Genomic DNA, 144,179 nt, shown 5'->3' on the forward strand with positions numbered 1-144,179 from the left:
TTGTATTATTAACGAAAGTTGAATGAATGAACGACTCTCAAATTAAGGCTTCAGGACATCTTTAAACACACAAAAGTAAAGAAATTACGTATTTTCGTTTGCATTTACATTAACAGGTGTAACTCAGATTGCAATATTAGTTAATGCATCTGAATTATATTATATTATAATATATTAATTTAAGAACTCCTTTCTTTCTACAGTCAGCTAATTGTTGCTGTAACTTATATTCATGTGCACAACAAATATTCTTTAATCATGCACGGAATCAATTAAATTCAAAACATTTCAACATTTGTTAAAATGTATTGAAACTAATCATCCTCTTTGTCTATAGTTTCGTCGTAATGAATATAAAGAAACTGTGTTTAGAACACAATGTCATTAGAAGTATTACTAATAGAATGAGTGAGTTATGATTAGAAAATGTTAAAAAATAAATAAAACATTTCTCCGTTTCATAAACTCATTCTTATCTATATGAAGATAGATAGTTTTCCATTCATGTTTACTATGAAAGCATTAATATTTGTTTAAAATACTGTTCTTAACTGTGACTTTTAGCTCCCTGTCCACTTAATACTTCTGTGCTTATGGTCATAATTCATTAACCTACATCAAATAACTAAATACAAAATTAGTTCATAATTGAAAAAAGTGACTTGAAAAACAACAAAACTAGCAGTTTCAAACAATGGTAACAGAGAAATGTACTATATTACTTTAGTACAGAAACCATCAACATAATATTTATTAAGTTTTAATTATAGTCTAGCATCAAAATTCTGATAAAATACTTCATAAAAAATACGCAGTATTTATTCTATTTTGGAGGCCAAGCCTATTTTACTTCCTACTATTATTTTCTAGGACAGTGGCCTTCAACCACAGTGTGTGGGCAACTCGTCTCACTTTGTCTGAGTGGAACCAACCAGTGGATAAAGCCGCAGCCACTGTGTCAAACACGTGATACCACGTACACACATAATACACTTAATATGATTACCATGGATGCTTTGAATGACGTGTGCACTAGGTAAATGGCAACTCGGAAACGAACACACAAAAGCTGTGACCGTGTTTTCCTCAATTCACGTGTCCCTTTATTAGAGTACAGTTGATTTAAATAAAAATAAACTATACAAAAACTCTATTTGGTTTTTCAAGAAAAGCCGATGCTATTCACATTTGCTTACAATTGGAGAGCCTGAGATTAAAATTTATGAACAGTGAAATTTCTGAGCATGTGTTTACCATCACCATGAATATATATTAATACAACACATAACTATATTATATACTATAATATTATAACAATACACTACTACCTTGATCAACAATGCAAGATTTTCATTGGTGATAACGATAGCTACTTGATTGTAATGTATGGTATTACAAACTATTCTCAAAAATAGTCAAACGTTGATATTATAAAATTTACAATTGGTATATGTCCTCGGGGTACCGATGATAATGCATATTATCATATAACAATTCTCCAACAAAAGGAAATGCCATAAATATATATAGTACCATTCCAAAATTCTCTACATTATTAACCAGCAACATCCACCACTACGCATAGCATCATGTAACAATTCCGCAAATCATCGGTCATTGTCAGCCATCATTATGTTTGGTATAATGGAACAATTTCCCACAAAGTTTTAACAAAGTTTAATATATTTACACAATAGCAAACATTGGCATAATCCATATCACTTGAGAGTACTCATCATACTGAAAATATAGATCTCAAGACATTGACTGTAAGAAAGAAATAATAGAGAGAATGAGAGAGAGCGTTTAAAGAATTTTAGGAGAGTTTTAATGTTGGAGGATGGTACGTCGGTCTGAAAGAAAAGGGTAGTGATGTTCAATGCTATTACCACAGAAGATGGCCAAATGGCCTATACAGATTATTAATTTTAATTAGCAAATTATTAATATTGTCTTAAATAAGGCCTGTGATGAGTTGCTTACTGTGCACATCCACATCGATTCAAAGAAATATTTATTTATCTTAAGCTAAATATTAAGAAATTTACATATAAAAAACGCTAAATATGTTGCTATGTGCTAATATAGATTATTTAGGCTATTAATTTTCAATAAATACGGTAAAGTCAGAGAAAGGAAAAGTTCCTCGAGATATTTTAGAATTTTGGAAAATAATTAAAGTATTTATGGCAGATAGATTTGTTCACATTTAAATTTTATAAAGTACTAGCTGTTTCAAGCGGCTTTGCACGCTTTTCGTAAGCTTTGCCCGTGTATTTGAACTTCTGGTTTAATTGAATTATATTTACAACGCCGATGTAGAGTTTGCCTTGTTGCCACGATCAAGAAAATCTGTTGTATGTATGTTTATAGCCATTGTGCACGTACATGTACTTTATTATAAAGTAGTCTAACACTCAAACTTTAAGTTCAATCAGAAATGTATCTTAAAGACAAATATACATAATAAATTAGCGCCTTCAAATAGTGTTTGGCTATGTAATATACGTAACTGTCTCGTAATTGCATTTTATAGTGTGTAGGCGCTTTGAAACCTTTTATCTTTTGCAGCGCCGCTTGGTGGTGAGTTACATCAATGGGCATAGCTTATAAACCTTCTCCGTGGAAAAATACGTATACATACAAATTTTCATAATGGTCTGTCTAATATTTTGCGATTCCATAAAGGACAAACAGAAACATTCATTTTTATATAATAGACTAGCGGGCCCGGCGCGCTTTGCTGCGCATTTCAATAATTTTTTGCAAAAGTTGCCCGCGGCTTCGCACGCAATTTCCCGTTGAAAACAGTACACTATATTCACTTATTCTTTTTCTATCACATTCTAAACATTGCTGAGATAATTGATAGTCGTTCCATCGTGAGCCTCTTGGGCGTATTATGAAGGTATGTACCATATTCCTGCCTCTATTTAGCTGTTACCCACGGCTTCGCACGCAAATCTTAAGAACCGAAGTCCTTATATTACTTAGTAAATTTTTTTTTACTATAATAAATTTTAGATTAAATTAGTTATATCTCCGATGCCACGATTGAGCTTGCTTTGTTGTCTCGATCGAGAGAATATGTACACACGGAGTTTTGAGAACCATACTTCTGTCAAAAAAAACAACTAAGGTTGATTTTATAACATTCTTTATATTTGTAGCCAACGTAAGATAGTAATTATGATATCTGCATTACTCTTCTGATCAAGCATGAGCATGGTTTATATTAAATAAATATTGCAGTTAAAGGTGAATTTTTACGTCAAATTTGAATTGTATTATCTGGATAGTAAAGTCTATGTTTAACAGTGATTGCAAAAACAGTTTAAACAAAATTTGTCGTTTCTCTTAAGCTTACTCTATGCTTTAAAACTATAAGTGTAATATATGTTTACAAAGAACAGCTGATTAAAAATTTGAAAAGACGTTAACATATGTTTGCTGCAATGCATTTCTTATGGGTATTTCTGTAACCAGTGGGGCGGAATCCTGAATCGGGAAAGGGATGGGCATAGCTTATAAACCTTCTCCGTGGAAAAATACATATACGTACAAATTTTCATCATGATCGGTCCAATAGTTCACGATTCCATAAAGGACAAACATACAAACATTCATTTTTATATATATAGAAGATTAAATATCTATACAGTGCCTGATTATTAGTATAATTTAGATTGCAAAGACGAAGCTACGATTTAATTTTTACTTTAAATTGCACCAGTAACAAATAAACCATCTAAAGTACTATTAAAGTTAGGTTTTAACGCAACTTAATGAACAAAGCTGTGAATGTTTGCACGTAAGATACTCGACGCAACTTACTTGACATTGTGTAAGGAATTTTTTCTGCACTTAAAGAAAAGAAAAGGAATTGAATACTCTTCCACTTATATCAGAAGAAGAAAACAAGTGACGGAGGTAGATGTTTACGTAGGGAAATATTTTATTGAACTGAGTAGAAAAGTAATATCACTTACATCACAAAAACATCGTATACACGACATAGACGCTTTTTAATCTAAGTTTCATTCCAAAACACATATATGTTCTTGGTCAGTGCAACAATATAAACTGGTCAGTGCAACTCAGTGGTGGAATCATAAAGAAATTAGACTGCAAGTGAATTTAAACGTCCATAATTAACACATTTTGGCCTCAGTAATTCTTCAGTCATACGAAGTATAAAAATGTTATTTATCGCGACCTAAAGAACAACTCTAACTAGACTCTAGTTTAGACTTTTTGACCAAATCAAGTATTTAATATTTGCTTATAATATTTGGTTATATTATATTTTTCCACAGATAGCGTACCGTTAGCGTACGGGTTTCAAGATCATCAGCGTTAATGGACTGTGTTTAAATTTTCTTCAAAGCAAGAGATGCACGGTCGTATAGTAGTTCTCCAAGTATCAATTATTAAGCCAGATTTCTTTCAGTCAATAATATAAAATTTCTTTATGCGGAATGGAAAGATGAGTCAGTATGCAAATGATTTTTTGTTTTAAAGCTATTAAAAAATAGATAACTTTAAATTTAATATTTTACCAGTTCAGTTTCTTACATTCAAATATTGCTAAAATATACCTCATCACAAAAAGTATAAAATCTATTCATGGATTCATAAAATATTTTTCCAATTTTGTTGTTTGGTCCTTTGTAATAATAGATGAGGTAATATTGGAAGTAATGAAATCCACAACGTTTCTAATTCTGATCATGGATTATAGAAACTTACCTGAGATAATAAGATTTTCTGGACATGCAGTAGGGTTGAAGAGGGACATTTTGCCCATAACGATCTTGCTAGATATACCTGTAAGTTGATTTACAGAACGGTATATATAGGCTAACATGGGTTAATTCACCCACATTTCTACTGCGATACAGATTGAGCACACGCAATCCCTGTAGCTCTAGGAGTAATGATTCTACTTACCGCAGTACACAGTGCCCATAATGGTCTTGCTAGATATACCTGTAAGTTGATTTACAGAACGGTATAGGCTAACATGGGTTAATTCACCCACATTTCTATTGCGATACAGATTGAGCACACGCAATCCCTGTAGCTCTAGGAGTAATGATTCTGCTTACCGCAGTACACTACATACATCACAATCTTAGTCGGTACCATAACCGAGGAAGTGTAAGCCCTAGTTGCTGATTATCTTAATGGCGTGCAAATGACTTAACGCAGTCATTCTAATGATCATTGAACGTCAAAAAAACCAGTCTTAGCATCTTTTACATTAAATATCTCGTTCATAACGAGTAACATCAAGATTCTGAAATATTTTTGAATTGTTTCTGTCACTAAGAAAATACATCTATAATACAAATTGTGAATCTTAATTCTTCGGCTTACGTGACCGGTGTCATATCAAATTCTTCCGCGTCGAAACATTGCTTACACAGTTTCTTGAGATATTTCGGCCTTATTGTGGAGAACCACCGTCAACTCAGTCAACAGATGTTAAGCCGAAGCTGCCATTAGTCAGCAGTCGTCTGTATAGTGACGGATCTTTCTCGTATTTGACTGAAACTTACTCACCGACAAGTTATGATCAATGTGGCTTCTGTATATCTTACCAGTTTTAAATAATGCGCATTATAATATTTATTTATTATGAATTGGTTTATAAAGCTTTACAATGATCCACTTTTACAATATGCAAATATAGTACAGATTACATACATTCTTGAAAATAGAAAGTAAAAAAATTTCAAGTAAGTCTATTGTAATTGGCTACAGAATCAATGCACCAAGATACTATATGCACACAACAACATAATAGGCTCATACCACTTAATAAGAATAAAAAAAAAAAAAAAAAAAAAAAAAGGAACTATATTGAAAAAAAATATTTATAAACATTTAATACTATTATAAAGGAACTAAAATTATAGAACATTTAAATGTAACAATAAAAATCACAAAAACATATTTCGATATATTTATTAGTGAATGAATTCAACAGAACCTAAAACAAAACTGAGGACTTTAGCAACAAGTTTACAATATGAAAATGAAGAAAATGATAAACAATCAACAATATATCAAGATAACATTTGTAAGAACAATATATAACAAGCCAACGGTAAAAAAATAACTAAAAAATAAATATAGTTAATAGTTGCAGATATATTGTACAAACGTGTACGAAGTAATTAGGTTTTAAATTTTAACAGACATATGTTCGTTGTTAGTCATAAAATATCAAAGGAATTATATATGTACGTTCTTCTCGGGTGGTAACAAATTAAATTTTTGTTCTAAGAAATTAGAGTTAGAGATCAATTAGGGATATGCAATAAGGTTTAATAACGAGGTTGTTTATCATGATATATCACGAGGAAATGATTTAACATGAAGAAGTATTTTCAAAATACAAAATTGATTGCAAACATTATTTAACAACCATTTAATGATCGATTAGCAATATGGATACTTACTGGTACTCATTGCCTGGCTCTTATAAGGAAGGACAGCCTCCCTATTTAAAAAGATTTTGAAAATACTTTGAGTCAAAGCAATATGTTTTATGGCATTAAAGGAAACACTAGGTGTAATCAATGTAAATTTTGCACCTGTATGATGTTTAAGTCCTGATACATAATGCTAAAACTGTTTCAGCCTAATTAAGCTCATTCAGATTGTGAAAGGGATAAAAGCTCTTCATTACACAGTTTTAAATCACTTAATTTTGTGTAGTGCTAACTCAATATTTGCACAGAGAGTGAATGATTTGTTACTGTGAGTTAGAGTGTATTACCTGCCAACAGAGAGAGCTGTACAATCTGTACTGTCGACGACGATGAATCGAAATCTGTACACGTTCACTCTATTGACTATCGCTATAGTAAATCTTTCTTGGTTCACTTGGCGAGAAAACAGGGAATATACCTTATACACGTTCTAAAAATTAATTTGCCTTTAAAGTATGTATATATATACAGGGGTGATTCAAAACTAAACGGCAATCTCTCGAGAGCTTTATTCTATAGCTAAAAACAAGTAAAAAAGTTTATATAACCATATGCCCGGAAAACGCTTCGTTAGCGAGTTACGCCTAGCGAAAGATTTCGCCCGGATTTCAGAACCCTTGGTGAAGTCAGGCCGTATAAAAATGGTAAAGGTAGTTACAAAGATACAAATACGATTGTTTTTTATGTTTTTATATCTGACAAATTTATTTAAAATTCGTTCCCAGAGCTGTAAACGCAATACTTTTCAGAGATATCTTACGTAAAACACAAGAATTGGTGCAAAGAAATAACACATTTTTGTGTTTAAACGTAAGATTACTTCCATAAATGTTAAATAAAGGTCATTTTTTTCTTAAACAGATTTGTAGAAAATTTAATTCTGAAAAGATTCATGTGAATTACTTAGGAAAAAAATTAATAATAGGTATAGAAATTTAGCTTTATTTAAAAAATAAAACAGACGCACAAAAATGCATATTCTTATCTGCATAAAATATTAACTAATGTTTAGGTTGTGAGTAACAGCTGATCATTTATTCAACACTTTTTATCGTCATATTTTCTTTGCAAATGGTTGGCAATATCAGCTGATCAACAATTAAGTTCATGAAGTAATATTTGAATAACCTTTATGGAGGTTTTTGTATTGTGGCGTGTGAAAGATTGTATTTTGTGAGATCCTGTGATTATTTGGAAATATTTTATACAAGTGTATAAAATATTTTATTAAATATTTATTTTAAAAATATTTTATTAAATATTTTTATAAAAGTGTATGTAATTATCTTAGTAAATAATGGCAGATAATGTATATGGTATGTATTCGTTTGAAGAGTATACGGACATGATACTGATTTACGGCAAAGTTAACAAGAATGGTTTAGCTGCAGTTCAGGAATATCGTGATACTTTTCCACATCGAAGAAACACCTGATCGCAAAACATTTGAAGCTGTGGAGAGACGACTTAGAGAAACTGGTAGCTTTAAACCGAAGCGAATAGATACTGGTCGTCAACGTAGCGCAAGGAACTATAATAATGAACAAGCAATAATAAATGCTGTAGAATTATCACCAACCACAAGCACCAGGACGATTATCACGTCAGTTAAATATTTGCCAGTCAAGCGTATGGCGGACACTTCATGAAGCACAGTTGTACCCATTCCATATAACACGTGTTCAAGACTTATTACCGCAAGATCTTAATAAACGGAAGATGTTCTGCCGCTGGTTAAGAAGAAATTGTTTACGACATCAGTATTTTCTTCGGCGTATTCTCGTTACTGATGAATCCTGTTTTACTAGAAATGGAATTGTAAATTTTCGTAATACCCATACTTGGGCGTACGACAACCCACATGAAAACTGCGACGAGGCATTTTCAACATACATTTTCAGTCAATGTATGGCTTGGTGTTCTGGGTGATAATTTGATTGGTCCATTTTTTCCTCACTAATCGACTTAATGGAGTAGCGTACTTAAATTTTTTTAAGAACAAAACCTGCCTACCCTCTTGGAAGATATTCCTGTTCAAAACAGAATAAATGCATGGTTTATGCACGACGGAGCACCTCCACATTTTTCTAATGATGTGAAAAAACTATTTAAATGATACATACGGTAGACAATGGATTGGTGGTCGAAATGGACAGTAAAATGGCCACCACGTTCTCCTGACCTCACGCCAGCAGACTTTTTCTTATGGGGTTGGATGAAGTCAATTGTTTATTCAAAACGGATTAACACCACAGAGGAGTTACGTAATCGCATTACAGAGGCGGCAGAAGAAAACTATCAAGAATGCTCCAAACGTTATGAAACGCGCTAGAAAAGAGTGGATTCGTCGTGCGGAAAACGTGCATTGCTAACAACGGAGGACACTTTGAGCAACTATTATAGGTGATTATTACAGTTTTATAAAGGTAAATTACATTTTATGTTAATGTTCAGTCTAGAAATAAATGATCAGCTGTTACTCACAACCTAAACATTAGTTAATATTTTATGCAGATAAGAATATGCATTTTTGTGCGTCTGTTTTATTTTTAAATAAAAGCTAAATTTCTATACCTATTATTAATTTTTTTCCTAAAGTAATTCACATGAATCTTTTCAGAATTAAATGTTCTACAAATCTGTTTAAGAAAAAAATGACCTTTATTTAACATTTATGGGAAGTTAATCTTACGTTAAACACAAAAATGTGTTATTTCTTTGCACCAATTCTTGTGTTTTACGTAAGATATCTCTGAAAAGTATTGCGTTTTACAGCTCTGGGACGAATTTTAATAAATTTGTCAGAATATAAAAACATAAAAAACAATCGTATTTGTATCTTTGTAACTACCTTTACCATTTTTATACGGCCTGACTTCACCAAGGGTTCTGAAATCCGGGCGAAATCTTTCGCTAGGCGTAACTCGCTAACGAAGCGTTTCCGGGCATATGGTTATATGAACTTTTTTACTTGTTTTTAGCTATAGAATAAGCTCCCGAGAGATTGCCGTTTAGTTTTGAATCACCCTGTATATATATATATATATATATATATATATATATATATATATATATATATATATATATATATATATAATTATATTTAATATATATTACGCCCTAAGGCCATAAAAGATAAGCGATATTACTTAACCCTATCCAATGTTGGTATAGAAATGTTTTGATAACTAAGTAAATTTAATTAACATTATAATATAAAGTAAATATTTATTTATAACGGTATTAACTAAAAACAGTATTATTTGTTGATAACATTCAATATTGTTTGGTTAAAAAAAATCCCTGAGAAGAAATATGGAAAATTTAATGTGTTATCAATGAAATGCGAGATACTATAAAAATTAATGAAAAAGTAAGATATTTGTAGTAATTAGTGTTGGTTAGTAAGAAATTATGCTCACCATATCTGGTTCTCAAGTGGTCGACATTCTCCCTAAATTCTTGATTATGAATATGCAAATAAATGACATGTTAAATGGAGTTGGTTCAAGCATCGCAGAGCCGTTTCTTAGTATTTTGTTTTTATTTATGTGTACCCAATATTAATAGTACCTTATATACAGGGTGTCCAGCAACCATTCAAGCAAACTTTGCCACATTGTTCAGCAGGCCAAAACTAACAAATAATGCAATATAACAGGTGGCCTATTTCACTTCGTTTAGCGTCTGTCTGTCTGTATGTGTTTTTTGGGAAAAAAAATACTACTCAAAAACCACTTAAGATACATAATTCAAACTTAACAGTTATGTTAACCTAGTGTTGGTCCTTTTCAGTGAAAAAAATAAAACAAATATCTCATTGCATTTCAAATAGGCGGCCGTTCAAAAACTTCAAATTGTATTAGCTTTGAAACGGCTACTTTGACAACAAATTCACCAGGATAACTTTTTTTAGCGTATTTTATTACCAATTCAACAATTTTTGTTTCAAAAGATTGAATAACAAATAACTGAGTTACAGCACCAAACGTAAAAACAGGTTAAATCCATGCATTGCAAGTACATACAACAATGTAGTGGATTTTTACGAATAAACTTTTTTAGGTTCTTTATTAAAATAGTAAACAATATTATAACCTGCAATTTAATATTTATTTTTTTTTATTTGTTTTCAGGTAAATTAAAAAAAAAAAACTTCTTAACCAATTGTGAATCCTGGTTTTTAAATCTTAAAACAAATGTTAATAGGGCTACGTTATGGTTGGGTATATGGTTTTCTTACATGGCAATTATGTGAAACAGCGTAATTAATTCAATGTGTTTGAAAAATTTTATTGAACATGATATTTTTTATTAAGAAATCAATGATTACATTACTGTAAAAATTTCATAATCGTTGCTCAAAGTGGCGTCCTTGTAACTCGTTGCAGATTCTGAAGCGTCGTAAGCACGATTCTCTCACCCCTTCAAAAGGATTACTGTCTTGAATAACTGCAGCATCCTCAACAACTCTAGCTACTAGATCCATTTCATTCTGTATGGGAGTGGTATACACTAATTGCTTCATGTGTCCCCACAAGTAAAAATCAATGGGTGTGAGGTCAGGTGACCGTGGAGGCCAAGGGACGGGACCTCCACGTCCAATCCAACGATCTCCATACACTTCATTCAAAGGTTGTCTAGCAATCAGGGAAAAGTGGGCCGGTGCTCCATCGTGTTGGAACCACATTCTTTGTCTAGTTTCAATAGGAACATGTTCCAACAGCTCAGGTAAGATTTCCCTCAAAAAAACTTCATAAGTATGTGCTGTTCAGTCTGTTTGGTATAATGTGTGGCCCAATCAATTATCCGTCTACTATTCCAGCCCAGATATTGACAGAAAATTTGTGCTGAAACTTACGTTGCACAATTTCATGAGGGTTCTCTTCAGCCCATAAATGGCTGTTTCGGCTATTAAATATGCCATCTCGAGTAAATGACGCTTCGTCAGTAAAGAGAACATACCTTAAAAAATCGGGTTCATCAACTAATTTGTGAAGGAACCAACGAAAGCAGTCTACCCTGAGAGGAAAATCTGCAGGTTCTAAGGCTTGTACTTTCTGATGTCTTTAAGGGCACAAACGTTTTTCATTTAACACTTTCTACACAGAACTTTTGCATACATCCAAATTATGAGAAATAGCGCGAACGCTGGTGGAGGGGTTTTCTTCTACGAATAATAAAACCTCTTCTTCAAAATCAACAGTCCGTACGGATTTTACCCGTTCTACAACATTATTTTTCAAATGTCCAGTTTCCCTAAGACGAATATGAACGGCACTGAAGACGCTATGAACTGGGTGCAGCCTATCTGGAAAGCGCTCTCTGTACAATCTGCTAGCTAATCTGGCATTGCCTCCAGCAAGTCCGTACACAAAGTGAATATCAGCATACTCTTCAAAAGTAAAACGGTTCATATCGTGCAAGAAACAAAGTAATAAAAGAAATTTAAATTAACAGGAAAAACTAACAGGAATTACAAAGAAGAACAGAACATTCAAACAGTGACAATCACGTTCAAAACATAGACTTGCTCAACAATGTTTAAAACACCTGATTTGGTTGCTGATTGTTGGTCAGCTGTTTTCATTTAATATTATGCTATTGTTTTTTTAAGAGCATTGTGAATAGTTTGTTTATTTTTGAAGTGAAAACTTCTTTAGGCGCGTTGAGCGTTTTGGTAGAGGGTAAAATCCTCGGTTCGCGTCACCGACATGCTAATGATACTAACCTGCATGAAAAAGTCAGTCTCGCTGTGTTTTTTTAACCGTAGACTTGGCCGCGGACTACTAACCTGCATGAAAAAGTCAGTCTCGCTGTGTTAAAACTGTCCCGGCGGAGTATGAAAACAGACTGCGAAAATCAGTGACCTTAACGGCTTCCTCTCGCGATTTAAAAGTGAAGGCAATGTCGTACAATTCTGTAAGATGCGTCAAATTAAAGCTCTTAATATTGGCAATCTATTGGTTACATTTTTAAATATTAAAAAAATTTCGAAATAATTTTTATTATTGTTTACATTTTACATAGCGTTTACAATGACAAGAAAAAAGTAGTAAGCGAGGATTTTTTTATTTTTTGGTCAGACAAAATTTGTCAGCGAGAAAGTTGTGTGAAAATAGATGAATATTTTTTTTGTAATTTATCATTTTTTTATTGGAAGTTTAGTTTAGCCTGTAGTAGCGTATGAAGTGATGAGTGAACGTTTCTGCCGGAACTGTAGTTGGCGCATTGGCTCACTGATACCGTATTAACTCAATAAATTAGTTTATTGTGCAATAAAAATACCTTTACGAAAGAACTAAGTTAATTTAAGTAATTTATTGGTTTTAAAAATATTGTGGGTTTAATTGTTATTGCAATTATATACTTTATCCGTAGCAATAACTGTATTATTTACAACGATGTTCAACTCACTGTTGTTCACTCGGTGTTTACTCACTTATAAATGAATAATGAAAACAACGAATATATTTTTAAACATTTTTAATATTTGTACGAATATTTGTATTTAAAATTTAGCATTATTCATTTTAATTATGTTTTTAATATTTAACCTCTTCATCATGAAATGAGTATTATTACGGTATAAGATTTATCTTACTAGCGTGGTAAATTAGATTTCTAGTTATTTGATAATATTTTTTCGTGGATTTTAAAATGGAAAATTAAAAACGCGTCACATTTAAAATTACAGATGTACTGCTACTATAACGTATTGTTAATTACTCTCAACTTAATAGTTCCGTTTTCACTTCTATCGGCAGTCCCACGACTGCTATATTTCTTTTTATTTGTGTGTGTGTAACACATTGATTACTGTAAATGGAACAAAAATGATAGTAATATTTTTTTTAGGTTATAATAATTGTTCAGTATTTTAATAAAGAACCTTAAAAAGTTTATTCGTAAAAATCCACTACATTGTTGTATGTACTTGCAATGCATGGATTTAACCTGTTTTTACGTTATCCTGGTGAATTTGTTGTCAAAGTAGCCGTTTCAAAGCTAATACAATTTTAAAATTTTGAACGGCCGCAATTTTGAAATGCAATGAGATATTTGTTTTATTTTTTTCACTGAAAAGGACCAACACTAGGTTAACATAACTGTTAAGTTTGAATTATGTATCTTAAGTGGGTTTTGAGTAGTAAGTTTGTTCCCAAAAAACACATACATACAGACAGACGCTAAACAAAGCGAAATAGGGCACCTGTTATATTGCATTATTTGTTAGTTTTGGCCTGCTGAACAATGTGGCAAAGTTTGTTTGTTCGAATGGTTGCTGGACACCCTGTATATTTCAATAATATGGCCGGTCGTTGAGAACAATCTCCGGTAAGATCCAATATGTCATTTAGTTATTTTTATTTGTATTAAAACCACTACCAAGGTTACTCGAACAGTTATAACTGCAAAAACAGAAATTGTAAATAAAAGGTAGAAAAATATAAATTCTAGCAAAAACGGACATTTAAAACTTTAAAAAACTTAGTAGGCAAGTTATACAGTTTTGTAGAATACCAAGTGTATGACCAATACAACTTAATCTATAAAAAATAAGTGTTGGCTTTAATAATGTTCTAATTTTTATGGATTTTCGCATATTTTATTCTTTAAACTATCGGCTTCGTACACAATTCCGTAGCCTTTGGACGTGCTGCTGGTTAGAGTGAATTATATTTTTTTCACCAATGTTGGATTGAAAACGTTGAAATAATTAGCGCTGCTGGTTAGAGTGAATTATATTTTTTTCACCAATGTTGGATTGAAAACGTTGAAATAATAAGTGATGTTACTATCAAACTTACCAAATTTTCACCCAGATTGAAAATAGTGGTTAAATTAATAAAAATCTATATATCTATGATGTCATAAAACAATGTTTACAATGACCAGTTTATTTCGTGTAACAGGCTCTATAATAATATTTGTTTGCTGTAACGCAATTTAGAGACCAAGATGGGAATTTTTTACTATTTTAGAGACCAGTGGGGCTTATTACAGAGGGATTAAAAAAAAAACAATAGGCTTATATTCATACCAGGGAATAATTTAGTCGTGAAAGAAAAACAAACAAACAAAGGTACTTTTACATTTATTATACAGTTAGGATTAGGATTATCTATCTCAATAAATTTTAGAATATCTTCAGGTGGCACTCCAAGGTGACGAGTTGATATAACCGCTTCTCTACCATTGTTTTACTTGATACGAGCGTAGTCCGGGTTAGCTTCAACATGTTGTGACTGCTCAACCAGAGATTCGTATTTGTTACTTCGCACTTGTCTCCTGACCAGTACCGGACCAGGGTTCAGCAGCCCCTGCTGTTCCGATGTCCTATAAAGGCATTATTGGATGTTTTAAAAGGTGTTCGTGTGGAGTTTCGTTTGTGGCACAACATAATAAGGCACTAATACAGTCCAAGACTTCTGGAACAACATATTCCCACTGTTCTGCCTTCATTCCTTTACTTTTCAGGATAAGTTAAATCGTTTTTCAAATGATTTCGTTTTAGCGCTCTGCTTGAGAACTATCCTGAGGATTGTAGGGTGATGAAGGACTTGTGGCAATTCCTTTTGCATGTAAGAAATCCTTTATTTTTCTGGACATGAAGGCAGAACCTTGATCATAATGAATGTATGCAGGCATTCCAAAGATGGTAAAGATTGACGTCAAAGCTGTAATTATTGAAGAAGCTGATGTATGTGAACATGGGGTAGCAAATGGGTATCTTGAAAACTCATCGAAGATGGTTAAAATGTATTTGTTAGGTGTAACTGAGGGGATAGGGCATTTAAATAAATATTCTTTCGAATGATACCGGAGCGTTATTAATGTAGTTGTAGGTTTGCGATAGAATCTTGGCTTAATTTCTGCGTGTACGGAGCATGTAGCACATCCTCTATAGAGTAGGGAAGATTCTTGCTTTTCAATAAGTGAAAAAACTTCTATGCGCTTCTGATAAAGTTTTTCAGATTCCCGAAATAAATCAGAAGAGGAAATACGACTCTACAACATCTTTTGCTACAAAATGTTTTCCAGATCGATAGATAGTATCATAAGAGTATGGTGCTAACTCCAGTCGCCACTTTAGTATTTTGTTATTCTTTACTTCGCTAATATGCTTTAGGTTGAACATGTACGATATTGAATTCATATCTGTAATAAATTTAATAGCTGTCTAATCAGAAAATGTCTCCACTTTTGAAGGGAATTAAATATTGCTAGGGCTTCCTTTTGAATTCCTCACAGGTGTTGTTCACTTTTAGTAAGAGTTCTTAAGTAGAAACATACAGGTCTGCCAGCTTGTGATAGCATGGCTGCTATAGTGTACTCAGACGCAACTGTCTCCACAGAGAAAGGGATAGTATCATAAACTGCAGTCATACAGGAAGTCGCTATTAATTTTTTTAAGGTCTTGAAGGAAGCTTTACTTCACCATTTAAAGTGAATGAATTTACCTGAGTGAGGAACCGAATATTCTATGAGAATTTAGGTATCGAATTTAGGGCTAGATAGTGAGAATTTACATTTGTGTTTCAGTGAGACTGTATTCATAAAATAAAAGATATACGATAATACTGCGACCACCGGTTAGTTGACGGTGGTCCAACCACCGTGAGGGAAATAAATAAGTAAGCTGCACGTCCGCGCTGGCACTGCACAAGATGCCCGAATATTTAAATCTTAAATTAAAATATATTCATAAAATGTTATTATTTTTCTTCTGTAAATTTATTGAAATGTACACAAACCACTGTGCGTCCCGTCGACATAACATTCCTGATTAATTTGGCCTTAATTAGAAAAGGTAGTCTGGTTAGAAAACGTCATCTGGGCTTTAATTACTTCGAGAATTTGAGAGTTGGTATTAGTAATTACATAGTACAATCAGATGCATTCCCAAGTGGCTCTAGACCCAAATTGAACTGTAGGCTCCATAACCTCCTTCGCAAATCGACAATTAATTAATTAACAATACCTCTTAAGAGTCGTTCAAATATTGAAGTCAAACACACCTGTTCTATACATAATTCATGTCCTACAACGAGTTTTGACCATTCCCTTTCCAAATTTTTAAACGTGCCTAAAAAAAAAAGAAATATTTCACAGTAGTAAAAATTTAAATATTGTTGACAGTTACAATTTACTTTTATTTTGGTGTGCGTTTCTTTATGCATGAAACAAAAGTGCTTAAGTGAAATGCGTCCATTTAGATTGTGAAAGTGATAAAACTCTTCATTTACACAGTTTAAATTCAATTAGTTTTGTGCAGAGCTAGCTCGCTTTCTGCAACAAAGAGCAAATTTATGTTTTAGTGTGAGTTAGTGTTTATTACTTGTCAACAGGTAGAGCTGTACAATCTGTACGACGACGATGAATGGGGTGCTGTACACTTCCACTCTATTGATTACCTCAGGCGTATCGTTCTTGGTTCACTTGGCGGGAAAATAGGGTTACCTTATATACGTTCTAAAATTTATTTTGCCTTTAAAATATTTTGTATAAGAATATTTATTACGCCCAAAGATTGTAAGAGATAAACGATCATAATTAAACTTACTCAATGTTGACATAGAAATCATTTGATTACTACATAAATATAAATATAATTGTAACACACAGTAAATATTTCTTTTATAACTACATTAACGAGTAATATCTTTTTCCAAACATGGTTATTTAGAAAACATTTTTGAAAATAAAAGTGGAACATTTAATGTTCTATGCGTGTAATGTAAGATACTAGCAAAGTTAACGAAAAGGTAACATATTTTTAGTAACGAGTTCTGGTTAGAAAGAAGTTATACACACTCCATCTAGTTCTCAAATGATCCGCATGATGTCTAAATTTTTGAATGAAAATCTGCACGTGACAGATAGAATGAATTTGTTTAAAAAACCATAGACCCTTCTCTTAATACTGTTTTTTTTCTAAGTACATTCATTTTACCTGCTTTCTTAGTATAAAAATATTGAAAATATATTTTTTTCCTGTTAGTACCAATAACAATTTAATAAGTGAATTTATTCAACTTAAATTGTATTGAGTAAGAAAACTTAAGACAAAATAATAACAGACTGGATTTTATAATATTTTATCTTTTCTTTAAACTTATACATCAATGAGTGATCATATTAAAAGAACCATTCGGGCGAAGAATTAGTTTTTTACTTCCAAGAGAAAGGTTGGCGGACTTACGGAAGAATGAACTAGTGAAATATTGAGACCCAGAACTTCAAGTGTTTGTTAGGGAAATGAACTAGGGTGGCTGTGAATGGCTCGGACACTTGCCCTGCTGTGCTGCGTTCCGATACTCCAATGTGACGTCATGATTATTTTATAGCTATTTACAGCTCACGAACCCACGTAAATAATATCTATAAATATTAATACTGGGTTATAGTCCCAATATTTAAAAGTTACCAAACCTTTTCTTAAACGCAAAAATTTGAAACATTTTGATTATTATAAAGAAAAAAACATACGTAACTTTACACGGTCTTCATAAAAAAAACTCTGAATATGGGAATCTTCAGGGAATCTGAGTAAGGAATAGAACTAGAATTTAACATAAAAATAGAAAATTTTAAGAAAGCAAATCTATTCTGGTAAATTAGAATAACAAGCGACCTTTATTATGGCCAACTGAAGTATTAATAATTGGAAAATTTTATTAAAAATTAAGTTTTAGAATTTTTTCTTTGTTGATTTGTAGAAACTGGCCCAGATGTCATTGTATTTACCAACAAGTGTTTATGTAAGTAATTTTTTTTCATGTATGAATAAAAAAAGGAATTTACTCACCTATTCCTCAATGCCACCATAAACCATTTTACCAGGAATCGAGTTACTACTAAAAAAATATTAATTGCTAAAAGAACAAAGTTAAATGTTACGATTTTTAGATTTATACCAGCCCTTTCAGTAACTCTGATTAAACCTGAAAACAACTATACAGCCACTAAACGTAATAAGAGCGTAAACCAATGTAGATATCTCAAACATATTGTGTACTACAAAGAGTTACAATTTCCTCTTTTATAATAGGTATCTAAAGTTTAAATGATGTCAAGGTGTTACAGTGTGGGTTGTAGTTGGATTCACTCCCAAGTTTATGTTACAACCAGAGCTCGTACAAGACCGCATGTCCCACACCTCCACTACAGGTTACTGCTGAGTCTAACTCCGGTTAATTGTCGTGTACACAATTACACTGGTCTAACTTGTGGATTAAGTGGACATTGAACGTTGTAAACCAATCTCAATTGTACGTAGGAGTCTCAACGCCAGATTTTATTGTACAAGTATCCCATAATAAACTCTGATTTATACAAAAAATTAAAGATGACCTTCTTTTAAGATGTATTTAACGTTAAACAAAGGGTATTTATTGGATCTTATTTATATTCAACCAAAGAAGTTTTAACATCATAATAATATTTTTAAGACTGAGCAACATAGACAACACGGAAGGAATTAAGTTTTCAATCACTATTCTATTATAAGTAATAAGTGAGTTCAGTACGTTTTGTATTATAATAAACAATCAACAAATTTTTAAAAAATTACTGATTTCGTTGTAAGCTCCCTACACTGTGGTGTAATGCCACGGAGTTAAGAGCTCGATTAAAAAGTGAGACCCGTAAGTGAAATAATAATTTCTATCTTGACCGGACAATATGCATTAGATTACAGTTACATACTTATGTTAATTGTAGATATATTAGGGTTACATTATTGGTTATGTTTATTTGTTCACACGGTTAGCAGTAACGATTTTAAACCACAAATAAGGGAAATGTACAAATTTTATTGATATAAGTATAATAATACGTCGCTCAAAATTGATAAAAATATGATGATATTACAATAGTTTGATATAGCTCTTGAAAGAAAAGCTATTTAAAAAAATATGTTTTTCTTTAAAAACAATTTAATATGGTTATCAAAAGAAAATAAAAAACTTTTGCTAACGCAATATTTTTTACAATTGTTTTAAATTTAAAGAATTTTTAGTTTTTAGACTACAAACAGTGCTTTAAAGTAATAATAATTTTACAAAAACCTATTTCGGTTCTGTTTTATTCAGTATTATTTTGTTATTCAAGCGAAGAATGTGTAATCAACTTTAATGATATTTCCTTGTCCTTCAACACCCAAAACTTTTAAAGAGAATTTTTGCTGGCAACAACAGTACACAACTTTTTCCATTGATTGATTGTCTAATCAATCAATCAATCAACGGAGTATGTTTTACCCGCTGCCATTAAGTTAGGTTTGAAAGAAAGTTTGAGCAAATGTTGGAGCAATTCTCAAATTAATGCTTTTGCAATAAATTAGGTTTGACTTTATTTCAGACAGAAAACAGATAGATCACCATATACAAAATCTTAAAGTTGCGAGTTTTAAATTTAACCTGTTTACAGCAGTCGAATTATTGGATACGCGGCCCGACCTTAATGGCCTCATCAAGGCCCACCCCATTCTTATAAGAGACTTCCTTGGTAAAGGGTTAAACCTATTAGTAATTAATAGAATTATGAACGCGTGGAGAAGTCAGTACAATATCGATGATTAATACAAGTGGATCGTAATTTATGATTTCATTGCCACTATTAGATTTCAAGGCCTTTTAGATTTGTGAAATTAAAAACATCCAAAAATCTTTTGACGCAACATCAAATGTGTTCATTACTAACAGAAATGAGCCACAGATTGTACACACTCATTAGCTGCGTTTATTGAAACTTCGAATCGTACGCAGCATGTTGGCTAATTATGAACAAACCGGTCTAATTACGCGTCGGTGTAATGGTGGTGACATACCGGGATTGTCAAATAATCCTTTTACCAACCAAATATGAGTTTTGAAAATAAACTAAGAATATTTCACTAATACTCCTTTAGGGTAACTACTTCGTATGTATACAACTTTACTTATTGAAACGTTCAACTCTGAATATGTTTGTTGGGTTGGGTTACGATAGAATCTCAAATGTGTGACGAAATCAGAAAGATGTCATATGATGTGACTTAGGACGGGATGTAATGCCGACAGTGGATGGTTGAGTACAATGGGTAGCGGAGGGAGAGGGAATCTGCTGAATATTTCACCACTAGTTTTGAATAGACACCTTTGCTTATTTTTTCCTTCTTAAACCTACACATTGTATGTTATAAAGAACGGTCCATAGCTTATTGGCTAAGCGTTAACGAAGCCTATCACTGGAAGAATTGAAAAATCCATTTTTTTCTGTCTGGCACTGGATCCCGAGAAAAAATTGACCCATAGACTTATAAATTTGCATGTCAATCCGTGGATTTGGCTGATCGTCAGTGAAAATGTTTACATTAGTCTTATGGCTAACCATGATAGCAACAAAAAATGCAGTGAAGTACATTTGAAACAAACTAAGCGCAACTATATGACATTTTAACTCGCAAAATAGTAACAAATAGTATAACTAAAATATATTGAGAATCTCTCATCTGTGGACGTGTGTATAAAACTAAATTTCGAAATAGAATATTGTGAGGTATATGTATGCCACTCAGGGAGCAGGCAAAGTCTCTTCTGTGTGTCTGAAGCCTTGACAATCTCTTCTGTCTGATTTTCTATCTCTCTGTCAACAGGACATATCGAGAATGAAACAAGTATAAACTTGAAATATCGCGTACAATCGGTTACGCGACACGCTACATAGCGTACTCCTCCCTGGATTTCGTTTAACATTTAATGTTAAGAGATGCAGCTTGTGTATTTTTAGGTAATGGACATGTAAATACTGTACGTTAGTATTTCAATAAAATGTATTTACAAAATGTTGAATAGATTGTACTGCAGTTCAGAATTATAAGACTACTATGACTATTGGCTACTATTGGTTAATCATTAACCAGTATTGGTATCATTATATTGGTAACACTCAGTAGGCTGGACGGCCTATCACTAAAATATCTCATTTTGTTTGTAGGGACGTATAACAATTTTTTTTTCTGTATGATTGTTTGTCTGTATGTCCGTAGGATAAGAAAGGGAAGATATCCAGATTGCTGCTGCCCACAATATTGTCCCTTAATTCACATCAAACTCATCAGTGGGATAAGTGAATGGATTGTCTAATCTTATGCTGCTTTGTTGCTCTCGTGGTTATCTTGTTCAATCTAGAGCAACGTGTTGTTCATTCATATATTTCTCATGAAGAATGGCAGTAGTATTCCTAAGTAGTCAGGAATGACGGGAGTTACACTGCCTTTTCTGAGGAAGTAGACATTTAAATAATTTCATTTAATAACTAATACGTTATTCTAGATGTACCAGAGAACCCTTTATTGAGCCAATAAAATGCGAGTAAATCATTAATAGGAGGATCTAATTCGGTTTAACCACTGTCATTCGTAATTTCAATAAATACGTTTTTTGAAAATTTAGAATAGGTAAATTTGAAATAAGTATTTACCGAACGTTGTGCAATAATCACATAAACGTGGTACATAAGGATGATTTTAGAAATGTTTGTAAGGATAGTTAAAAGAATTTAAAAAGTAAAAATAAACTTACAAGTAAAAAGTTTAAAAACATGTTAAATTGTAGTCGTGAAATCATGGATCGAAAAACTAAAACAGATTTTTAGCTGGAGGAAATTAAGTTAATAAAAGCAGATATCACCCAATAATTAAGTACATGCCAATAATACAAGCAGATTTGAATTATAAAATAATCAGTTTAGGCCTCTTATACGTCAAACAGACATTTAACGTTAGATAAATTTCAAAAGGAAAAGATTCGAAGATTAGTACGTTACATAAAAAATAACAATTCGATGCCTGAAATTTGATAGTACACTGAATAAGCTGTTATGAAGTGAATTCTTATCCCGTCGTTTGTGTATATTGTATTAAAAGTTGTATTCTCTTTAAAAGTATGAGTAATATATTTACCTTACCAGCGAAGTAATTCAATGCCAGTATTAAATTCTAATTAAACTATATTCTTACATATAGACGTTATAAATTCCAAAAAGCATCAAATGCCTGAAACTGCAGGAGGTAGGCTAACTATTGCAGATGCATTAAATATTTTTTTTTATTTTCAAAATTTAGTCAATCGTACATAATGAGAACAAGAAATCTACAATCCATCGAATTGAAATCTGTCGAGAAGCAGACCATTCAGTCACTTCGTTATTATCCTAGGTGTCCAAATAGTTTGTAACATCATTTGTAATATTTAAAATTATCTTCCAAAATAAATACTAATGAATTCTCGATAGTAATTACTGTCCATAATTGCTACAGTGACAATTTTAGGGTTCAACAGCATGAATATGTGAAGGCACTAATGAGGAAATAGGTCGAAGTTTTTCAACAATGACTACTATATCAGAATTTGCTCAAGGGTAAGCACTCTATATTTTTATTAACATAGACCATTGATATTTATTTCACAAATAAAATATAATTTTGGGAATCCATACATACAGGAGTCTAAGAAATGTAAAACATAAACCTTAAAATATGTTTCTCGTACTGTATGAGGTATAAACTGATGTTTAAGGTATAATAATGATTTAATTTTAGTGGAGGTTATCACTCGAGAGGCTGATTTAATTTCTGCCTTTGTATATGTCTGCACGTATTCTTAAAACCAATCTGATCCATATAATTGCAATTGTGCATGAAGATTAATTTATGTAAGAAGAACACAGAGTTAGATGATGACGGATGTCACTTCACAGGATTTTACCGAGCCTTAGCGAATATGTTTATATTGGCCTTTCGGGTAACCATAATGGCAACGAGAAAACAGCAGAACAAATAAATTAGAAAACAAACTGAATACAAACACGTGAGATTCGCACATAAACTATCTCAAACTCGTAAAACAGAATCTTTCCCGGAATATGTTTTGTGGCATAGCGTACAAAGAAAAGGGTTTAGACACTGCTATGAAACCAAATTTAATGGAGAAAACGTGAATGTATCACATGCCAAAATATATTTAGAAATCTTTCATCTTGTACGTAAAATTTGCTTGGAAATTCCTTTCCATACAGACGGTTCGGTACATGTCCAAACATTGAATTTGGCTGAAAGAAATTGAAGCTTATCACTCATAAGGCTGACACAATGTTTTTGCGAGCCAGGGTCATGAAAACATTTATTTCAATATAATTACCTGCCTTTCTATACGACCGCAGGAAATCACGAGAATGAAACTACCTATAGACTTGACCTAAAGGTGTAGTTAGATCTACATTTAACCTTGGAATTAACGAAAGTAAAATTTAGTGTTAGACGACTAGTCTTAGTAAAGCTTGGGTTTAGTTTTGGAATGTTACAGTAATCTCAAGTATAACAACTGCCAAGGGCAGGAAAATCTAAGAAAAGGTAATTTTCCAGCTAGAAAAGTAATAATATACTTCAACTTGCTGTTGTAGATCAAATCAGAAAAGATAAGCTCTATGAATAGTAATATTTGTATCTGATATGCGTCAGAAGCCGGATGTACGCCTAATAAAATATGTAATGTTTTAAAACCATTGAGAATGCAATTTTTCTCACAAATGCACATGCAATACACAAGCCGACAATGCACTCTCCTATCACAATACTTTAAAAGATTAAAAAATGTATTGAAATTCATTAAGTTGAAAGGTATTATGTTGTAATTAACATATATAAACATGGTATAGTAAATTCGCTGCTGATGGTTAATAATGTAAGTAATTAGTGAGTTTCATTAAATTAATACCATAATAGTAAGTATTGTTTTAATAGTTGCAACCCAAACGATGAAATACATGTGTGAATGAAATATGCTGTCAAACCACGCATTTGACATGCACATGAGCAGGATACTCCAAATGCACTCACGGCCAGAAATTTGCCGGAAATGACTACAAGCCCTCTCGAGGAGTGGAAGTTGTTAGCGAGCAACACCTGAAACAGTCTTGTCCCACATTGTAAGAGTACCTTGAAGTACAAGTGAAGGTCTTGACAATTAGATACCTCTGAAAGGTCGTCACTTGGTCTGGAGGTCATATAATGATTCAGTATTAGTGGACTTATGATGGTATAGATTAACAAACATATTCTATGGTATACAACGCATTATTGATTCAGTGTGCAATGAAGTTGAACGTTGGTTGCATTTATTTTCATTAGCATTAAAATTCAGTTTATGTATAGTATAAATGTTAAGTTTCCACGTATATTTCGCTTTAAGATATATTCTGGTAGGAAAAAAATTATTTGTATTTATTAGTTGAATTGTTTGGTCAATTTCTCAAGAAGTTCAATCTATATTTATTTGCTCTAATCTCATTAAATGCTTTTACTCTTAACGATATCCGGATTAAGTTTAAAATCCTTTAAGCAGGTTTATTATGTCTTACTTCTATCTCTCATGTCTTATGTTTCGGGGTATTGGATTACCAACTACTATCAACTTAAGGGTTTTGATGCAAAGTAGGGAAATTTGCTTGATTTATTTTTGAGGCGGAGGAAGGGCTGCACGGTGGTTTTTGTCCGTACGAAAATTCAACTTTCTTCGAGTTTTTATTCAGTATATAATACGTCAAAGTCGGGGTTCGAGTCCAACTCATCCACATTAGCCTCACAGTTGTTACGCAAGATTACTCGTCATCACTGGTCAACTGAGGAAACAATTTTAGAGTTAGCAAGAAAATAACCTATATTGCTATTATCAAACTGAAGGTTAGGTGTACTTGTCTACTGGCTTTATATATTAAGCACAAACTGAGCAAGCAAAGACCTGGAGGGTTAAGTTCATACTTCCAAGCATTCTTTGATTATACTGTGATATTTCGTTACATATTTGAAAGGAATCTACGGTACCGTTTGTTTTTTATGTTGTTTTCATGTTATACAAGTTTTATTGTATTTGTATATAACTTTTCAATATCTTATTCTTATAAATGCTTTGCACATTTGACGGATAGGACAATCAAGTAAGCGTAAAATAAACACAAAGAACACAATTGTAAAGATTTTCTGAACGTTAGCGAAGTAGACCCGTCGGCTCCCTGCAACTGCGAAGTCACTGTCCGTCTGTCTGTACGATATCTATACTAACGTATAGATTTGAAATTTATAGCATAATGCTTCATTTTGATAGCACATGATACTTCGTGTGATTTGTAAAAAAGTCAACAAATATTCAAAAAAATAAATAAATTTAAAGGCAAACTGAGTACAATAATATGCGATTTTAAGATGAGACACATTAACACAATATTGGCTTATTATCCACAAGATAAGCACATACAACACCATCCTTCATGACTTTGTGTATAAACTTTTATCAGTTAATCGCATCAATAAAAGTTATCCTAATTAACAAATATCTTAATTTATTATGTGAAAAAATATCGCGATTAAGATTTGACGTGTAGGCTTTGTGATGTTACTAGCGGGATCTTGTTCCAGCTTTTATCCGATGTAACAAAAATAGAAAAATAAGTTGGAAGTAGAGTTCAAATAAAACTTCAAACTTTTTATAAGAGTTATATAATACCTTTTATTCACGAGTATTTATTTATAACATATTATAGGCACTAGTTGTTTCATATAGAATTTCAATAGAATCCAGATATATTACTTTACGCTTAAAGCTGGCTGTCCTTGGATTCTGTCTTTAATGCATTCGTTCTACTATATTGATTCATGTTTGCCAGTTCTAAAAATCAGTTTAAACTTGCGGTATATAGATTAAAAAAGCGTAATTTAGCGAAAATAATCCAAAATTTACATTACTGTGCCTTTATTTATTACATCCTGTAGTTTACAACATATATTGTAGGATAAAATAAGTTATAGCTTCAGTTCTGAAGTTAATACTTTTGGAAAATCAAACAAAAAAACATTTGTATGTACTTTATTACAAATTATTTCAGACAAGATTGTCTCAGTAAATTTGTGTGTATTTCTGAAACAGCATGTGTGCTCTACTGCTTTGCAAACAGACAAGTTAAATAAATAAGCAAGATATAAACAGACAAGACATAAACAGGCGGACCAGTATTGAGCTGCCTTCTTTTAATAAAATTATACTACCCCTACTCTTTCAGATTATTTGCTATCCTTGTAGATCCAATGATCTGCTATAAACCTTTTCGATCTCTCACAGTTCCCTTCTCAATGTCTGCTGTTCCTTTAAACTGTGATATACTTTCTTTGTAACAAATAAAATCGTCTTTTTTCGATCACAATCAGCGCGAAACTGCAATCTCTAATCTGAGTTCTTTACTGAAAAATTCGATTACTAAACAGAGCTCAAAACAAATAATAGATCAACGTGTGGGCTTTTGAAAATTAAATTTAAGGTGACAGTTATTTCAATAAAAGCTTCTTACTAATAGTTTTTATAAATTTATATTAATGTAAGTGATATTTTAATTTTAAAAGTGTAAAACAGTGAAAAAGCTCATTGTGTTATGTGGGCACAAGAAGCCTGTAATTAGAGCGGAATTCGTGGAATATAACAACACAATTGTTCTGGAATAATAATTATTACACAATGTAACTGCAGCATAATAATGGGATACCCAGCAGATTAAATCAATTACATGGAAAATTAACAATTACCTCATTATCAATGGGAATTTTTACAATATTGGTCAATTATAATGAACGTACCTTGTTTTATCACCGTTGTAACGCTGTTAGGTTTTAATGAACGAACAAAGCGATGGACCAGGAATTTCACAGTGTAACAATGGTGAGGAGGAGTCCAAATATCATTGGCTAAATGGCTAAGTTTGGATTTTGATTCTTTCAGATCTTCAGAGGGATTTAATTTTTAATCAAATAGAATAAAAAAAACTGTTTTCTTTTTCCAGAAATATTGGTAAATTTAACAAGAAGTGTAGCACTTCTTGCATTTTATGATTTCCTTTCATTTTACGTAATTTATTATTCTTTAGATGAAACTTAATTATAGGTAATTGCATATTAGGAGTCAAGAAAGTACTTATTTCTAAATTGCTATATATTTGATTTTATAAATAAGAGATGGTTTAAATTTAGGAGTTAAAATACCTGTTTTTGAAAGTAATAAGATGCAGCATTACTATCTAAAGAATATAAAGCATTTCTGAGTCATATTCGAACTTTAGTTCTTAGATTATGAATAAGAGATGCTCCCTAGTACACCTAGTATACCTTTAAATACAGGGTGTAACAAAATAATGTTTATAATTTGTCAGCTATTAAATCATAACATATTTTTATGCTTTTAAATGCGTTAAAATACTATATTTATAGAGATTATCAAAATTGTCTTTTATACAAAACATAACGAATCATTATTTGTTGGAGAAATGTAGTTAACCGTCAATATTGAACTATAAATGAAGCTCTGAATTTTAAACCATCAAAGTGACTTATTAAATGATATTTTACTCATAAAGTTTTCAGATTTAAAATACATACAAGAACATTTTAAATTTAAGGATATATAGCGACAGGAAATCACGCTAATTACATTTTGAACATAAAATGTCCGTTGGATTACGTTGGTTCCTAACTCATATCTCACCTTCATTCTTTGGTGGAGTGGATTTACGCGTGACTGATCATTGAATATTCTCTTTGAGACGTCATACCTTTTACTCTGATTCATACATAAAACCACTTTAAGCTGCAAAGGTTTAGAATCGGCATAGTTAAAAATATCATCGTAAAATGTGTCATATAGTAAGGTCATTTTTTAAAGATTTATGTTAATTTTAAAATAATAATTAAAACTACCTCGTCCTGTTTTAATTTTTCAATCCACCACTTGCCACGTAACCGGCTTCGCTGAAATTGCTTTGCAAAATTTCAAGTCAAATTTCATACTGGAAATACCATGGGAACATATAGACAGACAATCGTACAGTAAACAAATGTTACATTCTCCCGGCAGACAGTAGGCTTGCTACAGTGTAAAATGGCGTGAATGACGATCAGCCAAATCATATGAATTCACCATCATAATACAACAACACAATATAATATGTGTGCGTGTGTATGTATGTATTGCAGGAAACAATGTAATTAATGCATAAATCGAGTCAAGTAGTTATTTTATATTAACTACAAAAAATTACAATAACGATAATTACATAAAAACATTCCATTCGTATCTTAATGACTACGTTTTTAAATTTTTGAATTTTGTTATTTATTTGCTATAAAAAGGTTGTCAGACAATTCATTTAACATAATAATAATAGATAATAATCAATAAATTTGGATTTCAACTCCCCTGTATAATCGAATAAACCGATTAATGCTATCTTTTCGTTGCTAATTACAACTAATTACATGTTAATGTCTCAATAACTTATTTAATGCAGTTAAATTTGGAATAGATAATACCATAGTAGTATTGTCAAACATACATTTTACTAACATTCCTTTGAAACATGAATTTAAAAAAGCATTAAAATAGAATGAGGCTCAGAAGGTTCTACCTTTTAACCTGTTTATAAATTCGTTAAGCAAAGAGAATATTCCAGGGAAGCAGTTTCCTTTAAGGATGCGCTTCGTCAAATTGTCTGAATAAGGTTATCCCGCAATATCCTGCGTTGCCCGCGGTGGTGGAAGTGGTAGAGCACCTGTTGCTTCAGTCTATGCTCTGTTCCATTCCTGCATATATATGTACTTAAAACCAACAAAATTGATATTCTAAGACTAATCAGCCTTTCGAGATTTTTTCAAAGCCCTCAGAAAAAATTAAAAATATGTCATAAAAATATTTAGATTTAATACGTTTTGTTGTGAAAATCAATTTAGATTTAGGACAGTGAAATCTAGTGAAGAAGCATTACTCAAAGTTACAGATATTATAATTTAAAATTTAATAACGAAAACAGAACATCCAGTTTATTGACTTCATTTAGTGAAACATACAACTCTTTTAAGCAAATTAGAAACAATTAGTGCAAGAGGAAAAACGCTTAATATTCGTTTAAAAGTTTTAGTTGATAAAAAAGCTAGTAAAATAAACAATGTATCACTTCATCACTTTCTGTTCAACACTCAATGTACATATATATATAAATAAATATCTGTATATTATGTGAGGTTGAGTGGTAGAGGGCTAAAGTAGCCCTAACTCCGTCTCTTAAATAAAGGCATTTTTCATTTCTGTCACAATGGGAATACCACAGAACTTAGTAATGTATGCAATACTATTTTTAATTTTTATCGTTCACTTGCTACAAAAACATATTTTCTGATATACCAAACGCTCTGGTTAATGAAATCGCCCTATTTTAATCAGGAGATATTCAACAACTATGGACATATATTTCATAAGGTTTGGTGCATTTTAAAAAGCTATTTATATTTTAATAAGCACATTTTACGAGTGATGAGAACAGAATGAAGAAAAATACAAATAAAACCAAGTTTATGAATTGTGAGTGCAGAGATTTCACGTTTGAAAAAAAGTTAAGACTTGAGTTGTTACCACCTTGAAGTTTGTTACTAAGGAGACTGTAATTGTACTATAATAAAAAAAAGTAAGTCAGTATCAATATCTCGGCAGTAATACTGTATAAATAATAGATAATAAATTTACATGGGAACACTACACCAAAGTTATAAAAAAAATTACAAATTTTTATAGGAACATTTTAGTTTCTGAATAATATTTTTAACGAATTCTATATACTACACATTTATTCATTCGAGATTACAATTTTACTCAACTTTGGGGGGAGCGGAACGTTTAATATTGATAAATTACGAGTTACGCAGAATCACTGTATAGAATTACTCCAAGAAAAATACACAGGAAGTTCCTTTTCATTGTTTACATAATTGAGTGTTTTGCTATTCTAAAACACCTTTTCATTTTCAAAGTACTAAGAATTCTTTGTAGAAGTGGAAGAATAAGAACGATAAACTTGGTTTATAATAAAACTAGACTGATAAGTCGCAATACTTTTCACACACCTAAATTTAAAACAAAGCTTATTTCGTGGTACCTAGATAATTAAATCAATTTCCGTTCGAAATAAAACATAGTACAAGCGTTAAGATATTTCCTTAAAAAAAGTTTCTTTGTTTACGAATGAAAGTTTTGGTTTTGATGGGTAGTGTTTTGAATAGATTTAGATTAAGCACTTTTAGACAGTAGTCTGAAAGCTTAATCATTGTATAATATAAGATATACAATTAATATGTAAATATTAGATGTATATTTAATCTGTTAGAGAGCAAGAAAAGAATTTTTACTTTAATAATTTTATTTTTGTTAAAATAAATATAATGTGAAGGATCAAATATCCTATGACAACACAGACAGAAAGTGACCTTACAATAGGATATGAAAAGGACTAAATTACAATATTATTATTATTATCTAATCGCACTGAAATAGGTGTATTTCCGTGTAGGTTCTGAATTGTTCCATTTGTTATTGTTTTTAAATGTAGAATAAATCTTATTACCTCATTATTTATCACCTCTTTCTCTACCTGTTCTCTACACATAAAATATTTATGCTGAGAATGTTTAAACATATTTTATCTATTCAACATAAATATGAAGCTTTCGTGTTGAGAATATTTCAATGTTTTCAAAAGGCAACAGAGAAATTATGCCACCCTACTGAGTGATATGCTTCAATCACACTTAGTCAAATACTATGATGAATTCACAATTTTGTTGAAGTTGATTTCATAGCCTTGTTTAAAAAACAAAAGTCTACAAACCAAGTGGTGAGGTATGTGTTGGTGTAGTTAAGCTTCATGTCTTATATATGAATAACGTTGTTAAAATATATGATAGCACTCATTTTATTTGAAAAAATTATTTATTCTAGGTTTTTACAGTTGTCGTTTGGTTACCCATAAGAATATCGCAAATAATATTCGCTGGTACTAAACTAAATCCTATGGAGGAACACTCATTATCATCAAAATCGGTGTTGCCTATGGAAACGACAGGCAAGTTCATTCCCGTGATATCATGTGGAAAGCAGGACAGAGAGGAAAAAATGAAATTTTATCGAACACTTTCGCTTACGCTTATATAATTTAAGAAAACACGTATACTATCGTGTTACAGCTTTGGGGTAGATATAGCAGGAATTTTGCAAAATACTAGAGCAACTATGCAATAGAGGTTCTGTTATTTACAGAGTAATTGTCCACAGTTTTAAACAACACATTTGAATGATTTATTCTAATCGTTAGCCAACATTGGAGTCTATGTCAACTGAGAGCTCCCATTAAAATGAAAGGAGTAGCTTTTGTAAAACCAAAAGGAATAAAGGACTGTGAATGGGTGGAATTGCGGGTCTGTGGGAAGGAGGTCAGAGACTAATTTAATGTTATTAATAAGTCAACTGGCCTAGCTAGAACTTATTAGTTTTTATTTTTCATTGTCTGATTTATAAAACTGCGAACAAAGGATTGCGTTATTTATTACACAGATTGATATTTACGTATGTAGTTAAGAAAAATATTATGGAAATTTTCGTTCAAAGAGTCTTACTTATAATCTGTCCATGTTTGCATCATTACATGAAGATGAGCTGAAATTTATTTGGTATAAATCGAGTTGACTAAAGTTTCTGTTCTTCAGTATGATGTAGTATTTGAAATTTTTTAAATTATGAAAAATCATATAATGTGACGTTGAAACATTGTTACATAATATTTATGTTCTAAAATAATCTTTCTACTTTTTCTTTATCTCTTGAGATATAATTATTCTGTTAACAAAGCATTGAACACTATTTATTTAAACTTATCAGAAAGATAAATTAAAAACATAGTTGCTGATATTATAGAAAGTAGCGTAAGTATTTAATTTTGACATATTTCTTACAAAAGGACATACCTGAACGTTGGTTAGTTTGTCTGCCGTAGTCGTTGAGAACATAGCAGTTAGTGCTAGACGTTGCGCGTTGGTAGGAGGCGGAAAACAAACTACATGCGAGCACCTTCTTAGAAATTACTGTACACTCAAAAATAACATCACTTGTGTGGGTTCTTGTTCTATAATTTCAGATTAACACTCAATTCCAACAAAATTTGTGTTATGAGGAACCTTGTGAAGAATTGTGTTTGGGTGTTTTTATATATTTGTAGTTATATGTTTAGATGTTTCATGCTCCAATACAAAATCTAGCCAATAGATTTGAATTACAATTTGGTATGTAAATTGTTTTATAGGAATAACACGTACATATATTTCAATAAAAAAAATATTAATTATGATAAATTACTTATTCCAGAATTTTCTATCTGTATGAATGTTCATTATTATACTTTTACTATAGATGGCACCAGTGACAATTTCTACAGTTTAATTTATTTTGGATATTTGAAATTGTTTCCTTTGTTATTGTATGGCGGTATATGTATAAATAAATACTGTAAAATTTCCGTCTTACAATGCCTTACAATATATATTTTAAGAAATAGAAAGAAGGTCGGATGAAGTTTCTACCTGACTGTTCTTCTATACTATACCTAATTGTTGAGTTATATTTGTATACCCGTTAACATCAGATCCGTTTCTTAGCTAGTTGTGCTTTGCTAGGAATGAGAGAAATCAGTTTCAAGTACGAAACTTGCTTGAAGTCAAGCTAGCAAGAATTGTGTCACTGAAGGGAGTACAACGAAAGAAAAGTTAAAGATTATATTTATCAAAATTATATAAAATACGAATTTTATGTCATTGCGAGATAAATAAAAAACTTGAAATTGTTCGCAATAAAATCAATCTTTTTTTGTTTTTTGTAAAAAACATATTTTTAGTATATTATCTCAATCTACAGTCTACTCTAGCAGGTCAATTAACTTTCATTCCATTTATTTATATATATGCTACATAATGTAGATATATTAGGCCCATACTCATTGTATCAATTTAAAATTAAAAATAATTTTTTAGTCCAGCAAAAATCATTTGTAATCCATCTAATAAACATTGTATTATAACAAACTGTTTTCACCCAGGATTAAAGAAGAAAAATGCAGATTGATAAACAATTAAACTAGTTTTTATTTAGCTCTTTTTGCGCAAAATAATAGGATATCTCATAAATGTTCATATATTTTCTGAGTACACATGTATATTTAGTCTTTTTCCTGTTTGTACCAATAACAATTTAATAAGTGAATTTATTCAACTTAAATTGTATTGAGTAAGAAAACTTAAAACAAAATAATAACAGACTGGATTTTATAATATTTTATCTTTTCTTTAAACTTATACATCAATAAGTGATCATATGAAAAGAACCATTCGGGCGAAGAATTAGTTTTTTACTTCCAAGAGAAAGGTTGGCGGACTTACGGAAGAATGAGCTAGTGAAATATTCAGACCCAGAACTTCAAGTGTTTGTTAGGGAAATGAACTAGGGCGGCTGTGAATGGCTCGGACACTTGCCCAGCGGAGCTTCGTTCTTAAACTCCACTGTGGAGATGGTTGTTTTATAGCTATTTATAGCACAACTGACCACGTTCATGCGGGCAGAAGTGCTGAGCTATACTTGAACTATTGATATTCCAAGAGCATTTATATCACCTCTTAAACACACAAATTTTATATGTTTCACATGAAATTGTAGGTGTGTATGTGTGTCTAGATAGAGGCTGTAAATTTAAAACTTTGTTTGAGTTTTGAATTATAAAATTTGTAAACTGTTGCTAGCATACGGGAAAATCTTTACTGATAAAGTACACGTTTAATTGACTTGTACACTATTTAAATAATCTAAAGTTTAAAAATGATATTTCCTAATATAAATTGAGTCCATGGAAATTATTTCAATTTAGAAATACATCCATAGATTTTAAATGCTTAATTTATCAGGGACATATTATTAAATCTTAAAATAATCTAGGTTAATGAATTCTAAGGAATTATGTACAATTAATAACGATTTTCCCTAGAAAGAATAAAACTATTGTTTCATAAAGTCCACTCGATTAATTTAACTTATCGTTGGTAGTATTGAATATTATTTATTCCTGAGAGAAAAATTTATTGTTCTAGTTCTGTGAGCCTTTTATTTAATATATATATATATATATATATATATATATATATATATATATATATATATATATATATATATATTCTTGAGGCCGCATATACTGTAATTTTGAAATTCCATTTGTTAAAATAATACTAATACTAAATCCTCGTATATATTTTTTCTTGGTCTCGTAACAAAGTATATCCAGTTTTTACAATAATTTACCCTCTCTTTTAGAAAGGAAAAGAAAACTGATAATTTTTGGACTTTTGATAACACTGGATTAGCACGTTCCTAAAGTATTAGGTTCATTCATGGTTTCTGGCAGAAAAGGTGGCTTAGATTGAAAGTAACTTAAAGACATCATTACTTTGGTCTAATTTGAATTATTTATCGATTACCTTAATTATTAATCGATTACAATAAATTACATCGAAAAAATCCAACCGTATTTTCTTATGACTGTATATAAAACTGAAGAGCAATCGTAAAGAGTATGGTCTGCTGTTGAGTGAGCTTTCCTGACAGTCAGGTTATTCTGCAGACATATTTTCGTACACAGGAATGTTTCAATGCGATATAGTAACAAATATTTATGACTGACTCATTTATTACAGTATTAAATAGTTGGCACATAACGAACAAGTAAGTTTGTGTTTCGATCCCACAGCAAATAACGCGTATTGGCGTATAAGAAGTGTAAAATAGTTTTAATTAAATTTCAGAGCATTTTTGATCTTTCACGAACGATGTGTTTAGCTTAATTTATAGGCCATTAACATGAATATTTTTTTAACATTAACAGAAATTAAATAATTTGTCCTCAGTTACCATTGTATACGTCGAAGTATCCAAGTTAAAGAAATAAGATTTTGTCATACTTTATAAATAACAGGTGTTTTCGATACGATGACTTGGTCCAAGAGGCGAATGTGTTCATAACGTTATATAATACGAATCTGAATAATCAGCTGGCGCATAATTTAAGTTTTTCAGTGCTAGCCTCAAATTTTGTTGTTGTTTTAGTAAAAGTGATAAATTGTAAACACAGAGCTGTATTTGATGCGTAAATTGTACGGTACAATAGTGAATTATAATGTAATAAAAAGTAACTAAAGCGTGTAAGGTTGCTTTTCAATTTTCTTCCACGATTAAATTACACTACGGATTAGTTTGCTAGAAGAGGTATAATCAATTTATTTTTAATCCTTTTTTAAAACTCGTCAGGACGAATATAAATTAATATTAACCGTGCTTATAATCCGATGAGCTGTAAATACTGCTATTAAATGATGCAATCAGATACTAAAGTTTACGTTGGATTTATTAAATAGATAAATTAGTATCTCATCAATTTATTCAAACCAATATTTTACCATACATTTAAGTCTTTCCGCAACAATTATTTGAAGATGGACGTTTTTCGTGTGTTAAAAAAAACATAGCTACTAATAGCAGAGTATGAATTGATTTTGTCAATTTTGACAGCTTTTAAATTGAAGCTTACGTAACTTAACCTGAAAACTTCCATGAAGAAGGAAAGTCTGCAGAAGTAGGGATAGATCCTGGTAATGCAATATTTCCGACATTTAAGTCAATAATAATGTGAGTAAACTGATCCAACAGTTTAACAAACTATTTTAAAACACTACTACATTAGAGAATCGTTTCGTTACTTTCCTTGCCTTATGTAGAGTTATATTTTATTGTGATGTGAAACGAAAGATTTTCTTCAATGCAAAACATAAATCCATAGCCTGCCAATAGAAGTAGTCACTTCAACAAGAAGTGTTTTTGGGAATGTCATAATGAATAAAGTAAGGTAAAAAACAGACCGAAACTTTCGTATATTTCAGTTGATATATTTTACAGTTCATTATTACATTAAATTGAACAAAAACGGTTTTTAAAAACGAATTCAGGCTAACAACTTCCCAAATAATGGTCCTCATTTCTCAAACGTTTTGTGTACTATAAGGTGTTAAGCTGTCTTACAGTTTATATAGGGAGCGACTGATGTTTAAACATTGGCAAGATGGTGTTACAGTGTGGGTTGTTGTGGGATTCACTCTAGAGTTTATAGTACGACCTTACAAGACCGCATGTTCCACACCGCCACTACAGGCTTACTGTTGAGTCTTAAGTGTGTGCACGAAATCTAACGGGTCTCCTTTTTAGTTAATTAACCATTGAATATTGCACATGAATCACACACATAGTCAGGAAGCCCCTCTTCAGAAGTGCTCTTGTTCTTGTCGATTTGTACTTAGAACTTACCTTTTAAACATGTATTAGGTTTATACACAAATCGAAATTATTGTTCTATATCAATTATGTATAACCATGGTTAATTTTTCATTATTTTAATTTCTTGACGTTGGGAAAGCAAAATTGACGAACATTGGCACATAGAAATATTTTACCAAGAATGTAACTAGAAATGATAATTGAGTTTAATACGTTTCATATATATATCAGTCAAACAAAGATTGTAAAAAATTACTGATTTGCTATGAATGCTCTGTGTAGTGGCTAAGATTCGAGAACGACGGTGGTTTTGAAATTTATATATCCATATTCTCATTTATTTCAAGTTTAACTCAAACTCTTTCTGTTTACTTAGTTAAATGCACGACAATTGATATTAAAATCTAGCATATTCCTTATTAAAAATCCAAAGAATGAATAAAGCAAGGTGAAATTAACACTCTCTTCGATTAAACCTGCCAATAATTAATGTAATAATTACACGGGGGCTTGGATTTTCGATCCATTGCGTTTTACCTGATTATCACTAATTGAAAATTATGTATCAGATTACAGTCACTTGTTTATTAAGGGTTAAGATGATTTTAAAGCCAGATTCTAGGGTTATTTTAAAAAATAGTGGTAAATGGAGAGTCCTGATGTAAAACTATACATATTATACATTTATTTTGAAGTGAACAGCCGTAAAACATTTTTCATAGGGGATTATTATCTAATAAATTTAACATTTAGTACAATAATTTAATGCACTCAATTATAAATTCTAATTAATACTGCTTGGATAATAGATGCATTTTGTCTGTTCCTGTTTTAAATGGGGGAATTTCTTCAAATTAGTTTTAATTCGTCTTCTACAAGCCACATACTAGCTTTTAATTACATTATATAATTAATTAATTTATATGCTAACAATTTTCTCTATCTGATTTCTAAATTCATTTATAGTGATCATTAAAATAAAATATTAAAACTTAAAAAAAAACTTAGTAATTATTTGACATTATAGTGGTGAACTGTCAATATTCAGAGGATAGCTTATGTTAGCTTCGGTAATGAACATTCAAATATAATGAAGTGATTAAGGATTAATCAATAGATTATTATAAAAAAAGGACGCGTAATCTTACTTTTGAAGGAATGAAGAGGAAAGATGAACGAAGCTGCAAAAATGTCGTAGCTTAATCCGAAGAGATCGAACAGAATAGGAGTGGGTTGACATATGGAATTTATCACACTCTATTGTTGCAATATATAGAACGTTTCTTTATATTATGTATCATTAAATGGGTAAAGGATTTATAGAACACTATGCAACATGATTAACGATCGTTAACAATAACATTTACTCAATGCTTATGGTATCAAGCAACGCCTTATATGGTTTTGGTGGTAATTTAATCAGTATCCAAATATTAAATCTATTAAAGGCGTGATACTGCAATGCTTTTCAATTAAATATGTAAGTACATGGAAAGGACTTAGCTCGGTTTGCAGGTTGATAAACGTTATTAGATAAACTGAATTAAGAGCCGGCTATACTGGTGGCCATCTTGATATAATCCTATACGAACAATGTTATGCCTCCTTTATCTTGTTACCTAATATTTCAATGTTAACCTTTTGCCCTTATATTGAATCCTGGAAGTTTTGAAGATCTTTCATTTTAAGGAGGATTTAAGCATCTGAAACAACTGGACAGCTTTGTAATAAATAATCCATGAAAATGCCAAGGTGGGCAGTGGGTTACAGAACAAGGCAATTTCGGAATATCCTGACGTAAACTTCATGAGATGGCTCATGCAAATATTATGTAAAATCCGAGTTAAAGAACCGGTTTTGTATTGGAATTAAATATATTTATTCCCTATAGGAACAATGTTCAATTTCATACACTTAAAAGCCTTTATTTTATTAGCTATGAATCATTTTAAGTATGCCATTAATACGCATTCAAAAGCCTTTTAGTTTTAAAAATAATTTTAGTCACTACTGAGAGATTATTCAGAGATAACGTCTCTGTATTTCATCTTTCGAATACTAAAAAAGTTTAAACTGTAAAATAACTGTGTTTAAAAACTTGCATCCTATATAATATTTTCTCAAATAATAATTCACTGCAAATGTAACTTTTACAGCATAGAAACATTAATAAAAGGCTGTACTTCTCGTATTATGTTCTTATTTACCTAAATAATATTCACTATAAAATTAATTTTCTCTCCTTTCACAATCCAGTTCAATTTATATTAAAGATGTGTAGCAATTAATATGATTGAGTTCTTGCCTGACCGTTTACGAAAAATATTATTCTCGTGGCTGGAGAAATGTTATTTCTGCCCGTCTGTCCGTCTATTTGTCTTTCTGCGCGGTATCTCAAAAAACAAACTAAACTTTATAATTACATTTTACCTTGAACTACATTTTATATGTTAGCAAAACTGAGTTCGAGGATGGTGCATGTCACTCCATTTTTACATAGGTCTTATTGGTAATTGTGCTAATGAGAAAATAGTAGAATAAATACATGTTTTTACAACTGATTAAAATCACATGATAGGTTAATTTTGACATGGTAAAACATGTAGCTTATCAGATTTTATTCATAAAGTAAAGAGATCAAAAGAATTGGCTATAAAGTCTGTGTCAATATTCAATTTCAGAGCACGCTTGTGTCATAGTGCCCTCCCCAGCTAACCAGAACCTTTATTATTTGTACACTTAATATGAAACTTATCTTATTGAACAAAAGTCTAAATTATATTATGTAGCAAGATATTTCGACAAAAATTTAATATTTAGACTTTAAGTATTGCATGAAATTAAATTTGTATGTACACAAGAATGAATTTCATGGTGGTGCCATGCCGAACAATGGAATAAGGCTGAGCGTCATTGAAAGCTGACACAATTTGTCTTTAACTGCCAGAGATATGTCAGCGTTTATATTCTGTATCATTGTCTGTCTGTCTGTACACCGAACATTTCAAGAATAAAATGAAGTATAAATTTAAAACATTGCAAGCAGCCTCAGCAAAGTCTGTTACGCGACACGTGAAGTGGCATACTCCTATTTTATAATCATATATTCCATCTTGGGAAATTTTATTAATGTGTTTTATGTACAAAACATATTTTTTAAATTTATTTTAATGCTATGTAACAGTTAATAAATTAAACGTTTAAAGTTCATGAAGTTATATTGATAAGATATATTGAAACAGTGGGCGATTTTATTATTGTAATTTTTAGATGTTTTATACAATATGAAAAGAGAAGATGGAGGTTAAAAATTAAAATAATATTTTACTAACACAGCCTCACTATAATCAACATAAATCAAATTTAATGCGTCCATCGCACTTATTGTTATTACTATTTATCACAAACGAGCTGAGTAGTATGCTTTATAAAACCAAAATACGCTTTATACCAAACCGTTTCTTTCGATCAATATATTGTTGCCTTTCCACGCCACATTACATTTTCCGTATTACTACAACAAAATTACAACATTTGAACTAGCCTTACGAAACAGTGTTACGAAAAAGTGTGCCAGTTACAGATACTATATATTTCTTTAATATTTAAAACTTCGAATCATATATAACGAAGATTTAGTAACTTAAAAACCAGCCACTGTAATGGGACTACGTAATCAGTTTGTTATATCATTTGTTATATCAATATCACTACAAGGGCTGGAGAAAATCATTTCTTTATGACTTTCACTCCGCACGTTCTCAAGAATGAACTAGTAACTTACAATTTTAAATGAAGCTCAATTTCTATATAAGCAACACCGAGTTTGCCGATGGTTCGTGTTAGCTCATGAGATTTGGATGAATAAGTAAAAGTAATAGAATATAAATCGCAGAATAAATACAATTTTAAACAAACTGAGTACAATAAATTAAGGTTTTAACATAGGAAGCTAAATTATGAAATAAGCTCTAGATTTCAAATTATGCGTTCATACTCGGCGAATCCTGGTGTGTGTAGCGTGATATGGCATACTCCTGTCTTGTAAATAAAATTATACATTCTATAACACAATAATCAGTAACACTGCTTTTCAAACAAATAATACACATTCAAACTCTTAATAGTAGAGTAATAGTTTCTGCTATAGGAAACCCATCTAAGGAAAATCGCTGTACCTCCTAATGATGAGAATCACATCAAAATAATAAAATGTTTGACGTGAACACACTGACTGGTGCAGCGGAGGGTGGAGGGTGGGAAGGACACCTGACCCATAACAGGACACCGGCGCGTCTCAGCGCTTATGCAAGCACCTGTCTCAGCACACTCACTACACAACTTACTAGTCACAAAATATTGTACGGCCTCCGACTAGTCCTTGAATGAAAATTAATATAAAAAACTTATAGATAAAAAAATAGAATAAAAAGCACCGTCAGTCGTAGTTAACTGCCTCCTTATTCTCATTACTTTACGTGTACAAATAGTATACAAAATTATTTCTTATAATCTTTACTGATTAATTTCACTGTTGATAACAGCAAAAAAATATTCGGTATCGTAAATCCTTGCCTAGTGGGGGGGGGGCCTATTTGTAAGTCCACTACTTTATTGCTTGATTTACGTATTGTCTGCAAAACGTATGAATTAAATCCAAAGTAGGAATATTCGTGTCCAGTAACAGCTGATCATGTTTATTTAATGGAACGGTAGATGATACGGATCAGATTTAATTTTCCATATAAGCTACATAAAACCAGCAACTGTGTTGGCGCGGAGTGTAGATAGGGATCAGAGCTACCACACACCATTCGAATTTTCATGCGGGCTGTTCTAAAATAATATAATAATAAATATATAATAATAATAAACACACAATAATTATTGTAATTATTTCCTGCATAGTTTCACAAATCTGGATTTCCTGAATTTTATTTCAAAAAATGGCCGTCTATTTAACACGAAAAATGAATATAAATTAATTTACATTGTTCGACTGTAAGTAAATAAACCATTATATAATTTAAACTTTAACAAATAACCCTCCAATTTAATGGTTAAGTAAGGTACATATTAAGAAAGAAAAAGTCCTGTCAGAATTACAAGTATTTATTTGTGAACATATACACATAGTACATATGTAATGAGTATGAATGTATAAACTACTGTACATAGACTTTGGCACTTGGTTGCGTAGTATGGAGTATATAAATAATTAAATATGTAAAGAATGTCTTTGTCTGTAATTTTCAAATATCTTGATCGAGTCACAGTTCTAATATTTTACTATAACCATGGCCATACAAATACAATACGTGTCACTAATCAACTTGACGTGTCACGGTCTCGTGTTATTTACAATATTCTCATACTTTATTCTTCAATATTTAGTTACACAAGAGTATTCTATTTGGTTATTATTGTTCTTTCTAATTATTTTACCGTCATTACTCATACAACCTTATCTACAAGTACAAATTTGAACTTCTATTATTAGAAATAGAAGAATAACGCAATGCATATGAATTATTACTATTTATAGTTTTAATTTGTTACAACTTTTAATGAGCATATTTTATCTGTAAGATAAGTCAAAGCTTTTTTTAAGGAACAAAAAAATTTAACTGTTTAGAGATATTTGTAACTTACCGTACTTATTTTGTGTGTGTGTGTGTGTGTGTGTGTGTGTGTGTGTGTGTGTGTGTGTGTGTGTGTGTGTGTGTGTGTGTGTGTGTGTGTATATATATATATATATATCCTAAAAATTAAGTAAACCCATTGCTTGACATTCGGAGACTTTGAAAATATTTTATCCCTCAACGATTCTTTATATTTCAAGAATAGGCATTAGTGTTCAAGTTTCGGGTAATATTTTTCAATAATCTCCGAAGCTCCAACAAGGACGGAATATTTTTTCAATCATACATATTTGTATTTATGTATTTTGTAAGCTGTCTTGTCTATTTTCCGAGTACGGTGTAAAATGCAAAAGAAGAGGTTTAATTGCATAATAAAGGAGTTTTTGATATTGCAATGTCGTCAATATTTAAAAGTTATGTCTTAGGAATTCATGTGCTCATGAAAGACACTAAAAACTTCTGAAAATTATTGGCTGGTCTTTATAATGGTGAATTTAAATCATACTCAGCAGCTTCCAATAGGAATTGACGGTAAAAACTTCATTCGAAACCAGACCTAAGAATTTTTGAATAAAAACATCTCTTAATCCATATAAGAACTGGTCTATACTGAAGAATTCGCGCAGCCCTCTATAGAATCTTGTTTAAAAATAATGGCAAACTACCAATAATTGTCACTGGGCAGTGTTCACCTTTGCTTGCTGTACATATATCACACCTACACTCCCAGCAGATGACACCAGTTGGCATTGTACTGATGCTAGGTCCCCAGGGCCACTGTAGCTGTCCTGTCGTCATTATTCTGTTGTTCGACATATATCACACCAGGAATCCCAGCAGAATACTCCACAAGGCGCTGGACTGATGACAGCTCACCGGGACCACTGTAGCTCTCTTGTTGTCATTATCCTGTTGTTCGCCATATATCACACCAGGAATCCCAGCAGAATACTCCACACGGCGCTGGACTGATGACAGCTCACCGGGACCACTGTAGCTCTCTTGTCGTCATTATCCTGTTGTTCGCCATATATCACACCAGGAATCCCAGCAGAATACTCCAGTAGGCGCTAGACTGACGCTAGCTCGCCGGGGCCACTGTGGTTCTCCTGTCGCCATTATCCCGTTTTTGTACATATATCACACCAGGACTCCCAGCAGAGGACACCAGTTGGCGTTGGACTGATGCTAGCTCTCCAGGACCACTGTAGCTGTCCTGTCGTCATTATACTGTTGTTGTACATATATCACACCAGGACTCCCAGCAGAAGACTCCAGTAGGCGCTAGACTGATGCTAGCTCGCCGGGGCCACCGTGGTTCTCCGGTCGTCATTATCCTGTTGTTGCTGCAGCACCCGAATGTTCTGGGGAGGATGACCCACGTCCACGAGCAGTCGCGTGTACAGAGCATGCTCCACCGTACTTAGCAAGTTGTACTGCACCGTGTTCAAGCCGTCCAGCCGGTATCTCCTCCAAGATGTGCGCAGCAGCTTCACACGCACCTTCCACGCTAGAGGCTTCCGCTTTTCGTGTTTGATCATGGTATATCGAGCTATCTCCTCCGGAGGTCGAGAAATCGTCGTTAGCACGTGCTCCACTCTGAAACAATGTCACACTTTGGATTCATGTGTTCAGAAAGCTTCGCTTAAATGACATTGATTTTATTAAGCGTTTAATCTAATCACATTATTGAGGTTACCCCTACTCACCTGTATCCCATATCGTCATCCTCTCCACCCCAACCCCAGTACAGATTAGAGTAGCCGTTGACCTTAAAGAAGTGCTCGGTCCTAATGGCGAACACTCCTCCGACGAGTTGGCGATACGGCAATCTGAAACGGAAAACCCGAAATAGGAGCAGTTAAGAGTAAATTACTCATGAACTAGAATATGCCTTTTAACCATATAAATTGTAAACATTTCAATGAAGCTCGTGTGGCCTTAGCAATAACTAAATTCCCATCGATACTCAACGTCAAATTGTAATCTCAGCTGATGCTGCTATAAACTACATTCATGTCAATAATATAATGCATGAAAGTAATTGGGCTTGTCATTATTAACTGAGATTTTATATTGATGTTTTGTATTTGAATAACTTGTTTTTTTTAATTAACTACGTTTTATAAAATATATGTTCTGCTAATTTGTGTGCTTTTATATCAGTTTTAACAACACGAATAATCTACACTATCATATACAATTTTACTGGTTCTTCTATGTACGAGTATTTGTGTGTGTTACCCAATGACGTCAAACTACTAGAACGATTGTACTGAAATTTTAGATGCATATTCTGTGGCTCCCTGGTTGCGTTCAAGTACAATTATTTGTAATAAGCTGTTAACACTGAAAAAGTTAAAATTAGACTCACTTATAGTCCAGTTCATTAACGGCCACGGACATGTGCCTGGGCTGGACCGGACAGCTGTACATGTTGCGGTCATCCTCGGGCAGCATGTCCACGTCGTGGAACACGAAACAGTGAAACATCACTCCGGGCTCCGGCAGCATCCTCAGCGCCGTCAGGAACCCCGCGTTCATCAGCACACCCTTGTTGAAGGTGTCATTCCCTGTCTGTGAATATTTATAATTCAAAAGGTTATAAATAGTAAAATACAATACATAAGGCAACAAAATATATGGTTACAATATGATGCTGGTAATTTATCAGTAGTTAAGAGTAATTGAACTAAGTGGAATGAATAAGTTTTATAACCAATATGAAACATAAAACGGCGGTGTTAGTTTTTATAGTACGCTTCAAAAGTTAATTTTTATTAGCTGTATTATTCTTGTATACTAATTAAATTGAGTTTCGTAAATTGACAGTAATTTTCATTGTTACGAAACTTTTAAAATCAAATTAAATAAATATATTAACGTTTGTGCTCCCGGATTCTTGAGATATAATTCTATTATATGTTTGTAGGTTTTATTGTTATAATCCATAACTCCATTTGAAAAAAATGGTTTATCAACCCATGATTTTGTAATCTGATTGTGTATAATTTAAAACACATATAATTTCTCAATGATTCGGAGGGAGGGTGTCTAATCTATTGTGGCTTCTTATCTTCTTTAGATGGCTAGTATATCAACAGATTATTGGAGGAAATTATTAATTCTAATTAGTTCTTTCACTGATTCATGGTTCCAATATTTATTTGAATTTGTCTATATTTTCGTTTTATATTACATCGTTCTGTGCTCTTTATATGATTTTATAAGCTGCTAATGAATATATAATGCAAGTGTACATCAGTCTGTGCCCTTGAAATTTGGTAGTGTAGTGCCATTTGTAATGAGAAAACGTAGCCAATTCACGGAAGGAAAATAGTTTTTCTCCTAAGTAGGTGAGTTAAGAGAAAACTTTCCAAGAGCAAAAGTTGGGGAAATTGAATGAAGTTGGTAAAGTCGCATGTCTCCAGTTTCTGTAGTTTCCAGAGCAGATCCGTTGTTAGTGTTTTTTGAAATGCAAATCATTAAATATTAAATTCATTTTAGATGAAAAGGATACTATACTCTAAAACATAAATAAATAAAAAGGCACGAAATCATTTATTTAGAGCTCGTCATCGAAATTGGATTAGGAAGATGTCAGGTTTTCGAGTATAAATACTATTCGAGTATAAAACTATGGTAAACCATAGTTTTATGTCAAACACATTGAACATTTCGATTCGAGGATTGGATTTATCCTGTTATCCTACAGGTATTACAAATACATAAAAGGTAAGTTACTCATCTTCTCTGATATAGTGGCATGGGTTGTTCAGTGCGCCTATGTAGAAACATGGTTGGTGATTAGTTTAAGAAGTTTCGACCTCAGAAACGACATAAATGAGTATTTATATTTTCAGTTACAGCGTGTTTTGTTGTTTTCTTTCACTTTGGAAAGTTCTTCATCACATTGTTGTACATTTTTTAGTTTTTGTATGCATTACTTTGTGCTTTAAGTTTTCTGACATCTGAAGAAGATAGATACCAATCCTATAAAAGTTATCTGTTTTTGTAATCTATAAAGATAGAAAATAGTAAAAATCTGGTTATCCTTTCAAGTAATCCATCCTCAGTGTTTCACTTTGAACAAGGAATAATTTGTGGACATTATTAAAAATTTAAATGACATAGTTTAGAGTTTTTATTGTGAAACATGAATTACTAAAAAAATTAATATTATGACGAGATATATTTAAGTACATAATCATGTAGAGAGAAAAAAATAAGGTTTTCAGCGAAACTATGATACTTAATATTGTTCTAACATAAAGTTTTTATGATTTTTATACAATATTTGTTTGGTACATGAAGAAATTAAGTAGTATTAGTTTAATTATATATTAGAACTGTTATTTTTTGAGCATGATTTTAAAATCAGGAAAAAGAATATTGATTTTTTTGTACTACACTTAATATTATTAAAGATCCTACAGACATGAAAATGAAAATAAAAGTAAATGATGATAAGTTTTTTAGGTGTCAATAAAAGGATTTTATGTTTACTAAAGTGTCTCTTGTTAAAGTTGAATTTTTACCATGAGGCTAGCCTTTACAAATAAATAGTATAAATAAAATGATATGTAATGTGTGGTCTTATTTCAAGCGGGTCTGTAGAGCTTAAGGAAGCTGGTAAATGAATTTAATTGTTATTTAGTGTTTTAATTCCTATATTTATTTGTTTTCTCAAATATACAATAGACTTCGCTGAAGTTGCATTATAAATTCAAATCAATACCTCATTGCATTCTGAAGATGTCTTCCGTCAGATAAGCAGCATACAGTCAGAAACATATACACATATCTTGCCACATGATACATTCACATATTTTTTCATTATATGTTATTTTTATATCAGTGTTTAAATAACAGTTCCGGTGAGTTAGGAGTACGAAAGTATGGACTAATATCAAATTTTGTCAGAGTTTTTTTATAATTACTATCATTGTATGTATGTATATGTTTTATTATATGAATAAAAAATATCACATGATACAATATTGGATGACTGGCTCAGTGTATTTACATATGTATTTATTCTGCATTTTCTTGTTGCCATAATTGTTACCCACAATATGAATCTAATAATATTCCCTCACCAAAATTCTATTGAGTGACAAGTACCATTGACCTCTATGCTGCATACATAGAAATGAAACTTCGAACAAAAATATAAATTCTATAGGTCAGTTTGTGTTTTATATATTGTGCGCAGAGACAGACAGACAGACGTACAGACGGACTGACATAAATGAAATTTCTTCAACCTCTCAAGTAACAGGTTTCGATTACACTCAGCCAATTAAGAATATTTTAATGTGATGAAAGTGTACACATTTAAAATGCTTTGACATAGAAATATGCCACAAGTTCTTATAAAAAACAAATAGATATTTAAGCTCACAATGAACGAACAGAACAAATACTAGACCACTGAAATTGCGATATGGACCTCTGCTGACCCACAACATCATCTTTGTACCTGCTACACCCACCCAGCAGGACTGACCTGTTCCACAACGAAGACACGGTACTGTAGCTGTTGCCGTTGCAGTAAGGGGTGCAGGTAGTAGAGTAGAGTGAGCAGTTGTTCCCAGCGGTCGCGGTAGGGGATGACGACAGCCACGGTGTGTCGGGGAGTACAATCAGGAGGTCTCCAGGAGCCCCCTGGCCCCAAAACCCCCACATGTGTCTCGACTGCCCGCTCCCCTAGCCGGATTGGCGACGACGATACATTAATGGTACCACCTGTTAATCATTATTGAGCGACGTTTTAGACTGCTCGGCCATCGGTACTCCCAACTATGGCACTAATGTAACCTATGTTAACATTATATTGAACAAAAACTCTAATTACTTTAACACAACGGGTTGTCATTGAGTTTTGTACTGAAAACAATAACACTTATTTTAACTATTGATATACTTGGTATATTGCATTTTATTACGTTTCAAAAGAAAGAATTAAACTGAGTCACACTTAGTATCTTTAAATGAAAATAATTTTGACTTTCACACTTAGAGGTTACCTCTCAGTTTACCTCTTAGTTTACCTTAAAACTCAATATTCGTCGTGTTAAATTGCTTTAAACACTTATCATTTACGAAAGCTTGTGTTTTAAAATAATATTATAAGTTTTGTCCTTTCGGGGTTTTAGAATATCTTATAATTTTTTGACAACTGAACCGATTTGGTCATTCGTTATATCATTACAAAGTAAATTGGAATTATTTAAAATATTGTTAAAAATGTGTCATGTATAGCTTTAGTTTTATAAACAAATACAATATATCTGTGCAAATTTTCATTAAAAAAGGTATATAACCTAAAAGTATAAAATATTAATATGTGTAATATAGTTCCAGAAAATGTAGCAACCAGTTAAATACCACACATGTTCCATACTAAAGTCATGTATACTCGTAATACAACTTTTACCGAAGTTTTATATATATATATATATATATATATATATATATATATATATGTTATATATATATATATATGTATATATAAAATACTTGTAATAACATTATTTTAATTATACACTTTTCAAAGGTGCACATTCTTCTTTAACTACAATTAGGTGCACGCAGCGTTTTCTATACTTATGTCATTGCTGTTAATAATTATTATGAAATCTGTAGTGTTTTCATAAAACTAAACTATTGATTTATAGAAAGAAATCAATGACTTTATTTGATATTTACAAATAGGTATTCTCTACAAGAACAGCATACAGTGATCATTTCTACTATGAAAAATCTTCTAGAGGATGCATGAAAAATGATATTCTTATTCGTGTATCTTTTTTCGTGTAACAGCTTTTAGGCCTATACATATATGTTACACATATATGTTATGCATATATGTTATATACATATGCTATACATATATGTTATGCACACTTTCTTCCAAACATAATGTGCATTGATCAATGTATGAGTGTTTTGATGATTTATGTTTTGAAATTATAGTACTTACGTTATTATTCCACAGTATGCAAGTTTATATGACTCTAACTCATTTCTATGCTTCAATAAAACCAGTATAACTTCACTTTGTAAAATACCAAAATTTCACTAGTATTGTGTTACTTTTACGAAACATTTTTTTGTTTCTTTTCATCTGTAACAAGATGCCCATACAACAATGCACTACATCATAACTTATAAATGACTCACAAGGTGTATGCAATAGGTCGCCTTTAAAATTTTAAACAACCAAAACAAGAGATGAGGATGCAATACGTTTTTGATGTAGTTATTTATACTGACGTAGAGAGGGCGGGACACGCGGACAGTCATCTAGCGGCCGGGCGCATGTGTAGGAGTGCTGGGCGGGCAGGACACTCTCGGACACGATGATACGCGCCACGATGGCAGCGCGAGCGGCATTCTGAGCGACCTGAGCGGCCAACTCCACGGACGGCGCGTTGCGGCGCAGCAGAGGTTCTATCTTGAACACCATGCCGTTGCCCTGAACGTCCACAATGTTATTCATAACATTATCCAAATTGTGTATACTTATATTATGAACATCTAATACAAATCCCACATTAGTAGTCATGCAGTTAGACTATATCACACGTTCAAACGGAAGAAAACATTATTATTAGGGTTTAAGATCGGAGAGTCAATTTGCATTATATGAGTATAAGTACACAACATAGGTTTTCTTGAAAGCAATAGAGAAATTTCGCTTAAAAAATAAATCGATCGTCGTCATCTGTATTAGTTTTTGTGGAGGTCGAAATGGGAGGGGTTGAAATATGATATTTTCTTTCTCAGAATAATGTTTCCCTAGCTTCATACACTTAAAACCAATCGTCAGTCAGATAATAAACAGTTATGAAACCGTCAGATAACTAGGTAAAAATACAGAAAAACTCCATTCTTAACCACCGTATATAATTTATCAAACTCTTACTAATAATTTATTTACGTTGCTCACGATTTGTTTTAAGTGTGGAAAACTTTGTGTAAAGTATGATTTGAGAAAAGTTATCATTTTATATTTTTAAGTTTTTTATACCCTCTCATTTAGATCTCCACTGGTCGATTTCTTCAGTCAAAAACTAGGTTGTGTGAAAATACAAAGCAAACTGGGCCTCGTTTTCGTTACACATGAAAAACTAGAATAATTATAATGAATGTGACTCTAATAAAGTGAATATGAAATGTAGTTAAATACACAATGCATAAGGAATATGGTTTTATGAGTTTGGTATAGTAAATTATACGCCTGGCATATTGGGCTCTCATTATTAATGGCCTTTGAATAAAAAAAGCTCTAGTAGATATATTTTTCTTTTGTTATACCCCATTTAGATAAATATCATTTACTATAAGGCACCTCATCAAGTCTGGAGGTTCAGTAAGGAGACAGTTTGTGAAAGATACTTGTATAATCAGCTAAAGATTCAAATATACTTAAAATAAAATGAGAATTACATAGGCAAAATCCAACTTTCAGGTTTTAGATATTACATATTTTAGATTATAGTATCATAGATTAAATTATTATCTTAATCTCCTAGAGTGAAGAAAATGGTATCAAGATAAATACTGTAAATCAGCTTCTGATATTTTATGCTATTTATGTAATAAACATTGAAATTTTGATGACAAAGAAAAGAGTGAGTACAATGCCTCGGGGCTGGTTAACGAGACGGATAGGAGTACTTTAAGTATTTATAAACATCCGTATTCCAAGATAAGTGTACTCAATTATCAATATTATGATGTAAATATTTCAATCAGTACTTAATTCTAAAGAAGAGTCCAAGGTCCGATACTGGAAACGTGCCCACAATCTGTCGCAACCATTAGCTGTTAAGCTGGCAATAGTTGGCAATATCTCACAAACATGATAAACTGTTGTTGTTGGAAAACCGAGTTTATTAGATTTATTTTTATATCTATACAATGACGATTGGATTAATCAAACAAATATGAGCATATTCTAATATTAGATCCTTCTAGTACTGACCTGTGTCTGCTGGTGAGGTTGCTGAGGATGTTGCACTCTTCCTGGCATTATCCTCGCCGCCGCCCCTCCTGTCGCAGCACCAGTCGGTCCTATCTGACGTTTCTGAACTAGTGACATCTGCGATAAACAAGATATTCGTGATTTTTCTTGTACATTTCACACTTTTAAGTAATAACATTAAATATTGAAGTCGTTCGGTTACCTCTGAGACAGCGAGAATGCTGAGGGCAGCGATGATGAGCAGGATGCAGAGAAGTGGCAACAGTCTGAGACAACGGCCCCCGCCCCACCACCGTCCCCGTCCACGCCGTGAGATGTGGGGGTTGCGTAGTCTCACCACGCGCATAGCCTCCCTTCTGCATGTCGTCCCTGCAAGAACAGATGGAAGAAAATTTTGATCTGGTTGCAAGAAGAACCAAACATAAATAAGCTAAATAGTTTTCAATGAAATGGAACCTGTTTACACATTAATATGTGAAACTTATATAATATTTTATTTAAATTGCGCACACTATTTTTCTTTGCGTTAGTTGAATATGTTAAGGTCTTTGTACTTTCAAAAATTTTTAATAAATTAAAGCCGAACAAAAATGTCTCTTGCTTAATTATAATTTCCAAATTTATTTTGAAAACCATATGCTTTACCTGGATATTTAGTTTGTTACATTTTAACAACTTATAGTTTGCAAATAAACATTTTCTTTGGAATAAAAATAATCAAAATGCACTATTCCAATAATTATGCAATAATAACAATGATATCAAGTTGGATGAACTGCTGTATGATGCTTCCACGTTATCGACCAAAGTATTATCTCGCTAGGGGTACATTTGGCACGCTGCCCTTTAGGGTTGTAAACTGTGAGCAGTCAATTATAATGTAATTTACATATGCAAAGGTTAACCTCATACGTAACTCGTAGAAATGCTATAAACACTGCATAAATAAATTAAAAAATATTTTAATTTAAGTACTATTAATTACAAATTTAAAATAATATATCCTTACATACGAACATAAGACATAAATCTCTCTATCGGCTCAGTTGGATGAAGAAGGCAAATCTTGAGAAAATTTAAATAATAATAATTTATAATAATGGGATTTACATGTACTAGATATATCGAAAACCATTCAAGATGGAAAAGTAGTTTATACAAGTTTAATCATTGCAGAAAATTCTTTATTTTTGTCATGTTTATAAATTATTAAGTTTTGATTTTTTAAAGATTGCAAAGGTGCCATAATAGAACGAAATGGCGTACCAAGTTGGCCGACAAACTTATTTAGGATAATACAAATAAGATACATTTTTGTACTGTTTCAACTTTTTGAGTTTTTGGGGCTGTTATCATTTTCACGAGCTGCGTCGTATAGCTTATATATATTTTTGACCAGAAGTGGTTTTGGCTCTGAGAGTTGGTGAAGCTATGCAGACATTTTCGGTAAATGCTATCTTAAGGACATGTGCAACAGGCTGATTTTGTAAACTATATCTGACTAAAAGCGAGCGCAGTGAATTGCTCGAGAAGCGGGCTGGGCGTATCCTGGTCGTATATTATAAATTAAAATATTTACTTAATATTTTAATTAATATCGTAAATATTGTAATTTTGCTACATCATCATAAATTAAATAATGTGTTTTGCTACATCAAGACATATTTGATCAAATTTGATATAGTACAAATTTATTTAAATTATTAGCAAATCTAGAAAAACTTCTAAAACATTATGAGTAAAAAAGAACAATGAAAGAGGCCAACTTTTAATTCTTTAACATATGCAAAACAATATGTAATAAGTTAACAGAATTTGTATTATGTCATTTAAACTGTTGTAAAATACCCTCCTGACACAGAATAGCTGCCCCAAACCGCCATGGGCAAGCAATACGCGAGACAACTGTGGCCCAAGTTGTCGATATACAGCCAATCGGCCTTCTCTTCTCCCCCTTCTCCACCCACCGCACCAGCATACACTCAATCTCGTTATCGAGTGGAACTGCTGTCAATTTGTTAAATAAATACCCTCCTGACACAGAATATCTGCCCCAAACCGCCGCGGGCAAGCAATACGCGAGACAACTGTGGCCCAAGTTGTCGATATACAGCCAATCGGCCTTTTCTTCTCCCCTTCTCCACCCACCGCACCAGCATACATACACTCAATCTCGTTTTCGAGTGGCACTGCTGTCAATTTGATAAATAAATACCCTCCTGACACAGAATATCTGCCCCAAACCGCCGCAGGCAAGCAATACGCGAGACAACTGTGGTCCAAGTTGTCGATATACAGCCAATCGGCCTTCTCTTCTCCCCCTTCTCCACCCACCGCACCAGCATACACTCAATCTCGTTATCGAGTGGCACTGCTGTCAATTTGATAAATAAATACCCTCCTGACACAGAATATCTGCCCCAAACCGCCATGGGCAAGCAATACGCGAGACAACTGTGGCCCAAGTTGTCGATATATAGCCAATCGGCCTTCTCTTTTCCCCCTTCTCCACCCACCGCACCAGCATACACTCAATCTCGTTATCGAGTGGAAACTGCTGTCAATTTGTTAAATAAATACCCTCCTGACACAGAATATCTGCCCCAAACCGCCATGGGCAAGCAATACGCGAGACAACTGTGGCCCAAGTTGTCGATATACAGCCAATCGGCCTTCTCTTCTCCCCCTCTCCACCCACCACACCAGCATACACTCAATCTCGTTATAGAGTGGCACTGCTGTCAATTTCGATAAATAAATACCCTCCTGACACAGAATATCTGCCCCAAACCGCCGCGGGCAAGCAATACGCGAGACAACTGTGGCCCAAGTTGTCGATATACAGCCAATCGGCCCAAGTGGAACTGCTGTCAATTTGATAAATAAATACCCTCCTCTATCTACGGGCCAATACGCGAGACAACTGTCTCTACAGCCAATCTCCACCCACCGCACCAGCATACACTCAATCTCGTTATCGAGTGGCACTGCTGTCAATTTGATAAATAAATACCCTCCTGACACAGAATATCTGCCCCAAACCGCCGCGGGCAAGCAATACGCGAGACAACTGTGGCCTAAGTTGTCGATATACAGCCAATCGGCCTTCTCTTCTCCCCTTCTCCACCCACCGCACCAGCATACACTCAATCTCGTTATCGAGTGGAACTGCTGTCAATTTGATAAATAAATACCCTCCTGACACAGAATATCTGCCCCAAACCGCCGCGGGCAAGCAATACGCGAGACAACTGTGGCCCAAGTTGTCGATATACAGCCAATCGGCCTTCTCTTCTCCCCTTCTCCACCCACCGCACCAGCATACACTCAATCTCGTTATCGAGTGGCACTGCTGTCAATTTGATAAATAAATACCCTCCTGACACAGAATATCTGCCCCAAACCGCCGCGGGCAAGCAATACGCGAGACAACTGTGGCCTAAGTTGTCGATATACAGCCAATCGGCCTTCTCTTCTCCCCTTCTCCACCCACCGCACCAGCATACACTCAATCTCGTTATCGAGTGGCACTGCTGTCAATTTGATAAATAAATACCCTCCTGACACAGAACATCTGACAACATGGGATCACCTTATTAATACATCATATCAATATGTTATGTGTTAATCTTTATACCTGTAACTAGAGCGATTAGTCTTTGATTTGTTTAATGATGCAAAAACGAGACATTATAAATATGTGTGCTCTGACTGAATACAAAAATAGCACACTTCATCCTGCTTACTGATGGACAAGCACACATTCATCCAGAAAACATCACATTGACAAAACAGCAAGTGTGTCAGCCTATTGAGAGATTGATTTCAATAACGCTCAGCCAATTTCCATTGTTGGACATGCATCATCATAGAACTCGTTCTTGTACTATGTAAAAATGAAGTTTCATGCAAAATTAAATGTATAGATGAAATCTATATATCTATAAATCTAGATATCTTGACACATTCACAGTTTTGTTCAGTAAGTTAGGTTTTATAGCATTGTTCAGATTTAAGATTTCGGTAACGTAGCGAGGGTATTACGACGCAGGAATCCATTATATATTATTTTTTTTCTGTGAATGAAAATCTTATATAATTTTACAAATATTCTTACAAACTTGATTTATTCTGCTATTATTTCGTTGCCACCATGTTTATCCATAATATCAATGTAAAAATAATCGGTGACATTCGGCCAAATCCCTTGGGGTGACAGGCACCATCATTGAAGTCATTGTTGCCAATACAGAAATGAAGCTTAATGCTAATGTTCAAGTCTATGTATTAGTTCGTTTTAGATATAGCGTGGGGGCAGACGAATAGATAACCAGATAGAAATTATTTTACTCCAGCCCCACAATTTCAAATCTTCCCTAACATTCAGCCAATAATAATATGATATAATAGTTATCTCATCGTTAGACAATCTGATGAAGAGTCCAAAATTTGCATTTTAAGAATCGGTATGTGATTAGCTGGATTCTAATTTAACGTTTTTATGTTATAGGATAGTTTGTTTTTGATCGAAAGGTTATAGAGACTCGATATTTAGTAATTACTAATTAAAACTCGTTTTTTTGTTCTTTCAACTCAAAAAGATAAAAAAATGCACTTATTCCTAAACAACCTTTGTGCTGCTCACGGAGTGACTGGATTTTCTGAATTGGTAAGTTTGGGATAGGGAGATCCTTCATGTCGAGTTCCATGAGGAAAGATTTTGGGCATTAATCACAGTCATGTCTCCCTGGAAGAAGGAGAGGCCAGCTCTGAACCAGCCTTTCTTACTCTAAGCGATTAGGGATGGCACGCTCTTATGTCTAGGCTAGTAACAGCCATTAACCCCTAGGGAGCCCCACCAACTCCAACAGTACCTATCGCTGTAGACTAGACCTATCGATCTCTACCTTTCTACTTAAATATATCTACATTTATAGTTAGTGATGTGCTGCTCCTAGACATACACAAGGTTGCCCAGATTTATATGACCCATTGGCTTTTGCAAGACCAGCAAGAAATTACCTCTACTAGCGCTAGTTACAAACCATTCAGTTCCTTAGAAATTCTCATGGAGAGAAAGTTTAAAAGAGTGGTGTTTTGTTAATAAATGTTTGTTGGCCTTTCTTTGTTCACTTACGATGCGCCAATGGTTATTCAGACAAACTCTATGTTCTGAATTACTGATTGTGTTTCTGTGTTATTACAATTGCCCATAGTTATATTATTGGGACACAAGGGAACTCTAGAAATTGCTTCAGTTCTTGGGTTCATATCGCTTTGAGGTTACTTCCTGTAAACTATAATTGTTTGCTGAAGTGCTAACTCAAATAATATTGTCTCAGGTTCAAGTGGCGAAAGATCGGCTTCATCAAATGCTGTGGATAGACCTGTAATTGATGCATTTCCATCTGCCACAAAATGTAATCGACTTCCGACAAGTTACTGCTGTTCCCGGTTTTGCGCATTACTATCCTCATTACATTACCTTCCTCACCAATTGCTACCTAGGTAAAATCATTCGACTACATTTTATTTTCTCGGAAGAAAGTGATTTGTTAGGATGGAAAGTGTTGGTTGTAACCTACATAATGGGGAAAGAGGGGAGGTGGGAATTCAATCGAAGGATTGTGTGGGCGGAAGCTTGTGCTTAGTAAATTTCACAATCCATCCAAAGCATTGAGCGTGTGCGTCATGAAACATAGTTACACTAATTCGAGATGAGTGGTGTGCCTTATAAATAGTCCTTCCATAAAAACAGGTACTGCGGTTTTTGGCGTTGCATCCGTTATGGTACCCCTCAGTGCTTTAATCCGGAAGCATATTTTTTTAATTACATCAAGTCCATAATGGAAGGGGTCATTAGGATGCAAATAAAACAACTCTTTGTAACTAATAAACCATTTTTCGAAAATCTTTTTTCAATTGAACCTTATATTATTCAGATGTAAATCCGAAAACCAACAAATCTAACTTCAACTTAGCAACAGTTTTTCTTAAATACTGTGAAATCTAAAAATAACCTGCAATGCTTATGGATAAGGTCCTCTAGAATAAGATATTGCAAAGTTCTATTTGCTATAAAGTTGACTGTGGCTTACAAATAAAAAAGATATTTAGAAACATTTTCATTTAAAAAACATTAATTAAAAGAAATTACACTAGAAAATGTAATAAAGGAAAATTAACAAAGAAAAAATAAAATTAATCTCAAATTTCCCAGAAAATATCTGATATAGGTAATCAATTAAAATTTTAAATTAGAGTTTTTTTCCAGAAAGTCCTTATATTTTAAGAAAATAAACTGGTAAACTATAAAGATACAATTTTTAAACTAAAATATTTTCTTAAATACTGAATAAAAAGTGAAACTAAATACGAGATAATCTTAAATCGATATCCTAAACAAACGCTATTTGATAACTACTCTAAACAAATATTTAACGTTGATAAAAGAACATTTTTATACGAAATACCTGTCAGGGATCACTTAACTTAATGCAGCAACTGCCTGGTGTTAATTTTGGTGGTGTTGCCTGGTGGTGTATAAACCCCTCTTTATTTAGATAGTTTTTACTAAAGTTTCCGTCTTCGATACATGAGGTAATCCAGGGTGAATATGTATTGTTCATAATACAGGTGTTTACAGATTTGTATGTAATGAATGTTTGTTTTATTTATTATTTTATCATAATGCAGTGGGTTTGTTTTAAGACTTTGTGTTTGATACGTTTTCAGTGGTCTGTACTTAAAATTATTACTAAATTTAATTCAATAATATTACATATCTTAAACAATATAAGAAATCATCAAATATTAAGATTTTGTTTTTGAGACTACTGAAAATCCTTGTATTTAGCCTTAAATTCTCTTCTTACTGGCAAACATAGTTAATTATAACTTTAGAGTAATACACCAGTTTGAGAACTTACCCGTGGTTATCCTTCTGCGGTGTTTGGCCGTGCTGTGACTTCATTAAAGTCTCTACCCCATCCCTGCAACATCGTGTGATCATGTTGGCAATAGTTCCTGGCAGAAAATCAAGTCATCTCAATATAAATAGGATAATGTATTGGTCTGATTGTCAACATTATTCAGGTACTCTACAAAAAGTATTTGTTTATATTTTGAATATATTAACCCTTTTGAACAACGCTTCAATTCAATAATTCTTTATTGTCATTATTTAACAAGTATACAAAATTGTATGACATGCATCACTAATCCTATTCTTCAGCCAATAAGCTTCGTCATGTATAAAACATTAAAAATTAAAATTAAATTAACATTTCAAATAAGTAACAGTAATAGTAATAATAATAAAAATACATCCAATAAATAACTGCACATATACACATATTATAAAATCTGTCATATTAACTCAGTCGCACACGCTTCAGCTCCCCACATCTAGCAGCTCTGACAACGTTGGTTGCCGAGTTCCAGGAACTCGCCCACGGAATAAAATGTGTTTTCTATGAAATATTGTTTCAACGCCTTTTTGAATTTTGATTGATTTGTGATAGATTTGATATTTTCTGGTAAACAATTAATATATTAAATCTGACACCCGTCTGAGATGTGAGATGGCCATGAAGCCGTAGTCTGTGTTGAGCAACTCTGTAGTTTTCTCCAGCTCTTGTATTATAGCCATGGACATCCCTACCTTGCACCAACGTACACCTGAAACGACAGAACATGCTCGTCTCAAGCACGTACAGCGCATGTCATTGCGCAGGCAATGTCAGTAATTTAAGCTCCTTAAAGGATTCTCTACATGACTCTCGGGAAAGTTAAGTTATTGATTATGTGAACAGATTTCTTTTTGTAATATAAATTAATCTTTGAAAATACGAATTTGGACAAGTACCCCACAGTGTAATTCCATAATATATGTGGAAAAATTAGTCCATAGTAGGCAATTCTCAATAAGGGCTTAGGACAATGATATGATAATTGTCTTAGCAAATATATATTAGACGAAATTCTTTTACAAATATTTTCAATATGCGTACTCCAGGACAGACAACAATCTATGTTGATTCCGAGGAATTAAGTTGTATATATTTCGATCAATGATTTTTCACCAATCATTACCGATGGTGAGGATCATGTAGGTTGATTTGGATTCGTTGGTTACTAAATTCATTTCTTGAAGATACTGAATACAACTATTTATTTCCGTGTAGGCTGATAATTCTACTAGGGATTTTGTTTTAGCCTTGAAGGTGAGGCTTGTATCATCGGCATACTGCACAAGATTACCGGTATGTACAACATCTTTAACGTCATTTACGTATAGCAAAAATAAAATAGGTTCAAGGATTGAACCTTGTGGAACCCCATACTTTAACTTGGATAACTGGGACAATTCGCTATACATTGTCGCGAACGCTGTTATGTCTTGTTCTTTTAAAGGATTGAATAATGTATAGCTTATTACAGCTATAGGTAAACTAGTCCATTTGGCCTCAGGTTAGTTCTCACTGTTTGGTCGTTCAGTACAGACAATATTTAGCCTGTATGATTTATTGAGGTTTAAACAATTAGTGATTTTCTTTGTTTGATGTTTGAATTTAACAATAAAAGAGTTGCGAAGGAAACATGATTTCCCATCGTTCAGTGATTAAACACTAAATAGAACTTAAATACTTAAATAGTGTTACTGATTTTTTTTGTATTAATTGTAGGTATGCGTTAGTTTGTTTATCCATCTGAAAAAGAGATCAGATTGCATTTATCGAAACGTCGTTTTACTGTCTTGTATCACTAAACTATATCGAGCGTCTGGAAAAATCCTGTTTTTCCTTCACAATCTTCCATCGTGAAAAAAAATAATCAAGGTTCAGTGGCACAGCCCTAGCGCCACAATTCAGAACTAACTGAATAACTCCCTAAGCTATTCTATCCTGTGCAAAAATATGTATCAGTGAGTTACGTTGTGAAGGATAATGTGAATATTCGTCTACGAAAACGGAGGATATGGAAACACACTTAGCTAGATTTACACGAGAGGTGAGCAGGAGACTCCCCTCGTATATGCTAAGCGTTGATTGACATATACTCTTACCGACATCACTTTGATAATTAACAGAAACCGAGTTTATGCAATTTGGTATCGATTGGATTACCTCATCAATATTACTCTGACGACAGATATGAAGTATTTCCAATATAACGTTGCTTGGTTACGCAAACGCCAAATTGATTGAGACCCCAAAGCATCCCTCTCCTCCGCACTCAGCAATAAACCCTCTCTACAGCTTTTAGTAAATGATCCATTAACGGCGCGGCGTGTAGTAAAGTTTATTTACTTCATCTAATTCCATGTTAAATCGACACATCCAGTCGCGTAATGAGCTTCAGTACAGCACGTGTGTGATAACGTGATAATGAATTCATCAATGACATTGGCCAGATGAAGAGATCTAAGTAGCGTAATTTATAATCAAAAGTTTAGTGGGCATTTGCAGTGACAAACGAATTATGCCTTTGTAAATAAACTATGCATATTCTTATACGTGAAACACAACCTTAGCATAGTATTAATACAATAATGATTGGTAACAACCTAATTAGTTAATCACTTAAGTACCATATAAACACACACACACACACACACACACACACACACACACACACACACACACACACACACACACACACACACACAGTATCACTATCACTTTATGAAAGATTAAATAATGAAGTTTTTTAGATTTAGTGGATTTATTAATAATAACTTGAAAGTAAATACGAAAGAATAATGCTTTCATCCAGACCTAAAGATTAGTCTTGTATATCACTGATTAAAATATCAAAGGAACAGTATATGTTTACTGGGAGAGGAGTTAAAACGTGACGTACCGCTACGTCAATAATCTTAAAAGGTTCTTTAAATTGTTTGTAATTGTAATGTCACTGGAATTATTTTGCTTTTAGTTTTAATATTGTTTGAATAATTGAGTAACCGACTTTCGTACAGCAAACCTTATAACTTCGAAGTTATTCTATATAATTCCAAGTCACTATACCTAATAAACTATGTAAAAAATTACATTTCCTATTTTGAACGTACAAATTAATAGAAGATAACTATAGTTTCAGCTGCTATTAAAATATTATAACACTTTTTGGAAGGATTACTTGTTACAAAGGCAGTACTTATAGAAGCTACAGTCATCCTATTGTGTCGAGTAAAGGTATTAAGTACAGGCCACAAGGTGCGTTATTGCTGGTCTTCTGTCTCCCTTATGTATACAGTCCGGGCCTAATCTCTCTAAAGCGTCTTTATATTGTTCCTCCGATATATCAGACTAAATGTTCTTAGAGACCATTGTCTTTTTAAAAAACAAAGAAAATGCAGATTATGGTATTTACAATAGTGAGATTACTTTTTATTTATTGGAAATAATACAGATTTGTAATTATGCTTATGTACAGTTCATTACTTTACATGAAAATTAGGCTTATTTTTTCTGTGGTATTATTTATATAGATAAAATAACAAACATGAAATAATTTGTTAGTTTTGGGAGAAATTTCTCAGAGCATAAACTTTTTTATTGTATTTTGTATTTAGTGGCTTAAGATACTTCAACACTTAGTATCACAACAAAAGAATATATAAGATTTTCATGAAAAGAGCTGTGATAAAATTCATTACTCGCTGATTTTTTTAACACTTACTACCTTCTTTATGTGTTCTAGAAAGTGTAAAAAATATTGTAACTATTGAATAGAACAAAATAAAAAAATTGTCTTAATTGAACCTGAGTTCGTTCTTTTGATTTTCCAATGTTCATTGCAAACACTGGGCAAATAAATAATGTAGACCTATATACTACTGGCATATTCGTGGATAAAAAAAACAAAAAAAAAAAAACAAATAGAATGTTCTAATTTCAAGGGAACAAGCGGAGTTCCAATGAATGCTACTAGATATATAGAGGAATTGATAATTAGTATTGAAATCGTTCATGACTGTTACCACCTGGACGACCCAGCAACGAGCATGCCAACGTATTCATGCCGCCGGCTCTGCGGAGGTCTTGGTCATGACGTCATTTTGTGGAAACTGAGATCTCTACTACACTGACGCTCAGGGAAATATTAAGGTTACTGTTACCTGTTGTAGTGTTAGTATTTAAGGACTGTGTGATTAACTAACATTATTGTTCGTCAACACAATATGTTGTAAAACAATGTAATATCCTAAACAATCAATAAGCTATGACATATATAGTTTATTCATATATAGTGTCTATATATGACATATATAGACACCTGGGGATGACTTGTCTTGAGTAAGACGTGGTACAGTCCGGCTCCGTATTTTAGTTAATTTTTGGTGGTAAACTCGTTAATTTCTAACGCAAATCTTACACAATTGTATTCGTTATATTTTTTCCTATTCATTACAAGTAATATTTTCCAATTCTTAATCTTTTTGTTCCTATTCTTACGATAAACCGATCATTATTTCATGTTCCGTTCTCCGCCTCATCAAGATCAGGTTCAAAGGGCAAACCGGTTCTCTTATCTGCAACTGATAAGCCCGTACTCCAGCGCTCGCTCTCCGCTTCTTCTGCATCGAGTCCTACTAAATCGATAATGCCAGCTGATAACAAGCCCTCCAACACATTTGACGCTGCATTCGTAGAGAAGTGTGTTAACAACTACCTGTCAGGCGGTGAGGGATTGAGAGCGCTCTTTGCCAAGCTCACCGAAGAAGTCAAGTCTGCCGTCGAGTCTGCAGTGACGAATGCCCTCGCCAACATGCAAAAAGAGGTTAAGAAGTTGCAGGATGAGGTGATCATCCTAACAAGGCGTGTGGGTGTGCTTGATGAGAGGCTGGGAGAGAGGTTAGATGAGCTGGAGCAATACCAGCGCAGAAACAACATCCGGATATTCTGCGTAGAGTAGAAGACCGCTGAAGACAGAGACCAGCTTGTGATCGACTTCTGCCGTGACCGACTATGTCTGGAGATGACCCGAGAGCAGTTGAGTCGCAGCCACCGCGTCGGGAGATCTCAGCCTGGACCAGCACCTGACGGCCGTAAGAGGAGTCGTGCCATTATTGTTCAATTCTGCAGCTACAGGGACCGGCGGAAGGTCTTTGAATCCAAGAAACGACTTAAGGGATCTGGCGTTACAATCAGAGAAGATCTGACGGTCCGGCGGACGGAGGTATTGCGACAGGCGACGGCGCGTTTCGGGGACAGAAGCACTTGGACCCAGGATGGACGCGTGATGTGGGTCGACCATCAGGGCGCTCGGGGTGTGGCGACGAGACTGGCGGACCTTCCTGTGGCGAAGATTGGACTGGCTACACCTATCAGCTAAGACTCTGCTTTTACTTTTAATATTCACAATTATTTTGAAATTGTTTTATATTATTAAAATATGTTTTACTATTATATATTTTAGTCTCTGAAACTTGGCTTAAATCCCATATAACTGACAAGAGCGTTGAGCTTCACGGGTACAATATTTATAGAAACGATCGCACTTTGAAGGGAGGTGGTGGAGTAGCCGCTTTTGTAAAATCTCATCTTCCTGTATCTGTCCTTTACTCTTCCGATAACTCCAGGTTAGGGTGTCCTGAGTACATGATTATCGATATTAGTTGTAATGGAATACACGTTTTAGTGGCTGTGTGCTACAGGGCACCTGGCCTGGATTTTCATGTGGAATTCGAACACTCACTTATCAATTTTATGGCTCCTTACCGACATGTCATTGTAATGGGGGACTTTAACTGCAATTTACTGGGAATTGATAACTACGACAAGACCAACTTGACTAACCTCTTCCGTTCCTGTAATTTAACTATTCTTCCACTAAACGCCACTCACCACACAGCTACTGCCGATACACTGCTGGGTGTTATGGCGGTTGCTGACCCGGATCGCGTTGTGCATCATGGACAATGCCCTGCCCCTGGCCTTTCTCGATATGACCTCATCTTCTGTGTTTACAGACTATCTATCCCTAAGGCGAGCCCCAAATTCGTATCCTTCAGAAATTACAAATATATTGATTTAGATGCTCTTCTCAATGATGCGTGGGCTTTACCTTGGAATGATGTAATTCTAGCCCCTACTGTTGATCTTATGGTCCATAAATTTAGCTCTTTTGTTTCTTCACTTTGTGACCAGCACGCTCCACTGGTGACGAGGAGGGATACTAGGCGGCCAGCTCCCTGGATCCACAGATGTCATACGTATTTTGTAGGCTCAGAGAGATTCTGCATTTCGTAAAGCAAAACGAACTAAGTCACCTGCTGATTGGCTAATATATAAAAGGCTAAGGAACAGAGCCAAGCAACAATTTCGCAATGACAAAATAAGATTTTACTATCTTCAATTTTCTGTTCAACAATCAACAAAATCGTTATGGAAAAAATTAAAAGAGCTTGGCCTACAATACATTACTTTAAATCCTGTAGTGACATTTATTTACCTTTTGATTACATTTATTCGGAGTGACAAAAGAACTTGTTTGTACCTCTTCTGCATTCAGGGCAGTTACTTTAAAGAACTATATATTTAACATACAAAGTTGTCTAGACTCAAACTAGGTTTTACTGCCTTAAAAGGTTCGTAGGTATTAGAAGTAGATAGCACCTTACATAGTTTTATCGTTAAACAATAGACAATAAGGAGTGAATATTGTAGAAGGGATCAACAGTTCTCTTTATGAGACAACAAAGCATATGTAGGTGGAGATATAGAAAAAGACTTCATGTAGCTGGTGGTTTGAGCCATTTGGTATCTCCCATATGGGACTGCAAGGAAGCTAATGAGTAATGGTCTCCTTGGCCAGAGCCTGTTTGAAGTGCTCCTTCAGTCAAACACTCTTGGGTAGGATATTTGAGTAAGGTATGGCACTTAAACGCCTGCTGTATTCAGTACATCTTGGTTGTAGCTTCAAAGGAACAATTTTGAACTTAATTCGACTTAAGATCTTACAATTAGTCGCACAATCATGGGAGATATTTTTTATTAAAGATATAATTAATATATATTATGCTAAAGTGTTTAATGTTTTTATAGTTTATTCAAGGGAAACTATCAAAACATTTTTGTACTTCATCATTTAAATAAAAAATTACGTAGCAGAAACCAAAAAAGACAAAAAGATGTATGAATTATATTATTAATATGAGACATCTTATATCATGCTTTTCAATAATGAAGTATAAAATCCTTAACATTTTTCTTAGGGAGAAAACTTAGGGTACTCTTTCTACAGCTACCTCTTAACCAAAATTTGAAAACAAACATATGTTCCATTTATACAAGGGATACTTGTACGCGTATCTTATCAGCTTGGAGTAAAGATACATCATGAATAGTAGTTGAATTTAAAAGTACTAATGTACTCTCATGTTTATTAAACTCAAAACTAATGTTGTGTTACATTCTTATAGTGCAGACTTCTTCAGTTATTAATACTTTTGTTAGTTAGTAATGGTAATGTACGTACATTATGTCTCGGATGATAAGTCAAAGCTATCTGCACTAAGATCTCTGTGACATATGCCTGAAAGATTACGAATGCAACTAATTAAACTCAGGTAAAAATCAGGTTGCTTGCAGTTCTCCGAGGCAAGAATATCAACTGGAATAATTGGAATATATTACCACTGGCATTGCATCCATCCGTCTCATATGTGGTATTACAGTGAATTACGTCTGGGCGAAATGTCAATAGCAGTGGCCTCCTTATTTATAAACCTCTGGTATCTTTGTTTGACATGTTTTGAATTTTGTTGTTTGGTTAATGTTTCTCCTCACTGACGAAAACTAAACAGTGAAAAAGTAAACTATTTATTAACACTGCAATTTATACAGTAAATAGTGTTATTGGGAAATTACCAATCAACACAGTTTATAGTATGTAACCAAATAATTAATTAATAATTCCTTCTTAGAAAATATTATGAATATCTAATAATAAAACAATACAGGTTTATATCATATAATGCTATTCTGGAAATATGTTCTTTGTATTATATAATACAATATATAATAAAGAGTATTATTTTATGTTCTTGATTTGTTTCTCATGTGTTTTTTTTCTTTTAACGCTCACTACTTACGTTGCAGACGAAATTGATTAGCTTATGTAAAGCAGTTTGAAGGCAATTTATTTCAATTATGTCAATAAACAGTGATTACAGATTATGAATAATCACTTATGGCATTCTGAAGTTATACAAATTGAAAACAAGTTATTATTAATGCGTTAGTATTCAAGCTATTGAAGCCCTAGAACCTATATGTGTTTGCCAGGTATGAATTGGTACTTGATTGAACAGCAATGTCAGCAATAAGTTCGAATAATGATCGTTGAATGCTGAATGATTAAAGAGCAAAATAAATATGTAATGATTAAAACTATAAACGTACGAATTATTAAGTTTTACTCGAACTTGAACAATAACCTTTATTACATATTTAATAACATTATATTATTAACATTATATAATGCAGACCAATGATTGGGGTTTCCACAAAAATTATATGTATTTTATTATGTGTATATGTTATTATATTCCTTGATATACGTTAAAAATAATTATCTCGCTTTGATTTTCTATTCAGTATATTATTTGAGTTAAATGTGATTCACGTGATTTCACTTTCATTTTTGGAAATCCCCTTAAAACAATCAAAATTATAAAACGCATAGACCCCGTCGATAAAATTTGATAATAGTTTTGAACTTACTTATCCTGTAAGCTGTAATACCCGTCCCATTTACTTACATAACAAATAATCTTAATCTGTAGTTTTTGTGTCTAAGGTGTGAAAAGAAAAAGTAGTGAATGTCAATTTTCATTTATTTTGTGAATCGTGCATTCTTAACACAACACATTGTGCACCCATTACTCGATATGTTGTGGGTGATACAAGAATGATACTTGTTTCAAAGTTTATTATACACAGTGGAAGATTTGAAAGGATAATGGAATTTTAGACATTTGCTTTCACTATGTATGAGATAATAAGTACATCAAAACCATTGCCGCGCGTTATAATTTTGATGTACTAATTATTCCTTCACCTAACGAAGAGGATAAATTTGAGTCCTCGAAATGATGTGTTATACACTTGGTTATATAACGATGACAAATGTCCGAAATCCTATTATCCATTTATTAATACTTAATCATTATATAAACAACAAACATGGACTATCAACATTTTCTCATCGTACTGTATAGTGAAATATGCATTCTTACTTCAGTGCAGTGATATTTCGAGCTTCTCTATAATGGAATGGATGAAAGTGCATAAATAAACCCAATTTTGGACGGAAATACCAATCATCGGAGTTGTGACTGAGCCCGGTTTATTTCACTGTTCATTCTATTACTAGAATACGAGTAATCCTATTCGATTACTGATGCGCTGGATATCTACAGGTAATTATATTACTGTCGCTTACGCGTGAAGTTTTAAGCTCATTATAAGCTGTGACATGTTACGATTATGCGAGATATAAATGTTGTATATTCTAGAAAGATATGATACCATGATGATTGATGACTATTCTATTCTTGGCGCTTTATGTAACGAATAGCAGTATACTTTATAATGAATAAAACACATCATTTAGATATAAATCCATTTAAATTACAATTCTTTCCATATATAATTATATTTTGGTTATACTAAGATATTCACTAATGAAATATTATTATATGTATAGGCTTATGCATTATAACGAGAACTTGTTAACACGATACCTACGGTATTTAATACAATATCCAGAATTACTTTTTACAAAGGCAGATCTTGTACATGGCTGGACTGTTTCTTAGCCATTCTTAATTAATAAACCATTCCAAGAAAGGAGCCATTCGCATTCGAGCAAAAATTGTCTTCTCTCGATTAATTCCCAACATAGCCCAAAATAATACATTTTAATATATATTTTTGTTTTTAAAGAAGGCGGCCATACAAACTTTGGAAATAGAATAGTTATATTTCAGTTATTGTGCAAAACAAAAACAAAAAAACATTGAAGTAACTACTTCTTATGGCGGATGGATGTATGGTTTGCACGTGGGAAAAAACTTACCGTAGCGTAAACAAACTATTATATAAAGATCTGAACTAAAAAAGTTGACATTAATGAAAAATATGATGGGAGACACTAAAATGGAGATAATATAAACCTCAGATTCATAAAAACATTATTTATGATAAAGAAAATGACGAAATACAAGGTTGGTATAAAAATGATACTGACCAAATTATAGAAACTAATATAAAATATAATAGTGTAAATGTATAAATATTTATTAATTTAATATTTAGAAGTCAATGATCATTAAAATTTGTCAATTACAAAAAATATTACAAAATTATGAATAAAATTAATAGAAAATATAACACTTTTTTGCTAAAGAATTAAGTGTCTCGTATTATTTTAAAACGTAAAATTTAATAATTGGTAAACGTATTTTTTCATGATTATATATTCACAGCTCGTTATAAGAAATAGTCACTCCTGTCGGCCAGTCCAATGAGTGCTTCTCCGCTCTTTTTGGAATTTTCAGATCGTATATGAAAATTCTTGTTCTTACATGGTTTTATTATTTCGTATGATGTTCAGAGAGCAATCGTACAAAGCTTTAATTATTGTACAGCATTGCAGAAATAATTGATAATAATAGATTCAGACGTTTAAAGATGGCGGTCATTTGCAAGTACTAAGAGATATGGAACAAAAATATATGATTAAAATAGATTCGGTTATTATAACTCCATAATTTTATTTATAGAATATAATGACAATGAAAATGAATTAATCGTTTCGAAAATACAAGATTGCAGTGAAAACGATACTGACCACATTATGGAAACTAACACAAACTATAATAATGGATATGTATAAATATTTGTTACTTTAATATTGAGAAGTCATTGATCATTATAAGATATAAAATGTTAACAATATTACAAAAATATCAATAAAACTGATGGAAAATATAAAACTTTTTGTTAAAGAAATTAGCGTCACGTATTATATTATATTATATTTCTTTGTTAAATATATAAAAGGGTATTAAGATTTCCGAACCTAAATTTAGGGAAAGTGAGTCGAGGATAATTTAAACGCTAACAAAGTGCCACAGTTGAATGTAATAGACAAAAAGCAAAACATTTTTACGCTTATTAAACTACCATATTAGGGTGTTACTTGCATCTTCAAGACTATTACTCTTTTGTGAGAGTTATAAAGAATATTATGTGTAGATCAAACTAATCTTTCTGTTGGTAACTACGAAGACGAAAAAACTAGGAAAGTAATGAACATAGGAGGTGAAATAAAATAAGGGGAAAAGATTTGGATGAAAGCAAAGCAATGTTGAATCTGGGAAATTGGCACACCAAGTCCAATATGAAGCATGGGCTTACTTGACTATCAGTTTTCGCAGGTTTGGTATTCTTACTCTACGTTTTCATGTTTAGGTAGCTTCCCCGAGAAGCCAATTCTTGGCTTCCTTGAGCTTCCCACATAATCCAGAAGTTTTAACCTACTACGAAATCTGCTATACATGATTAGAAGTTAAATTGAAGCAATTAGTGTTTGTGGTTATGGTGTTCCAGGTCAGTGAGTGGTCTCCATGTGCTTTACCACAGCAGCGGACAAAACCGCAGCCTCCATGTCGCTTTCATCATGATGCTAATACACAACATGGCTCTGAATATTTATCTGGTAACATCCCTGTGTGGGTTGTATCACTAAAATGCAATTTTTTTTATTATATATATATATATATATATATATATATATATATATATATATATATATATATGTGTGTGTGTGTGTGTGTGTATTTCATTCTTTTTCTAGACATATACAATGTCTGTTGTGACTCGGATATATTTCGACAATGACGTCTAGCTTAATTAATGATTACCTAAGGTAGATTACATTATTTAATTTGTGTTTGACTACTTGGCTTAAATTAAGCAAAGCCAAAAAAATTAGGATCCTAGTAAAATTTTCCCTTTGTACATCTTTCTATTTACCTATCTGTCCACTAATTTCCACAGGATATGCTGAGAACGAATTGAGCTATATATTTGCAATTTTGCATGTGCCTTCATGTCTGCATAGGTAACATCATGTTTGATGATATTGCTGTATGGTATTTGCTTGAGCATTAGCAAAGTCAACTCTGGGGTGTATCACGAGATCCTACCGAGCTGTAGAGAAAATCTACCGATATGTGCCAGGCAGATTTCGATGAATTAACGAATGTTATCTCGTAAATGAATTGTACTATAGACTTGAAATCTAGTGTTACTTGCATTCATTCATGGGACTAACAAAATAAATCTCCTGTATATCTTCATAACTGAATCTGTATTCTGCCAAATATTTGAAGATCTAATTGAGATATGAACTTGAAAATATTATGCATGTAACTTCATTTAATCAGAGACAATATTGAGTCTGATGATGATGTCCCTCCATGGAATGTGTAGAGGGTCATTGAAGGTAGAGAGAGGATCATTGAAGACTATCACTTAGGAGGTTGAAGATTATTCTATTGTGTCTTTTGACTATCATTTGTCTGTCCACAAGGTATTTTGGGACTGAAATGAACAATAGAATTTTCGCATGAAACTTTAGCGAAAAATGTTATTCGACTCATGGTGCGGCATAAAGCTACCTTGGATAAGTAATTTTCTTATCCTTATAAGATATTCCTTAATATTTGATACAAATAGTAACCGTCTTGATTTAATACTTTCTCATATATTAAACAGCTGCGTATAAAGGGTAATGATCCCAACTTTGATCCCCTAACATAAATATTGAGATACGTAACTGGTAACTATAGACTAGAGCTGGCGCGGAAAGTATGAAATTTAAAATTCTTTTCAGGATAATTCTTCGGGATATTGTTACATGAATTTAAAAATATTAAACTTCACTCTTCTCACTTCGTTTTAGCACTGACTGAACCTAGATGTTGGCAATCTTTACTAATCCAGGGAAACTTGCTCTTTTGTATTAATTGGGACGTATTTTCGTTTTCTCTGTAGAGCAGGAACATGACTTCCATTTGAGAAGCATAACAGATATTGTACGAGGCTATCGTAACAAAAGATATTTCAGAATAGATAGGAAATGTATATGATTGGGGTATTGTCGCCTTGGAAGTAGAAGCTGGTGTTACTCTATAACTTGCAATGAACAGGAGCAAGCTACGCCTATTCGGTTTGCCATTGCTATTGGCCTTTGCTATTGGTAAATATCAATGAACTTCATTCATTTCAGCTAATGTATCTCGTTTTTTAGGAGGGTATGTGCTGTTTTTGCAAAAATATCTGGCTATTTTTATGAGCATACAAAATTCATTAAAATAGTATATTAATATTAATAGTGAGTATCAATATTTCTGTGTAAGTTTTAAGGTGAGATAGACAGTTATTTCCTAGCTAATTCAAATTTTATTATGTTGTAGAAAGGAAATTTACGCTTACGATGTATTTTCCTTGATGAGATCAAATCCGCACAAGTTTCAACGAATTAAAATTTATTGTATATTGTTATGATTCTTAATAAAAAGTATATTTTAGATGACATTAAACAATTTTAGAAAAGAAAAGTTATCTGTAGAGAACACACTGAAAATAGTATTAAAATACATTCAACGTAATTCACGTATTCTTTTTTTATTTTATTTTATCATAAGGCTAGAGGGTGAGTTTTAATATTTCGCATGCACGCTCTATTCTTTACTATATATTAGTATACTATTAGTTCTATACCTATTTGATTTATATAGTCTATTCAAATTTCGCCTGTTTTGAAGAAACCAATGAACAACGATTACGATTCTTCCCAAGAGTTAAAACCAAATAACTTTTTAAATGTTTCTTTTGAAGATTTAAACAGTACTAAACGGTATTTTTTTAAAATCTATTGTTAGTTTTTACCACTAAACTGGGAATCGATTTTGGATACAGTTTTGAAAACTTATTAAGTTATGAAAAATTAATTTAAAATAACTTTCCTGAATACAAAAAAGTAAAATGAGGTTTTTATATCTCCACCTGAAATTAAGGGCACTTAAACATGGAAATTTATGAATGTTTTGATCGGGACCGAATTAAAATCGCTAAGGATAAAAATAAGATGAATGTTTACAGCACGTAAGTGCTATAGCTTCATTCTATTTATAAAAAAATTTAATTTCGTGAGAAAAATGTTTTTAAAAACATATCCTTATCTTAATTGAATCTAATTAAAAAAATACAATTTCCTTCGGTCACGAATTAGGTACACTTCATGCACTACTGTAAATATTTTAAAATGTTTATCTTGAGGCCGTTTTTGAGGCTGATTACAAAATGGTTAAATCTCATAATTTAAATGCTTATAATGTCACGTACAGTGGTGAAAATATTATAATTTTTCAGGACATTTATGTTTAATAGTTTTGGATTTAAGTTCCAAAATCGACTGCATCACCTTAATCAATTGAGTAGGACAGTAAATTTACCGAATTAGAATGTCTAGCTTTGTTATGTTCCAATTAGTTAGCATACTATGCAATTTGATATGCCATTTTGGATTCACATCCGATGACAAAACTAATTTCGAATGTTGGAAAATAGTGTATTGATTTTGGAACTCAACAAATCTTCTATTCGATTTTTATTGACTTGTAATACTTGAATCCATTTGTTTTATTCTCTAAAAGGATTTCAACCGAAAGTGCAGTTATCTTTTAATAAATTAGGCGAAAAATGAGCTACTAAACAAAGACGTTGTAGAGTATTTGCTCGACGCGTCGGTCCATCAATTCCAATAATCCAGTCATGTTTAAGCAGGCCTCTAGAGAGCCTCGGCCGCAACATTTTTCATCACTAATGACTTTTCAACATCTCTGTCGTTATTACATTTGATAAATGGCTCAGTGATCGGGCTGTGCTTTAAAATCAAGATTTCGATAATAAATAAGAATGATGGTTAGTGCGATTGTTACAATATAGCTTATTCAGAATAATGGTGGGTTTATTTTTCTACTCTTGTCGTTGGGAGAAGGTGAAGAGCTGTAGGGATGTTTGCCATGAATGAAATCATAATTATTAAACGAAATAGCTATACTAACAACTGTAGCTATAAAAAATAAAAAGCAGACTTTTATAAACACACATAATACTGATTCCAACAAAATTTATGACTGAACATTAACCCATTGAGCGTCATGTGTATCAAACCAATACCAATACTCTTATGTGCCTTGTGTATTATTTGTGTGATACATACAGTATTTTTAAGGCAGGAGCCAATCCGTTCTTACAAAAATAAACATATCATACGAGTACATACACTTTTTTTATTTAACATTATGCATAACTTTTTTATTTATTCATTATTTTGTATTATTATTATTTTATTTTAGTGTTAATTTGGTTTTAAAATAAATAATTCGTAATACGTAAATTTTTCTTGTTTGTAGAAAAATGATACACTTTACCCAGTCTGTGTCAACCAAGTAAATTTCAACGGTAGGGATAATTTGCATCATTCCCAGAGACCTAATATGTTTGTATTAATGATAATTTTTCTAGAATATGAAAAATAATTCTGAACGACAAATTTATTTATTATTATTTTACGAAAAATAGAGGGAAATAATTTTGTAATAATACGTGTCGTGAAACACGTATTGAAATAGAGTTTCTATTTATTTATGACAGGTCTGTGATCTAACCAACAGTCAGACATCCAGAGTCAGAACTGGCTGGATTCTGTCATAGGCCTTGAGAATCGACTATGGTATAATGAGCAATGTACAAGAGCTTCGCTTTGATAAATACGACTCTAAATAAAAATGGACGTGTTGATAAGAAACTGTATATACGGCCCACTGGGTAACAATGAATATGCATAAGTTCTGATGTATATGGGACTGACAATTAAATAAATAAAAAAATAATGGCCTGTGGAGAATAGATCACATACAATAGAGTCGCATACAATGCCACTAAATGTATCACCACTACCTTCTGCCTAGCAACGTTGTAATTTCTGAATGACTGTCGGAACAATGTTCCGAGGAATTGCCATTATTAGTGCTACTACTACGAACTCCGCCATTGTCCAACACAAACATGCTTAACTCATCAGTTTGAGTTCTGACCAATTTTGAATATGATGTCAAAGCGATATAAGGAAATGTTTTTACAAATAATTTAATTTCCAACTGTTAATTTCGCAACCAAACCAAGTCTGATAGGTGTAAAGATGATGAAGTTAAGAATATTTAGGACAATTATTTTTATCAAAATAGTTTAAACGATAGTTGTATGTAAATTAATTGTATGTCTAGTGAATTTAAAAATTAATTTGTTAATCTTTTACCCTTAGATGTGTCATATAACAACGTTGGTTCTTTGGAAGAAGTTCGTAGCCTATGTAGAAACAATAATGTTACTTCCTGTTGACGAGTAAGAAGAGAGACAATAACAAGGGTTAAAAATATAATTTTTCATGTGTCAGTAAAGTTTGCTAATTATTTGTTGATTCTAAAACAGGGCATCGACATTTTTTAAATAGTTGAAAACATTTCAATAAAGGCAATTTTCATATAAATACATATTATAAAATTTTTAGTTTATATCGATGTGTCTGTTTGTTTTCTAAGTTAAGTAGTTCACATATAAAAAACAATTAGTGAAAAATTCAAGTCAGTCCTACACAAAGCTCAAGTAGTGGTTTTTAAAATCTTTAATGTTACAATTCCACATAAAACGTACTCTACATAAAAACTTAAAAAATTAGCCGGTTGAAATATATTTTTATAAAAGCAATGATATTTGACGAATTAAAATTGCATAATAAATACAAATTTGCTGTATGCATACCCAAAGTTAAATGAATTAATAATTTTTAAATATGGGCTTCAGGACATGATTAAAAACTAAAAAAGTAAAGGAACTACGTAACTTTTCAAGAGGTTAAGAAAATCTGTTTTAAATTTGCATGAACTTTTAACAATATATCAGATTGCAAAATTTTGCTGAAATGTCCTTCTTTGCGAAATCATTAGCTGAATTTTATTAACATGAAAAACCAATATTCAACAATCGATCAAGGAAAACAATTAGGTAAAAAATTTCAATATTCATTAAAGTTGTATTGAAACTCATCCTCTTAGTATAAAATTTTGTCCAAACGAATACTAAGAAACCGAATTCAGAAGAAAGTCTGATTGTAAATATTACTAAGAAAGCGAGTATAATCAGGAATTTGTAGGTTCTTTATGAATATATAGAAGTATAGTATATTTTAGCATGAGTTCTATTATTTACCTTACTACTTCAGATTCAATTTCTCTATTCTTTCAGTTACAGAATCTCATATTTCATGATAAATTTATGTCGTACGAGTAATTATTTTGCAAAATATTTATTCTTAAGTATACATATTCTCAGCGAGATGGAGGGAGATAATTTTTCATTCAAATATATCTTTGAAATCATTAAAATATATTAAAAAAATCTCTTTTAACTGTGACGTTTCAGCTTTTTGTCCATTTAATTGTTACGTGCTCATATTCATGTTTCTCAAACTCACTACCTCACATGAAATACCAAAATTCAAATTTAGTTCAAAATTGGGAAGAAAGTACTTTAGCAAACCAATACTAACAATATAAAACAATGACAAACAGAGAACTGTATATTCGTCACTTTAGTACAGAAACCTGCAACATAATATTTATAAAGAGTTAACAATCCTATAATCGTTCCGATAAAATGTTATATAACATACTTATTCTTTATTCTTCGGGTCTGTTGGTGGCTAAACCTTACTATTATTACTTTCTAGGCTGGGGCCTTTCAACAGTGGACAACTCCACTCACTTTGTGAGTCGAGCTAACCTCTGGATAAAGCCACAGCCACTGTGTTCCACACAGGATAATGGCGCTTAATATGATTACAATGGATCCTTTGAATGACACGTGTCGTAGGTAAATGACAACCCAGGAACGAACACACAAAACGTGTAACCATGTTTTCCTGTAGTCACGTGTTCTTTTATTGGAGTGCAGTTGATTTGAATGTGAACAAACTATACAAAACCCGACTTGATTTTTCAAGGGAATTTGATTTTATTCACCGTCCTGACATTTGTTTAGCATTGAAGATACAAAGTCCAAAGCATTTTTTCATGTTATCGCCATCATACAAATATAGTAATAACAAAATACTTGTAAAACAGCTAAAACAACACACTGCTACCTTAATCAACGATGAAAGATTTTAACTCACTATAGCGATAACTACTCAATCGCAATATATGATATTACATCTTCCAGATGAGATAATTCGCCTTCATTACCATTCAAACGCAATACTGCAACTTGTACACTTACTGTATGTCATCTCATATGTACCTTATTCGTATTTATGAGAATTTGTTATTGTATAAGGAGTAGGATCTATTTTAAATAGTTAGAAAGTTACTAAAGTACCAGGTTTTGTAATTTAGTGATTGATAATGAGTATTATAAAAATAACTTAAAATAACATATTTTCACCTGATTTCGCCAATTTTATGTGTCTTATAACATGTATTTTTTGTAGTTTTTATTTATAATCACAACTTAATTAACCATATAAACTTTAGAAGGTTTATCAAGATGACGAAGGGGTTGCGAGTGCTGCGTGGCAGCTTTTTTATTATATTCCACGTGTGGTGTTGGAACTGAATGTGAGTACCAAAGTGCTTGTAATTAATTTTTATCGTATTCTGTTCGGATATTCACCTTATCAGTATGTTAGTAATCTAATGATAATCATAGTTTAAGGTAGCATAAACAGTATGTAGGTATGCTACCATCCTGCATAACTGATAATCTACTGTTATGTTTGAAAATACTTGCTAACACCTGTGATCCATCGCGATTAACGGTTTCCCCTTAAGCAGAGCGTTAATCCATTAAAGAACTCAATGCAACTCTTGTTAATTGTATTGTATTAATTGTATTGTTATTTTTAAAAGACCCATTAAAAGTAGAACAAATTATAAACGCATATAATGTGTACTGAAAATAATGATAATCACTAAACCTGCAATCACAACATGTAGTGTGCTTATTTCCATGCAGTATTACACCACCAAAGTACCTCAGACTTCCTGTTAAACACGCTATACATCAGACAATGTTGGAATAGGCCCAGAAGTGTTTTATCAAGGAGCCATTATCAAGAATGATGTTCACAGTTACTGAGCAATTATCTCTCTCCCAGGCAAGTCATAACAATTCTCATATTTCACTACGCCATAAATATTTAGGAACATCCGACCTCACCAGTGAATCTCAAGCATCCGTTTATACGCAAATTGATAATTTGTTCGTACTAAAATGAGCAATTTTCCCTCTTACTTGTTCTGTTTACTACTATGGATGGCTGTTTTCAAACACAAATTAAAAATTTGCTAGAAACTGTATAAAATAAATTATTCAACTAAATATTTTGACAGAGTACTGATGGCTGAAAATAGTATATCTTTTTTTTACATAAATGAAGCAATTTTTGAGATATTTTGATATTAAACATTAAAATTCAGAATCGTTGTATATGTCATCACAATATAAATACTGCACGTAATTTGCAGTCTTTGTTGTTCATTATTATAAGAACTTAAATTAACTTCTACTGCACTTAAATCTTCTGCACGGCTTTTGGAGTGGATATTTAAGACTGGAGGGCGGACCCGCTTCCTGCCGATATTCCATGGCGTAACCACAAGGAGAATTGGTAGTGGGCACTATCTCAGATATGCCTCCTGTGCCTTTGTTCCAGGTTCTCAGACGAAGCAGGTAGGAAAGGGTTCTCATTCTTTGTTACCTTTATAAAATATTTAACTTTAAGAGGGCTCCGCCCATTTCAGCAATCATCTTCCTGATAGGAAACAACCTATCAATATTTCCTTGTTCCCAATATATTGAAATTTGCGGTTAGTAACGCGCCATTCCTGTACATCCAGTAGGTCAGAAGTGACATCATTGATTTTTTGCTACATCAAGTGTGAGTTCTTCTAGCAGGTACGAACCAAGCCCCTGGGGAGATTTTTAGATAAATCCCACATAAAATACTCGTATATAATCCACAAGGAACCTAAGGTTTAAATGAAGTTTATTCAAGGTTGTATGTTATTTGACACCTGCTTCCACCTTTACGCCACTACACACCCGTATACTAGTATTTTAAATATGGGTATTGCCCAATTAGTTACAATACAAGATCTTAAATACACCTTACAAAATATCATAATGCCTTTTATGCCTTTTATCATCCCTATCATAATGTAAAATCATCTATTTATCGACGAAATTTGTCATTAGAATAAGTTATAATACTCACATATAATGCCAGCAAATATCTAGTCGTGTTACAACAAATTAGAACCGCGGGTGTTTAAAGTTGAGGTCACTAGTCCTATTAGATAATAATCACGTTTTTTTCGTCGAAAGTCTTTTAAAATCCTTGCTCAAAATTGGAAGAAGGATTTTATGTGCGCATCTAGAAATAAAAAAAATCGAAAGGCAAGTAATTTTGTAGGTACAACGTTTATTGTGTAACAGCTCATACATTTTTCAAAAATTTAGAAGAGTAACTATGTCGAAACATAAAATTTCGTGTAGTTACAAATAAATAAGTGGTTTCTAAAAATAGAATTCATGTTTAGCTAAGATTCATAACCATAATATTAATGCTTTATGAATAAATAACTCACTATCTATAAATAAATATTCACAAAGTTTTACAGAGTAACCCAAACAACCTCCATTCTGATTCTTTTAATTACATGTATATGGTTTAAAATCACGATCAGGGCATATGTTGGATTCAATCGTGCTAATATTGAAAAAGGTAAACGAAAATTATAATTCATCTACGATTTCTAACACCCTTTTTCATTATGCTCAACAATTAGTAGTAGTATATCATGATTATTTTCTTTCGAAATGTACATTCGCTATCTTAAAATCCTTAGGAACATCTAAGCGGTTATTCGGTTATAGTTAATGTATATAATAACTTCAAATTATGTAGTACTTATATGTTTAATCGTAAGCTTTTAATAAAAGGGCATGTTCCATAAAAAGTTTTGTTCACTAGATATCAAATATTTTAATGTAATTCCGTATTAATGCAATTTAAACTGTTGCAGATGGCATGTTATGGTTTTATTTAGAAAATATTGGAAGTACCTATATATTTATTTATAAGAATCTCCAGATAAATGTATTTCCTATATCATTATACTATTTTTTTAAGGTTTATTTTGTAGTAAAATGTTTTACAATTATACTGCTAATAAACCTACTAATATAAATCAGTTTAGAAATATTCTATTCTGTAAACTTCGAGGATTTAAAAGACATTCTGAACAATTTATACAACACAATTGTAGTATTACGATATCAAATACGGGGTTGATAAAAAGTCTGGAGATCCTATGTAAATATTGTAACGGTTCAAACTAGAAAAACCAAACCCTGCATACCTTTATGCCACGGAATGTTCTTCTTGGGCATAATTACTACTTTTTTTTCACAAATAATAAATGAGAGATTTTTGCGACAGCATAAAACCTTCAAATAACAATCACCATCTTAAATTTCACCGTCTTAAAAGAAAACTAACAAAGCAATTTAGATGTCTCTATCTATAATAATAATAATATTTTATTGCATATAAACATAAATATGTTATCGTAACCGTCAAATCGAATGATATTCTAAACCTTTACATTCATTTACTGTATTTGAACTTACAACTTATATATACTTACAACTTTTACATTAACACCAATTTTCATTCATTGAGAATTTTTTTACCACTCTAGCCCGGTGATGACAGCTAATCATGTGGTCTCCCAAACGTGAGCCATAAACTCGTCTATGCTGAAGAATGGTAACGTGGCATTGAGATGTTTTTAAATGCCTTAGACGTTATAGCATTTTTGAGTGAATTGGGCAATAGGTTGACAAATTGAACTCCTGCCCGAGAAGGCATGCGTTTATAAGTTACTTTTCTGTGTCTCTGAACTCGGTAGCTATCCCTGCCTCTAGTTTCATGAGAGTGTATGTCGCTTCCGCTTATAGGATTGCGCTTTGTCTTGAAAAAAAGATACGTCTCTAAAATATAGAGGTAGGTTAATGTCAACAGCTTCAGAGTTTTGACTGCTGGTCTGTACGACTCCCTAAGTTGCAGTTTTTCAATCATTCTGGCGGCTTTAAAAAATGAACATTGTTAAATAATATTTGCACAATTTCCTCACAAAGCTACGCCATAGTATGGATGTGAGTAGATTATTCCATAATACGCCGTCATCAGCACCTTAATTGGGTAGTATTTGGATAGTTTTGGATAGGATCTGTGTACATAAATGCCTGAGAACAACTTTGCACAAACGCTGTCTACTTGATAATCCCATGTCAACCCTCGATCAAGATGTATTCCAAGGAGTTTTTGAGTAGACTTCTTCAATATTGGTCGTCTAAAATGACGGTTGGAATACAATCGGAATTTGTCGGTCGCAAACAAAATTGAATAAAAGATTTTGTTGTGTTTCGTTTAAGATTAAGATAATTTAAATACTGAATTTTTTATCGGGTTCAGTAAATGTCATCATTTCAAGTTCTGAGTTTGATTAAGCATTGAAACAGAGAGTTTATGTTATCTGCATACTACACGATTTGCCCGTGATGTATCGGTAACGATGAGCCAGCGTTGTTGGAGTTCAATAAAAAGAGTAGTGGGCTGAGGATGGACCCCTGAGGAACACCATATCCCAACCTCCTCCGCATCAACTGCTCGTCTGAAATTTGGACATGTTGTTTTTTATCACTGAGATATGACTTAAGCTACTCAAGTGGTACTCTTCGTATCCCGTGATATTCCAGTATATGAGTTAAGGTGCTATAATCAACAAAATCGTATGTTTTTGACAAGTCAAGAAAAACACTAAGCTTATCTCTTTGACTTTAAATTTCTTTTACTATCGTGTCAACTAGAGGTAGTACTGCATCAATAATGTCGACTTTCCAGTTCAGAATCCGAACTGTCTTGATGATAGTAAATTGCGTTGTTCCAAAAAATATATAAGCCGAATGAAAAAAAATTCTTCAAATCAAAAGGTTTCGAACAAAGATTGTAACCCCTACTCCTCTGGCAGAGGTGCGGAAGAAAACACTCACCAATTGGAAATTAGCATTTTGATATGTTCAATATTATCGTTGTTAAAACCGTGTTCGATTACAATTAGTACGCCGGGATGAAGTTCCTCACACATGACGTAAAGTTCATCTCCTTTATCTTTAGCATTTTGAGGCACAAATGACATGTGTTTTTTAAATATGTCTTTAAACTTTTTAGTTTAGATTTAGTCAGTCTATTTATGTTGGATGCTATGAATGGGTTTGAGGCCCGGTCCTCTACAATAGAGATCACCGCATTCACCGTATTCTTTGACCTGAAAAGAAACTCCTTCACAATGTCAGCATACGTTTCAGTTTGCAGTGTTGTTGATTCATCACTGGACGGTGGCCGGCATGTACTGGGGGAGGACTAGTTATTCGTAGAGGACGACATTGATGGCATTCTCAGCAAAAACTCGCTTACCCTGTAGAAGTAGATGCATCCCGTGAAGAAGAGCCTGTGGATTTTGTTGAAATCCATCAGCTGGACGCCTGGTGTCTCACACATATCTCTTTTTATATATAGGTGTTGATGGACAAAATTAGTAAAAGCAGTAACCGGACCGTGATAAGGTGTTAAATTTGCAGGTTTCGTTCTTCACCGGTCGCCACGTCATTGGTCCCGGTTATGATGATCGAACAGCTACCAAGGGATGGGGGGCCATCATCAACACCTTTTTTGGGAGTTACTAACTGCTGCCAAATCTCGGCCAAATCTCGATCGTGGCTATCACTCTCAATGCTAATTGAGGGAAACCGCAGTGAGTGCCTATTTGAAGCCATGTCAAGAAGTTGAGGGGAACGTTTCTTTCCTGAAGTTCTTTTTCGTCTTCTATTGGATGACTGTTTATTTGCAGGCTGCGATGTTGGAGTTCCTACCGACGCGACGGCCGAGCCCATCATACCGATTTTTAATGGATGTTTTTATAATATTTGTGTGTGACAGTGGTCCAGGCAGTATTGCCTTGTTAATAATTTTTATAATTGAAATTTTGTATATCATCTTTTAGGCACTGGATCTCTGCCTCAAGAACTTCCATCGTCGTCTTTAAACCTCCCACAAGGTCTCTGACAGCGGTGCACGCTCTCTCGGGCAGTCTGACTCCAGTTCGCGTTGTGAATCAACTGTATTGGTGTATTTTTTCATTGCTGATTGACGTTTGCCAACAACAAACAACTCGTCAATAAATTCCAGTAGGTCACTGTCAGATGGAATGTCCAAAAAACCTTTTGTTCAGTTCTTTCAGTGTTTGCAATTCTAATTTCAGTTTGTGGTTTTCCTTCTCCAAAGTTGACAAATTGGTCGGAGCAGACGTCGTTGAAGTTGAGGTGCAATGACCTACCATTGGTGTACCATCTATGGAAAGGCTTTTCACTGGCGGGTAACGGTGAAGGCGGATACCGAAGGCGGTATCGGTGCTCACGCAGCAGTCTCAGCAATTGAAGGGACAAACGGAGATCAAATACGCAGTTGGGTTCATGATGTAAATGCCCTCATAGCAACAAAATGGGAACCCGTGTGTTTGGTGTTAACTGTGTTAATGTTCAGGTTTGTTTTAACGTAGCTCCACAGTTTCTACCGAGGCAATGTCAAACTACCCCGGCTGTCTTCAATGAGTAACTTTCTCAGTACTTACTGTTGTTATATAAAATATTGGGTTTCCCATGTTTTGTTTCATTACACTACGAAATTCATGTTAACATTTATTATATAAAAATAAATTAAAGTCAGAATAACAATTAGATAAAATGAATTAAAAATAAATATGTTAAAAAGGTACGAACATTAAGTCATTAACCAAGAATAAATATGCATTGACATTTTAAGTAAATTAGCACACTCACAATAACAATAAAGCAGTTAAAATATAAATAAATAATTTTGAATCATTAATCAAATCAAAAGTTAATTATCTGCTTAACAGATCGAGTTCATAACACACGACGCCTTAGACCGATCGGCAGCAAAACGTAGTGCTACGGTGGAGAGCGATACCTCTCTGTTGTTACAAATGGACGCTGTCACTGAGCTATCCGGTTTACTGATAATGACGGTAGGTACATGTATTCACACTGGAGGAAAAGCAGCAAGTTTAGGCTGGTACTATTAGTTCACCTGTGAAGTTAGAAAATATATAACCGTTACCCTTTACTCAGTCTAGTCCAAGGATTAGAACACAAATAATATCAATCGATGTGTTGAGGATAATAACGGCTTAGAAAAAGTAAACAAAATATTATTGATTAAGTATAACCACACTTTCAAGTTTGGAGATAAATAAGAGATGATATAGCAATCTGACAGACCTAACCGGAAACCAAATAAACACGATCAAACCTGAGTCGCACTAGGCTCTATCTCCGGTATTTCTCGGTCTGCACGTTAGCGGCCGAGATAGCCCACCAGAGGTTCGTCCAGTTCGAAGCAGGGTGGTGCGCCCATCACCACTCACTATCAAACCTAAGTCGCACTAGGCTCTATCTCCGGTATTTCGCGGTCTGCACGTTAGCGGCCGAGATAGTCCACCAGAGGTTCGTCCAGTTCGAAGCAGGGTGGTGCGCCCATCACCACTCACTATCAAACCTAAGTCGCACTAGGCTCTATCTCCGGTATTTCTCGGTCTGCACGTTAGCGGCCGAGATAGCCCACCAGAGGTTCGTCCAGTTCGAAGCAGGGTGGTGCGCCCATCACCACTCACTATCAAACCTAAGTCGCACTAGGCTCTATCTCCGGTATTTCGCGGTCTGCACGTTAGCGGCCGAGATAGCCCACCAGAGGTTCGTCCAATTCGAAGCAGTGTGATGCGCACATCACCACGCACTATCAAACCTGAGTTGCACTAGGCTCTATCTCCGGTATTTCGCGGTCTGCACGTTAGCGGCTGAGATAGCCCACCAGAGGTTCGTCCAGTTCGAAGCGGTGTGGTGCGCCCATCACCACTCACTATCAAACCTGAGTCGCACTAGGCTCTATCTCCGGTATTTCGCGGTCTGCACGTTAGCGGCCGAGATAGCCCACCAGAGGTTCGTCCAGTTCGAAGCAGTGTGATGCGCCCATCACCACTCACTATCAAACCTGAGTCGCACTAGGCTCTATCTCCGGTATTTCGCGGTCAGCACGTTAGCGGCCGAGATAGCCCACCAGAGGTTCGTCCAGTTCGAAGCGGTGTTGTGCGCCCATCACCACTCACTATCAAACCTGAGTCACACTAGGCTCTATCTCCGGTATTTCGCGGTCTGCACGTTAGCGGCCGAGATAGTCCACCTGAGGTTCGTCCAGTTCGAAGCAGTGTGGTGCGCCCATCACCACTCACTATCAAACCTGAGTCGCACTAGGCTCTATCTCCGGTATTTCGCGGCCTGCACGTTAGCGGCCGAGATAGCCCACCAGAGGTTCGTCCAGTTCGAAGCAGTGTAATGCGCCCATCACCACTCACTATCAAACCTGAGTCGCACTAGGTTCTATCTCCGGTATTTTGCGGTCTGCACGTTAGCGGCCGAGATAGCCCACCAGATGTTCGTCCAGTTCGAAGCGGTGTGGTGCGCCCATCACCACTCACTATCAAACTAGAGTCGCACTAGGCTCTATCTCCGGTATTTCGCGGTCTGCACGTTAGCGGCCGAGATAGCCCCACCAGAGGTTCGTCCAGTTCGAAGCGGTGTGGTGCGGCCATCACCATTCACTATCAAACCTGAGTTGCACTAGGCTCTATCTCCGGTATTTCGCGGTCTGCACGTTAGCGGCTGAGATAGCCCACCAGAGGTTCGTCCAGTTCGAAGCGGTGTGGTGCGCCCATCACCACTCACTAATCAAACCTGAGTCGCACTAGGCTCTATCTCCGGTATTTCGCGGTCTGCACGTTAGCGGCCGAGATAGCCCACCAGAGGTTCGTCCAGTTCGAAGCATGTGATGCGCCCATCACCACTCACTATCAAACCTGAGTCGCACTAGGCTCTATCTCCGGTATTTCGCGGTCAGCACGTTAGCGGCCGAGATAGCCCACCAGAGGTTCGGTCCAGTTCGAAGCGGTGTTGTGCGCCCATCACCACTCACTATCAAACCTGAGTCACACTAGGCTCTATCTCCGGTATTTTTGCGGTCTGCACGTTTAGCGGCCGAGATTAGCCACCAGATGTTCGTCCAGTTCGAAGCGGTGTGGTGCGCCCATCACCACTCACTATCAAACTAGAGTCGCACTAGGCTCTATCTCCGGTATTTCGCGGTCCTGCACGTTAGCGGCCGAGATAGCCCACCAGAGGTTCGTCCAGTTCGAAGCGGTGTGGTGCGGCCATCACCATTCACTATCAAACCTGAGTTGCACTAGGCTCTATCTCCGGTATTTCGCGGTCCTGCACGTTAGCGGCTGAGATAGCCCACCAGAGGTTCGTCCAGTTCGAAGCGGTGTGGTGCGCCCATCACCACTCACTATCAAACCTGAGTCGCACTAAGGCTCTATCTCCGGTATTTCGCGGTCTGCACGTTAGCGGCCGAGATAGCCCACCAGAGGTTCGTCCAGTTCGAAGCAGTGTGATGCGCCCATCACCACTCACTATCAAACCTGAGTCGCACTAAGCTCTATCTCCGGTATTTCGCGGTCAGCACGTTAGCGGCCGAGATAGCCCACCAGAGGTTCGTCCAGTTCGAAGCGGTGTTGTGCGCCCATCACCACTCACTATCAAACCTGAGTCACACTAGGCTCTATCTCCGGTATTTCGCGGTCTGCACGTTAGCGGCCGAGATAGTCCACCAGAGGTTCGTCCCAGTTCGAAGCAGTGTGGTGCGCCCATCACCCACTCACTATCAAACCTGAGTCGCACTAGGCTCTATCTCCGGTATTTTCGCGGCCTGCACGTTAGCGGCCGAGATAGCCCACCAGAGTTCGTCCAGTTCGAAGCAGTGTAATGCGCCCATCACCACTCACTATCAAACCTGAGTCGCACTAGTTCTATCTCCGGTATTTCGCGGTCCTGCACGTTAGCGGCCGAGATAGCCCACCAGAGGGTTCGTCCAGTTCGAAGCGGTGTGGTGCGGCCATCACCATTCACTATCAAACCTGAGTTGCACTAGGCTCTATCTCCGGTATTTCGCGGTCTGCACGTTAGCGGCTGAGATAGCCCACCAGAGGTTCGTCCAGTTCGAAGCGGTGTGGTGCGCCCATCACCACTCACTATCAAACCTGAGTCGCACTAGGCTCTATCTCCGGTATTTTCGCGGTCTGCACACGTTAGCGGCCGAGATAGCCCACCAGAGGTTCGTCCAGTTTCGAAGCAGTGTGATGCGCCCATCACCACTCACTATCAAACCTGAGTCGCACTAGGCTCTATCTCCGGTATTTCGCGGTCAGCACGTTAGCGGCCGAGATAGCCCACCAGAGGTTCGTCCAGTTCGAAGCGTGTTGTGCGCCCATCACCACTCACTATCAAACCTGAGTCACACTAGGCTCTATCTCCGGTATTTTCGCGGTCTGCACGTTAGCGGCCGAGATAGTCCACCAGAGGTTCGTCCAGTTCGAAGCAGTGTGGTGCGCCCATCACCACTCACTATCAAACCTGAGTCGCACTAGGCTCTATCTCCGGTATTTCGCGGCCTGCACGTTAGCGGGCCGAGATAGCCCACCAGAGGTTCGTCCAGTTCGAAGCAGTGTAATGCGCCCATCACCACTCACTATCAAACCTGAGTCGCACTAGGTTCTATCTCCGGTATTTTGCGGTCTGCACGTTAGCGGCCGAGACAGCCCACCAGATGTTCGTCCAGTTCGAAGCGGTGTGGTGCGCCCATCACCACTCACTATCAAACTAGAGTCGCACTAGGCTCTATCTCCGGTATTTCGCGGTCTGCACGTTAGCGGCCGAGATAGCCCACCAGAGGTTCGTCCAGTTCGAAGCGGTGTGGTGCGGCCATCACCACTCACTATCAAACCTGAGTCGCACTAGGCTCTATCTCCGGTATTTCGCGGTCTGCACGTTTAGCGGCCGAGATAGCCCCACCAGAGGTTTCGTCCAGTTCGAAGCGGTGTGGTGCGCCCATCACCACTCACTATCAAACTAGAGTCGCACTAGGCTCTATCTCCGGTATTTTCGCGGTCTGCACGTTAGCGGCCGAGATAGCCCACCAGAGGTTCGTCCAGTTCGAAGCGGTGTGGTGCGCCCATCACCACTCACTATCAAACCTGAGTCGCACTAGGCTCTATCTCCGGTATTTCGCGGTCTGCACGTTAGCGGCCGAGATAGTCCACCAGAGGTTCGTCCAGTTCGAAGCGGTGTGGTGCGCCCATCACCACTCACTATCAAACCTGAGTCGCACTAGGCTCTATCTCAGGTATTTCGCGGTCTGCACGTTAGCGGCCGAGATAGTCCACCAGAGGTTCGTCCAGTTCGAAGCGGTGTGGTGCGCCCATCACCACTCACTATCAAACCTGAGTCGCACTAGGCTCTATCTCCGGTATTTCGCGGTCTGCACGTTAGCGGCCGAGATAGCCTACCAGAGGTTCGTCCAGTTCGAAGCGGTGTGGTGCGCCCATCACCACTCACTATCAAACTAGAGTCGCACTAGGCTCTATCTCCGGTATTTCGCGGTCTGCACGTTAGCGGCCGAGATAGCCCACCAGAGGTTCGTCCAGTTCGAAGCGGTGTAATGCGCCCATCACCACTCACTATCAAACCTGAGTCGCACTAGGCTCTATCTCCGGTATTTCGCGGTCTGCACGTTAGCGGCCGAGATAGCCTACCAGAGGTTCGTCCAGTTCGAAGCGGTGTGGTGCGCCCATCACCACTCACTATCAAACTAGAGTCGCACTAGGCTCTATCTCCGGTATTTCGCGGTCTGCACGTTAGCGGCCGAGATAGCCCACCAGAGGTTCGTCCAGTTCGAAGCGGTGTAATGCGCCCATCACCACTCACTATCAAACCTGAGTCGCACTAGGCTCTATCTCCGGTAGTACGCGATCTTAACTGCATCTTACCTCAGAGTACTTAAAGTGTTAGTTTATTATTGAACAGCTATTTTTTACATCACATATAAAATACCATCAGTGTCTTGCCCTACTGACTCGAGTAACATTGATTTTTACCTACATCATGGAGTTAAGCAAACAGGAACGTCTTACATTCTTAAACACTGTACGTACATTGTTTGTTACTACTTCGGTCATCGACATAGTTAACCTTCCAAGAACTTTGAAAATAGCATATATCAGTCAATATGCCAACATTTTTAAAGGTTGTCCCATCATTGACATTATTGAGAACTTGTCGTTGTCCAGCTGTTTGTTAGACAGCTCTCGATAAAAAAGCTCTACAGATTTTACTTGTAGAACACAGCGTCCAAAGAACAACTCTATCAATTTTAGATTTAAAAGACCTATGTCCACTCCGTCGGTCCGTCTGTCTATCCGCAAGCCCCTGTGTGTGATAGCTCTTGATGAGAAGGTACTAGATACTTCTACTAGATAAACTGGCACATAGGATTGTTCTGATTCAAGGATTACCTCTATTGATTTTAGGGTCAAATGGTCAAATGTAGGTCCGTCTATAAGTGCAAGAACTTATTCGTTTTTTCATACATTCTGTCGAGTCCTTTGATACTTCGTTATATCGGTTTATTTACTACGAATTTATCCTTTGAACTGTAAATAGGTTTATGGTAACATTTAGACAGCTTATCTACCACTTGTGTTAAGCTTATCGTACCACGAAAGCCATAGGAACTATATGTTTATATATCACATTGATAAGGTTAAATAAATAATGGTGAATATCATTTAAAATTTACACCTTATGATCTAAAGGCAGAATTTCAACGGCTAAAGAACTACATTTTAAAATGTATGGATCATGTTGGTAGTTAATTTAGATACCACAAATTAAACCAAATATTTGCTCTATATATGTCAGTTATAATACAACAGTTGTGTGTTTATTTATTGCGCAGTATAAGAGGTAAAAAGCGTTAAATTCTATTTGTGCCGTCAAAAAGATTACTTGGCATACATTTCCTTTGTCAAATGATATAACTAAGCGCTTATCAAACCGTAAAGTAATGTGTCTTTTTTTAAGAGTTGTAGTTTGATATTTTTTAGATGTTTTTGTACACTGACTAAATCACAGGTCAGGGTTGTCAAATACTTCTGATAATATAAACATATATGAGACTTAAATAATTAACAGATCAGTGAAACATTATTATACATCTTACTAACACATGTGCACTAGGGACTACAAACAAAACAACATTTCATGCAAATTGAATCTGGTTTGCTACAGTAGATACATACCTACTTCTGGACTGAATAAATGTTCTCTAGCGCAAGAAATATAAAATATTAAAAACACCTATTTAGTAATGTACTCAATTAATATTATGTAACCAAGCATCATGAGATGGTCAGCAGATGTAACTATGGTAATAGTTAGTTTATAAAAAGTATGTTTGTTCACACCACCATTTGTTGATCTCCATTACATACGATAAGATGATATTAACATAGGAAAGAATAAGAAGTGCTATTGAAAAGATGGCAATCATATAATCCAAATTCCAAATTCATAGGAAAACGTCGGAATAAAGATACAATATACCTTTGCAATTATATATCCATGCTATTATATGAAGATTTTTTTAAGAAAAAAAGGTAACGTTTTTTCAACAGAGGATAATTTAAATGTGAACTAAAAATAGACGTTCCTTTACTCTCATTAATGAACTAGTGTTTTTGATTATTTAGGATGATTAGTTGGATGAATTTTTGTAAAAGGATATATTTTCAATAAAAAATTAAGTTGTAGAAATTTTAGTAAACCTCATTTGATTTAGCAAAATTGTTATGTAAAGAACTCATAGCAGAGGCAGAGGTTTAAAATTACAGAAACGTTGACGTTTGTTCCGCATTTGATAGTACCTGTCTAAAGCAAGGCTATAGGTCTCTGAATAGTGCAGTAAGAGTAGTAGATGTAAGAGCGAACATTAAGTACTGCGGAAGTAAAAATAGCCTACTGAGATAACAGTAATAAATTTGTACTGCCAATTACAGCAAAAGGAGGCAATAAGATAAACGTGAAGCCCTAAGGGAAATATATTTATATTTATTTCATAGAAAAACTTGAATGTAAATAGGCCCTTTTCGTGAGAAAATTGGGACGAAAATGCCTGAGAACATTCAAGTCATGAATGAAGATTGTAAAGCAAACTTTCCCCTAGTTTAGATCACACATGCAATCTATTATCAATATCCAAAAATATTATGTATTAGGTAACAACAAATGTACAGTTTTTAAGAAATTAAAATAACACAGTTCTTCCATATACGCTCCTAAAAACCAATCTCCTATCAAACGAATAAGAATTGAAAATACAACAGATTGGGTAAAAATAAGATACATGCAATATTTACATTATTATGAAAGAAAAAAATCCTCTTTTGGAGCTGCTTCACATCTTCTGACAAAAATATTTACAAGGTGGGACACAGGCTCCCAATGAATCTTGGAAAAACGCAATCTGATCCAGTAACCCCCAAAATCAAAATGTAAGCCAAAGACAACTGTGGTAAAATAAACAACATGAACTAGTGGTACGTTTCAACAAAAGAATTTATTGTTAGATACTACATCCTAAAAGGTCGATATGTCACCAGGACACAAGCTTGACAAAATGTTAAACAAATGGATACAGTATCAAGGTACTCAAAACCGATCAAACCCTTGTATGCCCACCAACAAAGAGCTAACAAAAAGTCAGTATGACTAACGTCAAAATAGAACATTTATATCAGGAAGATTGAAATTGAGGTAAACTTATGTTTGACGATAAAAGGAAGATAAATGTAATTTTTTTCCTGGCAAAATGTCCAATCGTGTTTTTTCTTCTTTTTATTTATTTTTGAGTTATAAAAGTTAAATGCACCTAATTGCTTTTATTATGCATGAAATATATTATAGCTTTCAGTCTTACCGTAGTAGACCGAATATTCCCCAGGTTTTTACTGAATAGCACATACTTTCCCTATTAATTTTTCCCTAAAAATTAAAAAAAAGAATAATATGTGTGTCTTTAAGCTCTGGTACATATTTATGTTATTAATGTTTTTTACTGAAAATAGTGTTGCTTCTATTACATACTTGTTTAAAATGAACATTTCACATACATAAACTTAAATTTGTTATCAAGACTCATTTTCAACGCCAATTCATAACCATATACTAGGTTTTATTCTAACGAACAAAAATACGATAGTGTAGAATTCTTCTCTTTGATAAAATCTTTTTTTACTTAATTATTACGTCTACAAAAAAACCTATGAAAGGGGTTTGATACATGATAAAGGGAAAGAGCTGAGAATGTAAGTATAAAATGAATTCGGACAATAGAAATCGTTACATATTATAAGAACGGCTTTGACAAGTCAATCGCCACTCAATGTTTAATGCATGCTTAACCTTATGCATTAAGAATTTTTGACACCTGAGGAAGAGTATAGATCCAAAATCTCGAAACGTAATATCCAATTTTACAAACATATATCGGTGGAACACTTTCGAGATCACATTAAACTTTAAACAAATAATGAACGTGTATCTTGACATCTTTATAAAGTACATCTCACACATAATTTTATCGATAAATCTCAGTGTGATCTTTATCACTGCACTGATTGTTACTTTGTGATACATTAAAAATTAATGTATTATATAGATTTTTAATTCAAACATTTAATTTTCTACCAATGCATTACACTTTTGAAGAAAGATTTATCGAAGTCGTCTTTCTGTAGAGATTTAGCATTTTTATTCAGCACATAGGGTTGCAGCCGTACTCGACGTTCTTTCACCCTGAGGCAAATATTCAAACACACCAAACATACTACCTATGTTTTCTTTATTTGATCATTTTATGTGACAGAGAGGAAAATGTTTTTATAATTGCTATCTATGACAATATAGACAGATAAACAGTTATACATTTCTCATCAATTAACTATAGATGCTGTGAACTGATAAAAATAGATTTAATATGTAATATATCGATTTATATATATATTATATTGATGCTGATTCATCTACCATTAAACCCTGAATGTAACATTTGAGGTAAACAGTTCGTAAATGAAATGAAAACGTAGCATTAACCATCAAAGAGAACTATACGTAAAATCACGCGAGGAAATATATTACAATATATTTATACATTTTAACTCCATGCAAATATATTTTTCCATCTGAGATAAAGAAATTTTTCACAAAGAAACATGAATTAAAATCTGCTATAAATTATCTCATCTAAAAAACATTACAATCTATTTATTCGTTTTGACTCCATGCAAATGTATTTTTCCACCCGATGTAAAGCGATTTTCACAATGAAACAAGAATAAAAAATCTGCTAAAAATTATGGCATTTAATAAATTAAAAGGCATACATTTATTTCATGGCATTACAATTATTATTTAATTACTCCGTTGTTTTCAATTAATATACATATTCAATATTTTTTGCTCTTGATAACATCCGTTTCTTTGTCAATGAAACTAACTGCTGTAACTACACTTATCGAGTATAAAAATCATTTAATTTCTCCCTTTAGAAAGAAAATAATACATACATATCATAGCATAGTATACATATTCAATAGCCAATAAGATGCAAATTCATGAATTTAAAGTTATAATAATATGAACATAAGTCATTTATACAATATCTGTTTTTAAATGAGTTCAAAAAACAGCTATTTAGCTTAAATTTTAATTCTTATTACAAAAAATTTATATATATATATATATATAATATAATGTGCAGAATATATAATACGATATGTTTTAAAAATATTATAAATACATAGTAAACTTGTCGGTAATCAGTAATATATAAGTTGGTAAGCATCAAAATATATTTACATTTTATTTAAATCAAACTTACTTTAATTATTTGCAACTTTTAATTTTCGAGTAGGTTGAATTTTCCGTTGTGTCACAAGAAACCAACGTGACCTAGAAGGAGAGCAACTAAAAATGACGGTTTGAAATCATTGTAATATACACGGTAATGTGATACGCAAGCTCCGGCCGAGCTGAGGTACTAGTCGCATCGGTCATTGCGGCATAACAATGATGTCGTCAACAATGACATGAATCAACTGGTGATGGGGACTCACCGACAACGTAGCTGCTCGAGCTCTTCCCGCCGACTGGGAGATCAATAGCGGGATGCTGCCCTCCTCGCACCCCTCACCACCCGGACCACCCAACCCCCGACCCGCCCCCGCGACACGACACATTCACTTCTTATACCCTTCATAAACAATTCTACCGGATAATGGCCAGGCTAGGTGGCCCTCTGCCGGCTCCACTTAGCTGATAGGCAGACCTCCACGGGGTGTGTGTTCTTCCAATTGAACTGCAGTCACTGCGTCGCGGCGCAACTACGATATTTATAACCTTGTAACAGATGTTAGCGCCTCGCCATGCGTCTTGCTCGGCTTTGAGTTATGTCTCTTGAATGGAATAACAGTTCTTAATCTGACACAATCTATCTTGCAGCTCTAATACGATTCTTTACTAGTGCGGGTTTTGAGTCATGGTCTTTTTGTCAAACAATATTTCATTCTTTATGAAATTTTCTCGCAATCCCAAATTCTTTCTTCTTTGACACAGCTTTATGTCTTTGTTTCAGCTGTAAAATATAAAAATCCTCTGTTATTTCATTCACAAACAAACAATGCTAATTTATATAATTTCACACCTTAAATGTTTCTACGAGTTGCAACGTGAATTATGATCTTCGTGAATAATGGTTTTGTAAATTCAAATATTAAATATGCCATCGGGTTGCATTTTAATAATACCTTACAATATAATTATTAATAACTTGAATCCTTCACGTTCTAACCAATTGTAGACTAGGTACTTGGAGATTTAAGACAATGATGTCGATGTGCTGTTCTGACTAGATAACTCTTGTTCATTCTGGATGCTTTCTCTTGTCAGTTTACATTGACATAGCATCTAAGTTGAACTTTTGGATTTAGTACTTAGTGGTTATTTAGAGTCCCTGCGAATCTATGCTGATGAACTTATTTGTGTGTAGTTTTTTATATTGTGAAATGTGGTTAGTTATTCCCAGTTACAATGCACGAATTCGCCAATTCTCAAACACTGAACTGTCCACATGTGATTCTTATTAGGCACTTAATATGAAAAGTTTAAATTTTATCATGTATTCTTAAGTGCAGTTTAACAACTTTCTGTTACTTGGATTAAGTGCCACTAGACCAGGAGCTAAGAGACAATGTTTGTTGTATAAGCTCACAACCTGGTTTCTTTTGAAATTTAAAGAGAAATTTCCCCTCAGAAATAGATTGATCATTAGTCGTTCTAGTTTAGGCGGGGGTCGAAATGAAAGCGTACGAAAGGGTTGTAAATATAAAATAATGTATATTTATAACAATATAGATTTCTCAGATCTTATGTTTCTTAGCCTAACATACTGTGTCACATTAGCGTCAGCTGACCATATACAGAACTTAAAGTGCTAACTTTCAGTCTCTGTATTTAGTTTTGTGATGGTAATATAACTAGTATTTAAGTGTCTCCCGCTTACAAGTGTATCAAGATAGAAATGTGATTTCATACTCGCATAGCCCTTATAATTGTATTCGACCTCCACAAACTAGCGTCGCTCAAAACTTCTGTGTTAAGATACACTTCTTTATAGTTGTCAAGAATAACTAGGTTGTGTGATTACATGGTGAAAATTAGCTCTCACCTCCTACACTATACCGTTACTAAGTTTTCTGCAATACATTCAAATATTCTACAAATCAACATAGTAAGAATCTTAAATACTTCATTTTCTAATTTCAGTTAATTATTTTTTTGTAAATAGAGTTTCTAAATAGATACTATCGTGGAATATATTGCAGGCTAGAGTGAACCTAATATAGATTCTAAACATGTAAGTTTAAACCAACCAATAATTTTCCTCTTTTGAAGAAAAACAGTATATTAAAACTATAACACGTGATGAAGTTATTCTTTTGGGATATCTACTTACAATCTAGAAGTTTAGTTTGAAATGTGTATACTACTGTAAAAATTATTTTTAAGTGTTTCTTTAACTAAATCAACACTAACTCAGCTTTCGTTCTTAAGCCCAACAAGTAGTCTTAAGAATCTGATAGGAAGATCTGCTAAATCCATTCGTCTTATCTTTGCAGGAAGTTTCGTCAAGCAATTCCAAGAAGCTTTGTAACAGTTCTGTCTGGGCCTAAGCGGATTACTTTTCACTTACCATGGGTTTGCCAAGTTTTGCTTTCTCGATCATGTCAGCAAATTGAGGAAAGTCTTCACTTCTCGGTGCAAATAATGAAGTTCTAATCCTCTCCATTCTCTGTTCTTGTAATATGATATTTCATAATTATAATCATGCACGGCTTCACATAAATAGTTTCTACAAAAAATCCATACACAAATGCCATGGAAAATTAACACTCTAGGTTATTGCTATAGAGTGCGGCGTTTTTCTCATCAGTCTCACTGATAAAAAATAACTTTTCAATTGATTAATTTTTTTAGTGAATAATCATGTTTGAACACTTCTATACTGATATATGTATACTATTTTTATTGCTACATTTGAAATATTTATCACATGAAATATCTGAATAACAGTAACATTAAATATATATACAGGGTGAGTGGCTCTTGGTGTGACAAAATTTTTTGGGTTATAACGCAATGTAAATGTGATACAATGGCAGTTATAAAAAAGTCTAACTCCAAAAATTAGGTCTGAAATGAATTATTTTCAGTTTTTCTTAAAAAACCCGTGTTTTTTTTTTGTACGTAAATCTGATATTTCTCAGCAACGTATAGACATATGTGAGCAAACTACATTCATTTTTAGATTCTCCGTTAAATTTTAAATTTCAAAAAGTTATCGGTTCAAACGGTAAGAAAAGAAAATTAAGCTTCAGGTCGATTCAAAATGGCAAAAAGTTGCTATGTTTCAGAAAAACTGAAACATCATTGAACCCCATCGTTTTTACCACACCCTGTACACAAGAAAGTGTCAAGTGTTATTAAAAACTTTGCCATTTTAATAGGCTTTAAAATAGTATGCCATATGACCATAGTTAAGTATTCGTGTTACCAACTGTTATCGGTTTTGAATATTAAAATCATGCAAGCTACAAAAAGATTAAAACAATTTAATAACAACTGTACTTAATTTTTATGTTTTATAAAACTGCCTCATAAAACAAGGAATTGAAGATTACAAAAAAAGTAAAGCAGTTTTAAAATAATTTGTGGATGCTAGTTACGTATTAATGGTCACATCCTTTATCAATGTTTTAATTTCTTATCTTATCACTCTTTCACCAGTATCATTGTACATTCATTCCTTATTTTTGTTTTATAAGACCAGTGTCTACATGAATTACTTCTACCTCCAATAAACCATATTTTTTCTGCTCAATTTAGTCAAGTGTAGGCTGCCATGGAGTTCACTACTCGAAAATACGCTGATATGCACTTTATTTACAGGTTTTGTGATGGAAATGCGCGCGTGCTGCCCAAAGAGAGTATCAAACTCGCTACCCTGATCGCCGACTTCCCAGTCTCCATTCTGTGTTTCTCAAGACTCCATCAACGTCTTGAGGAGGGAGGTACAGTTCAGAAAAGACCTAACGAAGTAGGACACATTTGTTCATGATGTAGGATTAAATGAAGTAGTTCTAAATTCAGTTCGGGAATGATCCAGAAGTTAGTAGTAGAACAACTTGCAAGAGACGTAGGTGTATCGCAATGGAAAGTTTTGGACATTTTGCATAAGAATACGTTCCATCCATACCATTTTAAACGCCTGTTCAAGGTCTGAAAGCAACTGATTCTGCTCCTAGGTATAAATCTGTCATGGTTGCTAAACAGAGACATAGAGCAGCATCATTTTTTTTCGAAAAAATCCTTTGGACTGATGAGTCATTGTTTACAAGAGCAGGAATTTTTAAATTGTCATAATATGTACCACTGAGGTCGGCAAAACCCACACCGGACAAGGGAACAATCCTTTCAAACGTGTTTTAGTATTAATGTTTGGTGTCGAGTCTTAGGTGACCAATTGATTGGCCCTCACATATTTGATGGAACTGTAAAATGGAACAAACTACTTAGATTTTTTTGCAATACAACCTACCTAACCTTCTAGATGGTTTTGAACAATGTTGAAAGAGACAAGCTTATATTCCAGCAGGATGGAGCCCCTCCACATTTTAATGGAACAGTACGTCAATGGCTGACTGAAAACTAACCCGAGTGGATGGACGTGGGGGAACTGTTGCATGGACTGCCCGATCTCCCGACTCCACACCTATGGACTTTTTTGTGTGGGGCTTTTTAAGCAGGAAGTTTATTCCACCACAGTAAACTCAGAAGAAGAATTACGAGGCAGAATTGGTCCTGGCTGCTCAAAGGCTTCGGGAAAACTGTCTTTTAAAATGACCGTAGGAGCAATGAAAAAAGCGAGCAAGAGCTTGTGTGAGAAAAGAAGGTCACCATTTTGAGAGAATGAACTGCAATGATTTTACTTTTAATGTTTAGTGTTCATGAGGTATTCTAATTTTCATTTACCTTATTGATAATTGATTAAAATTCCATTATTAAATATCTTTACTAATGCTCAAAAATTATGTTTATTATATCGTCCTATGACTACTCAGTGTTAACTTTTAACCTATACTGATTTTTTTAACCACCTAAATAGTTGGTATGGCATACCTTGTTTTATGAGGCAGTTTTATAAAACATAAAAATTAAGTACAGTTGTTACTAAATTGTTTTAATCTCTTTGTAGCTTGCATGTTTTTTAATATTCAAACCGATAAAAGTTGGTAACCGAATACGTAACTATGGTCATATGGCATACTATTTTAAAGCCTATTAAATGGCAAAGTTTTTTAATAACACTTGACACATTCTTATGTACAGGGTGTGGTAAAACGATGGGGTTCAATGATGTTTCAGTTTTTCTGAAACATAGCAACTTTGCCATTTGAATCGACCTGAAGCTTAATTTTCTTTTCTTACCGTTTGAACCGATAACTTTTTGAAATTTAAAATTTAACGGAGAATCTAAAAATGATGTAGTTTGCTCACATATGTCTATACGTTGCTGAGAAATATCAGATTTACGTACAAAAACACGGGTTTTTTAGAAAAACTGAAAATAATTCATTTCAGACCTAATTTTTGGAGTTAGACTTTTTTATAACTGCCATTGTATCACATTTACATTGCGTTATAACCCAAAAAATTTTGTCACACCAAGAGCCACTCACCCTGTATATATATTGGAACTGGATTACATTAGAGTAATATCCTACTATATATTTATTGATATTTTAATAACTTAAAGATTTTACCTTAGTTATTAGATATTCACACTGAGCGTTTCCTCTAGAGAATTGTTCAGGTTGGACTGAAGAACATGGTTCAGGTCTGAGTGAAAATCTTATATACTTAATCCATTCCTTGAGATACTGTATCTGGTTGAATAGATAACAGGATTTCGGACATTTGCCATTGTTATATGTTACAACAGGTACAACACAGCATTTTGAGTATGAAATATATGCTTTTCATCTGGTTGGGAGGGGGGTGTAATAATACGTACAAATATAAAGGACAAATAAGAAATGAAGGGAAAGAAAAGGGTTAAAACATATCCAAACACAACTTGGAGTCCAGTCCAGGCGTTGTCAATGCACAGGATCAAGTGCACACCAGCACTGTCGAAAGTGGGATAATAAGTACACTTTATCCTTTCAAACCTTCCATTGTCAAAAATAAGCTTAAACAAAGTATCTGGTTGGTTAGGATGTCCTGTTAGTTTGTTAGGTTCTTTATGATGTATCTTCATAAAAGAACTTCAACATTGTAATTTATGATATTTAAAACTGTAAGTTAAGTATAATATTTTAAAGTGTACTAAGACCATAACTAAGTCTTTTTACTTGGTGCTTTTCTATTTAGGTGTTAAACATTGACTGAGCAGCCCACAGTAATATGCTATTAAACAGTGGTTGTTTAAAATGTAAAGTTGTCATAAAACTTAAAATCTCACTATTGCTTTGTTTCCAATTCTTTTGGTTGGTTTGACATTCTCTGTAGGGGTTGCTTCATTAGCTTAGAGGATTAATACATTTTGGGATCATAAATTTAACTGGCTCGCTACACCTAATAGGACATCTTAATACCTGGATTTTAGTGGATCTTGCTGTCATTCAGATTTCTTTGAAAGAAACATATCCTAGCTTTAGAAGTTGCCAGAAAGAAAACCTTTTGGCAAATGTGACTAGATTGCGAATGCCATTCTTTCCAGTATCAGCAGTTCTGCCATATAATTCCACATTCACGTCAAGTGACACCAACACCTCTTAGTTATCAGTTTATAATTGAATTCTTCCGTTATTTAACACGTAAATCAGTCCTACAATGGAATCATGCTTATCAATACATTTGGAAAACCTGGAAAGAGGCTTAAAATGAACCTAAACTAAATACTACCCTTATAAGTATTATGCGTAAAATAAATATTTAGTTTATTTGGGTCCATCTATCTTGAGAGTTATAAATGGGTAATGGAAAAGTTGTATGTCTTACTAGTAGTACTTCAGGTGCCTACAGCCTCTTCCTGCATATTAAACATTTAAACCCATGACTGTACATGCAACAAAATCTTTTTTGTAAATCTTTTTTACAAGAAGGCCACATTGCGTGTCGTGGAGCAGGTTTCACTGGGAGTGTATACAAAATTTGAAGTCCATTGCTATACGTGACACTACCTCACATGTTAAAACTTCATGTGAGTGAACGATTTTCTTGTTGCCATCATGGTTACCCATAGGACCAGTGAAACATTTTCACAATTTTCAGCCAAGTCACACGGACTGATATGTACCAACATAAAACTCGATATTTCCCTACATACATAGCCTATTATATAAATTAGGTAGTGGGTCTCTTGATATCTCAGACAAACAGACAGAAATTAAATTTTACAACCTCTTAATTAATGGGCCTAGCAAATGCGTAGTAAATTTAAAAAAAAACTAAAATGAAGTATTTCTTTGTTGAATTAATACCTTAACTAATAATTTAACTTTTGATAGTAAATGTTGATCAAACAACTTCTAAAAATCCATTGAATACATAAAATATAAATTGAAATTGTAGTTTTTAACGAAATGGGTTATTAATTGCGTAATAGAGCAAGGGCACTTTGGGTTGCTTAATTATTCATATCATAGTATGAATGAACAGTTAATTACGATGAAATGCTACTGAAACCACCTTTAAATAATGCAATACTTCTGGGAATTTAGCTTGATGGACAAATTCAACTTGTTGATAAAACGTTTAAATTTATTTAAAATAAGTTTATATATAAATTACATATTAACCCTGGAACGTTTATGAACATGTCCAAACATCAACTTCTAAACGTTTCCTAAATAAAAACGTTTAAACTGTGATCGTTGTAACAGCCAAAGTTAATAAAAAGTACCTTACCTAAAATAAATAGGATATTTATGAGTGGTATATCCTTATCCATTTTCATATTTAATCTTACAAGAAAACTTTTGTAACGTATATATCCAAGTAAGGTTTGAAAAAAATGATTTTGATACAGAATTTTGATGATTGAATGACATTTTGATACAGCAATACAAAGTTTGTACTAATATCAAATAATAGTAAATTGTAACTAAAAATGACCTTTTTATTTTCAAAAAATAAACAGAATTATGAAATTGTAACTCAAATATAGAATGTTAGCTTCCGCATCTCTTCTCAAATTCTTCTGGAGCAAATAGAATAGTACTACTTTATGTGCAGGCGTAATTAATGAAAAACATCTCGCAGTATTATTATCCTGCCATAAACATAACCGAAAAAATTTGTATGCTCTTTATCTGATCATGAGCATCATTCGTGTGTGGTGTAGAATAACCTAAACCTTTGCTCTTCACACTGTGTAAATCAAAATGAAACAATTTTATGAAGGACTTCATTTTTTACAAGTTATTTGGACTGCACTGCTACAGTTCTTCAACTACAATGCTGCCTCAAATATTTTAGACACACATTCTCATCTTAATAATTTTGTTTTCGTAACAAAGTATGTTTTATTCTTTCACTGTTCCATTCTGTTCGCTCGAGTAAGATATATTACTCTAGATATGAACTCCTCGGTTATTTCAAACATTTTCGAATTGTTATTGCTAAATTCCTCGCAGTCAACACAAGTTATGCCGACAAGTGTGTCGGGTCTTTCCTTCTCCACATATTGAATTACATTTTCTTTATCTTCCTTTAGCGCTATTATCAAGCAAATATTCAAAATTGAAGTGGCTGTTATTGTTATCACTACTCTCTGTTAATAATTATGGTTTTTATTACGTCGGTTATTAAAATATTTAATCAATATGCAGACAAGGAAAATACTTTATTTAATTTCAAATTCCAACCTACTGACAGATTTGCATTATAAAATCTTAGAAACAACCTAAACAGATGTTGCAAAGTCTTTGCACAGATGTTCATTTTATTTCGAAATGCCGACTAAAACGTTTTTGTAAAATCTCAGAAGCTATTCTAGCTATTGCAATATATATTTTCCATTATTCATATTATACTAAACAGAAATTTTACACTTGTGTAATGAAAATTATACAGGGGATTCTCTTTGATCTGTGGGTAGCAGATACGTTGTATAAAATAACACATTAAACAATATCATAAACAACGAGATGATTGCAGCAACAGTATAAAATGTTGTATTGTATTCTCAATCTTTCTCAGTTTGTACAAAACTGCTATTACAATTGCAGTGTGACTGTTATTTGAAACAATGCGATCATAACAAACAATAACTAATAATTTGTTGTAATGAAAACTGTACAATTATATTCTACATTTTTAGTTATAAACATTTATAAATAATAAAAAGCAGTTTATTTTTAGATAATTAACACCCTGTACAGTTACAGTAAGATAAAATGAAGACAAGTTCTAATGATTTGTGTCAAGGGACTTTTAAAATGAGGTACACAGTTCCCACCTTTAAATTAAAAAATTATCCCAAACACCAACCCCCAACCTCCAAAATCACGCCTTACAAATTTTATAGGATGTTCAAAATAGGTTAACGGCTGCAAATTAAGGGGGGTAGGAGGTGGTACAGTTGAAATGGAGTTTCTATCTTCACTTGCTATACAGCTAAAATCAATGGCCAAGTGGTCTGGTTCATCCTGTATGCTACATAAAGGCTAAAATATGCTATTTTAATTCATTAAGTTTCAGTTACATTAATCAAGCATAAAATAAAATATCACCATTGTAACTCTGAAAGCCCTTGATAAGAGCCCTATTGTTGGAAGAATTTAAGACTTACAAAACAAATATGTAGATGGAACGAGTTTCGGATGATACCAAATATGTAACAACATTTTTACATACATAAAATAAAATATCACCATTGAAACTCTGAAAGCCCTTGATAAGAGCCCTATTGTTGGAAGAATTTAAGACTTACAAAACAAATATTTAGATTGAACGAGTTTTCCGATGATACCAAATATGTAACAACATTTTTACATACATAAAATAAAATATCACCATTGTAACTCTGAAAGCCCTTGATAAGAGCCCTATTGTTGGAAGAATTTAAGACTTACAAAACAAATATGTAGATTGAATAAGTTTCCGATGATACCAAATATGTAACAACATTTTTACATACGAGTACATAAAATGAAATATTTGAGATACCTTAAATCTCTGTGTTAAAGTCTAGAAATACTTTTAGTAGACGTATGTATACCAGTATACATTATACACGATGTATTCAAACCGTGTACCATTAGTTAGTGAATGTTACGACCAATCTGCACATATAAAAGATTGATTAGGTATGTACATTAATATGTATATACAGAACGGGATATGTCAACTTGAGCAAGATATTTTGCTTACGTCATCAAGCGCTTCTGTATTTAAATATTGCGTTATGAAAATTAAAGCAAGTGTTCATAAGTAGTTAAATTATCAATGAATATTCATTTGACTACGTTGAGAAGCAGGAAACTATGGGTGTGTGTTCTTCTCTACTGTATGACCTCCTCTCCTTACATATTAACGTCCTTTTATTTGAGTTGTACTAACCTAATAACATCTAGTATCAACCAAAATGTCATTTCACTTGTCTCATCTATTAAAATACACTTTATATTCACTGTGATAGATATAACAATTTTAGTTATTTAAATCAGGAATTTTATTAAAATATTAGTGCTAAATTAAAGTGATTTATTGTCTAAACACATATTATTAACAGTAATAACAGATACATTCATTGAAGTTTGGTGATATTACATTCTTGGATTGGTTAAATAACGAATTTGAATCGATTGAATACTCAAGTTATTAATGCTATAAACTTGTTTAAAGCATATGACAATGTAGATAATATTAAGAATTATATATGTATATAAACTCAAAATCAATTATATATAGAAATTAGATTATACTATTTATACAATATATATATATATATATATATATATATATATATATATATATATATATATATATATATATATATATAATATATGGTAATAAACCTAATCTAGTTTCTATAAAAATTGAATAAAGAAAAGTATTTGCTCCGCCAGGACCCAAACCCAAATCTCTCAAGTGCCGGGTGAGGGCGCTACCACTACGCCACAAAGTCATTACTTTTCACGATTATTTGGCCGGCTCTATCATGTATAAGTAAAAATAACCAAACAAGCATAAGGACGGAAGACAAAATACCTATTAAACAACTTTAATTTACGCTCATTAAGTTTGTACAAAGAGCAATGGAATCACAAAAAGTTGATTGAAATTAAATTAGGCTATTGCCATTAATACAAACTTAATTAGTGTAAATCACAGTCGTTTGACAGGTATTTGGTATTCAGTATAGTGTATGCCCTTATACCAGCACCGAAATCTCTAAGAAGATGAAGGAAACAGGATTTTACCGGACATTTGCCATTGTTCAGTGGTAAAAAATTCACTGACACTATGTTTCGAGATCTGCAATTTGATCTCTTGCTCATGAATAACTAACCTAAAACACAACTACAGTCTAGTTTAAATAATCTAATGAAACCAGAAATTTGTAAAACGCACAAGTCAGAAATCGTATCCAACACGTTGCGTATTAACTCCGTGTAGACTAACTCAAAAACATGCACTTAATAATAACAAAATACTAATTATAACTGAACTAAAGAATAATCAGAACACAATAATCCTTATGTGTCTGGATTATCGAAGAAAATTAGAAGAGTAGGTAGAAAGTAAACATTAGAACCGCATTTAAATCACACAATACTCTTAGAAAGAAGGCTCGTAAAACCGAACCAAAAAATGGCATACAAGAATAACAAAAAACTGTGTTTACGGTATACAATGTAGTTACAATAGAGATTACATGGGCAAGACAAATAAACCATTGAACGTAAAAATAAAATAAAATTCCTTTAAACAAATCAATTAAGGCAGACCAACCGATCAGCCAACTATAAGTCAATATTAGGCCGTTTTGATTGCCATTCTTAAAAAATGAGCTAACAAGAAAACCTAAAATATCAAACAGATTATAGATTTGTAATAAATTATTGCAGAGTCACTGTATGGTCTTAAGAAGTTCATTTATAATTAACCAATAAAAAAGGCGCACTCCCCATTCCCTCATTTTTGGTCGCCATTTGTTCTGTCGTGATGACAGCCATTTACTATATTAGCCTCTGGTCAGTTCTATGTGGTAGGTCGGTGAGTACAGACGTATTGTGCCTTTATTCTGTTGCGTAATTAGTGATTTATTATTAATAACTGCATGCTTTAGAGTTAGTCTACATGGAGTTGACACACAACATCGTTGTTATGATTTCTGACAATGGCCGTCACAACGCTCTGGTATGAACTGTTTCTTTTAACCTGAATTGTAGGTATGTGTTAGGATAGCTACCCACCTGAGGAATAAATACCAAAACTTAAATGCTAAATCGGAAAAAATCCTATTTCCTTAAAAATATTTCCATTGTCAATAACAACCTACAAACATAGACCACTAAGAATGAAAGTTCAACGACCCCAACCTCAGGAACAATTTCATAGACAAGCCTATATTGAAGAAAAAAACACTATAGGCCACATGTTAACGGATTTTATTAAATTTAGCACACACTTTCCGTTTTGTATTAATTTAAGCATGAATAACTAAAATTGAATGAACTTGGAAAGTTTGTATGTAAAAAAATGGCTATATTTGAACATTTTTTCAGTTCAATAAATAGTATCTTTGAAAAATTGATTCTTTGAAAGTGTAACTACAACTTTCACAGAGTTATTTTAATAAGTTAAGTTATTTAATAAGTTAAGTTATTTAATAAGTTAAGTTATTTAAATAAGTTAAGTTATTTTAATAAGTTAAGTTATTTTGATAACTTAAGCGTCTATTTTAAATAAATGGTCCTTCAGTGAGTTCTATATAATTTTAAATAGATTTTAAATAGATTAAATAGATTTATTTCCAATCAACTTTTAGGTTTGGCTTCACGTTGAAAAGAGTAATCTAGAGTATTAATTTTATTTTAGTTAGTATCCCTGTTAATATTAATTTCATTTTAGTTGTTCGATGTGCCACCAACACTCGCTAGTTCTGGTTAATAGCATATATTTTTGGAAATTTGATTTAATGATATAGATTTTGAGTTGTAAATATCAATGGCAGAGTATTATTCTAAATGTTATCTCTTTCATATTCAATTCAGATATTAAGGGGGAGATGTACGCCCATAAGCCCGTAATGTAAAACATATGCTTATATATAACCCATTATCTCAGAAAGTATCAGAGTTATAAAAGTGAAATTTTTACCCTAAAATAAACATAGTATTATAAAGACACCCTACTAATTTTCATTGAATTCCAATAATTTTTTGGCATTATTTTTATTTTATAAATATTTGTAATTTTTTTTGCTTATAATTTTAGATTACTATTTTAAAAATAATTTTTTATTGTTGAGCTAGATGTCTAAATCTAGTAGGGTTTGTGTAAACAGACATTCTTAATAACCTGTAAAAATTTGAAATGAATTGGCCTTCTACTTTCTGAGATAATGGGACTTTTGTGTAAAGAAAGAAAATAGATTTTCGGGAAATCCGCGAAAAACATGATAAACATATATTCACTTACATTTCAAAACATTCCAGCTTCGTAATTATTATCATTTTCCTTCTCAGCATCGAGGAGTTTCTTCCTGATCATCCTGGTCCTTTTTCTGGCTAGCTGTGTCTTCTCTTCACATGCTATATATCTGATTTTATCATCCGATCTCGATCAATTTCACTAAGGCACTTTGCACAATTTTTGCCAACTTTGACCCCAAGCCCTTTTAAGACTGCTAATCTCCCCTGATTGCCCTCATTAAAAGTAATTACTGCATCATATGTGCCTAACTTTAGAGTTTGTAGTCCTACAAAGTTATTTTTTTGGCACTCTGGACCAGAGAACAGAATTGAAGCTTTCGTTAATATTTTGAGTGCGGCCGTGCAGACATTTCTCTAACAACTCAGTTTTTGCCAGGTCCCTGAATATAGGTTTTTATCAGATCAATTATGGGCTGATCCAGTGAATTTTTTATGTTGATTATGTTTTAGCATCCCGAATGGCTTGCTTATACCTACACCATGATATGTCGCAAAGCTGATGCTGTGGGTTGTCGTCCGTGTGGACGCTTTATGCAAAAAAATTGCCCAAACATCTTCCTTCATTTTTTTTAAATCACCAGTATTACGCCTAATTGCTAGGCCGTAGTAATTCTGTAATGAATCAATAACACTGTCCGTGAGCCTACCTTTTTTTAACCTCCTATCCCTAATCCGTCGACCAACTTTATGCCTTTCTTTTCACGTCGCAGCTTTTCGAAGACGACCACCCATTCTTTTTTGGACGTGGCCTACACATTCCATTTTTTTCTATATTAAAACTAGGGCCATATGGTTGAGAAGTTACAACTGAAGAAAAACCCCTTTGAGTCTCCATCCCTAGGTAATACTTGTACCTAACATTTTCTTGAGGGTTCAGAACGCGAAAAACACAGCCTTGGCTCCTTTGACCTCCATCGCACCACTAGACCCTTCAAAGTTTTTGTTGCAAAAGTGATAGCCTACTTGTCTTTTACTTGCTTTAGCAACACTGCAGGTATGACAATATTTAGAGAGAATCTCAACATCAATTATTTACTGGTGTCGAAACTTGACACTGAAACTACACCATTTTAGCGACGAGAAACCTCGTCGTTGCCCTGTACCATCGATGCCTACACTTATATCTCTATACAAATAGTACCATCCTCATTTACATTTTTTTCAACAGCTTCTTCTGTAGCTTTTATCATTGAATCAAATGCAGCTGATTTCACAGATTTTAACATTATGGCATTGTACCTTTCAAATCTAAAAGGAGGGTTTGGGTAAATCGAGCATAGCAAACAATGGCCTACTTGATGACGAACCTTTACCTATCGCTCTCAACCCATAAACACATTTCAGGTTTATGTCAAAAAAATTACTGTCTGTTTTATGTGAGGTCCAAAACGGGTATGAGTTCAAACAATTACTACATTCAATTATTAATTTACAAGCTAGCCCTTGTCTCGATTCATCGTCTTCTGTCAATCTTAGAGAGTTTTCAGATTTACATTGCTTACAAAACAGTGGCACATAACAATGCTTGGGGACAGAATATCAATATTTATTATTACATTATTATAACCTGAAATAAAACTATCATATGTATTGGACACTGTACCAATCTTTCTTGATGAAGCAGATTTAGGAGTAGGCTTACTTTCAAAACTTGGTTCAGAAGGGTTTTTGGTTATTTACAGGCATAGAATTCATTTGCTACAAAACTATTTTTTCTTAAATATTTGTTTCCTCGAAAGTTTCTTTTCTTCCACAATTTCTTGGATTTTGTCATGTTTCACTGAATAACAAAAACCTCACTCACAAAAAACACATACACAGACAAAACTCATTTTTGCATTTGGCAAAATAAAAACTTTCCTACACCACTTAAAAATATAAACAATAATAGAATTCAGTAACTTTAGCAATCAAAATAACAATCTACTGACAGTTCACATAAGTAAATAGACAGAAAAAGGCATACAGCCAGGTTAGCCAACATTGTAACACAAAATCAACAATGTTTTGTAATAAAGGTAAACACTATATGAAAGAACTAGTGTTTGGTCGTCTGGCATCTGTGTAAACATGTTTGTAAAATATTATTTTTATATTATTTAGGATCCGTATATGCATGTATTATATATCATTTTAATCAGAACAAACTAAACAATAAAAAAATAAAATAAAAAAATTAAATAAAAATTTTTAATTTTCGGGCGTACATCTCCCCTTAATTTAAACGGGACCAGATAATTAAACGCAAACTTGAGAGAGCTCACAAAACGCGAGAAACAGGGCCAAGAAACATTAAAGAGCAGTAAATTGTGGCAGATAAGGGACACTATTGGAGAGCGCATTAATTCCTCGGCCACCGATAATGGAATACTACAGGATGTATTGTCCTCTTATTGTGCTACAGTAGACGAGGCGGAAGAGGGGTTCTTATTGCTTCTTTTACAGCTGCGTCTCTTTATAAGTCATGTTATTTTATATTGATAAAATGTCACAGGTAACTGTACAACACCCGGTAGTGATATGGTTATGGTGTTATTGTATTTTGTTGACAAGGGGAAAGCAATGCATTTTTTACTAACCTGACCAATAATCTTTTTAAAACATTAATTTTTGCATTTTTACAAGATAATTAGAAAAGAGTAATTAATAATGCTTCCAATCCGAATAAAATTTGTTAGAGTAACAATTAATTTATATATGGCGATAAAATTTAAAGAAATAAATTAGTTTTACTATGTAATACTTATACAAGATAATATTTATTTGCTGATTCATAGAAATACAAATACAAGGGTTTTCAAATTATTCATTGCCAATAAACTAATATTATCAGCATTGTTGGTTTTAATTATCACATTTTGTGGTTAACGTTTTTCTAAACCTAAAGTACTTTAAACTTTGAATATGAATCTTTGCGTAGTTTTTATTAAATTTATTTGCTATACTAGAATTTTCTATTAGCAATAACAACGTATTGAATTCTAAGCTTGTTTTTGTGAACATTTTTTGCTGATATACTTTTGTGTGTGTAATTTTTGTGAAAAAAAGAAGGGGTTCTTTAATACAACACAAAACAGCACTATCGACATAGAAAGGTCAGACATTAAGAAGACAGCGAAGTTGTGGATAGGAAAGTAACTATTTGAGCAACATTAATGTTTTATGCTTAAAAAGTTTATTTTAATTATATAAGATGATATTGGTATATTATTGATAAAATAATAGCAGTCTAGTATGTAGAATAAAAATCACAGTTTATCACGACTTGATATTGTTATTAATGTGTAATAATGTCTCAATAAATATTCCCCTGATACCATGAGATTTATTATTCGAAATTTGAATTGTTTGCGGTCATTGAGATGTATCACAGAAAGTATGTTGATTAGTCCGACACCAACATGGGACGCATGTGCTCAAACCGTGTTGTTCTGTATAGTTTCATATTGATGGACGTCTCTGCCTTAGACCAAGTCGTATGACGAATTATAAAACAGGAAAACCTCCGTAACAATATGATAGGTTATGGAAAGGTAACATTACATTTGCCACCTTAACGTGAAACAAAAAGACAGTGCAAGTAAATTGACAGATAGTGTATGTAACGTCAACATGACGTGTGCTTTGTTGCGATTTGTTTACTGTAAACTAGTTAGTAATTGCATATTAATTTAGTGTTTTACCTCAGAAAGAGACCAAATTGGAGATCTTGAAACGTAATGACACTGTTTATTATTTGACGTTACGATGGCGAATGTCCTGTTAGCTTCCTTAACACTTTTTAAAATAAAAACGCTTGATGTTCGGTAATTTGGTTGCACGTCAGTTTTTTTCACTATTTCTGTATTATGAGATAGTTCGCTCGGCACTTCATTGGAGTGATTTTCTTTAATATGAACTCTTTTTGGTTGGTACAAATTTAATTTGATATTATGTAGTGATATACTATAACAGTTTGGTAATCACCGATACGTTAGTTGAAGTAATTCACTGAAGGCTCATGGATATTACATGTATACAAAACAATTGGATCATCAAAAGTATGGGCTCTGAGGTGTAGTGGTAGCTCACTCGCCCGGAAAGCTAAGATTCGAGGTCGGGTCCTGGAGGAGCGTCATTTTTATGATTAAATCTCTATTGAAATATGTCTTTATTTCTAATGATCGTCAAGGCTTTAATGAAGTTTCAATGTAACTTCTTACCTCCATAGTAGAATTGAAAGAAACCTTTAATCAAATATGTTAAACTTGAAATTATAATAACCGCTAACTATGATTGAACAAAGAGCCAAAAGATGTTAAATAAAACTGGCAGAGTCAGTATTATACTTACTCTAGTAAGCACACCTAACCCGACTAATAAGCCATAAATATAATAATCACAAGAGCGTAATATGATGCTGTCGTCTTTATTGAAGTTATTTCTTATAAATTGCTTAAATTGTCTAAGCCTGCTTCCACTATCATAATAATATGACATTGCCAAGTACGTTCATCCTCTATCGTCAAGCACAAACTTTAGGTAAATAATTATAATCATGATGTTTACAAAAAGATTCTTTATTACATAGCAAATATTTCATTTTAATACTGATGATTATTCGTATGCTATGGTTTTGAATTTTTAGACTGTGTTGTTTTCTTTGCTCCTCAATTATTTGCAAGGTTTGTCCCAGAGTAAAAACAGAGTAAAACATCAAGTTTATGAGGTTGTATCACGAGATGTATCAACCCCACAGAGAGTCTGTTGATTAGTCTGACACCAACTTTTAACAGCTAGTGTGTTGTTTTGTATTGTTCAATTCAAATGAAGTTCCTACCTCTAGTTACGTGGACAGTGTAATTAAAAACATTGTGATCGTTATTGGCATGCTTTTAATGAGAATATACTTAATATTCCGGGAATTTATTTACTCATCAAGAGATCCTTTTTTGTTCAAAGCAAATAATTTTATAATTCAAAAGAACGAGTTCAAAGTAATATCCTGACCAGCTTCATTCGGACAAGCAATTTTTCTTTTTTGAGAGAGAGGCTGGAAAAATTCAGTTACGCACGCCTTTTCTGACAAGCTATGGTTTTATACAAAATTAAAATATTCAGGACACGATATAGTCATATTGTATTGAGTGATGTAAACTCGATACTTTTCACAAGTTGACCTGAAGTTAGGAAGGCACTTGTTACCAGGACCGAGAAGGTTTTTGTTCTGTAGGACAAGAAACTGTGGCCACTTCACTGCCCTTAAACTTGAAGGTCTTCTGTGATGTTTCCATAGTGTCAGGATAGTGAGGGAGAGCAAGTGTCTGTAATTTGAGGTCATTTTCCTCCCCACATTGTATATGCCTATATAAGGGAGTATTGGACACTATAGCAACAGTTCCACCTTGGTGACAAGGAAAAACTAAGGATGCAAGCATGCAAGAAAGCGCTTTTCCTAAAGATTAGTGTAGTTAATGGGTTTAACGACAAGGTCCTACACACTCCACCATAAATATCTGTAGTTAACTAATACCTTAGTACAGGGAGTTAAGCACTATTAAAAAATAAATAAATAAATAAATTCCAGGTTAATAGTCCTAATTTATTATTACATTCTGATATAAGATACTGACATCTTGCACTGGAACAATTCGTCTTAAATACTTCATGTCTGACATCGCAAACATTCCCAATAATTTTCTACATAAACTTTTTTCTTTAACTGTACGACCACAAATATCGGCTCCACGAGGTGAGGGCGATTATCACGTCAATGAACACCACGAAACGTTGCTAACACATATACGACCACGAAAATCCACCCCAAACTAATTAGCTTTAAGTCTTGGACAGTAATTAATAAAATTAAAACTGCTTCACCGGAAGGGTTAAGCACATCCAACCCCACTATTGGTTTTACTTATCCAGAACAGTAAGGTAAGCACTGATAAATAATTTTACCATTTTTTAAAAATATACTGAAATTAATATTTACAAGATTTTCACGGCTTATTAACTATTATAATACGTAAATAAAAATGTATGGACAGAGCTAGCCAAAATTTATGTAATGGATGTCACTACACTTATACAAAATGTGGGTGTTTTGGTAAAATTGTGGTAATTCACTCAGCTACGTTTAAACAAATCTAAAAAGTTTAAGTAATTATTATTTGATCTTTGTGTTTTTATTATATATTTTATAATCGGTTTAAAGTAGACCTTTGTGAGTATGTTCCACTGACAGGGATAAATCAACCAGAAGTGAACCCTCCTGGGGTTCAAATACTATCAAAATTAGGAAAAATAATTTATTAAATTGGTTTGAAAAACAAAGGACATGTGGATACAGTAATTGTGTGGATCAGTATTAGACGGACACTTATGTACTGTAACAGATACAAATTTCGCTATTAATAAATACTAGAATATTATGGTAACAAAAGCTAATATTTAAATTATCATTGAGTATGAAAATAAAAATTAAAGATGAACAACCTGAAACTGACAAACCAACATACAATTTAAAAGGATTCCTTTGAAAGTAACTAACAAATCTAATGCATTTAACTGTCTCCACCAATTTTTCACCGTTGTTCTTATGAGCTTCTTTATATGTTCCCCAGCTCTTATCGGAGAATAGTTTTAAATTGCATCTTCTTGAAGTTTTCACTCTACTGACTATTTATCTTCAAATTATTCAACTATGATAAAAAAATACACACAATCATATTATTATTGAGAAGATGATGTTGAGAACGAAAGGAGCTTCGCCGATACTTTCATCTCTTGCTGAGAACGTGAGCTGAATCAGATTTGTTATCAGTGATGAACTCGATGCCTGTCACAATCTGGTTATAGTAATTCAGTACGTGTTCTCTAGAAGTAATCATTGTAAGATATCTTTCATTAGTTCAAACACTCTAACATTGATTTATTTATTAATCCAATCAGAGCTAGAAGCATGAAATTTGCAATTTATCAATATTGTTGCTTATAAATATTGGAACTTCTGAGAATTGATTTTCCTTTGCATTCATATCATTGACACACAGGCGAACACATGCAAAAGGGTTACCGCAATATTTAAGTTTAGTTGTGAACATTCTCTAATATATAAGTAATTCAGTTGTGAGATTTTGCAATAATTTAAATTGCGGGAAAATAAATTATATGTTAAATATAAATTTGGATTTCCAGCTAATACAAGTACTGTGATCTGATATAGTTGTGAAAAAATAGTATTTTTACTGAGCTTTTCATACAAAAGTGTCATATTATACGTTACAATATAACGTTTAACGTGTGATTAGTCTTTTATGGGTAAATGTTGAATGCCAAGATATTTTATATATTCCAGTTTAAGGAGGGATATCATATATATATATTACCTCGTATGAAATGGAATAATTCTGCATGGAAACGTCACGTAACACAATAACGGAACATGTGATTGGTTGTGTAATAACACAGGTTGTGGCTCGGCAATATAACTACTGTGGTGTGCTGCGTGTTTTGCATCATAACAGGGGCTATTTCATCGTATGTAGATGAGAGACATCATTACAGTACGCCATGTAATTTTTAAATTACGTTAACTAACGGCTAAACGATGAAATAAAAATTTAATAAGCACTTTCACATATAGGAGAGATAGTATGATATAACTGAAGAAATGTTAAACAGTTCTAATATCAACGCCGAATTTTAAATCGGTATTATTGTATTAATATAATTAGAGGCTCTTTATATTCAAATAAAAAAGGTCTTGGATTTGGCTCAGTTTGTTTATTACAGAAAGATCTTTTTGCTTATAGTCAAGTTTATCTTGTGTCTAAGGTTAAAAAAAAGCTTTAAAACAAAGTGAGAAATATTACATTTGTTTCATTGAATTTACTATTTTATGTTGTTCTCATTACGGTTTCAATTTATTTATACAGTCCTAGGGGAGGTATTTTTTAATATGCCCACTTTGTAGTATGTTATTATTATCCCAACTTACTCGTATAGTGCTTAGCTATATTTTGAAAGAAAAATATTTTTGCCCCAAATGTATTTGTAGTTTGTCTTGCGTATTCTTATCACTCACTGGTTAAATTACTCGAATTTGGGGATAATCTATAGTATAAATGATGCAAGGATTGTGTGTCCCTAACTAAGGGATGTATGCCTCATACCAGGCTTAATGATTAACATTCATGTTAGGTACACCTTTGTATTCCTTTCGCTTAGATAGTGAAAGGCTTTATAAAAAAAACCTATGGGCCTTATAGCGAATACATATTTCTTATACTATTAAAATATAGGATGTAACAAAAAGGTTTTGTTGGCTATGGAATTTAAAATTCTTTGTGTGGTTCTAAGCTAAAAATAAAGAATAACTTTTTTCCAATTTCCACTTCGTTTAGCCGCTAGCCGCCATTTTGCAGTTTTACTAACAAATTATTATCTCTAAAACTAGTAAAGCTAAAGAAACCAAATTTGGCACATTTGTTTCAATAAGAGGAAAATACAAAAATAATTGTTATTTTCTTCAATATTAAAAAAATGGCGCCTGTTGAAAACTTTAAAAGGCAAATAACAAAAAACCAGTATATAGGATTTTTTGTTTCACTGAATAAAAATTAAAATTTACACTCACATTATAATTAATAAATACTAAATTTTTTAACTGTCATAACATGATGATAAAATATTGAAATTTTACTTTGATTTCTATTGTATGATATTTACTGTCTATTTAGAAATTTACATATTAAAATTTACAGTGTTTCCTTAATCCACGAAATGTAACATTTCCTTAAAATCTAAACATGACACTATTATTTTTACTTGTATAATTAATGAGTTGGGAACATATGACGGGAACATAGTGTTGACCTCTAAGTCCAGAACCGCCCATAATTCAAATTCCCGAAAATTTACATCTTTCCATACTGTAAATCCTTTCGTGTTTCCATGTCTTGATAATCTATCTCTCTCCAATCTACCCATCCTCAAATCGGCCATCAGTCTAGAGCACCACCTATCCGTAGAAAGGCACCGTCCTGATAGTTGAATATTTTCTCATCTTGTTATTAAGTAAAATATCTAACTATTAGCATGTTTATTACACAGTTAATGTGTACAATGCAGTATGAAGTAGTGGCGGTGTATGGTCACATGCTCCGTTAAATGCAAACGCGAAATAAAATGATGGACTAAAGAAATTTACATTTTACTAGGGGTACTTTAATAATTAGTGTAGAAAATTACACAATTGCCAACAAACAAACAGTACATCATTATTTACTCGAGTAACAAGTACAAATGGAGCTCAAGCCAAACAGCCCACGCAGGTATCAGACAGTGCGCTGAGTGTCTCTGGGGGTCGACAGAAATAAACTCCTCATCGCACAGAGCGCACTCAAGTGGCTTCTATCGGAACTAGCTCCGACGCAATTACTTTATCTTCCGCTGTTTATTTGTCAAGTGTAATGTCTAAAATATTAGTTATCATCTGAGAACAAAAATAAGATTAAAATCACAACAATAATATCAGTTATAATCATGTAGATTGAGTATTCGCACCTCATTATACTGACAAGACGAGACATTTGGTGCGATTTTTCCTTAATTGTAAGCTTTTCTTGACAATTCAACTAAGTAGCATATCCCACAAGCAAAAATGTTGTCGGAATGTATACACTATAAAGTAGAATAAATTCTTTAAAAAATTATATTTATGAAGTTGGTCTTAAACTTTGCACGTATTGCTAGATTTGATCATGCAGACAAGAAAAACGTGAAACCCAAAAAATCTGAGTACATATTATATCAAGCTAAGGCCCAATTTGGACTCTATATTGGTCACTTCATCATGACTTCATCAGTTTATTAATTTGGTATTGGAATGCCCTCGACTATCTCCACTGCTATCTAAGAGTCTTCTTATACCAAAATATTAAAAACTAAAACCTACTCTACTGGATTTATTGCAAATATTGTACAATATGATTTGAGAAAAAAAAAAACATTTCATATTAAAAATATCCTTTGATACTCATCCATTTCGACCTCCACCAAATATATCGCAACTGACGATCAATTTCTTTCTTAGGAAAAATGTCTCTATGTCAAGTAAAGCAAGATTATGAGCTTATACAATGCACATTGGTTCTCAGCTCCAAGACTATACAAAAATGTTCGTTAGTTATTGAATCTAAATAATGATGTTTACTTTTTATTCAATAGGATTATTGTAATATTATAACAGACTTTCAGATATTTGCCAACGTTAATGTTACAAAAATGAAACACTGACTTTCGAAGATTGGAATCCTTTATTTTTATCGGGTATTACAACATTTATGCCATAATTTTAAGCATGTAAAAAATCTAATGTAAGGTACTTACTTACAATATTGTTTTAATATACTAACTTAATGATTTACCAATGTTTTTATTTGTTGAAATTATACTAATTTTAAGATTTAAATGACTAATTATTTCAAACCAAAAGAGATTATACGATTTACTAAGCATTTAGTTATAGATGAACACGTAGGATACAAAGCTGCCCATTTCATAACCACTTCTATTCCACGTACACTAGACTTTACCATTACCATGATACATTGTGCAGATTTATGTTGATGTATGCTTTTAAGATGGAACGTTAATATTTGACCATTTTACAAGCATTATCAGTTTTATACTGATGGGTTCTTCAATGTACGGAGTTCAAGCCATTGTCGTTTCGTACGGATCTGAAAACGTTACATACTGAAGTATAAATGTGAAAATAAATTGGAAGATGATTGTTTCATTATTAGTTCAACGACTTCCATCACACAGACATTATACAATATTACGCAGTAGATAAACTTAAACTAATAAATAAGGAGGTTACAACTCATCAAAAATAAATAAATAAAATGAGTTTGCAATATAGTAATCCATAAAAATCAGAAGAGATGCTATAATACAAATAGTAATTAACAAGAATAAAAGTTTTAAATAACAAACGTGTAGGGGTGGAGCCCCTAAAATTTAGTCAAAATACTTGACGGAAAAATACTGGTTAGAATTGGTGTATTAAACTCATTAAAGAACAGCAAACGTATTTTAAGAACAAATATTAATATTAAAAAGGAAAAAATAAATATAAATCTGGTAGCAATAAAAATCACTTAACCATAACAAAGCCCAGAGACCATCGATGGAAATTGAGCTATTACTGATTAACGTAAGTCGTGTGTAAAGGGCAATCGTAATATAATATCAGCCACTTAATCAGTTTCGTTGGTTACGAACTTTACTAGTAGAATATAAAGCATCGGGTGCCTCGAGTATGAATGCATGGACCACAAAAGTTTTTACTCTTCAAAAAGGGAACTTGACACTTCCCCTGTTAATTCGAGGTCAATAGGACATGTACCTAATTTCAGATCTACCTAATGAATATCAAATTTACATACTCAGATTCTTAACATTTAAAATGTATCTATAGAAGATCCATATATCGTAAAAATGGATCTACATATCTCTTCTCGCTTAATCAAAGGAAAGGTAGATTTTATTGTGGTTGTCATCTGAAATATTACGCTGGAATCCATTATAAGTTTATAAGGTTAGTTTAACAGGCTGTTGGTATGACAATTACAACATATCAAAAATCATGCTTATAAAAGAATTATTACAAATACCTGAAGTATTCTTAAATTTGAGTTGGTTTACTCTAGGGCGCATAATTACTTGACCACCATCTTGAAACATCAAGAAGTGTAGAAAAATAAATAAATATGAAATTTGCTCGAAATTGCTTTAAGTTTATAAAATTATATAATTTCTTCTGTTGTAAAATAGCCATATTATAAATGTTTCATACTACAAACCACCAACATAAACCCACTTTACATATTAATAATGTTGAAAACATTCTGTCAAAACATAGTCTTTCTATTCAACGTTTTATAGCAATAATTGATGTACTTAAAAAGTAAAAACCTTCTGCTTAAATTTTATTTATGTTCTTGATAAGCTATCAGTGACATTTATAAATATTTTACTGCGCACACGACTGTTTACTAAATGTGATAACTAAAGTCTGTTAACACTTTCGAAATTAAATTACAAGGACCGTGTCTGTTACGTGGTTACGGGGTTGTTAATTATGCAAAGTGGTTTATTTTGTTAGCGAGGAAAATGGTGGAGAAAATGTCACGTCACGTGGTGCGGTATAAAGACTCCGGCTTCTTTCTAGTAAATATGAGAAACTCCATTTATTATTTTGCTTCTACAAAACTGTATTACACAAAAACCTTAATCTAGTTTGATGAATGCTTGTTAAATCGTTCGCTCTAAAATTGTACATTGCATATATTTGTATATTTCTAATTGCGTTTCATTCACTTGCATGATTTTATTTACACATTTGTTTGAAAGTTGAGTTAAAAAAACAACAGTTAGTTATAAATTTAAGTAAATCTATAAACAATGTTATAAACTGTTTATCGTGTGTTACTCAGGTTTCTAGTTTAAAGATGGTTCCAGTTATATAAGTGTTTGGTGGACAGATATACTTGAAACTTGGCAACTGTGAAACAATTTAGCATTTTATATCAAACACATATTTATAATAAACGTAATAAGTGTATTTAGAATAATATAATGCATCAAGAAATATGGAAAACCCTAGAACGCAATAAAACTGTCAACTATAACGTCATTACCTACAAACTAACTGGGTTATTTTACTGTTATGTAATAGAATAGAATGAACAGTTAGTAATTAAATTATAAACATGAAGCAGCAATAGAATGTAGTTTGTTATTATTATGTAAAAAAATTGTAATTGTTATTTTTTATACATTCTGAGATAAAACCTAAGGAAAAATTTTCATGTTAGTATGTAATACTTCTTGAAGAAAACTTTAATATTTTTACGAGTTTGAAATACAAGAAAGAGTTAAAATTACTAATTTTCAATAAACTAATATTATCAGTTTTGTTAGTTTTAATTCACACATATGTGGTTTGTGTTTATGTTATTCGTGGTCATTTGTGGTTCTCTTATCCTCAAGTATTTTAAACTTTAAAATAAAATCATTACGAAATGTATATTAAGTATACGTTTTATACAAGGATTTCTATTACCAATGGCAATGTAGTGGATCCTTAGCCTGTATTGTTGTTGCCTGTTGCATACATGTGTTACTTTGTGTATATACTTTTTTGAAAAAATATTAGGTTCCTTAAAGCAATACAAAACAACACTACCAATGTAGAAAGGTTTGACATTAAGAAGCCACATTTTCCACTAAGTTGTGAGATAGGAAATGCCAAAGATCGTGCGCATTATTATAAACACATTAATACGATCAAAATTGATGTTTTTCCGCTTTCAAAACTTTCAAAATATAATTTAAATATAATATAATTAAGGTATAGATAAAATTAATTAAATGTGGTTGCAAAAGTAAATATACGTATTTATAAAGATGTTCTGTTTCATGCATTAGCCTAGCTTCCACACTTATGCACGTAGACATATTCTCACATGTGAACACAACGTAGACTTCACAAAATTGCACAAAAGTTCTGAGACTCCCAAGAGTGACCCGTGAGTTCGCTGACTGAGTGAAAAGTTAAAGCAATCAGATATTACTTCAGGCGAGATTTGATTTCTTTTTTATTTTTACCATTTTTAGTGTCTTAAGTAAGCTATTGATATTCCTGATCCTGTATAAGCTGGATTTGTGTCGATCCTTAACAGTATTTAACTCTCATTTCACACATATGTAAGGTAAGGGCAGTCTCAGATCTTGAAGACATTTCGACTCGACTCTCTAAACATTAGTTTTTAAAAATCAGCCTATTGTAATTGTTTGCTCAAATCGCAAAACTACTCCCTCCCGTAAAAAAGTGTGGCTTTTGGAAACAAAAACTGTCCCTAAAAAAGTCCAAGCAAGCTGAACCTCAGTACAAAGATTGGTCTTATAAATATCTCGACTCTTATAAATATTTCTTTTCAATATTATGACAATCCAAATTTTAAAAAACTCCTTGATTTATGAATGTACTGGAAAGCTTAACATCTTTATAACATATTTTTTCAACAATAATTGTTTGTACCCAAAACATTTTCGTGATATAAATTACATTTAAACCCGTAGGAATATTCATATCATCATTAAAAGCCGATAGCATTCCTAAAACAACTTCTAACTTAGGAGCCAAAATTATTTTGTAAATAACTTGACTAATATTTTAAGTACATGCAAATCTAATGAAAATAATTTAATAATATTTAATTTTTACAAATTTAACTTCTTTTCCCGACTGAGCCGAAAGGACCATAATACCGTGCAATTGGTAGAACGGTTTTTTTAAATCTATAACCAGGTTTAAGAATGGATGAAGCGCAACTGCTCTACATAGTAATGCCACAGGACAAATGCGGTAACATTAATGCAACAATATGCCATCCTTAATACATCAGTGGTGGATACATGTCACAGTTTTGGGAGAAAACAAGTTTCAAGCAATTTCATGGTGCACGCCTTTTTTATTTTCACTTTTTAAATTAACCCATTAATGAGTTTATCACAAGAAATTTTGAAGAATCAGTATTCTTATACACCATTGCAGTCGGTTTTTCGTTATACGTTTGCCCAAGTTACATACGTATTAAGTAGTAACTTACCACATTTACATAAATATTAGTAATATTCAGTATACAAATATTTACATATAAACTAAATATTAAGAAAGGTTGATGTTTGTAATGATAACTGATATTCACATTTAATTTTAATTATACTTATATACGTTTTAATGGCATAATTTACTTTGATTAGTTAACTTAATTAGGGTATGAATCAGATAACTGCCGTAATGAAGAATGGATGCAGATACACTTTTTACAGAGATAGTGTTTGCACACTACTTGTATTGCTTCACTAGACAACCAATAAACATTTTCAAGTTGGCGGATCTTTGCAGTACGCGAAATTTCCATCTCTATTATTTTATAAAATACATTTTCCTTAAAGAAAGTGTTTTTCTACATTGAGAAAGTTTTTTTAAATGGACTGTGACTAAAATGTCTTTAACATTAAAATTAATTATCCATAACTAGTTTATGGCTTCAGCTTAAGGTTAAAATTTAAATGTATTTATTATCATAATATATTATAATCATATCTCAAAATCACAACTATACTAATTTCCCTACTAATTACTTGTAGGAAAAAATGTATTTACGTATAGACAGATTTGGAAATACAATGATTGATTGATCTATAATATACGAGACCATACAACATGTCAAATTTATAGATTTTAGGTAGCTTAGTAGTGAATTTAATCGATACTATTCTTCCAGCTAGGAGAGAATCTGAGCGGGCCGGCGTTATACTAAACAAGCCTCCAAATACGATCAACGATAACAAGCTTGTAGGATAGGCAGAAATATAATTATCATATTATAAACTCAAAGTGCTATTTTTTAAATTTATTTACACATAATGGCCTCAGTGTAAGGAAATTATCATCTGGAAGAGAGTTTTTAAAGTTACTCCTTTCATCGTTCAACCTTGAAATAAACTCTTTGGTGCTAAACCATTTCCCTACTCAAACTTATAAAAGACTTAATTTTGTAAAATGGAACATATCAAAACAGAAACGTAACACTGAAAAAGTTTGTTATCTTACATTTACAACGATCCTTACTTCTGCAATTACTTATTTTCAACTCATATTAGGCTTTGTATAAACTCTCAGTACTAATTCAACTGATGAAAGTTTCTATACCACATATTTTTACATGCGCAAAGTGCAAAACTTATTATATTTAATATATATATATATATATAGAAGGTGTCAAAGTGCTATTAAGAGACTAATCATATAATCCATGGGAGGTTTTTTCCTCAATGTATTACTTTCTACGTCTACAGTAACAAAACGAGATGACTTACAAGGATGGCATTTTCCTCTGTCACCAAATGCAGTTAAATTTCATTATGTTATAACATTTCAACTTGTTATAAGAAAATAATCAGCTGATAGCCACAGTTTACTGTATAGAATAGTTAACACTCACAATTCAAGTGCCATCTTTCGCAGCGTGCACTGTAATTATCATAAATATCATCGTTATGATGACTGACGTAATTTAAGGAATGTCTCCGAGCAGTCTCTTGGTGTACATTTTTAAAGTGGTTACGTGGTTTGTACTCAACAATTTCCCGTAGTCCACAACCCAAACGAAATCTTAACTTAACTTTGGTAATGTAGGTGCATATTATGAGTTGACGTAAAAACTTAGAAATGTCTCTAAACTGAAATAATATGTTGCCTACATGTAACTTTTGAGTTGACTATACTTGCCAAATCTTTATCATTTGAGAGCGATCGTTTGAAAATTTATACATGTGCTAATTTATCTACATTCTAGTCAAGGGCACAAATATTCGTTTAAAATAATAATTATAATCTTATAATCTTAGACTGCTGAAATCTACCTACTGAAATCTCAATTAATTAGTGGTAATAAACTTAAACTAAGAAAACAAGGAAACATATATTGAACATTCAAATTTCTTCAAATACCCTACGATATTTATTACGAAAGATATTTCTTATCCTTAAGATTACTTACAACTACTATTAGCCTATTTACCGCAACGCCAAAAATTTTACTTTAATACATTTCAATGATGGATGAAAATGGTTAGACTTTCAATCGACCATCATTAAACTCAGGACTTCTAGAGACACGTTTTTAAATTGAGCTTGTGAATAAATTAAGTAGGGCAATTTTTCTTATTTATGTATACATTCAAGTTTTCCGAATACGCCTCTCTTGGATATCTCAGTGATTTAGATATATCGAATGTACAGGGTGCCCATTTTAACTGTACCAACACTAGGATCTCAAAAAGATGATTAATTGTTTAGAAAAATGTGAATGAGGGATTTCACATACTCTTTAGTGACTATTAAAATATAATGACGTAATATAAAAATTCGTAGTTCAATCTATATAAAATGTCGACTTGTATTATTTTCTTTATATACATTGTCAATTGCCGGAGTTCTACTATTGCAACTAATTAAAGGAAAACAAAGTTATTTTAAACAAGCTCACTTTGTATAGGTTGTGCCGTTTGAGGTTAAATATGTGGCATTGTGCTCTAATGATTAATACCTTTAATCTGAAGTATCCTTTAGCTATACTCTCATTTAAGATTTTCTTCTGACTCATTGTGAACATCATCTTATGTAATGAAAAATAAGGTATTGACATTAAAAAATTGATATTCATGTTCAATATTGATATGCAAATCCTTAATATTTTATGTGACTTGATTTTTGTTAAATACTATTGAACCGTTACTGTTAAAAATGAACTACACATCTAGAAAATGACAACATTCTATATAGATTACTAATTACTAGGAATGAGTAATCAATCTTAAAAAAGCAACACGTAGATAAAAGTTGCCCTTGTTATTCATCCAATTTAATAGTCACAAAGTATAATTCACAATACACAAAAAGTGAATTACAAATGGAGGACTAGTAAAAGGTGTTTATTCCAAATAAGAGTTGACACAAGCAAAACCGGCGTGAAAAATTGAGCATATCCCCTCTCCGAGCACTCCACCCAGTCTCGGCATTACGCCTTGTCATAAGTCATGTCAGTCAGTATGACATCTTTCTCATCTTGTCATAATTTTAAGATCCACTTCGAACCCCTTCCAATAAACATCTGCAGCATCCCAAGACGAGTTCAACGCTATTTAAAGCCACGGTAAGTAAAATTATACAAGGAAGCATTTTATTGTGCATTATTATTGTGCTGTATATAGACAAATATACGAAATTGCCTATGTGTTATTGGTTGATTTAAGATAAGGAAGTATTTTTGTTGCATCAATAATAGAAAGAATAATTTAGAAACAGTTTACAACAGAAAGGTGTCTTTCAACACGCAACAATCGTACCAGTTGTTATAAGTTTTTTGCGCATAATTAGTCAGAGTGATGCATGCGGTAGATGCGCATAACAGGCAGTAATTTATATTGAATTATTTGTTATTTATATTCATCTAGTAATTTCGTAAATAATTTAAATAAAAAAGTTTATAATGTAAAATAAGTAGTATTTATTAGTAACACAACATTTTCGATATTAATTTAAAGCCAATATTTAAAAAAAAAAAAAAAAAACTGGCAGGATTTAAAGAATTACCTGGTTGGTCCTTAATAAATTCCGTGTTATTAAATTACATAGCATAACCGTAGTTATTGGTGTCGTCATTGGTAATAAGTAATAAAAATATTGAGGTCATTGTTGTCGTGTTTTTGTCGTGCACGGTCACTGACCTTGCCTCTTTTAGCGTGGATCATGGAGCATAGAACATTTTGTGTGTGTCTTAGAGCGTGGATCTTTGAGCATGGATCAATGTGTGTGAATCTTTGAGCGTGGAGCTTTGAGCGTCGGTCTTAGAGCGTTTATCAAAATTAAACCTTTTTCATTGCAGCGACAATATGTAAATTGTATAGCAAACGTTAATACGGGTTTCCTAAAATTCCAGACATTCATACAAACAATTATCTTTGAGTGTAAAGATTTGAGCATGTATCTTTGAGCATGAAACTTTGAGCATGGACCTTTGATCGTGTACCTTTGAGCATAGTTCTTCAGCGTGGAGTTTTAAGCGTAGGTTTTAGTGCGTGTATCTTTGAGCGTGAAGTTTTGAGTATGGATCTATGAGCGTGTAGCTATGAGCGTATGTCTTCATATACCGGTTGCTTAGAATTGAGAAATATGATAACCGACATAACACCTATTTCTTAAAAAGGATTTGATTATTGAAGTATATACTATAAGAATGTTAAATATAAAAGCTCTGATATAGTATAAACTTTGCTTGTTATACAAGAGATAACTCAATTAATGGAATAAACTTTGGGACAGAAAAATGAGCGCTCGAACTACTCTCTGTTGAGTGAGAGGCTCAGGTGGCTCAGTTAGTAAATATTTGAACGGTAACAAACCGAGGTTACGTGGCGCAACCTTGGAGTCAGACCTCAGAACTAAGTGAATATCCACCGAACCTAATCATAAGTCGTCTGTACAAGTGATTTATCTCCTGTTTAATTATAAAATCAAAAGAATAACCTAAGTAATTTAAATGGAAATGATCAATTTCAGGAACTGTAATCATTTCCAATAAATTGAAACATTTACAAAATATGCCAATGTTTTTTACATTTTTACAAATATTTACAATACTATAGGGTATTCAAAGAAATCTACTAGTTTATATTATCTTAAATTTTATCTAATTTTAATGGTTAAAAAGAAGCTGTATATGTTTATTGAAAGTTTAATATATTAGAACAGTAACTATCACCATATCATCTGACAGCAAAGTTTATGACTTTTGTTGCATAATCGAAGGTAAAAGTATCATTACAAGGTCCTGTGATTAATCTACTTATGCTGTATCAAACGCTGATAACTTTCTTTTCAACCAGTTGACTTAACTTGAATGGTTGGCATCAATGAAACTTTGGAGTATAAATAAACATTACTGTTGAAAGTATTAAGTTCGTGATGGGAGTAGTTAAAATCTACTTAGCAAAAATTAATCAAAAACTTTTCCAAAGATTGTGAATTAACGAAGTTTCTAATTTAACTTCCATCACTTACGCGTAACCTTCGCTGGAAAAGGAAAAGTTGTCAATATTTGACAGGAATTAAGTTTCAGATATTTCCTTAAGGACGACCGTCGTTTAATATTAACAATTAGATATAATCTCCTAAATAGTATAAAACAATTGAATAACATAATTAAACAAACTTGGTTGCTCTCATTCCGTAATTTTCATAAAATCGTACATACCAGATACCTAAATCAATCAGTTTGAAAATGTATTGTATTTATATGACTTTAAGAATGTCATTTATTGTGTTATTATTACTAAAAACAAATTGAACATTTTGAAATGAATATTACATTGTGCAGACATCTAATTATCTCAGAGGCACAATGTAAAGACATAGATTCGGTATATTTTGACAATTTAGATGGCAATGTTCTAAACTTTTACAAATCTTTATACTTCGCAGAAGAAATCAGATAAATGCAAGACCTTTCCGGTTCTTTACAAATTCCGTACATTCTTTTGTAATCCATAAGGCAAACAATGGTTGGCTTGCAATATAAAACTTGTATTTTCGTGCTGATAACAAATTGTTATCAGTGATTCCTAGAAAAACCTCATTTGTGGGTCGTATAAATATGCCCTAAACATCACTTCATCTCTATTCATAAGGAAGTTAATAAAGGAAGGTAGACTTTAAAGCTCTCAATATATATATAAAGCAATCTGATAAATGTGTGTGTTTGATGCTGTCCTATAAAGAGTTTATTTCTCGTTACCTTGTAACATGGATCTGAAAAATCATCCCTACTCTCACTTTGTTACTTTTTGTAGTAATAAATTGCAGTTGTATGTTACATAAACCTGTCTATTTACGACTACGATGAGTAATTATGTAATAAAACATTAGTATATGGAAAATACAGTTTCTCATCGCCCGGGTCGAATGATATTTTGTCGTTTAATCGTAAAACACGATTGCATACAGAAAAAAATCAACTATGTCTCGTTAATTAATAACTCAGGAATGTGAATTTTGACTTAAGCTTCACTTCATCTTCCGCTTAATGCAGCGTCTGAGATCTAACACTGTTGAGTTATTTAAACATTGATTCAACCCTATAGAAATAAAAAAATATTTACGTTCACAGTAATGGGATTTCTTACATAAGTATAAGTTAACTAACACTATCCAATCCACTATAAGTAATTTTAACCTACTATCGTACGTTTATTCACTTGTATTTAATATCATATAAATATATAAACAATGAACGAAAAGCATGGTTTTCCTGTTACGATCTTAGGATGGTGTCATGCATGCTCTTAGAACATTAAAAGCACAGAAATTAAGACCTCAGAACTTCGCTAACTTGTTCGCTGTTTATAAATTCACGAAGTAAAGAAAGTTCCAGTGCGGTAGATTCTTATAAATTTAACTTTATTTTTTGTTTTGTTATCACGCAAAGCACTATGCAGTTACGTACTGTCATAGTCTTCTGTGTAAAAGCAAATCTATTTTGCTTCTTCAAAAATAGTAGCTTATACTGTACGTATAAATTGGAAAAGATTTAACAAACAGAAACAATATAAATCAATGAAAATTGTAAGTTTAAGAAAATTTTAGCAATACAGTTATACAGTATTATGATCTTAAAAATACTTTCCGATACATATGAAAATATCACGGTGTCGTTATTGAAGACTGGCATTTTTCATAACATCAGATTTTAAAAGAAAATTAAGTTATTTCAACAGGATGCTAACTGGTTAATTAATGTTTGGTATTTAACATTTTCAGTTGGATACCATTTTTATGTTTCTATATTGGTTGAAAAAATAAATTCCATGTGTATTTTAATTTAGTACTTTTAATTCCACTAAATTAGTTTTTAAAGACATTACACAATACCGATTATTTAGAAACAATATTTTTTAATATTATTAATGTTTGAGTCACTTTAGAATTTATTATGACAGATCTTAAGAGAAATTACTAACTTAAATATCTTAAACACATGACGACCTAAATTAATTAGTTGCTTAATAACTTTATCAAACGAAGATCCATATTGGAGAAGATCCATTCTCAATATTATGAGCAACGTAGCTAATGACTATAATGAAATGAAAATAGTGTTTATTTATAAGGTGAAAGTTTAAGCTGTGTAGGCTATCTAGGATGCAAGATAGCTGCATACATGAAAGGAGAGATAGGACGGATGTACACACAGTATCCTTACTTTTCATCAATACTTTCAATTCACCTTACATCCACAAATAAGGTGCATACACTCTGCACAACCTCTGCATCTATACTTAATCTGGCTTATCGCTGTTTCCTTAAAAAATTGCTTCAAACTCCTGAAAGATTAAAACAAAAAAAAATGTGATATTAACTAAGCGCTGGAACAAATCTACTAATTCATATTGGTCCAATTATTTCATTAATGAGATATACATTTTAAATATTATTACTATACACCATCACCATATATAAAAACCGCTAAATGTTGGCTCGCGTTACATGCATGAGGTACGAATCACATTTTACAGAACCAGTAGAAATTGTGCTTACAGTTCTTTGTTTATGTCTATAAATCGGCACTGAGTTTCATTTTAGTAAAATATTTTTATGTATAAATAAAAATATAGAATTATTTATTATTTAACTTAGTTACAGAAAAAAATCACTTTTATATATTTCCTGTAATTTTATTGAATTTCAGATACGTAATTTGTTAAAAATGAATACGGTTTGCTAAAGTTTGTTTAAATTACACGTTTCTTGTTCACTGAACATTACTTTCCCCAAGTTTTTCTAAGCAGGACAGAATATTCTCAAAAACAAAGAACCGCTTTATTCTCGATTGTCTCCTCGAAACTCTTGAGAAACTCGGTTTACTTCATTCTGAGTTCGTTAATAATAAATTAGGGACTTCACTCTCATTCTGTCGACCTACCATTTCTTACAGTAATCGCTTTTTTAACGTCTTATTGAAATTTATATTTTGTAATAGCTATCGAAACGGTTATTGTAAGATTTGTTTAATTTCAGCCAGCTACAGCCAACATCTATTGTTTGGGTCGCATTTCACTACTTTAAATGTGTATGTGTCATCTTACGTTATATAAAGTTGTCTCTTGAATAAAATACCTAGCATAGTTTATTTTTTGTTTAAAATGAATTTGTTAGACGAATATTCCATACATTTGCCATGGATTAGTTAGCAAGCCTAAATAAATTTAAAATCTTTGTTACTAATTTATTATTATTTGTAACAAAAAAGAGACGCGTACAAACAGGTTAAAGTAGTTGAGTTTTCCTATCACTTTTTTACATGCAATATTTCTTCTCGTGGTCTTTTTAAAGATAGCCTCACAAACTGTTGGTAGATATGTGGTTTGTACTACATCATAGCAATACAAGTTATACGTTTGACAAATAATGTATTAAATATTATAAAAAATACCTGGTCTGATAGTGTTTATAATACAATACACGATCTGTGAATAGGTTCAGCATGGTGGACGTATAAACTAATTTGATACATTTTGGTTATTCTTAATATCATTGAATATAGATTCAAATTATTTAAGTTTACCATTTTAAATTTATATACCATCGATATACAATATATGTCTCTATATAGAGGAAAAAAAGTATGGACGAACTTTACAAGACACCAGCTATGTGGTATATTACCAGAAACGTTTTAACTATTAAACAGTCAAAATCAGCAGAGCTTAAGCGAAACCTATCCCTGGAGGACCTTGAACAATTTAATTTCTGTCAGTCTGTTTCTCCACACGAGATCTTGAATACGATCTGATCTATAGACTTTAAAACATAAGTAAAGCTAAATTTTGAAATAAGCAATACTGAGATCGATTATGGTACGTAGATTTAACGGATGTCTATTCCGACCACGAAAAATAGCAGAATAAATAAATTTGTTAAAACTGCACCACAATAATGTCAGATTTCATCGTGTAAAACTTGGATTTATAGAATATAGGAAAACAGTAATATATAGTGGAAAGTCAATGATGAATGACTTTGACAAGATTTGGTTTCAGTGCATTCTTGCACCGTCTGCTTCAACGAACTCTTATTACCTCAACACTGCTATGAAGCCTAACTTGATAACAACATATTAATAAAATATGTGGCAGGATACCTCAAGAAATATTTAATATGTAAAGTTTAAAATTTGCATAAAACTTTTTTTCTATCTAGACAAGAATGTAATTCCGTTGACATTCATTGAAGTCTATCACTCAGTAGGATGTCACTGTTTCTTTTCGATTCATTTGCAGGACAGCACGATATTTAAATGTGCTAAAGATTAGAAATTTTCCATGCAGCCTCATCGACACATGTAGTTAAGCGACACGTGTTGTACTTATGAACTGTTGCCATGAACGAGGTAAAAAAAAATCTAATAATGAGTTCTAAATTTGATATTTCTACATTTCATACTTAGAAGAATTAAATGTGCCGTCTCAATATATCGGCCCGAGGTATATTTATTTTCATAAAGTTAAAATTAATAATTTCATATAACTAGGATTAAAATTGCAATTTTGAACCTGTAACCCCTGTTTGGTAATATTTTCAAACGATTTGGTTGTAAGCTAAATTTCAGTATTTTTATTTTAATTTTTTTAAATTTAAAATCAAAATTTTTGTTCATAATATTTTAAACTTTATTTATTGTAAGTAGGAAGATAAGTATTAAAAATTAATTTCTGTTAAATATTTCTATGTATTGTTATTTGGAACGCTAAGAAGGAGCTAAATAAGAACCCTTCAGAGGCGACCAGAAATATCCTCTTCCAAGACGCACTGCAGAGATCTCAAGTGGCTTCAATTGCGGCTGACTGTACTAATTGGTTTTCTCAAGTGAAGTTTCCAGCTTCTTTGCCCGTTCCATGTCTTATCACACAGTATAAAGTAGCTTACAAACCATCACAATAGTTTAATATGAAGTATTCAAACAGGTAATAACAATAAGCACTGTTTCTAGATTTTCTATACTCCCTATATCTACAGATTTCTTCAATATAGATAAAATGAAGTATTAACAGTTTACGATCAAAGATAAAACAAAAAATCGACTGAGAAGAAAGGATTAATATTTCTACATTTGAAATCCCTGTATCCCTGGCTTGGTAGTAGGGAGAAATAAGGAATTTAGTGTATTCACTCACAATAAAGTCGAAGTCAAGAAACAGTCATGATAAGTCTAGTTTATAACTAACCAGTTTTTATAAATTATTGAGAAATTTGTAAATCAAAGTTAGCAGCAGTTTAAATTTATTTTAAATATTTTTTTACTGTCTTTTTACGTATGAAACGTGTTCATAAGGTTGTTTTTATTGCTTTAACTATTTTATTTCATTTTTGTATAAGGTAATAAGGAAACATTAGCTAGTTGATATTTGTTTAACTTAAACAAATATCAACTTAACAACAAATTAAGTAACAACAAGTCATTCATTGGGTTTGATAACAATAATGAGTAAAATATTATGTTAATTGATTTACTAAATAAACTTTTAAAATATAAAAAGTATAATCTGCGGATGACAACTACACTGATTTCAGAGTATAAACATTCCCGTTACAATTTCTATTACTAGTCATCGTTCACCTAAATTCTCCACTCTGTTCTTCTGAAAATTGCTTGGTCTAAAATTATAAAACTTATATGATATGTACTTCCCCCCCCACCCCCCCCCCCCCCCACCCCCCCCCCCCCCCACCCCCCCCCCCCCCCACCCCCCCCCCCCCCCACCCCCCCCCCCCCCCACCCCCCCCCCCAATAGAAGTGTTAAATAAAAAAAACTTTACCCTATAAACTCACAAAATTATGGGCTTATAAAAAGTCGTAACATTTTATTGAAATATATTTATGACTATTAAATAAAAGATACTGTTGTTTAAAAATATGTATGGAATTTCCAATAGTCCAATTTAGCAGAACAGTTTCAGTTGTGTAGGTCTATATACGGACCAAACAATGGATAATTTTGGTTGAATTTATTTATAGTTCATACCAGTTGCTACGCAATGTGTATGGACCCGAAGTATAAGAGTTTTGTAGTATCATATTAAACTACAGATACATAGTGAAGGGTACTGCAGCGTTAGTTACTTTTATCGTATGTTTTATATGTAGTTAAATAAGAATCCAGCATCTGAGTTCAGGTTACACTTCATGATAATATATTTGACATGAATGTTAGTTTAGCTCCAGTTCATGTTCCCCTTAGTGCAGCGTGTGGAATCTGACGAGTGTTATTGCTGCGATGAGGTAGCCCATCACTCGAGAGGCTGGAAAATTTTCATTTCTGTCTGCCTGTCTCTGACCTACAGACTTGAGATTGTTGTCCCAGAGATGGTTGCACTCAGGAAAGGTTTCAGTAGCCGACTTTTATTGTGCTAAGAAGTTTCCATTAACCAAGTCTCGCATGAATCACGGTTTAATCTTCCTCAATATTGGTGTCTATGAGCGAAGTGCCCTGTTAAATATATCTGCACATTTCCCTAGAGAGCATTACTAAATGTTAAAAGCATGTCTATCTGTAATAGACTTCAAAAGCTATTACGGATATTGAGTTTTTATCTAGTAATAGTAGATTTAATATGTGTAAAAATACTAATATAATTCTAAATAATCCACTGAAAATTAAGAACTCCAATACACAATTAAACAGCATAGCATTCACATTTCAACAAATTGAGAAGATATATTGTTATTTCACTTTGTTTATTGTAGGACATACAAAGACAAACAAACCGTGACACAAACTAGGTCCATTAATCAAAGAGAGCCATCTAAACTCCCGTTTTGTACGATCTCTGAGAAAAGCAATTCACAGAAAGTGGCAAAACTTTCTACTCATCGTGTTCGTAATGAAATTCAAGGTCTTATAAGTGTCTAAGATGACAAAAATAAATTCTTGGAATAATGATATTTGTAAGCAGTCTGTACGATTTTTTTTAAGTTTGACATATTGAGACATGTAGCCTAAATATACACAAGGTATCTCAAAATACATTCCTGCAGATGTTAAATTTTGCACGAAACTTCTTTTATACATAGAAAAGAATGGCCTCTATGATGGTCCATCCACATATGGCGTACTCTTACCTTTTAAATTATCAAAACGTCCACTAAAAGTTCAAAGTTTCAAAACTGTGGAGCACAAATTATTGAAATTAGAGAATACAGGAATGACATTTATATTTTAATGTTGTTTATTAATAATTTTGAAATCTCTATTCAAACATTATGAGAGACAAACAAACTGTTCCAATAGCTTGGTGTATTTAAAAAAAAACCATTCTTAACCTTCGCATAAGCATAAAAAAGTTGAGTTCATCAAAGGTATGTAGACAAAATTATAATAATACAAATAATTGGATGTAAAAATGTTACAAGACTTACAGGAAACAAAGATGTCATTTGAAACCCAACAATACTTCTATAAATCCAAGTAGATAAATATTTAAATTTTGCTATAAAACACAGTTTAAAAAAGCAGAATATGAATTACTAATAATCAAATTAGCATTGTCCCATGAAATAATCAACCATATAATGCCTTTTACAGATAAATTATGTATCGTCTTAGTTTTGATTTTAATTCTGCATAGACAACCATGTATTAACTTACAATAATAATTTCTTCCTACAATAAAAAAATACTTAATAATCATATATTATATACATATACAGTATATATATATATATATATATATATATATATATATATATATATATATATATCATATAATATATATAATTTATTTCAATAAACATTGAATCGCAAAAGTACTTGCTCCGCCGGGACTCGAACCCGGATCTCTCACTTGCCGGGTGAATGTGCTACCACATATAATATATATATATATATATTATATATAAGTATAAAAGAAAACAAAACACGTTTCTTCAACTCGAAATGCTTAATATTTCGTTACTTTTCAGTAACATTATCAAAAGCATGTATAAAATAAAATATAAACAAATAAAAGAATGAAGGTTATAAAAACAAAAACATGTGGTATCAAAACAAGTGAATTAAACATGTAACCTTTCCTAAACACAGAGATAGATAAAATTTTTGAATAATAAATTTAAATTAACTGTGTCTCAAATTTAATCCAACTGGTGATTTTGATTGAAGAGATTGATTTTGCTTGCTCATATCTTTTTAGTAATAATTTTGTGTTGTCTTTATTGTCATAATTTTGAAACTTCTTGATGCCAATTAGAGGGAAACAATTTTCAAAGGTTTTATTGTGTTGGACAGCGTGTGCAGATACGGGTCTAAGTAAATTTTGATGTCGAACATCGGCACGATGATTGTTCATCCTCAGCCTAAGTGACGTAGATGTTTCTCCAATGTAGTCTTTAGGGCAATGTTGACAGGACTACATTTTCACTGTTACATGTGATGTCTTCTGCAATAGAATATTTTTAGTGCGTAACACATTTTTTGTAACAGTTTGTAGATTGCATCATACTGGCGTATGATGATGCATGGATGGCATTTGTGTTTGAAAGTTTGACTGTTGTATTTATCTTTAATATATTTTGGATGAACTAATAGATTTTTCAAATTTGGTGGTCTTTTGAAAATAATTCTAGGAGGTTTATTAAAAAGATCCTTTGTTTCTGGAGATTGTTCCAATATTTTGTAGGTGGTCTTTATAATTCCATTTACTTTGTGTAATCCAGGATGGTACTGAGTTACAAATTTGGCATCTTTTTCCACAAAACTTAAAACATGGTTTGTATTTTTACGCTTAGCTATTTCACTGTTAATAAATTTTGCAGGGTATCCTCTGTTGATTAATGAATTTGATAATGTTTTTACATAATTTTGGTCAGTGTCATCTGTACATAGATTCTTAGCTCTTAGAGCAAGACCCTTTGGTATAGATTTCTTTACATACTGTGGATGGCAGCTATCATAATGTAAATATTGCATACTATTTGTGTCCTTGACATGAATTTTAGTTTTAAAACGACCGCTATTTAATAAAACGTCTACATCAAGAAAGGTCACAGAATTTGGCGATGTTTTCCAGGTGAAATTTAGTCAATTTAGATGAGAAATCATTTAATTCTTCTGGAAATTGTTTCAAATTTTCCATTCCATTATTCCAAACAAGAAATATATCATCAATATAACGAAACCAAGCCAAGGGTTGAAGGTGTTGGGTTGATAAAAAGTTTTTCTCGAGTAACCCCATAAAAAGATTGGCGTATGAAGGAGCCATTTTTGTCCCCTTCGCTGTGCCCTTTATTTGAAGAATGTTTTTGTCTAGAAACTTGTTCATAGTCAAAATCATAGTAATTAAATGAGTGATAAAATTAGAATTGGGTAAAGTGTTTTTCGGTCTTTCATCTAAAAATTTCCCAATTGCTTCGACACCCTCATCATGTGGAATATTGGTGTAGAGTGATTCTACGTCAACTGTAGCTAATATTATTTCACCAGATAATGGTTGAGGAATTTCCAATATTAGTTCTAAGAAATGATTGGTATTTTTGATATAGGAGGGTAACTCTCTGACAAAAGGTTGTAGAATGTCATCTACGTAAGCAGAAATGTTTTCTGTGGGAGCTCCAATACTTGCAACAATAGGCCGGCCTGGAGGAGGTCTTACCTGTTTGTGTGTTTTAGGTAACATGTAGAATACAGGTGACTTTGGTTGTGTTGGTATTAAAGTTTTAAGTATATTATTAGAAATATTTTGCTTGGGGGCCATTTTCTAAGAGATATTCTTTTATTTCTGCACTAAAATCGTTAGTTGGGTCTTTTTCCATAGTCATGTACACAGTAGAATCTTGTAATTGCCTGTTAGCCTCATTAATATAATCACTGCTATTCAAGATTACTGTAGAATTCCCCTTATCAGAAGGTAAAATTACGATATTTTTGTTATATTTTAATGACTTAATACCTTTTTCTTCCTTAGATGATATATTCTTTAATTGTGGCGTTTTCAATAAATATATTATATTTATTATATATATATATATATATATTATACATTATTTATTATATATTATTATTTATTATACCTTAAAAATATATTATATAATATATTTATATTCCATATTACAAGATCATATATTTAAAAATTTATGATGAAGATTTGATACATTAATACATATTGAATACATAAAATAAAATAATTTTTTTCACACATTTGATTTTTAACAAATAATGTTCGCTAAAGTTTAAAAAAATGTTTTTAATGACGATTACGACTGTTTGAAGATAGCGTAGAAGTTATTCTCAAAATTTGGTTTCATTCTCTCAAGCACATCCATATAATAAATTATCCTAAAATGTCTCCTAAAATCTGAAAATACGTAACATTCAAAATTGAGAAACACAAACAAGAGAATAGAGTCTGAAGACATACATTTTATTTTATTTCGCTGAGACTAACAATGTAGCTCATATTCAAATGATCTGAAATATCAATAGAGTACCTACGTGCCAGATAGGACAAAAATTCTACACTTTAAGATACACGACTTATAAAAGGCCAAGAGTTGCACGAATTTCCACACATTAGGTTATTATTGTGTTAATTACATCCGTTTAAAATTTTCAAAATGTGTATTTATGATATTTAAAAAATGTTAATGTGGATATCCCAAAATAACAAAAAAGTAAACAAACAAAGTACTATGGATTTAAAAAAAGAGCAAAATGTTTCGTCCTGAGTTACTTGACTTGTCTTAGAATAAATAACACTCAGATTCAAATTGACTGTCCCTTCTGGCCTGTAGGCTGAAATGTACGAGTAAGTATGTTCTTCGTCCGTTTTTTGCCTAGCGGAAAACAATTTGGTTTTGATTGACTTGAGAATGATAATAATCTAACCAAACAAATTCAGAATATTTCAAGGGAATTCGGGTGGTAATTGATGTACGCCTAAATGAGCGTACATTAATTTCATGTGCGGTGGCTCATAAATTACAATAAAGAAGGAATTAGTTAGTAGAAACTTTGTATCAACGCATGTAATTCCAATGTGACAGGAAAATTTTACTGAATAAACAATAGAACTCCCACTAAACTGTAACGTTTAACTGAGGTGCAGTCACTCAGAATTAGAATAAACGCACGATTTAACTGATCGTTCAACGCTGACATATTGGATGAATGAACATTTTGTACGAATATATTATTTTCGAATAGGATGTGATCTATATCCAACCTATTCATGTGTGGAATATGTGCTAGTCTTAACATAGATACACCAGTACATGGGTATTTGAAGTTCAAACTTGGCATTACTTTCTTTTGGTCCTCCTTTTAACATATCACAGTAATTGTCTAATTATTTACCAGTTTATTTGGCTTGAAAAGATCAATAGGCATTAGCAGTAGTGCTCATTGTTCTCTAACATACAGGGTGTGTGAATGTTTGAAAAACTCTTACACAAAGAACAGGTAAATATCAACAAACTTTGCACAATATTATACGACTATCTTAACTACTTTTTTATGTGTAAACCTACATACGGTACGGTCCGTTGACAATGTCATGGAAATGTTAAATGCAAAAAAGGTGAATATACCTATCATTATAAAGGTTTTTAATATTACAATATAATACCGCAAACCACCCGTCTTAAGTACTATTCAATACAAAATACTGTTTTTGAAATGAGATCAGTATTGAACCTTTGAACGGCCGCCATTTTATAAACAGTGAGTCACGAAGATATACAGAAACTGTGGGAGCTCATTATAAATGTAGAAATAATGAAAAGAGTTATATACACAAGGGTCTGGAAATGCTTAGTTATCGAGTGACACCTAGAGAAAGATTTCACCTGGGTTTCAGCTCATCGTGTAAAACGAGCTCTTCCTGAAATTCTGGTAAGGTAGATTAATAAATGAATTTAGTAGTTTCGTATTGTTTTGACCTAATAAATGAATTAAAATAGATCCAGAAATGTAAACTAAGCATTTTTTTTAAACGCGTGTCACATATGTGGCACTCTATAAAACTTGTAAAAAATATAATTTTGAACAAAACTGTTTAAACAAAGTGTCTCCGCACATTGCATTATTCTGCTCGTATAATCAGGGTTCTTGTCCCTATCCGTAGTTCAACAGGGCCTTTAACTGCGTAAAAACTTCATTAATACGCGCCTCACGGGAATTAACGTTGACCTCGTAAACTTTCTCCTTCATCCATCCCCGTATGCAAAAAATCCAACGGTGTATGATCTGGTGACCTGGGTGACCAGTGTATGGGACCTCCGCACCCAATCCATTTATTTTGAAACTGGCGGAAATAAAATATACTTAAAGAGTCGATGACGAGTGTTAACTAAATGCAATAGTCCTAGCGATGGGCGTTGCCTCCTGGATGTAAATACTGTATTTTTTGTTTATGGTAGACATAGAGCTTGTTATTATTGAGTGTTCTCCATATTGTACTTTTCGTAACCCTGAACCCTTTAGAAATAAGTATTGTAGGCCTACCAATACCCGAACTATGTTCAACAGCAATAACAATGTTTTCCTCTACAATAACATCATTTTGGCAAGAGCGGTCATACTGGGACTTTGCGCAAGGAAGTGATCCTGTTTCTCGTGACATAAGAAATGTAGCGATCACTGGAGGAGCTGAAAAATTCATTTTTTTCTATGTGACTGTACATGTCTGTCCACACTATATCTCGAAACAGGTCTAGCCTGTAGACTTGAAATTTTGCGTCTATATTCATTTCTACATACTGTAAGGAACATGAAGATCTCTTGATATGATGATTTATGTAATTCCATGGGATTTGGCTGAGCGTTACCGAACATTTCTACATTGGCCTCATGAGTAACTATGTTGGGAACGAGAAAATCACAGAATAAAAAATTGTAACATGCTGAGTACAATCATACGTATGTTGCAGTAACACATGTAGCCAAACTGTCCCAACACACTCAACATCATCGCTTGGTGACTTGGTGAGTAGACTTTTATTATGTAAACACTGCTGTGAAACCAATCTTAGGAAGGTATCTAAAGAAATATTTTACCTGTAGAATTTAAATTTTCAATAAACCTTCATTTCTAAATAGACAAGAATGAGTTCTAGGATTACACATGTCCATCTATGGGATTTGGCTGAGCTTCACTTGGGAAGCCTATCACTCTGTAGACTGGCACAATTTTTCTTTTGTCTGTAGGGTTGTAAAATTTACTATCTGCATGATTGTTTGTCTGTATGTCTATTTGCATTGCATCTCGAGAATGAAATGAGCTCTATAGCTCTAGTGTCTATAGTCTATAGTTGGAATGTTGAATGCAATTCCTGCGAAGCCTTGTGACACCTGATGAAGGGGCCTTATTGTAAAATGTTGGATTTTGTAAACTTCATTTAATGTGAATAATGAGTTCATCTGCATGTTATCTACCGCTTAGAACAGCGGTGAAATTGGGTGTTTTCTAAGTGAACCTGATGTGACAACGAAACAACTCATCTAGATTACTCTTGTTTTTGAACTCATTATTCGAATTTAGTTAATCCCTCCCATCTTAGTTGCATTATGAGAAGTTGATTTACTTACATATTAGTCAAATAACTATACAGTATTATAATGGTATATTGAACTATTTATGATTAATGCTCATTTAATACACAAGCCCAAAATCAACGATGTTATACAAATATTTTGGTTATACTCATCCAAATGATATTCTATATATATATCTGAGAAGATTTTTTAAAGACCTTGTATACTATTTATCTGCAAGTGATATTCATAATATCACAACATTACAGAATTTTACAACAGTTTTAATTTTAATCATATTGTTCACTCTTTTATAAACCGGTACACGTGGAGATTTAATAATCATTAGTTTAAACAATATAGAAGTAACGTGTCTCTAAAAGAACGGGAAAAGTAAAACAATTTATAATGGATAACAGTGTGGTCCAATCCAAATTTTACGACGAAAATTTGACATATGGGTATTGTCAAATCTTTGACACTGTTATTGTATTCACCATTGATGATTTTATGACCAATCAAGTTAATGGTAGTTGGACATATATTGAACTCTTAAATAACTATACACATGTAGTTACATTGTAAGGATTCGTGTAATTATGAAGTTATAATTTAACGAGATATCAAACAAAATAATTCCCTCGTTAGAACTAATAGAATGACAAACCCTTTTCTTTAAAACGATTAAATGCAAACACGACATTGCACAACTTTTATAACAGACAGACTCTCTTGCTTTAGCTTTAACTGTGCTCAAACAGTCAGACTGTTATTTAATATTTCAATAACCTATCCTCCAGCGTCTCCTTTCTTTCTTTCCTGCTCATTCTTGTGAGTTGGGTTGTCTTAAATATACAACGCGTAATAACTGGCCATACATTTGTTAAAATATCTTGATTAATAATGTACACTCAATATTGTACTATGTCGGAATATTAAAGGAATATATATATATATATATATATATATATAAATCTATATATATATATATAGATTTTTATATATATATATATATATATATATAAATCTATATATATATATATATATATATATATATATATATATATATATATAGATTTATTTGCTTATATATTGTCTACTGCATTAAGAGAAAAGAAAAAAATCTTACACATGTTAAATAACAGACTATTTTATTCATGTTTAAAACAGGAATTTTCGATTTAATTTAAAATTGTTATACTATATCACAAAATAATTTTGTATAATTTTGACTGTTTTCATAACAAATAATTACATGATTTAATTCAGGATTCTGCCCTCTTGCCTGTCTCAAAATTATTTACAAAATACTACGAGTTTACCAAGAACACTCTGCCTCAATACTCTCATTGAAATATGGGGACTAAAGTTTCACAAGCCAACCTCATTAGTCTGCAAAATGTGGAATCCCTTGGTCTTACCAAATAATAAAATTTAAAGTATATTATTTCATTAGCCTCTGGTTAAATAAAGAATGACAATACGTTTCTTCGTTTTATCTACAATTCTATACTGATATTCTAAAAAATGGCGGAATTTTGATTATAAATTTAAAAATTCTATTTCCCAGTCTATCATTGACAGACAATAAATCAAACTCATCGGGAATATCATTTAACCAATGACAAGAGAACATACCGGGTTTGCCGGTAACTCAATTAGCCTATTTTATTGCAGATTGGAAATACTCTAACAATACTATCCTACAACGTTCATAGGCAGATTAGAATTTCGTCTGCTTTGCGAAAACTCTGTCTCGTCGAACTAATAGGATAGACTTTACACCGGTATCGCCGACAGCCCTTGCTAGCCACTGCTGATAAACATAACCGGCTTTGTTTTACGGATCTTCGCTTAACGCATTGAGATTACATATAGCAAATTTTGAACCTTGGCTGAAAAACTGTCTCGGCACGATGGGATTAAGAGTACAAGAGTACTAAGTCAGTAAACCTTTCTCACCATTCGGGTTTTCTCACAGATACAAAATTTATTGGACTAAATTAATTTTTTCGTAATAATTTGTACAATATAATATGTTATCAACTCAAATACATCACAACTCATAATTGAAGGAAACAGGATTTTTCTGGACATTTGCCATCGTTTAGTGAAACAAATAATCAGTAACACTACGTTTAGAGATCTGCAATCTGACCTCTTCTTCGGGTAAATTACTAATTATTACTTAATAACAAACTAGGTTAAAATAAACAAATTATACCAGAGCGTTGTGTCACGCCTAAGTCAGGAATCACAACCAACATGTTTTGTGTCAACTTCACCAATTCTAAAACATACACTTAATAAAAAACTAAACACATTACTAATCATTAAAACTAAAGTACAGAATACAGGTAGGACGTGTAACAGTGCACAGTCGTAGATGGATGGTCGACGAATGCAGACGTATTGTGCCTTATATTAAATCAAACATGAGTTTCTGATAATTTTAAATCAAAAAGCAGCATTAATATTTTAACATATTTGGGATTTCGCGTCTTTCGCTTGTTATTGGCTGTAAGTGACATTGTATACAAAACAGTTTAAATATGCTTCAACAATTCGTTTAGGACAGAAAGATTGGTACAAATCATATTTTATTCATTAAAAAGATGAAAACGTTTTAAAGAATTTTTTTTAAGTTTAGCTTAAATTATAGTTATTGTAGCCTTGGTCTAGAATCGTTGTGAAACCATTGAATTGAATAAAACACCATCTAAAATACAAAGGAAAACAAGCATACTTACGTATTAGGAAATTTTAACAAATTTAACATTCGTACGGAGTTCAAAGAAAATCACGACTGCACATCAAAGAAAAGAACGGACGAAATGAAAAACTCATCAGCAATTACTAGGACTGAATCGCTATGCAAATTTTAATTTATGTGCAAATTACAAGTATAACTTTTCAAATGCCATCTAAGTTATGTAACTGTTTTTTTTTTCAAAAACAAATTAAATGATGCAGTCGTATGTCAAACACTAATTAAACCAATGTAATATATAGCCAGGAGAAGCTGGTTGAATATTTAAGAGTTACTAGTATCCAAGCTTACTAGTTGTAAATAATTACATTTGAAGAGAATTACTGAAATGAAACCACTTAATTTGATCTCTGACTGATGTTTTGGGGTAGCGAATTAAAACTTCCTGTTTTATGCCACATACCATTTCATAACAGTTCATATCATTCCAGCCGTTTTACATTTCATACTAAGCGATAATTTCCAACTTTGAATTTAATACTTTACAGTTATCAAAGTCAGTTTGTAAACTAAAATAAAAAGCTTTTAATATTTTACTTCTATTTTTCTAATTGAGAAAACAAGCTGTAAAATGGTTATACAATTTTAATGTCATATTTGAATTCATATAAATTCAGCCGACATGTATTTAATTGCAAAAGTTAGAGATAGAGTAATTTTGACAAGCTCACCACAGATTTTTCATCCGAACATTCAAAAATGTACATTCACTTGCCAATATTTACTCCAAGACCAAGTTTCGGCATCAGTCAGCTAAATGGTCGGTCAAATCCCAAAAACTCGCCGACATTATAAAATGCATGTAACGCTAAACACCGTTTAAGATTAGATGTTACCGCCTTGAGCGTTGGGGAATTCTTGTTTGAGCCTAACGTGCACAACCTCATTTGAGGTAAGTGTTCATAAACCACATGTAAAATGTAGTCATTGTTTTTTAATGTGCTATATGTATTATTATGTTATTATTTGGCACTCTAAGTTGTTTTATTCAATTGATTTACAGAACCATGTCAACTATTTACATTTTGCTTGCCTCCTCGAACAATACAATAACAGAAAACTAATATACAACTTTAACTTTTGTCACATATTAATTAATTGGTTTATTTTTATTAACTATTACAGTATGCTTAGAATGTGGAATATGGATTTCTTCCACATTCAAATATGTATGGATTTGAATATTTTTTAATACAGCATTGCAAACTACTCATTAACTTATC

The 144,179-nt window shown here is 32.9% G+C and overlaps 1 protein-coding gene across 2 annotated transcripts; it reads right to left on the bottom strand.

The window, feature by feature from the left end:
• Window positions 1–41,862: 41,862 nt before the first annotated feature.
• LOC124359810 (beta-1,4-N-acetylgalactosaminyltransferase bre-4-like) lies at window positions 41,863–93,886 on the bottom strand. Of its 2 annotated transcripts, none has more exons than XM_046812855.1 (9): window positions 93,810–93,886; window positions 58,330–58,392; window positions 51,603–51,769; window positions 51,401–51,517; window positions 49,687–49,888; window positions 47,918–48,156; window positions 44,783–44,985; window positions 44,118–44,240; window positions 41,863–44,007 (listed from the first exon to the last, which is right to left on the bottom strand). In XM_046812855.1, the coding sequence occupies exons 3-9, from the start codon at window positions 51,744–51,746 to the stop codon at window positions 43,704–43,706; spliced, it is 1,332 nt and encodes a 443-aa protein (XP_046668811.1). In that variant the 5' UTR covers window positions 51,747–51,769; window positions 58,330–58,392; window positions 93,810–93,886; the 3' UTR covers window positions 41,863–43,703. The 2 variants fall into 2 exon arrangements, with proteins under 2 accessions (XP_046668811.1, XP_046668812.1); XM_046812856.1 differs by having other exon boundaries at window positions 93,575–93,834.
• Window positions 93,887–144,179: the final 50,293 nt, after the last annotated feature.

The sequence above is a fragment of the Homalodisca vitripennis genome, chromosome 4 (assembly GCF_021130785.1).
Source record: "Homalodisca vitripennis isolate AUS2020 chromosome 4, UT_GWSS_2.1, whole genome shotgun sequence".
Lineage (NCBI taxonomy): Eukaryota > Metazoa > Arthropoda > Insecta > Hemiptera > Cicadellidae > Homalodisca > Homalodisca vitripennis.

Coding starts and splice junctions, on each gene's coding strand:
- LOC124359810 (XM_046812855.1), bottom strand. CDS start 51,746: ATGCGCGTGGTGAGACTACGCAACCCCCACATCTCACGGCGTGGACGG. Junction 48,157..49,686: donor GCGTGTCCCGCCCTCTCTAC/GTCAGTATAAAT, acceptor AATGATTAACAG/GTGGTACCATTAATGTATCG. Junction 44,986..47,917: donor GTGTCTTCGTTGTGGAACAG/GTCAGTCCTGCT, acceptor AAATATTCACAG/ACAGGGAATGACACCTTCAA.